The sequence below is a fragment of the Eretmochelys imbricata genome, chromosome 20 (genome assembly GCF_965152235.1).
Source record: "Eretmochelys imbricata isolate rEreImb1 chromosome 20, rEreImb1.hap1, whole genome shotgun sequence".
In the NCBI taxonomy this organism is placed as follows: domain Eukaryota; kingdom Metazoa; phylum Chordata; order Testudines; family Cheloniidae; genus Eretmochelys; species Eretmochelys imbricata.
The window spans coordinates 4,146,832-4,254,899 of NC_135591.1; the positions used below are offsets into that span (position 1 = coordinate 4,146,832).

The 108,068-nt window shown below is 55.5% G+C and overlaps 7 protein-coding genes across 9 annotated transcripts in view; 3 read left to right on the plus strand and 4 right to left on the minus strand.

Annotated features, from left to right (window-relative positions):
* MARCHF9 (membrane associated ring-CH-type finger 9) overlaps positions 1-2,297 on the plus strand; it is a 15,734-nt gene extending 13,437 nt beyond the window's left edge. Inside the window, exon 4 of the mRNA XM_077838822.1 lies at positions 1,790-2,297. Coding sequence (XP_077694948.1) covers positions 1,790-2,121 — 332 coding nt within the window. The 3' untranslated portion in view covers positions 2,122-2,297. The remainder of the gene's footprint in view (positions 1-1,789) is intronic.
* Positions 2,298-19,632: 17,335 nt separating this feature from the next.
* CYP27B1 (cytochrome P450 family 27 subfamily B member 1) lies at positions 19,633-27,266 on the minus strand. Its single transcript, XM_077838784.1, has 9 exons — positions 27,063-27,266; positions 24,242-24,432; positions 22,963-23,159; positions 22,575-22,775; positions 21,954-22,117; positions 21,522-21,688; positions 21,111-21,192; positions 20,665-20,862; positions 19,633-19,746 (listed from the first exon to the last, which is right to left on the minus strand). The coding sequence occupies exons 1-9, from the start codon at positions 27,264-27,266 to the stop codon at positions 19,633-19,635; spliced, it is 1,518 nt and encodes a 505-aa protein (XP_077694910.1).
* Positions 27,267-33,964: 6,698 nt separating this feature from the next.
* METTL1 (methyltransferase 1, tRNA methylguanosine) lies at positions 33,965-39,731 on the minus strand. The gene is made up of 6 exons (XM_077838455.1): positions 39,589-39,731; positions 37,613-37,779; positions 36,751-36,935; positions 36,078-36,191; positions 35,044-35,145; positions 33,965-34,460 (listed from the first exon to the last, which is right to left on the minus strand). Exons 1-6 carry the CDS (start codon positions 39,666-39,668, stop codon positions 34,296-34,298), a joined length of 813 nt encoding a protein of 270 aa, XP_077694581.1. The 5' UTR covers positions 39,669-39,731; the 3' UTR covers positions 33,965-34,295.
* Positions 39,732-49,058: 9,327 nt separating this feature from the next.
* EEF1AKMT3 (EEF1A lysine methyltransferase 3) lies at positions 49,059-51,823 on the plus strand. Its single transcript, XM_077838571.1, has 3 exons — positions 49,059-49,292; positions 50,297-50,408; positions 50,945-51,823. The coding sequence occupies exons 1-3, from the start codon at positions 49,059-49,061 to the stop codon at positions 51,334-51,336; spliced, it is 738 nt and encodes a 245-aa protein (XP_077694697.1). The 3' UTR covers positions 51,337-51,823.
* Positions 51,824-53,165: 1,342 nt separating this feature from the next.
* TSFM (Ts translation elongation factor, mitochondrial) lies at positions 53,166-63,845 on the plus strand. 3 transcript variants are annotated; one of them, XR_013348463.1, is made up of 7 exons: positions 53,166-53,286; positions 53,743-53,877; positions 59,420-59,548; positions 59,971-60,093; positions 60,942-61,026; positions 62,016-62,580; positions 63,636-63,845. XR_013348463.1 is itself a non-coding variant. In XM_077838476.1 (6 exons), exons 1-6 carry the CDS (start codon positions 53,224-53,226, stop codon positions 62,432-62,434), a joined length of 954 nt encoding a protein of 317 aa, XP_077694602.1. In that variant the 5' UTR covers positions 53,166-53,223; the 3' UTR covers positions 62,435-62,627. The 3 variants fall into 3 exon arrangements, 1 of the variants encoding a protein (XP_077694602.1); XR_013348462.1 differs by lacking the exon at positions 63,636-63,845 and adding an exon at positions 63,062-63,083; XM_077838476.1 differs by lacking the exon at positions 63,636-63,845 and having other exon boundaries at positions 62,016-62,627.
* Positions 63,846-63,987: 142 nt separating this feature from the next.
* Positions 63,988-78,001, minus strand: AVIL (advillin). The gene is made up of 19 exons (XM_077838475.1): positions 77,683-78,001; positions 76,722-76,796; positions 75,847-76,043; positions 73,772-73,880; positions 73,275-73,385; positions 72,626-72,831; positions 72,081-72,159; positions 71,417-71,515; positions 71,052-71,205; positions 70,673-70,773; positions 69,612-69,749; positions 69,343-69,501; positions 68,497-68,676; positions 68,232-68,377; positions 68,014-68,158; positions 67,190-67,378; positions 65,722-65,790; positions 64,802-64,930; positions 63,988-64,220 (listed from the first exon to the last, which is right to left on the minus strand). Exons 1-19 carry the CDS (start codon positions 77,746-77,748, stop codon positions 64,107-64,109), a joined length of 2,466 nt encoding a protein of 821 aa, XP_077694601.1. The 5' UTR covers positions 77,749-78,001; the 3' UTR covers positions 63,988-64,106.
* Positions 78,002-81,460: 3,459 nt separating this feature from the next.
* On the minus strand, positions 81,461-107,109 carry CTDSP2 (CTD small phosphatase 2). The gene is made up of 8 exons (XM_077838971.1): positions 106,832-107,109; positions 88,837-88,985; positions 88,115-88,153; positions 86,741-86,842; positions 86,170-86,226; positions 85,564-85,656; positions 85,151-85,336; positions 81,461-85,029 (listed from the first exon to the last, which is right to left on the minus strand). Exons 1-8 carry the CDS (start codon positions 106,893-106,895, stop codon positions 84,904-84,906), a joined length of 816 nt encoding a protein of 271 aa, XP_077695097.1. The 5' UTR covers positions 106,896-107,109; the 3' UTR covers positions 81,461-84,903.
* Positions 107,110-108,068: the final 959 nt, after the last annotated feature.

A 108,068-nucleotide genomic window follows, 5' to 3' on the forward strand; every position in this document is an offset into this window, starting at 1 on the left:
CAGGTCTGCTGGCTGAAGGACGTGTGTCCACAGCCTCCCAAGCCCAGGGCCTGTTTCTCCATTGCCCGGGTCCTCGTGTGACACACAAGGGCACAGCCAGTGTCAAATGCTGTTGTGGTGTGGGTGGTGTGAATCGCTGCGCAGCACGCAGGGAAGTGGAGAACCAGCCCCCTTGTGGGCGCTCGCCCCACGTGGGTCATGGAGCACCAGGGAGGGATTCTGGCAGCCAGTCCCGAGGTCTCTGCTCGTTACCGATCCTGCCATCACGAACCGGAAAGCACAGCCCCAGCATTCCTGAGCAGCCCTGCAAAACCGAACCAGCATGCGTATGGAGACTCAGCACTTATTAAAAACCCTACAGTAACAGACAAATGGGTGCAGACTCCCGCACTGGAGACCCTGCCATAATAAGCCAGTACACAGAGCCCCAACGCTCCTGGGTAGCCCGACAATAACAAACCAGCCTGCAGTGATAAAAGGCTCAGATCCAGAGCCTCCGTGACTCTCCAAGCCCTCGGCTCCAAAGCCACGGCCTCTCCGTTCCGACCAGGTCCCGGGCTTGGGGGCTCGGTGGAACCACCTTGCCCTGGCTGGCTTGGTGCTCACACTCCTGGCCCTTGGCAGAGGGGAGGTCTCTGCATGGAAACAGGGCAGGGTACCCACACGCCCACCATGCCCAAGGGCCCGTTCAGTCACAGGGACTCCCGTCATGGGAGCAATATGCCCACCCAGGCCAAGCAGGGCTCAAATTGAAGGACCCTGAACCTTTTCTGAGCCCAGCCACTGGGTCAGGCCTGTGCACATTTAAGCGAGACATGCCATGGCTGTGTCAGCAGTATGCCCTCGTTGCCAAGAAGGCTAACCGCATATTGGGCTGCATTAGTAAGAGCATTGCCTGCAGATGGAGGCAAGTGATTATTCCCCTCTATTCGGCACTGGTGAGGCCCCACCTGGAGTATTGCGTCCAGTTTTGGTCCCCCCACTACAGAAGGGATGTTGACAAATTGGAGAGAGCCCAGCGGAGGGCAACGAAAATGATTAGGGGGCTCGGGCACATGGCTTACGAGGAGAGGCTGAGGGAACTGGGGTTATTTAGTCTGCAGAAGAGAAGAGTGAGGGGGGATTTGATAGCAGCCTTCAACTACCTGAAGGGGAGTCCAAAGAGGATGCAGCTCGGCTGTTTTCAGTGGTGGCAGATGACAGAACAAGAAGCAATGGTCTCGAGTTGCAGTGGGGGAGGTCTAGGTTGGATATTAGGAAACACTATTTCACTAGGAGGGCGGTGAAGCACTGGAATGAGTTCCCTAGGGAGGTGGAATCTCCTTCCTTAGAGGTTTTTAAGGCCCGGCTTGACAAAGCCTTGGCTGGGATGATTTAGTTGGAGTTGGTCCTGCTTTGAGCAGGGGGCTGGACTAGATGACTTCCTGAGGTCCCTTCCAACCCTGAGATTCTATGATTCTATGGCGACGGGCCTAACCCCAAGGTAGCGCTGGCCTTCAAGGGGTCACACCTCTCAATCTAGGCCCCATCTGCAACCAGCCCCCCCGCCCAGCCTTCCCCCTCCCAAACACCAGGCCTCCCCATGCCCTCCCCCAGAAGCTTGCAGTTGTCCATGGAACCTGAAGGGAATTAGGGGATCCAAATAGTCGGGCCTGGGCACATTTTCCAGAGCCACATTGGCATGAGTGAGTTCCAAGCCCTGCCCAACCACCATCCTGAGGGACCTGTTTGGCTGCCTGCCCCAGAGGGTCTCACCTCTTCTCTCCCCTCCCCAACTTCTCTCCCTTAGGGCTGATCATTCACGAGGGCTCCTCGGTGTATCGAATATTCAAGCGGTGGCAGGCAGTGAACCAGCAGTGGAAGGTGCTGAACTACGACAAGGCCAAGGACCTGGGGGAGCCCGTTGGCAGCGGGGCGGCCAAGGCCGGGGGCAGGAATTCACGGACGAACCCCTCCTCCGGGAGCGAAAGGAACCCCCGGCGGGGTCAGCGGGTTAGAACGATTTTGAACCATCACTGTGGCTACACCATCTTGCACATCCTCAGTCACCTGCGGCCGAACGAGCACCGGGTCGGCTCCAGCTCCGGCCGGGAGGTGGTCATGAGAGTGACAACTGTATAACGCCGCGTGGCCGGCGGACGCGGGGGGCTGGCGCGAGGAACGCCCCGGAGAGCCGCTCCTGCGGGAGGGCTGCATCCCAGGGAAGGGCGCATGCCGGCAGTCTCTGCCCCACTGTTTCCACCTCATCTTCCTACTCTGGAGGCTGCCCTCCCCGCGTCTCGGCCCGCACCCGGCTAACCTCCCATCAATGTGAAAATTCCTGCGGGGGAAGGGACCGGGCTGGCCCCTTCCTGCTGGCTTCCCTTGCAACCCTTCCCTGATTTGGGGAATGGGAGAAGATTGTTATCAACGCCCCCCCCAGCGACGACAGATTCAGGGGGCCAAGAAGGAACGTGCTTACCTCATCATCGGTCAAACAAAAATCCAATCAACCCTCCCCAGCCCCAACTCCCCGCCCACCCTGACGCAAGTCTCCGCCCCGGGGACGTCAGCTGGAAAGGCTCTGAACTCCTCGTCCCCTCAAATAAGGTGCAATAAACACGTTTCTAAAGCAAAATGGGATCCGGCAATAAGATACCTGTACATTTCATCTTTAATTTAATGCATGAGAATCTGTCTCCCCTTTCCCTTCTCTCCTGTCGTGGGAGGATAAAGAATCATTTATATGCAAATGGTCGGCTACAAAGCCATCTCTCTCTCTCTCTCTTTCTTTAAAATCCTTAATCCTGCCAACTGGGAATTCTTGATGGGGGAGAGGGGGTCCGTAAGGGCTCAGCCCCAGGATGTGCAGGGGTGGGGGCATTGCTGTCAAACAGTCCTCAAGAAGTCTGTCTTGTCTCGTCCCTTGCAAGCCCCACCCTGGTTTATGTTCAGCTCTGCTCTGGGAGGAGGGGAAAGGTGGCCTTTGCCTGTCCTGGACTTGACTTTAAGAAGGAATTGGCCGGATCGCTGGGAGGAAGAACGGCCCAGTGGTTACAGCACTGGCTTGGTTCTTGAGGGACCTTTGCCACAGACGATGGGTGACTTCTCAGGGCTGCAGTTTCCCATCTGGACAATGGGGAAAACAGCCTGACCCTACCTCACAGGGGTGTTGTGAGGATAAACCATGATAGCGTGGGTGGGGTTCAGACACTGGTGGGTACCATGTGAGCACTGTCGGTTGATAATCTTTGCAATCATTGCCTTCAAAAGCTAACCTCCTCGGGGAGTGTTGCAGGGTGGGATTTTCGGGGGGGCAGAGGGAGGGACACTGGTTTGTGTGTGGGGGGGAGAGATTTCCCCACCCTATAGCTGCTGCCGTGGGGTTTGCTTCTGTTCTCTGCAGCAGGACTGGGGGGAGGAGGGACTCCACGGGGAGGAATTTGCGGCTCTTCCCCAGCAGCGTCCGCAGGCTCTCTGGACCTGCGGGGGTTAAATGCTTTCTGGGCATGGTCCCAGACAGAGGGGAGCCTGGGCTGCCACCCAGATCTTGCTGCGGGAGCCTCAAAAGGCCTGAAACATAAAACCCCGGTTCAGCAAAGAATTTGGGGCTCTCGTGAACAACACCCCCTGCCACCAACCCCGCTTTCATTTGGGAAATGCCACGTACCGGTTCAAAGGGGACGTTTGGCCCATGCTGCGAAGTGGTGACAGCGCCCATGAGGCGGAGGGGTGCACCCTGGATGGGGGTTCACTGGCCTGACTGCCTGACTGATGGCCTCTTGCTCAGGCCGGACGAAGAAACCGATCGATGCAGCCCCTTGGGAAGCTCCTGGGAGAAGAGGCTGGAAATGCTAACACGGCGCTTACCACCGGGTCTCCTTTCTTCCACACCCGGCTCTGGTTTCACTCCTTTCCCAGCCCGTGCTCCGTTCAGTCAACCGTCGCCACCTTCCACCATGCGGGGGAGGGCTGCAAGCCTTGGCGAGCCCTGGCCAGCGGATCGGCAGCCCAATGAAGCCTTGGAAGGAGAGCCAAGGAACCAGGGGCTTTGCTGAACAGATTCAACGGGCGATGCGACTAGGGCGACTGACCTCCGTGCAGGCTCCGTGGGGCTCGCCCATCACACCGGCCAGGCGTTGCTGTCAGCCCTGGGCCCAGCAGGATACGGATCATGCCTTGTGGATTGTGACCAGCGCAGGGGGTCTCCAGTTCCCTGCCAAAGCAGAAGATCAAGTTCCCTATTGAGCACCGGAAATGCCCAAGGGGTGATTGTATTTTCATGCATTTAACCAGGGAGAAAGGGGTAGAGGTAAAATTCTCTTTGCCTTCTGTAGCCCCAGAGGGACAGGAAAGTGGGGGTGGAGGGGAGGTAGGACCTATTAAGAAAATATCCAGATTGATCTGAGCAGTTGAGGCACCCGGCTCCAAGCCTGAAGGTTGTGGGGTTGAGTCTCTGCCAGGCCACCCCACAGCTGCCAAACGGGCACCCGCTCCCTCACCTTAGGGCAGTCGGATGTGCTGTTGACCTCATCGCTCCCTTGGCTTTGAAACCAATGGGCCTTAACGGCATTGGCCCCGTTGGCTTGGGGGACCTTCGACTTTCTGAAACAAAAAAACCCTGGAGCCTTTTGAAAGGAACAAGGGGCTCATGACGGAAACTGACAAAGACGAGGGAATAGAGACTGACCGGCAGGGGGAACCTTCCTAACAGCTGCTGGAGGATCTTGCCCCAGGGAAGAAAGGGTGGGAGACCTGTTGCCTGGGACATTTAGGCTTAGATTAGGGGATTTGGATGCCTGGTTCCCAGTTATTTTAAGAGCCTCCCCCAACCCCCATAGGCAGCTTTGAGAAGTCATCAAATGAGTCTGGATGAGATGGGATCTAGGTCAAACTAGATGGTCATAGCGATCACTTTTGGCTTTATAATCTATGCATTTGTGGCCGGGTCCTTCCCTCTCCTCCCTGCGGTCTGTGAGAGGTTCCCTGAGCCCAAAGCTCAGCGCAGCTGAATCTCAAAGAAAGTCTGGAGAATTTGATGCCCAATGGTAGCTGAGATGAGACAATCGACTCTCATGTCTCGGGGAGCCAGACACCTGCCATGGCTTTCCCAGCCCACCCCCATGTTAAGCGTTGCCCTGGGGCTGGTGTGTCTCAGCAGGAGTTAATCTCCCTGTAGGTCCTGTCTAGACTAGCACGGTGCCCTCCCAGCCGATGCAGCTCCATCCTAGGTAATGACAATGGGAGCGCAAATGTCCATGCGTCCCTGCTCTGAGATCCCCTGTGCCCTGCCCCAGGACAGCTCTGCCAGGGCCAGCCCCTGGAAATCCGGTCCCAAAAGCATTACCAGAGCTGCCAGGCAGGAGGAAGGTGCCTCAGTGGGCTGGGTTGAGCTGGCAAACCCCAAATCCCTGGTTTGATCTTGACCCTAAAGGTCCTTGTGGGGATGTTTGCAGGTCCTGTTGGTTTTAATGCTGGAGGGTCTTTTATTTCCTATCCGTACATCTTTATTTCCAGTCACCGTGTCATGGAGTCCCTGGGCAATGCTCTGGGACTGCTCCCCACGAAGCCAGGCAGGACTCTGAGGAAGTCTCCTTTCTGTGAGCAGACTGACTGCAGGACACACAGCTCACACGGCTTCCCACCTTCCTGGGTCTGACCTCGGAGCATTCAGCACCCTCTGCCCCTCCGTGCACTTCCCACAGCGAGTCCGCTTAGGCGAGGTCCTGGGGAAGCCAGAGGGTCCTGGCCCCCAACTTCGCAGTCAGATGGGACTCTCAGCCAGCCAGTAAAACAGAAGGTTTATTAGATGACAGGAACATGGTCTAACACAGAGCTCGTAGGTACAGAGAACAGGACCCCTCAGCCGGGTCCATTTTGGGGGGCAGTGAGCCAGACAACCACGTCTGCACTTCACTCCTCGTCCCCTGCCAGCCCCAAACTGAAACTCTCCCCAGCACCCCCTCCTCTGGGCTTTGTCCCTTTCCCAGGCCAGGAGGGCACCGGATTCCTTTGTTCTCCAACTCTTTAGCTCTCACCTTGCAGGGGGGAAGGGTCCAGGCCATCAGTTGCCAAGAAACAGGGTGTCGGCCATTCTCTGTGTCCAGACTCCTGAACACACCTGCCCTCTAAGGCTCTGCAACGATCATACACCCTTATCCCACCCTCTAGATACTTAAGAAGTGCCTAGGGGAAACTGAGGCACCCCCACAATATTCAGAGGACACATTAAGAACAGTCCCGCTTCGTCACACACCGTTCTGCAGATATCAGGGGCCTTCAGTGGACAGGATCCAGGCTTTCCAACTAGGGTCTTATTCACCCTGGGGCTTAAAGCCCCCCACTTTCTCCCCCAGCCTTGTGTCAGTGGGGCGCCGACGATTTGCCAGTGCACTTGGGGACAGGGAAGTGCTGTTCTGAGCTGCGGTTTCCATGGTATAGAAATATGGGGAACAGAGGTCTGCAAGCGAATGGCTAAACAAATGATTGAGACGTTCTTAGAGGGGTAATTCACTGATATAGGGCTGGGGGAGGGACACACGCTGTGGATTTGGGTAACTGGGCTTTTTGGAGAAAGGGAATTCGGATCAAGGGAACTACGCCACAGGTCCCAGGCAAGGCTGGGCTAGCTCTGTCCATGGTGCTGAAGTGCACCCGAGCCCATGGAAGCCGAGAGATGTTCGCTCCAGGACGAGGAAGGTGTGTCTACACGGCAATTGTCTGGCCCGTGCCAGCTGACCCGGCTTGGGGCTCAGCCTAAAGGGCGTTTGCCAAGCTCGGGCTCAGCCCAGGGAGGGACTGAGATGGAGGAAGAATGCGCCTCAAGGACGCAGCGGAGGTAGGAATGGCCGTTTCTGCTGGAGCTACGACACGGAGGACCCCAGCGCTGGAGTCTGCGTGTGCGGCCCAGCTGGAGAGGAGCGGGTGGTCAGCCCATGCAGGGAGCCACGTACGGGCTGCATCTCCGTGCCCTCGGCCTGACCTTCGCATCCCAGCCCAGTTGCAGGCATTTGGCGCCACATCGCTCCCAAGAACGGATGTAAGCCAGGAGACCAAGACATAACACGACCCAGTGGTTGGAAGCTGAAGCCAGACTTGTTCAGACTAGATGATCACATTGGAATCTGTAGATCTATGTAATGCTGGTGGGGCGGGAGGGGTGTAAAGTCACCCACTGGCTGAGCAGTAGCATTTGGCTTATGTGGAAGAGATTAGGGTGCCCAGACAGAGGGAAGGAGGATCCACTCTCCTGTTCCAACAGTGGTCAGCCCCACATGCTGCCAAAGAGCTGAGCCAGCTCCACTCTGGAAGGAGACTGATTCCTGACCCCGGCAGGGGAGCGTCGTGTGCACTGAAGCATGAGGATTGGGCGTCCATGTCAGCCAACATCCAACCAGAAACAGGAGGGATGAATGGCTGTGGGGACAGCTCACCATGGGTAGGATGGGCTGGACATGTGACATCTGAAATGCCAGCAAAGGCGTCAGAGAAAACTCAAGGAAGCTGGAATTGCAGCACAGATGGGCGATATTTGGGGGAGAGCTGGGAGGTCTTGCAATCTGGGTTGTTCTCCTCCCTCCATGGCCATGACCCAGTCTCTTGCCTTTCTCAAGGAGGAGCTGAGCATTTTGTGAGTGCCCTTGGAAAGCAGAAAGCATATAGGGAGTGGAAGAAGGGAGGGATCAGCAAGGAAAGCTACCTTATTGAGGTCAGAACATGTAGGGATAAAGTGAGACAGGCTAAAAGTTAAGTAGAGTTGGACCTTGCAAAGGGAATTAAAACCAACAGTAAAAGGTTCTATAGTCATATAAATAAGAAGAAAACAAAGAAAGAAGAAGTGGGACCGCTAAACACTGAGGATGGAGTGGAGGTCAAGGATAATCTAGGCATGGCCCAATATCTAAACAAACACTTTGCCTCAGTCTTTAATAAGACTAAAGAGGATCTTAGGGATAATGGTAGCATGACAAATGGGAATGAGGATATGGAGGTAGACATCACTATATTTGAGGTAGAAGCGAAACTTAAACAGCTTAATGGGACTAAATCGGGGGGCCCAGATAATCTTCATCCAAGAATATTAAAGGAATTGGCACAAGAAATTGCAAGCCCATTAGCAAGAATTTTTAATGAATCTGTAAACTCAGGGGTTGTACTGTATGATTGGAGAATTGCTAACATAGTTCCTATTTTTAAGAAAGGGAAAAAAAGTGATCCGGGTAATTATAGGCCTGTTAGTTTGACATCTGTAATATGCAAGGTCTTGGAAAAAATTTTGAAGGAGAAGGTAGTTAAGGACATTGAAGTCAATGGTAAATGGGACAAAATACAACATGGTTTTATAAAAGGTAGATTGTGCCAAACCAACCTGATCTCCTTCTTTGAGAAAGTAACAGATTTTTTAGACAAAGGAAATGCAGTGGATCTAATTTACCTAGATTTCAGTAAGGCGTTTGATACCGTGCCACATGGGGAATTATTAGTTAAATTGGATAAGATGGGGATCAATAGGAAAATTGAAAGGTGGATAAGGAATTGGTTAAAGGGGAGACTACAACGGGTCCTACTGAAAGGTGAACTGTCAGGCTGGAGGGAGGTTACCAGTGGAGTTCCTCAGGGATTGGTTTTGGGACCAATCTTATTTAATCTTTTTATTACTGACCTTGGCACAAAAGGTGGGAGTGTGCTAAGAAAGTTTGCAGATGATACAAAGCTGGGAGGTATTGCCAATTTAGAGAAGGACAGGGATACCCTACAGGAGGATCTGGATGACCTTGTAAACTGAAGTAATAGTAATAGGATGACATTTAATAGTGAGAAATGTAAGGTCATGCATTTAGGGATTAATAACAAGAATTTTAGTTATAAGCTAGGGACGCATCAATTAGAAGTAACGGAGGAGGAAAAGGACCTTGGAGTATTGGTTGATCATAGGATGACTATGAGCCGCCAATGTGATATGGCTGTGAAAAAAGCTAATGCGGTCTTGGGATGCATCAGGAGAGGTGTTTCCAGTAGGGATAAGGAGGTGTTAGTACCATTATACAAGGCACTGGTGAGACCTCACCTGGAATACTGTGTGCAGTTCTGGTCTCCCATGTTTAAGAAGGATGAATTCAAACTGGAACAGGTACAGAGAAGGGCTACTAGGATGATCCGAGGAATGGAAAACTTGTCTTATGAAAGGAGACTCAGGGAGCTTGGCTTGTTTAGCCTAACTAAAAGAAGGTTGAGGGGAGATATGATTGCTCTCTAAAAATATATCAGAGGGATAAATACCAGAGTGGGAGAGGAATTATTTAAGCTCAGTACCAATGTGGACACAAGACCAAATGGATATAAACTGGCCACTAGGAAATTTAGACTAGAAATTAGACGAAGGTTTCTAACCATCAGAGGAGTGAAGTTTTGGAATAGCCTTCCAAGGGAAGCAGTGGGGGCAAAAGATCTATCTGGCTTTAAGATTAAACTCGATAAGTTTATGGAGGAGATGGTATGATGGGATAACATGGTTTTGGTAATTAAATATTCATAAATAGGCCCAATGGCCTGTAATGGGCTATTAGAAGGGGTGGGATCCGAGTTACCCAGGAAAGAATTTTCTGTAGTATCTGGCTGATGAATCTTGCCCATATGCTCAGGGTTTAGCTGATCGCCATATTTGGGGTCGGGAAGGAATTTTCCTCCAGGGCAGATTGGAAGAGGCCCTGGAGCTTTTTCACCTTCCTCTGTAGCATGGGGCACGGGTCACTTGCTGGAGGATTCCCTGCTCCTTGAAGTCTTTAAACTACGATTTGAGGACTTCAATAGCACAGATATAGGTGTGAGGGTTTTTTTGTAGGAGTGGGTGGGTGAAATTCCGTGGCCTGCGTTGTGCAGGAGGTCAGACTAGATGATCATAATGGTCCCTTCTGACCTAAATATCTATGAATCTATGAATCTATGACAGTTTCACGGCTGGGATGAGTGGCTGGGTGGGGCAGGTGTGCATCAGCTGCTGTTGGCAGCGTGTGGCAGGCACTGTGCCATGTGCAAAGGGGTCCGTGCCAAGTGGCTCGTCACCGGGCAGAGCGCCATCCCCCGGGGAGGCGAGAGCAGCGTAGCATCGGGAGACTAGCTCTTTAAAAGGAACTGGTGTTTTGTGGCTGCGGCTGGTGCTGCAGCCAGAGCAGGTGAAGGAGCCCGGGTGGCAAATTCATGCCAGCAAAACCCGCCCGTCCAGGCCTCAGTGGCTCTTTGATGGCTGATTGGCGCTCTTGCTCCTTACTCATCACTGCCCGGGGAGTTCGGGCTCCTCCCTCTCAGTCCAGGGCATGGGCTCTCCCCATCCGAACCCGTCGCTGTCCAGGGGCACTGCCCTGCTGCTCAGCTGGGCACCCCCCGGTGGCAATGTTTTGCCTTGGATCTGCCAGCGCAATGGACTCAAGTGCAAGCCAAGAGCCCTCGGAGAGCGTTGGCCGTTATCATGAATTGGTTCCAGCTCCCCGCTGCTCGGTTTGCAGGTTCCTTCCCCATCCCTGTTCTCACCGCACGGTGCGGGAGACGGGCTCTGACTCACTCCCAGAAGGCAGAGGTTTCATCCAGGCAGCTGAGCATGCCACGCTGCAAGACGCCTCCGGGGCCCCAGCCTGGCCCGGGGCTCTCAGCTGGGAGTGCTGGGAGCAGAGCTCGTCCAGCAGAAAATTAATGACGCAAACGAAAGGAGCCAGAGCGTGGGCTCCATGGCAAGTCCCTGCCCTTTGTGTCTGCTCTTCGCGGCTCTGCGCCTGGCCCCTCTGGGTGCCCAGGGTGCTGAGTGTCCCCCTCTGCCCTAGGCCTGGAACCCCAACCCAGCCTCTGCCTTCCAACCCCACCTACTCTCGGCTCTATGCCCTTTCCCTCCTCCTGCCCTGTACCCAGACCCCCCACCTGCTCGGGGCCCTTTGCCCTGGCCCTCTGTGCCCACCCATCCTGCCAGGTGTCCGCATGCAAGTTATGGGCCTGCTGTGACATCTCCCTGCTGCTACACAGCTACATCTCACACGCACAACTGCACAACGCACTCACAACTACACAACAACGCCTGAAGGGCCTCGGTACACACACAGTTACACAACCGCCCAACACACAAACAGCTACAGAGCTACACAACATCCTTCCCAGGGCCTCACCACACACACAGCTACACAACCTCCCAACACACACAGCTACAGAGCTACACAACATCCTTCCCAGGGCCTCACCACACACACACAGCTACAGAGCTACACAACATCCTTCCCAGGGCCTCACCACACACACAGCTACACATCCGCCCAACACACACACAGCTACAGAGCTACACAACATCCTTCCCAGGGCCTCACCACACACACAGCTACATAACTGCATAACACACACACAGACACAGAGCTACACAACACCCTTCCACGCGTCTCACCACACACACAGCTACACAACACCCCCGCCACAGGCCTTAATACACACACAGCTACACAATGGCATAACAGTTGTGACATACACATGAGTGTGATGCCCTGTCCAGGCTCTAAACACAGCTACCCAACAGCACAACACCCCCACAACTACACAACACCCCCTCAAGGGCCTCAGCACACATCTAGGTCCCTGGACAAGACACCCACACCACCCCAGCTCCCCAAGGTAGGTGACATCCGGCTCCAGCTCTCAGAGCCAGAACCCAGGGCCCAGGCAGCCCCAGTGGTTAACAATCCCACACAGGGAGCTCGGGTTCTCCTGGCTGCTGCTGGGGCCGTGGGGCCATGTCTGAGTGGGGCAGTGGGGGCAGCAGGGGGCTTAGGGTGGCATTAAGCAGGCGGCTCCCTGCCTCTTCCCTGCTCCCACCCCGTTACAATCGAGCGTGAAGCAGGAGCCTTCCATTGAGCTTGCTCAGATTTCCTGCCCCCAGCCGGTACCTGTGGCAGCTTCGATCCGGGACTGGAGAGTCCCAGGCTCTCCCTGCCTCCTGCAAAGGGGAGCAGAATGCCAGGGAACAATCTCTAATCCAGGCGTGCCCCGCTCAGTCCACCGCAGCTCCAGCTCAGCCAGCCCTCTGCTCTGTGCGGGGTTTGTGGGTTCTCCACCAAGCGCCGGTAAAAAGCCCTACCCACGGGCCGTGCTCCCCCACACCGCGCTCGCTCCTGTTCGCCTCAGCGGCCCTTCTCTGTGTCCGGCGCCCTGCTGCAAGGACACACCTCCTGTCCACAGCCTCGGGGGGCACCCAAGCCCCGTCTGCTCCAGCTCGTGGGGTGCAGTGGTGTTTCAGGCTATGAGCGTGAGACAGTGGGTGGGGTAATACCATTCACTGAGCCTGCCGGATATGCTTTCTTGCCCTAGCACTTCCCCCTTTGGCCCTGGCTCAGGGCTGGGGTGATGTGTCTCCTGCCCTGGCAGCCTTTCACCTCCAGAGGAATCGTGTCCGATTCCTAGCCGGGCCTGGCTCCAAGGCTGGGTTGCGGCGGGAGGCCGCTGGGTTAGCTGTGAAGTGGGGGGTGGGAGCAGCAGCGAAGGGTTAGCAGCTGCTGGATGAACGCGCCACCCCCCCAGGTCCTAGTCCCAGAACTGTTGCTTCTCGCTAATTCCCAGCTGCCCCACCCCCCCACCTCGCCCTTAGGCCACACCACCCAGCTTGGGAGCTGCAGAGAAACCAGCTGACGCCACTTAATGGAGTCAAAGGAGACTGCCTGGCTCACAGGGGCGGGGAATGGGACACAGAGCCTTTACCTGCTAGGGGGCACTGGCTCTGATCTGGCCCCAGGGCGGGGGACTGGCTGGCTCTGGGGCTCAGGGACTGGGATATGGGGCCTTTACCCGCCAGGGGGCACTGGCTCTGATCCGGCCCAGGGTCTGGAACTGGCTGGCTCTGGGGCTCAGGGACTGGGATATGGGGCCTTTACCCGCTAGGGGGCACTGGCTCTGATCTGGCCCCAGGGCGGGGGACTGGCTGGCTCTGGGGCTCAGGGACTGGGATATGGGGCCTTTACCCGCCAGGGGGCGCTGGCTCTGATCCGGCCCAGGGTCTGGAACTGGCTGGCTCTGGGGCTCAGGGACTGGGATATGGGGCCTTTACCCGCTAGGGGGCACCGGCTCTGATCTGGCCCCAGGGCAGGGGACTGGCTGGCTCAGGGGCTCAGGGACTGGGATATGGGGCCTTTACCCGCCAGGGGGCGCTGGCTCTGATCCGGCCCAGGGTCTGGAACTGGCTGGCTCAGGGGCTCAGGGACTGGGATATGGGGCCTTTACCCGCTAGGAGGCGCCGGCTCTGATCTGGCCCCAGGGTCGGGGAACTGGCTGGCTCAGGGGCTCAGGGACTGGGATATGGGGCCTTTACCCGCTAGGAGGCGCCGGCTCTGATCTGGCCCCAGGGCAGGGGACTGGCTGGCTCAGGGGCTCAGGGACTGGGATATGGGGCCTTTACCCGCTAGGGGGCGCCGGCTCTGATCTGTCCCCAGGGTGGGGGAACTGGCTGGCTCAGGGGCTCAGGGACTGGGATATGGGGCCTTTACCCGCTAGGAGGCGCCGGCTCTGATCTGGCCCCAGGGCAGGGGACTGGCTGGCTCAGGGGCTCAGGGACTGGGATATGGGGCCTTTACCCGCTAGGGGGCGCCGGCTCTGATCTGTCCCCAGGGTGGGGGAACCGGCTGGCTCAGGGACTGAGATATGGGCCTTTACCCGCAAGGGGGCGCTGGCTCTGGTCCGGCCCCAGGGTCTGGAACTGGCTGGCTCAAGGGCTCAGAACTTGGGATATGGGGCCTTTCCCCGCTGGGGGTGCCAGCTGCGATCAAGTGAGAGCAACTGGTTGGCTCTGTGGGGCTTCGGGGTGCCCAGTCCAGTCTGGCCCAGGTTGTGGGGCTGGCGAGCTTGTGGGAAGGGCTTAACGTGACCCATCAGAGCCCTTTAAACCCCCACATGTGTCCCCCCCGTGCCAGGAGCTGATGCCACATTGACACCCATTCCCCTGCCATGAGGTTGGTGCTGAAGCCGCAACACCATCTAGTGGCCGTCAGTGGAACTTTCCCTCCATGCCAAGCAAACTCGTTCTCTTTTCCCCCAACAAATATTTCGGCTAAATCCTGTTGGAAGAGGCAGTCAGGGAGCGCTGCCCAGGCCCCCAGCCAACCTGGGCCCTCTGCCCCCTCGAGGAGGTGCTGGCAGAGGCAAGTTGCATGGGCCAGCAGTGAAAGAGCGCTCCGTTACCCAGAGGCCTTTGCACTGGGGTCTTTATTACCCTGCCCCATAGTGACCCACCGCTGCCACCCGCCAGCCAGTGGCACACTGCTACCCCACCCCGTGCACCTGCAGGAGCGGGGTAGGAGGGGGCATTAACCCTTTGGGCACAGCCTCGCCGGGGGGGCGGGCGGACCCTATTGTCCAGCCCCTCCCCAGGTGTGCAATGGGTCATGCCCCTTAGCCAGCCCTTCCCTGGGACTTTGCTGAGCGTTTGGGGGCTGCCCGGTGCACTCCAAGGAACATGAGCCCCAGGAGATGCTGCACCAAAGGACACGGTAGTTCAATGACTCCTATACCCCCCATCCCCAGGTGCCTGTTGCTGGCTCACTCTTGGCAGCACATCTGGGGGCATGAGAAAGGATCCCCCCCCCCCCCCGTGTTTGGCTGGGGGCTGCTCCTGACTGGTGCTAGATAACTAATAGCACTGCCACTGGCCTCGCCAAATGCCCAGGGGGGTCCGTGGCAGGGGAGGGCTTAATGTACCCACCTCAGCCCCAGCCCCGCACTGGCGGCTCCGAGCGCCCGGTGCTCAGCCAGCTGCCCTTGTATTTGCACCCCTGGGGAGCAGTCACGTCACATGGCTCCCCCTGCAGGGAGGTGCAGCCTCCCCCTGGCCTGGAGTACAGTGGGACTCGATCCCGCCTTCCTCGGGGTACCCGCATCGGTGGCCACCCCGGGCCCGGCTGGTGCCAGCTCATGGAAGGGTCCCCCCCCCCCCCCCCCCAGGTGATGGGGCTGCCTTTTGCTACCAACAGGGGGGCACAGCGTTTGCCAAGCACTGGGTGAAAGAGTGGGGCGAGGGCTGCTGCCGAGTAACCCTGGCCCTGCGGGGAGCCAAGTCCACTGGCACCGTCAGCTTCTCCTCGCACGGCTGGGCCAGCGTCACAGGGGCCCGGCTGTGTCACGGGCCCAGCCCACAAGTGTGCCCTGGCTGGTCCAGAGTCCCAGGCCATTGACGTCGGTTGTGTCCCCTGGTGTGGCATTAACAGGGGCCTGGCACGGGATGGGGCGGGGGGGGTGGGGGCGGGCGCCTAAGAAAGAGCAAGCCAGGGCACGTGAATGTTTTACCAGGAAAAACATCCATGCAGCAATCAGAGGTGATGCAGAGCAATTAAACCCCTAGCTGCCAGAGGGGCAGGGGCACGTGAAACCCCATAGCGGCCTGATCTTCCATGGGACACAGCACCTCAGCCTGGGTTGCATGTAACACTGCCCTGGGGACTTGAACGTGGGCCCTGCTGTGCTAAATCCATCAGCTCCTTGAGTGGCAGCACCAGACTTTAGTAACAGGCTCCTATCCCCAGGGTTCAGGTGTGGCAGGGAGACCTGGCGGGCACGCTGCCCAGTGGGTCAGACAGAGCACTGGACAGCCAAGATTGCCGTGCGTAGCGGTGGTGTGTGCAGCTTAGCTCTCCTACCCCAGTCGCTGGGGGGAGGGGGGTTTAAACAAGGGCCTTGCTTTCAGAAGCGCTGCTGTGTCTTGTGTTTGTCTTAAAGCCTCGAGCTCCAGGAGTCATGGGAATATGGAAAGGGCTGGGTGGGGGGGGGAATCTACTCACCTTGCCAGTGAGCAGTTCCAATGAGTGCTCACACATGACGGGGGTTGTGTGGAAAGAGGCCAAGGGTTGATTAGATGCCTGCCGGGCTTCAATCCAACCTCTTGTGCCTGCGGGCTTGAAGCCAGTGGCCCCTGTTGTTGGCTGCAGTCAGGCCGGCTGTGAGCGAGGACACATGAGCCTTGGCTCAGGAGATGTGATGTTTTTTCGCTTGTGCACCAGGCACCGGGGCAAACGCTCCCGGGGAAACCTCATGTGCCTGTCAGCTGGCATGCAAAACTCCAGGATGAAACTGCAGCCAACTCAACGGGGACTGGGGTGCTGCTTGGGAGCAGCCAGCCGTGCCAAAGCCCAGGGGGACTAGCCGGGGGGGCTGCAAGTTGGCATTGAGGGGCATTGGCAGAGCTGGGGGAGCCCAGGGCTGGATCATACATTCAAGGGCTGGGTGGGGGGAGCATCCTTCCAGCAGGTCCCCTGATTTGAGCTAGGTGGGTGTGGAACTGGCACCAAATGCGGATGACGGTTGTAATGAGTGCCTGGATATGGGCTGCCCTGTAAATACGACACAGAGATGGGGCAGGATGGGCAGCGCCAGGCCTGGGAGCACGGCCCAGACCAGCCCTGGCCTTCCCGAGCTGCCCCACGGGAAGCGGAGCCCTGAGGGAAACGTCAAGCAGGTGCCAGCTGGGTCCCAGCTCACTGATCTACTGAGCCAGCCCTTGCCGCACCTGTGACCCACTGCCCCGCTTCTGGGAAACGGCAGCGGGGCCCTTCCCTTTCCTGCTGTGGGCGGTGCCCGGCTGAGGCTGCAAGTCCCTCTCTGCTGGTGAGCCCTGTGCAATGCGATGGGGGGAGCCGTGGAAATCAAGGGGGTTACACCAGGGGGCAGTCTGATTCTGAGCATTGCTCCTTTCCAGGTGCTCGGGCCCTGAGATGTGGGTGCCCATCACTTCCACCAGGGGCTGAGTGTAACCACTAGCACCCACCCCTGTTCCTAGCGGTGGATTCTCCCCGGTGCTCCAGAGCTGGGATCCCCGTGCCAAGGGCACCCACAGCCCCAGAGACGGGGACCTGCAGCCAAGGGACTGTGGGCATGAAGGCTTGGCCCCGTGTCACAAATGCATGTCCACAAGCGCAGGGATGGCTCCCTGTGCATAGGAAATGGGGCGGGGGTGGGGGGGTTGAGCCCAGCCAGCCAGGTCCGTCCCAGAGCCCCTGCACTTTTGCAGCTGCCCCGTCTGCCAAGCCCCATTGCCTCATGCCCATCCCTCCCTGACACGTGCAGCAGCTGCCCCCTCCCCTGCTGGGGCATCCTCTGGGCTCAGTCATTACGGGCGCGAGAGGGCCCGGCAATCTTCCCCACCAGCCTCCGGGGGCACCCTGCCGCCCCAAGGGCACTGCTCCGCACGGCTGCCCTGGCACAGCTGTGATGCTGCACGGTCCCTGCGCCCCCGGAAGATCCAGGGGGACGAGGAGCCGCTCCCTTGTCCCCTGCAGCAGGTGGGCCCTGGCGAATTGTGGAGACCGACGGGCCTCCTCCAGGCTTCCGACCTGCATGGCGGGGCGAGGGGGGGGTCTCTTTGCTCTCTTGCCCTGCCCGCGGCGGGCACTAGGCCGGATAACGCCTCACGCCTCTGGTGTCACAGCAGCCAGGGCAGAATGAGGAACCTCCAGGGATTTCCTCGTAGGCAGCTGCCAGCCTGCGGGGCTCTCCCAGGAGGTGGGAGTGTTCGGGACATGTCGGGGCGGGGGCAGTCTAGTCATCACCATTGGCGGTTGGGGTGGGGGGGGGGTTCCCATCATCATAGCACTGCAGGAATGGCTCGGCAATGGAGCAGGGATGCCACTCGGTGCTCGGCCTGGTGGTGCGGCTGCTGGGGCCTCACCCTGCCAGCAGTGTGCCCAGCTGTTTGCACGCCAGCCTCGTGCCTTGGACTTAATGCCCCCTCGGCCCCACCCGCCCTGCACAATCCACCGCCCTCCCACCAGCTTTCAGACACTGGGAGGAGAGGAGGAAGCAACTGCCCCACAGGGCAAGTTATTCCAGTACTGTCCACTGGGGGCGGGGGGGAGGCTTCATGCCCCTTCCTCTGAGCCAGCCCATCCCCTTGAACTCAATGGGCAGCTGTGGCCTGATGACCTTGATGCTGGTGAAGCTAGACCCGGGGTCTGGCCCGCCTACCATTGGTGCAGGGCATCTTTGCCCTCACCCTGCTAGCAATGTCCTCCCTCAGCCTGGCTGACCAGAAGCAGAGGAGAGCTCTCCACACCTGAGCCTTCTTTTGCTGCACGGAGCCACCCGCCCCGGTTTTTGGACCACTGCAATGAGCCCCATGCCCCATAGCAAGGGGCCCCTGCTGTGCCAGATGGCACCTTCTTCTGGCACCCTCCAGCTCTCTGGTAGAGGTGCCAGAGGGGGTGAGGCCTGGTCAACACTTCTGAAAAGCGGGAGCCATTCAACTGTCCCTCTAATGCGCCCACCTCGGGGGTGGGACGCATCAGCCCTTGAAACATCCACTCAGCAACCGGTTCCAGCCGCTTGCTTGGGGCTGGGGGAGTTAGGAGGTGGATCCTTAAATCCGAGTTGCCAGGAGAGTTAATTGGAAGAGATTTCCACCCAGGGAGCAAATCGGAGCGCTTAACCACTCAGGAAGTGTATTATGTTACGAGACGCAGCATGGGGCTCAGTTTCCCCTCCCACCTCGTACAAACAATCCCTGCAGTGCCCGGCCCAAAGGGACCCTGATCCCAGCTGGGAATGCTAAGTGCTACTTTGGAATTGTACAGCGCACGATGAAGGGTTCGGTGCTTTTTGCCTGGATTCCAACCCAACCCCCTTTCCCATCCAGCATCTTCATCCCAAACCCACAAATGCACCAAACGGTGGGTTTTTGTTTTTTTTTTAAAAAAAAGAGTCATATTTATTCTCCAGGGAATAATAAATAACTGTTAAATATCAAAGCACCAGCAACAGCTGCAGGCAAATAGTTCCGTGCCGGCAGGCGAGAGACATTCACGTGGCAGCTGCCCTAAATACAGAGAGCCTCGCGGCTGGCTTGGAAAAAAAAAAAACCACACAGCTTCAGACATTGCTGGCTCCCGAGAACCATGAATAAGTTACAGGCAATAAATATAAATAGGGGGCACTGTGCTTCAAAGGGGAGTGTTTAAAGTGATTATTAACGAGAACAAACCTTAGCACATCCCTTTCAACTCTTTGCAGGACCCCAAGAGTTGATCCTCAGCCGGTGTCAATCAGCGAAGCTATGCTGATTTACACCGGTGGAGGAGGCGGACCTGAGTCACTGATCAGCATCAGAACCATTCCTCCAAGGCCAGGTGGGTCCAGATTTGCTCCTTCCCGTTACATGCCCAGACGTACACAGGCCGAGACGGGGTCCTGGGGCTGCCCTGGGGATTCGAACCAACGGAGGCAGGTTGCTGGGCAGTTTGGCTCAGTGCTCTGCAGGGCTGCTGCCCTGGCTACGGCAGAGCCAGGCGCACACACGAATTGCATTGCAGAATGCTGCCTGGAGGAGGCGCTGGTTCTGGGAATGCCACTCCAGCTCCGCCTTGCTCTGTGTTCAGGGGAACTCCAGGTTCAGGAGGGAGGACAGCCCGGGCGGAGGGTGGGTAGGAAGCCACGCCAGGCCCCCCCCAGATTTGTTACACAGCTCTTTTTCCACGCCATGGCCGGCCGTGTCACACAGCCCTCCCCATCCCACGGAGCAGGGATGAGTGCATTGCTTTGAGGCACCAGCCCCTCCTTTCCTTGACTCTGATCTGGGGCCAAACCGCTCGGACGGGGCCCATCACCCCATGGGGGGCCCGGCCACCCCCAGGGCCAGCGGTTCCATCTCCGCCCGCCTTAGCGGCTCACAAACTGCAGGTTGATGTCCTTCTCGGGCACCAGGAGGGTGCGGGTCATGGGCCTGACCGGGCCCCCCTCTGGCTCCGGCTTCACCTCAAAGTGCATCAGAATCTGCCAGGAGAGAGGGGGGCAGATTAGCACCAGCTGTTCCAAGGCTGGCGGGAGGGGAGGGGAGTATGCAGTCGGCCCAGGAGGAGTGCACGGGGGTGGGGGGAGAGGGAGCAATTGGCTTGGTAGGAATACAGTGCGGGGGGGGGGGGGGAAGGGGCTATGGGCCTGGTTCCCATGCAGTGGGGGAGGGGGCTATGGGCCTGGTAGGAATGCAGTGTGGGAAGGGCGTATGGGGCTGGTACCAATGCAATGAGGGGGACTATGGGGCTGGTACTGATGCAGTGGGAGAGGGGGACTATGGGGCTGGTAGGAAATGCAGTGGGGGAAGGGCCTATGGGAGTGGTACCAATGCAATGAGGGGGGCTATGGGGCTGGTACTTATGCAGTGAGGGGGACTATGGGGCTGGTACCGATGCAGTGGGTGGGGGGAGGCAATGGGGCTGGTACCGATGCAGTGGGAGAGGGGGGCAATGGGGCTGGTATCGATGCAATGAGGGGGACTATGGGGCTGGTATCGATGCAATGAGGGGGGCTATGGGGCTGGTACTGATGCAGTGGGAGAGGGGGACTATGGGGCTGGCACCAATGTGGTGGGAGAGGGGGGCTATGGCCTGGTAGGAATGCAGTGGGGGAAGGGCCTATGGGGCTGGTACCAATGCAATGAGGAGGACTATGGGGCTGGTACTGATGCAATGAGGGGGGCTATGGGGCTGGTACCGATGCAGTGGGAGAGGGGGGCAATGGGGCTGGTACCGATGCAGTGGGAGATGGGGGCAATGGGGCTGGTACCGATGCAATGAGGGGGGCTATGGGGCTGGTACCGATGCAGTTTAACAGGAATTAGGAGGCCCCGCCCCGGCCCCAGGAGCCATGTTTTGCCACCGCGACGCTCAGGGACGGCTCGGCCCCGGCACTCACCCGGGCCAGGGCCAGGTGCACCTCCAGCTCCGCGATGCGCCTCCCGATGCAGCTGCGCTTGCCGAAGCCGAAGGGGACGGAGGCGAAGGGGTGGTGCGTGGCGTCCTTCTGCAGCCAGCGCTCCGGCTTGAAGCAGTCGGGCTCGGGGAAGAAGCGGGCGTCCCGGGAGGTGGCGTAGTGGCAGAGTGTGATCAGGGTCTGCGAGGGGGGAGCAGAGAGGAAGAGGCTGCAGGGTGAGACGTGGGCACTGTGGGCACCATGCCACGTGAGCGGGGTGCGGGAGGAGACACCCCCACCCCAAGGAGAAATCCCCTCAGCTACAAACTGTCTCCCGCTAAGGCAGCTCGGGGGTGGCAAGTCACAGCTGGGGAGGAGATGTCCCCGCTTCCAGGTCAGCCCCCTCACTCCCTCCCCACCCCGTTAGCCAGGCAGTCAGTTCCACTCACCTTCCTGGGGATGAGATATTCTCCCACTTGGATGTCTCGGTCGGAGATGACACGGGCATTGCTGGGGATCACCGGGTACAACCTGCCGGGGGAGAAGGGGACACGGCCGGAGGTGAGTCACAGGAGCCGTGATCCAGCCTCACGCTGCAGCTGACCGGCTGCGGGTTCAAGCCCCGCACCCGGCCTTGGGCTCATTCCCAGCAGGGGAACGGCTGGGCAGCTGCTCTGTCCCCACTCCAGGCACTAGCCTCCCAGCTCTGGGGGCTGAGCTCCAGGAGGGACGGATGAACTCGGGGATCCCACCACCCCAGGCAGCCTGCAAGCTCCCAGCAGATGCACCATGTCCTTCCACAGCCCCTGGGCGAGAAAGCAGAGCCAGCCCTGGTTGACCCGCCTCCTAGCGGCGCTCACCTCAGCGCTTCCTTCACCACCGCCTTCAGCAGGGGCATCTGGGCCACGTCTGCGGCCGACGGGATGGCGCCGCCGTCCATCACCCCAGTGATCTGCTCGTGCAGCGCTGCCTGCACCCGGGGGTGACGGGACAGCTCATACAGGCTCCAGGACAGGGTGCTGGAGATCTGCAGGGGCAGAGGAGCAAGAGAGGGTTAGGAAGAGGCTGGATCCCTGCCATCGGTGCTGGAGGGAAAACGGGGCGTCCCCAGCTGGGATCCATCTATGCTCTGGGCGCCGGAATCACTTCCACGCAGCCGCCATGGCCCCCCAGCCCAGTTCCCCAGGGATTCAATCCCCGAGGATAAGCAGAACTCCTAGCAACAGAGCTGCCTTTGCCTTCCAGCCATGACTGCCCCGAGCCCTCGAGCCAGACACTCCCGCGGCGCTTACTGTGTCCACCCCGGCCAGCAGCAGCTCGGTCACGTTGCCATAGATGGATTTCATGGAGAGCTTCTCCTGGGCAAGGTAGTAAGTGAGGTATTTGCCTTCCACCGTCTCCCCCCGTGAGACTTTCTCTGCCACCTCGGTCATTCGCTTGTCGATGTGGCCCTTAGCTGGAAGAGAACGGACACAGGTCAGCCCCACAGCCTGGGCTTGAGAGTTTCTCCCCACTTCTCTGGCTTTCCAACAGAACCAATGCTAGACCAGGCTTCTTCGGAGGAGCTCAAGGGATTCTGGTGCCCAAAGCCCACCAAAATTGAATGGTGGGCCTCTAATTTCCTTTTGAAAGTCCCTAAGTCTTAATTGCCCCCGGTTCAACCGCGGTTTATCAGTGGCGGTGTTAATTCCAGTTTAATTGCTAATGCTAAAGCTAATACCCTGAGCAATGATTGATTCGCTCCGGGGCGTGGAATCTCTTTGCAGTTGCCTCCCGATCTTTGCTCCAGATCTACAGCCCGGATTCCTGCCCCAGGGGAAATGAGGCTGAAGTTCGGGCAGGGAGTTGGGCATGGGCACGCACACACCCACCCAAGCAGCCAACCCAGGCTGCCTGGGCCCAGCAGCGCTCACCAAAAGCGAACATGTAGTCCCAAGACTCGCAGAAGATCTTCCAGGGCTTGGGGAAGATGTGGTGGAGGAACTTGGGCATGGCCATGGTGAGCAGGGTCATGACGAACATGCGGTTGATGGAGCGGATGAAGGTCTCGGTCTCCTTGGGCACCTCAGGCTCCAGGCAGCCGATGCGGGATTCGAAGAGCACCGAGGAGATGCCTAAGGAAACGAACCCGGAGAGAGTCAGAGACATGAGGCCCCCGGGGGGGGGGGGGGCGGAGTTTCTGGGGCTGGGGGGGGGGTGTGTCTCAGGCCGATCCGTCTCCGATCTCTGAGCAGAATGTGCCCCTCCGTTCCCAGGGGCCCCAGCCCCGCCCCCACCCTAGGCACTGCCCCAGACATGCACCTTCCAGGCCGAATTTGTAGAACTCGCCCGCCACGTCCTGGACCACGTGCTGCCCATGGCGGCTCTGCTGGTGCTGCAGCCGGCGGATGAGGTCACTGACCACGCCGTTCAGGGTCCCCGTGTGCGACTCCACCTCCTTGGGCTTCAGCATGTGTTTGCCAAGGGTGCTGCGGATCTTCTGCCACTCCTCGCCTTCCCTGGTAGGGCCAGAGAGACCCGGTTACCCCCCCAGGAAAGCAGGGTTCAAGGGCCAGCCTGCCCACGCCACCCCTGGGCTAATCTCTGCCGTGGACGGCTAAGGGGAGCCGACATCTCGCCGCCTCTTAGACACAGCGCCCCCCTCAGGCAGGGCTGAGGCGCACTTCCTGGGTCATGGGATGGGGGGAGGGGGGAAGCCGGCTCTGACGCAGTGTACCCGCTAGTCAGTTCCCACGGTGGTCAAGCCAGCAGCAAGCCCACCTGCAGGGGCCCTGCGGTGCTGGGAAAGCGGCTCCCATGGCTAGCCCACGGGCCTGCACACCCTCTGCCAGTTACTCAGCCCCGCTGATGAGAAACCCGGGAGCCTGAGTCACACCGCTGACTCACGGCCCAACACAATCCTCTCGCCTGACTCACGCCTCTGCAGGGGCTTGCGCAAAGCCTTAGCTCTTGGGAGATGTGCTTCTGGGCCAGGACCTGCCGGGCCCTGCGGAGACAGCATCAGGCCGCAGGGATGGGGGAGCCTGGAGGGAGCCGGATCCCACTTAGCACAGAGCCACCGAGGGAAGAGTCAGCAAGTGCGCTGGACGGATCCCCCAGGAGAGGGGGTGACCCCCACAGTCTCCCCATTTGGGGCTCTTTTTTGGCTCCTTTTCCGCCTGGCACCGGTAGGCGAGCGGCAGGCAGAGAGACATCTGAGTTTCTGCTAAGCCCCGCTTCGTTTGGTTCCCGCACCCCTCCCTCGCCTCCGCTCTTGTCTGACACCCACAATGGGAGCTCTCTGGTTTGCTTCTTCTCTGTACGGCACCGGGTCCAGGAGTGGGGCTCCTAGGTACTACCCAGAACCCAAATAGTTGAGGGGGGAAATTTTCAGGGAGTCAGGTGACTGTCAATGGGATTTGAGCCCCTAACTCCCTTGGGCAAAATCCAAGCCTTAAAAAATCAGTGTGTTTTGCAGCGGATCATGGCGTTGCCTGGTGTCTCCAGGACCCGGTGGGTCCTAGGATGTTTCCTGCGGCCCCGGCCCGACCCAGCGTGGCCCCCACGCCCACGTCGGAGGGTGGCAGAGTAGCCGACTTACGCAGTGAGCAGCCCGTACGCATGGCCGCGGCACGCCCGGTAGTCCTTCCAGGAGGACAGGTCGGAGCGGATGGGGTGTTTGCCCTCTTGTCTCATCACCTCTTGGATCAGGCTGGGCTCCGCGACGTGGACGGTCAAGATAGGCCCAAAGCTGGCTTTCCACACCGGCCCGTACTTGGCTTTCCCTTCGATCTAGGAGGGAAGAGGAGACAATTCGTCAAGCAAGCCCCGAGCCTTCGCTGGGCTCTTGTCACCAGCTGGGCCAGGCTGAACTGGTTAGAACCAGGCTGTCCTCGCTGGGTGGTTACAGGTCAGCAACGAGAACATGTGGGCGCTTTAAGGGCAGGGTGGACAGAGCCATGAGACAATGGTGCATTATAGGGATCTATTCCCCTGCCATCCGCAGCCTATACACCCAGCTCCATCCTGCACCCCCTCCTGCTATCCTCCAGGATGGATCATTCCCTGGCTGCTGGCCGCCACAAACTGCAACTGACTCCAATGAAACCCTTGTGTTTCACCGCAGCTCGACCTGGGGAAGCCGGGCTTCCAGGGATCGGGACCTTACAGGAACGTCTGGGCAGACGTTGTCAGAAATCGAGCTCGGAGAGGGTCAGTGATCTGCCGGCTAGACTCTGCCCTGCAGGAGCCCCCGTTATTCAGAGCTCTCCTTCCCCTCCAGCCTCAGCCACGAGACTCCACTGGGGATTCGTTCCCCTGAGCCCGCAAGGAAGAGAGAGAAAGTCGAGAGGGAAACGATGCCTCATTTGCTTGGAATGCAATCAGGGCTCGATGCAGTCAGCGCATGTAATCGAGGATATTTAGTTTCTCCATCCAGGAAGGGGGTTGTGTTACATGGGGTTAAAAACACCAAATCCTAGTTCCCATACAGGCAGGTTTTATTGCTATCTGTCCAACTTCCTCATGCTATGCACCATGAGACCGTTGGGCAAACCAAGAGCGGCCGCGAAACCAGCCTGCTCTTGTCTGTTTAAATATCTGGATTTGCAAATACGCCGCGCGAGGTTCAAAGGCAGCTGGAACACCTGCATAGTACTTAATCAGTGCTCTGCTGAAGCCAGTCTCTCCATTCTGACCCTCTGTTTTCCACTCCTTTATTGGAAAATTTAGCTTTCGGGCTGAGGCATACATGGATTTTGCTGCATCTTACTGCACAAAATCCCACTCCCAGCCCCTTTGGGGTTATGAGCTGGGGTGAGGGGAAGACTAAATAGCTTTAGGCTTTAAAAGAAATGGGTTTTGCACGTAGATAACTCAAAGACCGCAGCTTTCACGTGTACCATTCGGCAGATGGCTCATCCCCAGGGGGGAATGTTCATTTAGCTAAGTTTGGAAGTGGGGTTAAAAAGGAGCCGCAGTGCACGCAGGGAGCCGTTCGATTACCAGTACTTTTTAAAACCCGTAGATATCTGCACGCAAGTTTGCAGAGCCACACAAGCAGGAGACGTGCGGTCGCAAAGAGGCGAAAGAACGCAATGATTTGGTTTGTTCGTTTAAAAATTATTCCCAAAGTGGGGCGTATTCACAATTTTGGGGAACTTTATGAACGAATCCCAAGAAAGCACTGATTTCTATAGGGAGTTTACTCAGACGGTATGGGACTGAATAGCACAAATTCTCTCCGTGAATAAAGTTTACCCAATGGTATTTCCCCCCATTTTTGTTTTCTTTCCTTTCATATAAAAAAAAGAGTTAAATACAAAACAAAAACAACCTCCTCCAACACCAACAATGTAAAACACACACGGGTCAGAAAATTGATATGACGGATCTCAAGGTTAGCCCTGCTATATTGCACATCCTGTGGGTCTTTTAAAAAAAAACAGAAAATAAAGTTTGCATAACTTATGCAGCCGAACTAGCAATATGCGATACAATGCTCCCCTTTATGTATCAAAGCCACTATTAAAGGGTGCCATTAATTTACGCTGCAAATGAAATTCACTGTTTCCGCAGCCCAGTGACTAAGAGTTGTGTGGCCCAGAATCAATGTCAATTTACAGAGGGTTAGACTAACGAGTGAATGTGTTGATTACTGGTAAACCTATGTTACGTCAATCGATTTTTGCAAGCCTGTGGGGACACATATGGGGTAAAGCCCGAGTTCATGTACACCTTAATTTGTAAAAAGAAAAGGAGTACTTGTGGCACCTTAGAGACTAACAAATTTATTTGAGCATAAGCTTTCGTGAGCTACAGCCCACTTCATCGGATGCTCAAATAAATTTTAGTCTCTAAGGTGCCACAAGTCCTCCTTTTCTTTTTGCGAATACAGACTAACATGGCTGCTACTCTGAAACCTTAATCTGTGTACACCTCTGTACACCTATTGTTTCCCTCACTGCAAGTCACACATTGAAATGACATAGAGAAGTAACCAAAAATACAACTGTACATATTTATGGGGACTGCCACCTTTGAATGTCCTGACTCTCACGTTTTTAGGCTGGGATTTATAAACAGGGCTTGAATTTCAATGAATTTTGAGCCTCCAACTCCCATTGACTTAGTTGAAAACCCTGGCTAGAACTTTTTTTTATTAAATGTCCAGCAGTTTCTGTTGTGGCAGTGACGGGAAATTCTTCAGTGGAAGCTTTGATCCAGACCCTTTGGGAAACCTGGTCCTAAATCCTATGACGATGTTCACTAAAGACAGGATCTATTTAAAGCTCAGTAATTCCACGCACCCCATACATTGGTAGACCCTTTATAGTACAAGACCAACTAGTCTGATGCAGAAAGTAAGAGGTTGTGTGCCGAGCAGCAAGGTGGGAAAGTAGCCACGGAGGCAAGCTCCTTACCTGTAGCTCATGCAGCCTGGCCAGCCCTCTTTTGCAGAAGAGATCCGTGAAGAAGCCCAGTGCGCTGGGTCCTGGCATGTCCTCCAGGGTCTTGTGGGTCTTGGTCACTCTGGCTGGTGCCTTGAAGCCGAGCTCAGCCCAGATCTCTGGGAAGCCCCTGGAGAGCAGGGAAGCCCTGCTGGCCAGCTTGAGGGTCTGAGGCATCCTGGCTCAGGGCAGCTGGAAAGTGGATGGAGGAAGAAAGCAGAGGAGCAGATGAAGTCCTGGAGCATCTTTCTGGCTTTATTTATAATGGGACACATGGAGCCAGGGAGGCCACGCCCCCTGCATCCTCGTTACCAAACCCCGCCCTCCCTTACCTGCGTCAGCGTTCTCTTCGTTTGCATAGGAGTCCCGGCTGCCCAATCAGAACGCGGGGTGGGCTCGGCTGGGAAAAGGGGGTGCCGGAAGCAAGCCATGTGCTCGCCACGTGGGTTTCCGGCGAAGGGGCAGATGCTTCTGAACGGGAGGGGGGGAAAGATGGGCCCCGGGATGGTAAGGGAGGGCAGAGAGTGGGTATCTGGAGGTGGGTAACGCAGGAGGGGAGAGATGGGCAGGGGAGTTAGGTACCTGGGGGGCAGAGAGGGGTACCTGGGGTAATAGTTACCTGGGGGGGGCAAAGAGGGGTACCTGGGGTAATAGATACTTGGGGGGGCAGAGAGGGGTACCTGGGGTAATAGGTACCTGGAGGGCAGAGAGGGGTACCTGGAGTAATAGGTACTTGGGGGGAAGTGGAGGGTACCTGGGGTAATAGTTACCTAGGGGGGCAAAGAGGGGTACCTGGGGTAATAGCTACATCAAGGAGTGTTATGGGCATCTGGGGGAGAGGGCAAAGATGGGTACATGGGTACATACAGGGGGTGAGAGATGGGCTCCTGGAGAGAAGGGAGATAGGCAGAGATGGGCACCCTAGGTGGGGAGGAGAGATGGGCACGGAGGGAGACGGGGCATATGGTGTGGGGAGGGGGAGATGGGCCATTGGCACCGGGACCGCTAGGGAAGAGTAAATTTTTAACAGTGAGAGAAGGTAATGATTGGAACCATTTACCCAGGGTCGTGGTGGATTCTCCATCACGGACAATTTTTTTCAGTCAATACCAGATGTTTTTTCTAAAAGATCCGCCCTAGGAATTATTCAGGGGGCAGGTCTCTGGCCCGTCGTATCCAGGGGGTCAGACGAGATGATCGCACCAGGCCTTGGAATTTAGGAATCTATGAATGAAAGCGAACAGGACGCAGGGGCGGGGCAAGCGGGTGACGCGCAAAGCAGCAAGCTCCAGGGCGGCTGCAAGGCTGGGGGTTAAAAGGCAGAGGGAGAGGCCGATTCATTCACTCTGGTTCAGTGACTGGGATGGGGGGGGGCTGCTTTCATAACAGGGCAGAGGGAAAAGTTTCCCCCGTCCAAGGGCTCAGACCAGTGAACCGAGCACATGAATGAGCTCAAGGCACAAACAGGGGCGGGAGTGTTTTACCTTTGTTACAGATGTGTCGCTCCGCTCCCCGGGCTCCATGGGGAAGGAAGAGAGCAGCAGCTCCTGCAACAAGGAGCTGCACCCCACAAAAAAAGTGTGTACAAAATGGGGGGGGGGGTCTGCCCCAAGGTAGGGGAGTCACTTCTTTCACTCCATTTCCCACAGAGGCTGACCGGGTGCCTGAACGGCCGTGCGTCTGTGTGTGTATGCCTGCATGCATGTGCGTGTGTGCTCGTGTACTTTCCCAAGGTGCACTTCGGAAGCGGGGCTGCTCCGTAGACTGGAAGCTGTCTGGGGTAGAAAGCATCTTTTTTCCCCCTGTGTCTGTTGTACAGCGCCTGACACAACGGGGTCCTGGTCCATGAATGAGGCACCAGGGGTTCAGTCCTACAGAGCTCAGGAACGGTCCCAGCCAGCTGAGGATACCTGCCACTGTGACTTATTCAAAGGCCGAGGGGACGGCCTGTTGGAAAAGGAGGCTTGATCCCTTTCTTGTTCTGTGCCAGCAGCAGATCGACATTTCCCCATGGCTCCAGCTGCTGTTCCACTGTCGGGAAGTGAGGAGAGTTGGATAAATAAGAACGAGGATGATATGAAAACTCAGGAATGCACACGCCTCCTTTAGATCTCAGGAAACAAGAGAGCAGGATGCCCGGGGCTGGGATGGGTTGTTGCTTGATCCTGGATCGGCGCCCTTCAGCAATAACATGACCATCACAATCAGAGGGGATGAGGCCCATGGTGAGGACTCATCTCACCACATTATTAGAGCCCGGGGGTGGGGGGGCTGAGGTCTGGCGCAGCATCTGCAATGCCAGCATGGGCAAGGCCTGCATGTGAGCGCAGAGAAGCAGGTGTGCCAAGCGTACTTGATGTTGAAAGAGCTAATCCGACAGAGTGAGACCTGGCTGCTGCTTTGATAGCTTCACTTCCAGGGCTTTGCCCTGTTGGGAGCAGCAACTGGCTATGCCAATGTAAAAACCAGCTGTGCCAACCAGCCTGCTACTTAACTCTGTGCCACCCCTTTGCCATCAGGCTCTTCCCTTCACAGCATGACGGGCACCGACGTTGGGCATGACCCGTTGGACAGGGAGCCCAGGGCAGAGATCACACCTAGCCGCTGTGCAAATGAGTTGAAGTAAGAGAGCTCAGCTTGTCTTTATATCCAGTTGCGTTCTGGGCATGTCAGGTAGTGACGACAGCAACGGCTGGCGCATGAATGGCAGAGGAAGCTGGTGTGCGAGAAATTGCTACTCAGGGAAGACATCAGGTCGCAGCTTGTCCGTCTATTCCCCCATCCCCAGCCAGGGCGGGAGCAATGGGCTCGTCTGGGTTTTCTCCTCTCTATGATGGCAGAACCTACAGGCCCCAACAGAGATCAGGGCCTTGTGGTTCTGGGTGCCGAACAAACGGCTAAAGAGACAGTCCCTTCCCTCTCAGTCGGAATAGGAAAGTCGGGCAAAGGGAAGTAGGCACAGAGAGGAAACGGGGGTCGGTCAAGTGGCAGAGCTGGGAAGACAAACTGCCTCTCTGGCTGCCCAGTCTTGTGCCCGCGGCCACTAGACCATATTGCCATTACAGTCCAAGCCCCTCTTCCCCTGGGAGGCCCTTACATCAGCTGGTGGGTAGCAGCTGACTCCGAGTTCCGCCCCCTGACTCCAAGTTGCCTGTCCAAAAGCAGGGGTGGCAAGAGCAGCAGTTCTGGGCACTGTGTACCCCATTCCTTTCATGGGGGGGAAGTGGGAAAACCAGTCTCCTCTCTTACACCACGCCTGAGGAGGAGCCCGCCTGTGCACAGCGGCAGGGGGCCAGATCCAGTCGCACAGGGAACAAATCAACGGGAACTCTGTTGACGTCCTCTGGGCTTTGCCCATTTGAGAGCAGAATCCAGCCCCGAACAGGCTGTCAAGGAGACCCGAGGGTATTTGGGCACCCTACGATCCATGCAGCCGTGAGTAATCCAGCGCCGTGAGTAACTGCAGATCATGCAGCGCTAGGAGGTCATGACTTGAGTTTGCCAGCTGTGTTTCTCCAGATGTTCCATTTCCCCCCTCCCCACCGGAAGCAAAAGGAAAGCTTGAAAACCTGATCCAAGGGCAACTGATGCCTGCCTGAGGGCTTGTCTACACGTGAAAGTTTACAACAGCATAGCTTCAGTGTAGACACTACCTATGCCAACAGAAGGGGTTCTCCCTTTGGCCTAGGTAATCCACCTCCCCGAGAGGTGATAGCTAGGTCACTGGAAGAATTCTTCCATCAACCTAGCGCTGTCTTCACAGGGACTTAGGTCGATTTAACTACACCACTCAGGAGTGTGGATTTTTCACACCCGAGTGACGTGGTAATGCCGAACTAATTTTCTAGTGTAGACCAGGCTCCACAAACCAGCACCTCTTGCTTGCCTGAGTCTGCAGAGAGCCTGAAACAATGGCTCCAGGAAGCGTGAATTGCCTCACTCGTCTTAATGCTGAAACCCACCTCCATGAAGAGGGGTACAGCCACAGCTTGGGGGCAGGGCTGTGAGGGACTCCATGAAGGAGATGGCTAGGGCCCCAGAGTGCCTTAATTTGACCCTGACAGCAGGACCTTGCCCAAGGGCAATTGGGACCAAAGCAATAACTGCAGAAAGACCAATAAAAGTCACTCCTGTTTCTGCTTCTCCGTGGCATGGTGAAAGAGTCAAGAGCTCAGGTTGCTGTTGGACAGCCAGTTCGAGCGGGAAAGCACATTGTCTCGGGGCCGGACTAGTAAGACTTCAGGGCAGCCGGCAGTCTTTCAGCTCTGCAAACAACAAAACCAGCATTGTGGATTTAAACGGAAAAGCATCCACCTGGTGAGGATCCAGTGCTCTGGGCCCCAATTCTCCGCTGGTGGAGTCGTTTCCATCAGTGCAAGGTGGGGGGGGATACCATGGCTTGTCCAACGGGAACAGCTATTGTGCTTTACATTCACACCTCCCTTAATCCGAGTCCACTTTCCAGTGTAGACACTGCTAAACCAGAATGAGAAAAACTCACCCCACTTTTGCACGGGTGTAAGAGCTGCCCAAGCTACAGTGGAGAATCTGGCCTTTTGTAACAGGCTGCAGGCTTCGTTACATGGCCAGCGATGTTGGGGGCCCAACTTGACAGCCATTGGCCTGATTTCCCAAAGGGTTAATTCCCCCACTCCAACAACTTGCCCCTTCCCACAGCGCTGACTTAGTGGCCAACCACCCCACCCCACCAAGCCCCCAAACGCCAACAGCGACAACCTGCCAGCGCGCTGGCCACGCTGCGTGGCTCTCCACGTGTATGTCGTCTCCACTCTGAGCCGGGCCCATCTCTCTTCAAGGCTGCAGTCCCCTTCCACTTCCCCATTCAAAGCCGGGAAAATGCATCTGAAACCATGACCCAGGGCGAGCAGCCCACGGCCACTTGACATGAAGAGGCGCGGGGAGCCGTGCTGAGGCCAGGCAGCGAGTCCTTCTTACCGCACCGGCATTCTCCCCAGGCACAACAGAAAGCATTTCTACTTGATGGTCCATTACTGGTGCTCTCAGTCAGAGCCCACTCCGTTCCCTGCCTTCCATTAAGGGACATTTCTTAACTTCTACCCTTTCGGGTGCGCTGGGGAGTTTGCAGCTGGCTTGCTGGCAGCACAGCTCCAGAGACCCTTGCTCTGCTCCTTAGCAGTGCAGCCTCTATTGGCAGCCCCCCGGCATCTCTCTGGGGCCAGGACCCCGCAAACCAGGTGCTGGGTTGCTTCTCAGCCAGGCGCCTGATGCAAGGGGCGGTGGCCCAGGGGTGCAGCCCACTGGGACCACATTCGGGAAGCGCCAGGCCAGGCAGAGCCAACCGGAGACACTTCCCTCTCGTGGCTACGCTCCGTGACCTTCCAAGCTGCAATCAGTGACTGCCCCTTTCACTGGGCAGCTGATAATTCCCCCCCTACCCCTTCCAGAGCAAAGGCCCCTCATCCTAGCCCCAGAAGATCTGCATGGGCTTAAGCGCTTCCAGGCCATGGTTTTCCCTGCATGAGGCAACAGCTCGCTCAGTTTCTGTATTTATCAGGCTGATTGTTGGAAGGCTCCTGGCTGGGAAGTTCCAGGCTCCACCCCCGACCCACCCTGCCTGGCCCACCTTCCCGGCCAGATCCTTGGGAATTACCCAACTTGCAACACAGGAAGCTACGCTCATTGCGCAGGCAAAACAATGGAATTCACCCCCTTAGGGACTGCAACCCAGCCCTCCTCCCCCCAAACAGGGTCCTGCAGCCCATGGCTGGAGAGACCAAAGCTGCAGCCATGGCGGGAGTCAGTGCCTAGCAACCAGGACTGGCATGATGCTCCAGGGCAGGCAAAAGGGGAGACGGGATCAGCCAGCAGGGAGGTGAAGCACAGACAGACTGGACAAAGTACTGGTTCTGGGGAGGGGAAGGAGAAAGAAGTAGCCGGTACCACCCTTCGGGCATGCATGGGGAAGATCCACAATACAAGAGTTGGATTGTTACAAGGTTTAATGGCCCTTTAAAAGCAGGTGAGCTCAGCCCCACCCAGGCTGCGTTATCCCACCCGGGTGATGGACCAGGACCTGCAGCTGGGTCAGCTAGCCAGGATCACTCCCTAGTAGCCTGGGGAATGGGACCTCCGACTCCACCAGCGTGGGCAAACGTAGGGGGCGGCTCTCTGAGGAAGACCTCAGGGAAGACCCGCTTGCTGGACCCTTTGTGGAACTGTGTTGTTTTAAGCCTGTGTGGGTAGGGTGTACATCTGACCTGCACCAGTGAGGGGGACAGTTAGAAAACCCCAGGAGTGTGGAGACTGAGGCCAGGTCACAGGTTCAGCTGGTGGTAATAGCAGGGCCTAGGCTGAGGGCAGGAGGCACCCGTGCTAGGGGCTGTACACACATAACAAAGACAGTCCTTGCCCCAAAGAGCCTCATCTGAGCAAGAGGAAGCCTAAGTGGGCTTCTCCATCTCCACAGCTGTTGGCTGTGCTAGGATCCCCTGGTGGATTAAGCTCATGTCCCCACCCCGTTTCTCATAGAAACTGTCCCTCCGGCAGCCCCCTGGCAGGGGGCAGGAGACACCCGCATGGCTCCCCACAGTCTCACCTGGCAGGAGACTAAAGCCAGCAAATCACCATTAGCACTCGCCCAGGATGGTTCCCCTCGCCCACTGGCTGGGCTGGAGGGGAGATGCCCAGAGGGAGTCCTGGCTGGGAACAGACAGGGCAGCCGCACCGCATCAGGTGGTTCAAGGAGCAGCCAGGTTGCAGGACGGGAACAGGGTGAGCCCGCAGGGTTGACACCTAGTGCCACTTCCAAGCCCCTCTTTACCACTAGATCCCTGGCAGGAGCCGGGACACCATCCAACCGCCCCACAGCGACCCACAGAGAGTCCGGCCGGGACTGTGAGCTCAAGCTTTATTCAGAAATCGAGTGTGAGTGAAGCTGCAGCCCGCCCCTGACTGGCAGAGTCTCAGAGGTAAAAGCAACGGTGCCAGGAGCTCATGGGCACCAGCAGGCAGAGCCCAAGGGGATGCTTGGGACACTCCTTATGCGTTTCTCGTTAGGAGAGGAGCCAGCTTCTCCGTATTCAAGACATCAAGGGCTCCCGTGAGCTTCATGCTCCAGGCCAAGCAATCAGCCCGTCTGCCCCAACAGCACCAGGGGAGGGGGAAGAGGTCTCCCTGGAACGCTGCACGGCACGGTCCATGATGATTTGTCTCTCGGGTCCACAGTCACGTGTCTGGAGCCCCCTGGAACTGCTCTGTGCCTGGAACCCCCTGCAGGGCTTCGTCCTCGATGCGCCGGAAGACAGCAGGGAAGGTCTTGCCACTGTTCCGTTGGACCTTCTTTCCCTCCTCGGTGGAGGTGCCCAGACGCCCCACGATGGGATCGCTGCCCTGTTGGAGAAAGGGCCGTTACCGCGTGAGCTGCCGACCGGCCAATGCCTCCCCTTCCCCATCGGCCTGGCTCGTCTCCAGCATAACGGGCACGCAGACCGGCAGCCCCCTGTCCCTGCAGGGAAATTAGACCCAAGCAGGCATCAAACCATGTGAGCCAACGGCAACCAGCCCTGCTTGGCTCTGTGTTGGGGACAGCTGGTCCATCCACCAGCCAAGCGGCAACAGGGGAAGCTGGCTGGGTCCTGAAATCCAGCGTCTCCTACTCAAGTCCATCGCTGGGGGCTCCCTAGCAACAGGACAGATGCGGGGGGGGGTGGCTCCCTAGCAACAGCACACACCCTCCCCTCAACTCAACCATGCAATAAGCAGCCAGCGTGCGAACGTGAAAAAGAGAGAAGAGGTTTTGGTGTGGGACCAGGTTTCACTTTCCAGTTTCTGTGGGCTTCTTGGAAACCCCAGGACAAGGGAAGAAACTTTTGCAGACTGAGTCAGCCCAGGATGGGTGCAAGGCCCCCGGGTAGTGCAAACATTCCCCTTTCGGGCTCCTTCCCCTCCCAGCACCCGCTACTTTCGCGCTTACCAAGTCCTCCAAGGGCACCCGGACAAAGAGCGGGTGCCCACTGAAGTGCCCAACCATCCACTCGTGCATCTCTTCCACATCAGTGATGGTATACACCAGGCCCTGCGCAAGAGGGAGGGAGTAGCCTGAGGATCCACGTAGCTGGGACCAGCCCATCAAAGAGAGTGGAGGGGCCACTGGATACCTATGCAGGGACACCTATGGCCCCATCCCAGCCATGCGGCAGTAAAACCCAAGAACCCAAACGGCTCATGCCATAGAAGGAAACTTTCCGCAACTACCAAAACCTCAGGGCCCCGGACGGGAAGGAGGGTAATCTCTGTACAGAGCAGCTTGTGGTCAAGGGACTTTCTCCCTAACTATTAGAGGTGCCAACTCTAATTAGCCAAGGCAATTATGCTCTCCGCCTCTGCTCCCGCCCCCCCCCCCCCCCGGTTGCCAATTTTGGTGGGACATATTCCTGGATGTTTCATCATACGACATCATCTTCACTTAAAGATCCATCTTTCATTTCTAGAGACTCCAGGACAATCATCGAGGTTTGGCAACCATAGCCCTGCCCCCGGGGTCTGCACCATGGGGAGATGTTAGCGTATTTGCCTGTTACTCACGCAGCCGGGCTGGGTGGGGCCCACGCCTATTCATCGCCCCAGTTTGATCTGCTGGTTATGAACCCACAGTGACGGCACAGGGAGGAGCAGACGGGTTGCCTGAGGCAGCTAAGTCATGAACGGGCAGGTGGGAGCTGTGCGGGCAATGGGCTCACTCTGCCAACAGGAAGCCCTCCCAGCACAGCTCTGCAGGAAGCAGGGCAAAGGCCAACCCCTCCGTGCTGGGACCCATGCAGTAAGTGGGGCTTACTCACCATGCCCTTGGGGCACTGCTGGGTTTGACCTACAGACTCTGTTGGTTGAGGACAGAATGTTCCTGCCTGCTGAGCCGTGGCTAAGTCCCCAGCCAGAGAGGCTTCCCCTAACCAGAGATCCCACGAAAGCCTCTGCCCGCCCCCCGGCCAGTGACCGATCTCAACTCACCCCGATGCGCAGGACGTAGGCGTATTCGGCCAGCAGCGTAGAGCTGATGATCCGCCACTTGTGCTTAGTCTTCTTGAAGTGCGGATCCGGGAAGAGGAAGAACATCTTGGCCAGCTGCAAACATAGGGGGCAAGCCCGGGAGTGTGGAGATGGTGAGCCCTACAAGTCTCCGTAGCCAGCAGCGCCAACGCCTCCTCGCCCCACTGAGATCACCATGGCCATGGATGCATTCTCTGGCTGACCAGCCCCATCCTCCTGGGACCGTTAACCCTATCAGTACTATCCCTCCCCAGGCAGGAGGGGTGTTACTATAGCTATGGGAACAGCCCCCAGCCAGCATCAGTGTCTCCAGGACCAATTTGGGAGAAGGGTTTTTCCCACTGAGTTACAGCTTGTTTAAAGCACATTCAGGGTTGGGGTTTCCTCTTTTCAAGTGGGAAACTAAAGAGCCTTTCGTTCAAGAGCGACTTTCCTTCAAATGGGAATAGACGAAGGGGTGCCCAGACACCACGGTGATGGGGCTCTTACTGAAGCTTATAGATCATCTTCCCAGGATTTGAGAGGTGGGGAGTGAGGGCTGCATGCTCCCCAAGGATGGCAAGGATTGAAAGCGGGAGGTTATATGACTGCCTGGGACATCAGTGGCGGAGCCCCAAGGCCCCTGGCACCTCACCTGCCCCTTGTGGAAGAAGTTGGGCAGGTGCTTCATGGCATTGCTGCGGACACAGGCGATGTTCTGGTACTGCCCGGGATGGGATGCTCTCAGAGACTGGATCCGGTCGCGGACGTAATCCGAGACCTTCACTCGAATCTCCAGGCCCAGCATTAAGGTGTTGGGGAAGAGGGGAGACAACTCGACTGTAAAAGATAAAAGAGGAACTACCATCTGCTCTCAGAGCCGGAGAATCCCAGACAGAGGCAACTGTTCAGAACAATAAACCCCAGAGCGGCTACCTGCCTCCCAAGACGGGAGCTAGGGTATCAGACAGGTCATTCCCACTTGCCTGGGGAGAGGCAGCAGCAGCAGCCTGGGGCTGAGAGCAACAACTTGCCACCTTTCAGGATTGCAACCCTTGCTCATCACAGCATGTTAAACTTAACCAGAGCAGCACAGTTATGGATACAGCAGCTTCTGCGCCACAGAATCTATAGGGACACCAGGGTGAGACAGCCCATGTCACCAGCTCTCCTTGATCCACACGACCGACAGTGCAACCGGTTTCCGATTTCCCGCATCGGGTCTGGGCTCTGCGCAGAACAAACCAAGGAGCTAGTTCCACTGGTAAGTCAGCGCTAGACCTCAGCTAAGCATGCATAGTTCCACACCACGTACTCTGGGATACGTAGCTGTCAACAGAGAGAGACGTACCCGAGATGTGAAGTCAGGCATGGACCCGAATCTGGAGAAGGAAGAGGCTTCACGGAGCAAACCCGCACTCCTCTCAGGACTGTCCCTCCAAGGCAGCCTTGACCACACCTGCCCACCTAGAACCTGCTGCGTCCAGACCGACGGAAAAGCATCCCTGGGAACTTACCCAACAAGCCCCCATAACCGCAGCCAATATCAGCAAATTCAACTTGCGCCGCTGGCTTCACTCTCTCCTCGGAGTCCTTCGGGTCATCGTGACGGTCATCTTTGGTCAACGGGGCGAAGAACTCAGGATAGTGCTCAGCCCAGTTCATTTCCTCAGGTTTTGTGGGACTAAAAGAGAGGAACAGGGACAAAGCTGGATTAAAAGAGAGAATAGGAAAGCAGCTATTCGATTAGTGGGGAGGTTTAAGCTGTGCAATAACTTCCCAATGGGCTAAAAATATGTCCTGCTTGGACCATTTCAAGCTGGACAAACACCGAAAGATTTCAGGGACCAATCCTGCCCCCGGGGAATGAATCAGGTGGAGCTAATCTAACTGGGCGTTAAATGGTGTTTCTCCACCCAACTGTCCCAATTCCTCTCTGACTTGTGAGCTCTTTGGGCAGGAACTATCTCTTTCCCTGCAACCTAACACCACATCAAAGAGGAGCTTCAGGAAGTAACAAATCTACAGTGTTTTCTTAAACACTCTGAAAGATGTATGTAAATATACTAACACATGGACATCACCAGCAACCTCTTAGGAGTCCTCCCAAGTAAGCTTTAAATGCATGTTGTTGGAACAAGAGAGTCAATAAAGCCATGTCAAGTCAACACTTGGAAAGCTTTGCCCTAGAAGCAAATATTGCTTTTATGGGCAAAACTGCCCTTTTGCTGATAGAGCTTGTTTCAACCTCCCCGAGCAAGACAAGCCATACCGATAAAAGCAGGATTTTGTCTGTCTAACGACATTCAGGCTTTTACTGGACTGTCGGTCATGAATCACAGCTCCTCACACCCCTTAACAGACACACTGTGCTGGCACAAGCTTGGGTCGGGTAAACCTAGCCTCAGGGTAACCTTTTAAACACATGCTAGCCTAGGTGCAACTTCAGCTCCACCAGCGAGTACCTGACGGGAACATTCCCTGTCTACGCAGATTTATAAAAAGTCAGCTAACGCATTCTTGCACATCCTAGTCCAGACAAACCCAGCTGGGTTACGCCACTTGCACTCTGGCAAACACTTCATGCCGGCTGGAAGACGCATGGATTTGCAAGGTTTCAGAGTAGCAGCCGTGTTAATCTGTATTCGCAAAAATAAAAGGAGGACTTGTATCTGATGAAGTGAGCTGTAGCTCATGAAAGCTTATGCTCAAATAAACTGGTTAGTCTCTAAGGTGCCACAAGTCCTCCTTTTCTTTTTATGGATTTGGAAGCAGCTCATCTCTTCTCTCCCATTTAATATTTATTTTGGTCCCTTTGGGAGCTGGGACAGAAAGATTAGTTCCCCAGGGTTGGGGGGTGCTGCTTGGATACACAAAGGGTTCAAGGTGAGGGGGTTCTCCCCTGGCTCCGGGGATCTCTCATGGGGGTGGGGGGCGGGAATCACGAGGGCTCCTACAGAGGAAGAGAGTTCAGGACGCCCGCCTCAGGATGAGGAAGGGTAAGATCAGGGGCTTCCCCCAGGGCACAGTGAATACAGGATCAGGGGACCCCAAAATGGGAAGGGGGAGCACGATGAATGGGGCTCCCCAGGGCATATAGGGTTCAGTGGGGCAGGAGATCGGGGGCTCCCGGGATGGGGGTGAGGGCTCAACGTATGGGGGTTAAGGGACTTGGGAGGCTCCCCAGGGCATATGGGGTTCAATGGGGCAAGAGGTCAGGGGGCTCCCAGGATGCGGGGGCGGGCTCGATGTATGGGGCTCAGGTGGCTTGGGGGGCTCCCCAGGGCATATGGGGCTCAATGGGGCAGGAGGTCAGGGGGCTCCCAGGATGCGGGGGAGGGCTCGATGTATGTGGGTCAGGTGTCTTGGGGGGCTCCCCAGGGCATATGGGGCTCAATGGGGCGGGAGGTCAGGGGGCCCCCGGGATGGGGGCGAGGGCTCGATGGATGGGGGTCAGGGGGCTTGGGGGTCTCAGGACCTCCCCCCCACTCACTAGCGCAGCGTGTGGTCCGCCAGGGGGTTGGAGTGAGCCCGCTGCCGGTAGAAGCGCTTCTGGGGCGGGGCCCCCGCCATGGCGCCGCCGGGACCCCGCGCCGGGCCCGCGACCCACGTGGAGCCGGCGCGGCCACAGCTGGAGTCGCGGGAACTAAACGTCACAGGAAACGCGCCAGCACCAGCGCGCGCGCGCCAGCTTTAAAGGGCCCGGCCCAGCCTCGCCCCCGCCCAGCTAGGCCTTGGCCACGCGGGCCGGTGTCACCTGACGTCTCCCCCGCCCCGCCCACTGACCCCCCCAACCCCGCCCCTCTGAGCCCCAGCCCCGCCCACTGAACCCCCAACCCCCATCCTACTGACCCCCAGCCTCCACCCCAGCCCCGCCCACTGACCCCTCCACTGAGCCCCCCAACCTCCATTCCACTGACCCCCAGCCCTACCCCACTGACCCCCACACTGAGCCCCCCAACCTCCATCCCACTGACCCCGCAGCCCCACCCCAGCCCCACCCACTGACCCCAACCCCCATCCTACTGACCCCCAGCCCCCCCCCACTGATCCCCCCAACCCCCATCCTACTGACCCCCAGCCCCACCCCACTGAGCCCCCCAACCTCCATCCCACTGACCCTCCAACCTCCATCCTACTGACCTCCAACTGCCAGCCCCACTGACTCCCAGCCCAAATCATTGATCCACCGACCCTCATCCTACTGACCCCAAACCCAGTGAGCCCCCTGACTCTTGAATCACTTGATGGTGACGTGTTCTGTTCATTCCCTCTGGGGCACCTGGCACTGGCTACTGTCAGAAGACAGGATACTGGGTTAGATGGACCTTTGGTTGGACCCAGTATGGCGGTTCTACACTTTAACGTGCCTTGTGTGGTCGCGGCGGGTGTAGCTACACAAGGGGTGCACTGTCTACACTGGCACTTTTTGCTGTGCTCGGGGGGAGGGTGTTTTTTCACACCCCTGACACAGAAAGTTGTCACGCTGTAACTTGCCGGTGTGGACAAACCCGTAGCTGCAGCTCCACCGAAGGTAGCAACGGAGGAAGCTGTAGATTCAAGAAGGTACATGTGTTTTTATCACCATGTCATCTGCTCCATCTGGCTACCACTGGCGAAGCTGCACGAGCTGGTGAATCACAGCTACAGAATTTGCTCATGCAGACAACCAGGGCTGGAGCTTAGTTACAGATCAGATCTGACCATGGGCAGCTTGGATGTGGCCTAGGTCTGGGAACCAGCCCACAGAGGGGTGAGAAACAGAGATATACAATGAGAGTAAAAGAGGAAGAGATGCAATTAAAAGGAACGTCCCCTCCCCACACACACACACACACACAAACACAGACACACACATCTTCCCACTGGTTGACACATGGGATGTGGCCAGGACATTACTGGAAACCAATCCATAGGGGGAATTTTGGGCTTGAAGATAATTATGAGTCATGCCCCTTGGGCTTTTGGCTGTTCACATCTTTTCAAATTAATGAGCAATTAGCAAAATGCCTAAGAATTTGGAGGAAATGGGGGATTTGGGTAGGATTTTGCAAAGGACAAAGGCTGCCGGCTCCTGCCTTGCCTCGTTTTTGATAGCTCTTTGTATGGCCTGGATCCCTTTCCTCACACCTGAAAGCGCTTTACAAACAATTAATGAAGCAAACCTCACAGCTTCCCCTGGCAAAATTGAGGCCCAGAGATGGGAGCTCACACAGTGAGGAAGTGGCAGAGCCAACAATGAACCAGGACAGCGCTGCCAGGGAGAACTGATTGATTTGTGTCCTCACTCTGTCACTCACTGCCCGAGCCCAGATGTGCCATATACCTGGCAGACAATCTCGAAAGCAGCTTTATTTAATTCTTTTTAAATAACCAGGATCTGACAGAGCTCATTTCTGCCCTCTGAGGCTCTGAAAAGCAACCTGCTGAGTGTCTCTTGGTGTGTCAGAGGGACACGAATACACATTGGGGTTGGTGCACACCACTGTACTGGGAATCCAGGCAGGAGGAATTGCGTAGTCTGCATGGTTCTGCGCTGGACGTTTCATCCTGAAATGGCACGTTCCGTACCACCCTGGCTCCAAAGTTAATTAAATGCTGGTTCTATCCAAACAGGGTGCAGGGCTCAAACTGGGTGATTCCCAATTATTTCTCATCAGTCCCAGTACAAATTCATCCATGGTGAAATACTGGTGCACTGGGCACAAAAATGATATCCTGGCTCCTAAAGCAGGAAGTATTTGAGATGGGGCAACTTTTGCAGTGTTCTCTTGAAACCCCCACAGAGGATCTAGGATTCTCATTACTAACAGCGATGTGACAGAATTTTGTGGGCTAGGTCAAAGTTTGCAGTTGTGAGAAGAGTGGAGTAACCAATTCTCATGCTACAGTGGGGCACAGACTGATCACAGCAGGGTCAGGAAGGAATTTTGTACAAATGGCTAGGTGCGTTTTGTATGTGTGTGACACTTTCTCCTGTGGTATCAAGTATTAAGCATGGTTAGAGTCAGGGCACTGAACTAGATGGACCAGTGGGCTGATCCAACGGGGAAATTCAGTGTTCCCATGTCTGTGGGGAAGTCCCAGCTCCGAAGTAGGTAGGCATTTGAGAACAGGTTGAAATTATCTCCCCAGCCATCTTCCCAGCTCTGTCATCTCCCCTCTCGGGTGTCTCAGGGCCGATACATGGGGCTGCTCCAGCCTGATGGATATGGGAAGAAATAAATTTCTCTTTCTGCTTTCCCAAGGATATATAGGGGCTCCCCATCAATCCCTCTCCTCCCCACATGGCTGTCACCCTGAGCAGCTTTTATGACATTGCAGCAGAAGCAAACAGGTGCACTGTACAGCAGAGAGACTTATGGCCCAGCCTGGGATGCTCTGAAGACGATCATTTCTGTGTGCGTGTATGACAGGAACATTTAACTGTGGATAAGGGAGTTACCTGGTTGCTATACCAAACTGGTCTTCCTTTTCGGGGTCCTTGCACAAGCCTTCCATTGCCAGGAGAACCACATTGTCATGGGATGGATTTTGCCATAACCCCACATCTTTCTTGTGATCTCTCTGCTGGGACCCAGACGGGAAGTTTCTTCCTCTCTCAGAACTTCATCCGAGGCCTTTTGCTGTAGTTTTTGGGGCTTCCTGGAAGAAGAAGGGTAGCCTCAGCATTCAAGGAGTCCTGACATATTGACAGGAACGGGAACTCACCAGCTGTGGGGTTGTGCAACAAGCCTTTGTGGTCAAAATGGTATCCTCCTCTACTTCATGGTAACTGAGGTGACTCATGGGTAGAGAGCATTCACAGACTCTGCGAGATCCTAGAATCCAGTGCAGATGTGGGGCACTTCCTGGCTGTTCGTGTTGCTGGACTTGAAAGCAGGGCTTCCGTTCAGAGAAAGGCGTTTTGGGCAAAGGGCCCATGGTAGCGTGGAAGAGGCACGCCCTCTACGGGAAATGCTCCTTGCACAAGGTGCAGAGGAAGCGGGGGCCATGGGACCTGGGCCAACGTAGAAACACGGGGCAGTGAGGCACGGAGTGCTCATCAGATTGGGCAAATCTGGGAAGACAGGCGCTGCCCCACCCCTGCACCCCCATAAAGCAGCTGAATCGTGATGGAGAAGGTGGCTGCTTCCTTTTCGCATCCTTGAGCCGATGAGCGATCAACCTCCGGCCTGGACACTCTTTGTGAGGTTCTGGAAGTTTTCTGGAGTTTCCCTTGAGACTCGCCCAAATCCCATCCCACTCCATCCCATAGCCCTGTTGGAACACTGCCGGTGACAAGAGAGTCACTTTCTCAGCATGTCCCACAATGTACCTCGGTTCTTAACAACATCTGCTGTGCTGAACCGAGCTTCCCTTGAGCAGACACCATAATTCACAGGCAAACCACACAGTGGCTTTCCAGGCACCCAAATGCGGGGAGCCCAACTGCATGGGTGGCCCACAAGAAGCTAAACTCAGGTTGCTAATGTAGCCAGGGAGAGCCCTGAGCCATTGACTGACAAGGAAAGGCACCTGGCGCCTTGAGCCTGTGTTTCTCATGGAGACTGCAGAATCCCCAGGGAACATTAGGAAACTTTCCCCTGCCTAACCACAGCACCTGCAAGAAGTTGGCAGTCCTGGGTTTCCTGTAACGTGGGTTTTTCATTGGCACCATGGCCGTGGCCACTGGCACAAGCTTATCACCCACATTAGCGACGGAAGCGTTAGCAGCCAAAGAGCTGCTGCAGGACACTCCAGCGACCCGTGGCTCTGACGCACTTCGGGGCCAGTGAATAAGGAGCCTGGCTCCTCCGTCAAGAAGCGAAAAGGACGTAGTTAAAGAGTAACGGACCCTCGTACGACCATCAGCCTCGTGTGCTCCAAGAAGCTGTGGGTGAGCGAACACAAGGGCGGCAGGGGTCTCTCTAGTGACGGCGTCGGTGTGTTTGCAAGCTAGCAGAAACAGTACTGGGACTTCTGTTTGCTCTCAACGCTGACCTGATGAAGCCTGGGCTGGTCTCGCTCAGCCGTTGCTATTCCCCAGCTCTACAAAGGGAAAGAAAGAATGGGGAATTCAGCTCCTTCTCCCCACTGCTCCCCACTTTGGACGGCTCTCAAGATGGCTCAGCCACACATGGCAGGCGTAGCAAGAGGCACATGAGAGTTTAGGAAGTCTTTGGGTTGCAAATTGTAAACCCTGTTGGCTTGCCCAGAGGCATGTGCCTGCAAACTGGTCCCTGGTCTCTATTTACTTTAGATAAAAGGGGAAACTATAAATAATGACTGGTCTAGAGAAGGTAGATTGGGAGCTAGCTGCTGTTCTCCCTGTCTCATAGCACAAGAATAAGGAGACATTTAATTAAGCTAAAAGGTGGAAATGTCATCACGGATTAAAAGAAATAATTTTTTTCACACTGTGTGCACTTAGCCTATGGAACTCATGATCACTGGATGTTGTTGAGGCCAAAAGTTGGCAAGATTCAACAAGAATTCATAACAAGAATATGGAAGGGATATCAAACCTCACACTTCAGGCTTAAGCCGCTAGCGATAGAGATCAGGATAAGACCTAATGTGGGAGGCAGATGAGCCCACATCTGCTACTGTGGGTTTCTTATACCATCCTCTGGTGCATCCGGTGCTGGCCACTGTCAGAGACAGGCTATGGGGCTAGATGGACTAGGGGTCTGATCCAGGTCCCTTGTTCCCGGGACTGATGCCCAGGGCTGTGTCCTCTCTTGAAGAAGCAGCAAATCCTGTTACCCAGTCGGAGAGTTTGACACCGACCCCATCCCCAGTTCTGATTCCTTCCGTGATAAGCCCCCATCAAGCCACTTTCCCAGCACTAGACAACATTAATTCAGATCTCATTACACAGAACTAAATGTCCTCACCAGATACAAGATGAGTTTGGTGCTGGCATGTGGGATTTCGGATGCACTCTCCGTGGCATAAAGACCAGGAAGTGATTTGCACCGTGAACCTGGGATGTGTGACTGGAACAGAGCCTGCAGATGGGGAAAGCACCCCAATGTAGTTAGCCCTGGGTCCCACCGTGATCTGCAGAGATTGTGGGTGTGTCCCTCACTGGACAGACATGGGATGCTGTGAGAGTGTGGGCTGAGCCTGGAACAGACGTCCCTGGTAAGCATGGGAAAACAATGAGGATCCAGATGTCACGTGGGATCTACTATGAGGCTAGAGGCCTAGAGGGTAGCTGATCATTAGCTCCCTGGCTGTTTAACTGACCGAATTATATCACCCAAACAAGCCGGGCTGGCTGTTTGGAAGCAGGGGTCCCTAAGCATTGCCCTGCTGGGTTAACATTTAACTGCAATGTGCGTCGAGTGGTGGCATTATCCCCCGCCATGGCTCAGCAGAGGACGTGGGTGGCTTCCCCTGGAGAATGAGATGTCGCAGGTAGTGTGCGGTTCCTGCTCTCTGATCCGAGTCACACAGAAATGGGTCTGAGGACCGCAAGTGACGCTTCAGATAAACATCCCAAAGTTCAGATGTATCCCTAAACAAGGTGAGGCCCCCCTCTTCCACTAGTGCCCCAGCCAATGGGACTTGAGAAGCCACATTCCCAAGACAGTTTTGGAAATCTCATCCATAATGCTTTAGCATAGATACCTGTCAGCTCCAGGCCAACACCTTCATCCCAGCTCCAAGGCCAGAGCCTCCTGCCTTTTCGGAGTCTCTGTGCTGTTTAATTTCAAGAGGAGGATGCAGAGGGAGAACCCCACAGACTCTGTTGATTAACATCAAAAACAACAAGGAGTCCAGTGGCGCCCTAAAGACGAACAGATTTATTTGGGCATAAGCTTTCGTGGGTAAAAATACCCAGCTTCTTCAGATGCATGGAGTGAAAATTACAGATGCAGGCATAAATATATTACAAATATATAAATATCAGTATATATTATGCCTGCATCTGTAATTTTCACTCCATGCATCTGAAGAAGTGGGGTTTTTTTACCCACGAAAGCTTATGCCCAAATAAATCTGTTCGACTTTAGGGCGCCACCAGACTCCTCATTGTTTTTGTGGATACGGATGAACACAGCTACCCCTCTGATACTTGGATTAACATCGCCGCAAAACCACAGTCACATCACCTGCATGAGCTGGCAGCAGTGTTAGAAAGGAATGACAACCTTGTGGTTAAGGGACTGGGGAGATCAAGCTTCAATTCCTGGCTCTGCCAACCACTCTGTGCTTTAAAACAGGGCAAAATGAGCCTTGCCTCCCTCTGTTTCCTCTTCTTCTCTGCTGCATGAGAAAGGTAGGAGGTCTTGTGCACTGGGCAGTAGAGTTGGGATCAGGAGATTGGGGCTCTCTTCCTGGTGCTGCTACAGACTCCCTGTGTTTAAGGGGGCCATTCAAAAGGATGGCACCGCCAACATCCTCATTTCTTCACAGGTGCAATTTACACATGCATTTTGGTCCCTGCAAACTGAACATCTGGGGCCAATCGGCGTACTCATGCCTCTAATGCAATTGCAGGTGTGGCGTTGCCGACTCTTGCAATTTAATCATGAGTCTCATGATACTTGGTGTTGGTCTTAAACTTCCAACTACTAGAATCAAGAGATTGCAGGCAACATTCAGCTTTCACTGCGGGGGGTGGGGGGGAGAGGAGATCTAGATGGAGCTACTATAAGGTGGGTGCATAACTGGTTGGAACACCATTCCCAGACAGTAGTTATCAGTGGTTCACAGTCATGCTGGAAGGACATAACGAGTTGGGTCCTGCAGGGATCAGTTCTGGGTCCGGTTCTGTTCAATATCATCATCAATGATCTAGATGATGACATAGAGAGTACATTTATAATGTTTGCGGACAATACCAAGCTGGGAGGGGTTGCAAGTGCTTTGGAGCAGAGGTTCTCAACTTTTTTCTTTCTGAGCCCCCCCACTCCTCCAACATGCTATAAAAAACTCCACGGCCCACTTGTGCCATAATCACTGGTTTTCTGCATATAAAAGCCAGGGCCGGCATTAGCAGGGTAGCAAGCAGGTCAATTGCCTGGGGCCCCCATGCCACAGGGGCCCCCACAAAGCTACATTGCTCAGGCTCCAGCTTCAGCCCTGGGTGACGGGGCTCAGGGACCAGGGCTTCAGCCCCATGCAGTGAGGCTTCGGCTTTCTGCCTTGGGCCGCAGCGAGTCTAATGCTGGCCCTGCTTGGAGCCCCCCCCAACCCCCCCCAAAAAAACAAAAACAAAAAAACCCTGCTTGAGGCACCCTAGTGGGCCCTGGACCCCGATTGAGAACTACTGCTTTGGAGGATAAGATTATAATTCAGAAGGATCTGGACAAACTGGAGAAATGGTTTGAAGTAAATAGGATGAAATTCCATACGGACAAATGCAAAGTACTCCACTTAGGAAGGAACAATCAGCTGCACACATACGATGAAGTGAGCTGTAGCTCACGAAAGCTTATGCTCTAATAAATTTGCTAGTCTCTAAGGTGCCACAAGTCCTCCTTTTCTTTTTATGGATACAGACTCACACGGCTGCTACTCTGAAACCTGTCAAAATGGGAAATAACTGTCCAGGAAGGAGTACTGTGGAAAGGGATCTGGGGGTCATAGTGGATCTAGGGTGACCAGACCGCAAGTGTGAAAAATTGGGACGGGTGTGGGAGGTAATAGGAGCCGATATAAGAAAAAGACCCAAAAATTGGGACTGTCCTTATAAAATTGGGACATCTGGTCACCCTAAGTGGATCATAAGCTAAACATGAGTCAACAGTATAACACTGTTGCAAAAAAAGCGAACATCATTCTGGGTTGTATTAGCAGGAATGTTGTAAGCCAGACATGACAAGTAATTCTCCCGCTCTACTCCACACTGATTAGGCTGGAGTATTCTGTCTAGTTCTGGGCACCACATTTCAGGAAAGGTGTGGACAAACTGGAGAAAGTCCAGAGAAGAGCAACAAAAATTATTAAAGGTCTAGAAATCATGATCTATGAGAGAAGATTGAAGAAATTGGGTTTGTTTAGTCTGGAGAAGAGAAGACTGAGAGGGGACATGATAACAGTTTTCAGGTACATAAAAAGTTGTGACAAGGAGGAGGGAGAAAAATTGTTCTTCTTAACCTCTGAGGATAGGACAAGAAGCAATGGGCTTAAATTGCAGGAAGGGTGGTTTAGGTTGGACTGTCAGGGTGGTGAAGCACTGGAATAAATTGCTCAGGGAGGTGGTGGAATCTCCATCATTGGGGATTTTTAAGAGCAGGTTAGACAAACACCTGTCAGGGATGGTCTAAATAATATTTAGTCCTGCCATGAGTGCAGGAGACTGGACTAGATGACATATCGAGGTCCTTTCCAATTCTATGATTCTGAGAAAAGCAATTTTCCAACGCCTTTGGATGCAGAGATTGTGCTCCGAGAGTAACCAAAAGACTCAGAAGCCAGAAGGCAAATAAAAAGAACCCAATGTTTTCTATTTTGTGAAAACATTCTTGTGATTTTTAAGCCAATATCATGATTTTTGGGGAGCAGGGAAGGGGTGACTTTTGATTTTTGAACATTCAGGGCTGACCGTGCAGCTGATGGAAAATAGATTGTAAGCTCCCTAGGGAAAAGAGCGTCTTTTGGTCGGTGCTTGTACAGCACCTAGCCCAATGCGATCCTGGGCTGTGTCTCCTTGTCGCTACCATGATCATAATTAATAATAAGTGGATGCCAATGTCGCAAGGGCCCTTCCCCACTCTGTGCCCCACTCAGCTGCTACTTCTCGGGGCAGTGGGGCTGGCCAGGCCCGGCCCTTCGGTGTCCCAAGTCACTTGGATGCCAGTGATGACGCCCCATGGAAACAAATGCCTAGAAACGGCAGCAGCCCATGATGGACCACTCACCTGCCCCAGGTGAGCAGGGCTAGGCTCCTCCCCCCCGGAGCCCTTCCTCCAATGGGAGCAGCAGGTTGGCCCCGCCTATCCAATCAGGGGGCGGGGGCGCCTCAAGATGGCTGCGTCCAGGCAGCCGCCTTTCTGCCACGTGGAGGTCGGCGGGGCGGTGGCGGGCCGGGAGCCGCCGGAGGCCGCCCCCGAGGGGCTGGAGGCCGTGTTCCCCCGGGAGGTCGGGCTCTTCGCCGACGACTTCCCCGAGGAGACCTGCTTCAGCTTCTGCGGCCACGTGTTAACCATCGCCCAGCACCACGGGGGCCGGCTCGGGGTGGCAGCGCCCGTCTGGGAGGCGGTGAGGGGCAGGATGCAGAGGAGCCCGGTGGGGAGGGCGGGTGAAATGTGGGGGCTGGGTGCAGGGGGGATTGGGAGATGGATGCAGTGTGTGTGGGGGGGTGGATGCCCTAAAGTACAGGGGGAGGATTAGCTGCGAGATTAGGAGGCTCTGGGGAGGGCTGGCTTGGAGGTGGTGGGAGCAGGGATGGAGGGGGAAAGTGGGGGGGAGATAGGATGTTTGGCAAGGAGGTGGGGAGAGCTGGAACGTGGGAGTTGGCTGGAAACCTTTGAGCTCTGGGGATGGGGCATCCCACAGCACACGGAGTGGGGACTGGTGGGGGCTCAGCACAAAGTGGAGGTGTGTCCCCCAGTGCCTGTAGGGCGTCTTGGTGCCCCCATTCATGGGGAGCAGCAGGTTCATCAGATAAAGTGGGGGCTCTCTGTGTGGCTCCGGAGATGTCCCTGGCCTTGGGAAGCTGTAGACTCTCAACTGTTCCTCTGTCTACCCCAAAGTTCCTGTTCTCCCGCTGCAAATCCTGTCTATTTTAGGTTTCAGAGTAGCAGCCGTGTTAGTCTGTATTCGCAAAAAGAAAAGGAGTACTTGTGGCACCTTAGAGACTAACCAATTTATTTGAGCATAAGCTTTCGTGAGCTACAGCTCACTTCATCGGATCTGAAGTGAGCTGTAGCTCACGAAAGCTTATGCTCAAATAAATTGGTTAGTCTCTAAGGTGCCACAAGTACTCCTTTTCTTTTTGTCCATTTTAGGAGCTTCCATGGAAGGTTAGACCTGTGGCCCATCTAATTTAGAATCCCATCTTTGTCAGTGGCCAATACTTCAAAGACAGGTGCAAGAAGCCCTGTAACAGGTCATTAAGAAATAACCACTCTGGAGGGAAAGTTTCTCCCTAAATCTGTCAATTAAGAGTCAGTGCAAGAGGATCTGTCTCCCTTATGCTTTTGTTCTCTTGTCCTGTATATCACCGGATGGCCCCATTCTCCATCTGTGTCTCTGCGCTGAAGGCTCTAACCCTGTGTAAATATTTTGAGAAGCAAAAGCTCAACTTCCGGGGCAAGAAGGTGATTGAGCTGGGCGCTGGGACGGGCATCGTTGGCATCCTTGCCACCCTGCTCGGTAGGTACAGTTGCTTGACAACGGAGCTGAAGCATGGGGGCGGGGGGGGGGGGGTAGTCATGCATCTGATCTGTGGCATTTCTAAACTACCTATCACCATAGTCTAACTCCCTAAATGGGACCTGATGCAGACACACTGTACAGAGAGACCTATTGATTGTTTTTTTAACTAGCCTGCTGGCGAAAGCTCACAGGTGTGCCCAACTTTCCTAATATAAAGATGGAATTAGCAGCTTCGTGGAAGTCCAAGGGCCTCATCTGCATACAGGGTGGCAAAGATTACAGCTGCCCCCATATTTAGTACAGCCTGAAGGTTAAAGAGGATGGCAGCTGCAGGCTCAGCATGCTGGGCCTCGTCTATCCCTGCGTTAGCTAGTATGTATAGACAGCCTGGGGATGGGACAAATGGGTCTGTTGCATGGTCGTGCATCCGGGAAACCAATGAAAATCCTGCAATGTCTGGATAATGCATACCGGGAGGGTTTGATTCTCCTAACCAACACCCACGCCTTCTGGGTTGCTCTTGTCTTTTCCAGGAGGAGATGTAACCATCACAGATCTCCCTCTGGCTTTGGAGCAGATACAGGAGAACGTCCAAAAGAATGTGCCAGCAGAGCATTCGGCTCGGGCCAAAGTTTGTGCTCTGTCTTGGGGTCTGGACCACAAGGAGTTCCTGAGAGACTATGACTTCATCCTGGGCGCAGACATAGTCTACCTGAAAGACACGTACCCTTTGCTAATCAAGACCCTCCAGCACCTCTGTGGCCCTCATTCAACCATCTACCTGTCTTCCAAAATGCGGCAGGAACACAGCACAGATGTGTTCTACGAGGCACTGCTCCCGCTGCACTTCACTTCAGAACTGGCCTATAGAGATGAAAATGAGAATATTAACATATATAGAGTCACCAGCAAGCAGAATAGCTGAGGTTAGGGCAGACCTTTCTCCCTGGCTGGAAAGGGACAGACACAACATGGCCTTTGGCTTTTCCAAACTGAGAGCCATGATCCCAGCTGAGTGAGCCACCAGCAGCCAAAATGGAGTACACAGCATGGGTGCTGACTCTGCCTAGCTAAGGATGCAGAGGGCCAGATTCCTCCGTTCTGCCAGCAATATGGACCCAAGATGTTACCACCACCACCCTCAAGCTGGGGAGAGAAGCTCGGTTTTAGCTTTGCCCCAGACCTGGAGACAGAGTTTCTTACTGTCAGTGGAAGTTTTAAAAGCCAAGATCTTTAAGAGGATGGCTGTTTTAGGCCCATCCCTGGAACCCTGGCCTTCCAAGCCAAATTCCCTTCTGCCACTGAAGCAACCAAGTGACTTGAAACCACCAAGAGCATTAAACGTCTCTTAAGAGACACCACGGTGCCTTGTTCCTATAATTTGGCTAAATATATTTTTTTCATTGCTTTCATATTTGAATTAAAGGTGTATTTCATGTGTCGCGCCTCCTTGGGAATTGTGGGGATGGGAAAAAGAGTTAAAATCAAACTGTAAATGACTACAAACCATTTTGTACAAACACACGTTGTCTTGGGTTAGGCTCTGGACCTCTAGGTGGCAATGCAGCTCTGCTTATGTGCAGGATACATTTCTTCTCTCAAGAGGTAATGAAGGCTCTCCCTTGGGTTTTATTTAAGTAGAAATAGATGCGTGAGCACTCAGTGTCTTAAAGGTTGCACGTGCTGTAGGAACTGCCCTCAGCCTCTGCCCCACGCCCAGCCACTTTCCAGGGAGGAGGGGCACTTTCTTGGCTACCCCTCTGTACACCCTTCACTTTTACCCCGCATGGGTGGTGCTTTCCAAGTCTCTAAGGTGCCACAAGTACTCCTTTTCTTTTTGCGAACATAGACTAGCACGGCTGCTACTCTGGAACCTGACTACCTACCTTAAAACTACATAGAAATGTTCCCTTCCGGGAGAAAGCCTTGGGGCTCTATCAAACGGGCATATCTGTGTGTATAGCAGGCGGGTTTTGTCACAACGCACACGGGAAGAGCTGAGGCAAGAGGACTTGCACCGATTCACTCCACCCTGCAGGCAGCCTGAGTGTGTTACACGGGGCCGATATGACTCCAGCAGGGCAATGAGCAGTTGGCCCCCAGCATGCTATGGGCCAGGCTTTGCTGCACCCTCCCTTTCTAGGGTTAATTGGTCATGAAGGGGAGAGCACAGGCTAGAGGATGGGGCCTCAGGACTCCTGGGTTCTATGGCTGGTCTTCGGGGCAATCCTGGGAGGGGAGGCAGGACTCCTGGGTTCTATGGCTGGCCTTCGGGGCAATCCTGGGAGGGGAGGCGGGACTCCTGGGTTCCACTCCTGGCTGGGGGAGGGGAGGCAGGACTCCTGGGTTCTATGGCTGGCCTTCGGGGCAATCCTGGGAGGGGAGGCCAATGAGGGAGGGTCTGGGAGGCAGGACTCCTGGGTTCCATTCCTGGCTGGGGGAGGGGAGGGGAGGCAGGACTCCTGGGTTCCCCAGGTGGGAGGGGCATGGGCTGGAGGTACAGGGAGGAGGGGGGCAGGGTAGCCTTTGGGGGTGGGAGATGTAAATGAAGAGAAGGTCCGTTGTCCCGCCCTCCCTGCTCCAGCCGCCAATGAAACGGCTCGTTCCCTCCCCCGCCTCCCTGCCATTGGCTTCCGTCGTCACCCTCCGCGACGGCCAATCGGCTGCGCGAGGCTTCACGGCGCCGACGCGATCGGTGGGGTGGCGGAGGCCCCTCTTGCGCACGCGCCCTTGGGCTGGCGGCTCGCGCCGGCGCCTATAGGCTGCGCGGCGTGTGACGTATAACGTGCGCGCCGTGGCGGCCGGCCCCAGGATGCAGCGGGCGGCGCTGACCGGAGTTTGCGGCCCCCTGCGCGGGGGGGCCCGACCGCGGCCGGTGAGGGGGGGCCGGGGCCTTCTCCTTCCCCCGCCCCCAGGAGCTGGTCCCTCCCCCTCTAGCCTATCCTGGCTCCTGGGGCGGGGCAGGACGCCTGGGTTCCCGACTCGGGGTAGCGCCCCCCCCCCCCCCCCCGCGAGTGGGAGGCGCCGGGAGACCCCTGGGATGAGGCGTCCCGGGGCTGTCATTGCAGCCACATGCTGCCCCAGGCCGAGGGCCTTGTGCGGGCCCCTCCTGAGCCTGTGCATCAACGAGCAGCAGGGTGGGTGGGAGGCAGTAAGGCGCATGTAGCCTTGGGGAGCAAATGAGAGGAAGGGGTTACAGGGTAGGGGGCTGACCTCCGTCAACGCTGAGATAGACAGCAGGGCTGGGCTTTGATCGCATGCGTGAGGCTGTTCCTTACCCCCTTGCTTTAGCATGCAGGTGACTTCAACTTTATCTCCTCCCTGCTGGCAGGTCTGTCTCTTTCACACTGGTCTCCGTGCATTTGCAGCGGATAAGGAGCTGCTGGTGAAGCTCAGGAAGAAAACCGGTTATTCCTTCGTGAATTGTAAGACAGCCTTAGAGAAGTTCAGTGGCGACTCCAAACAGGTGAGAGCTGCTTGAACTTCACCCTGACGTTGCACTGAATGTCAGTGGGATTTGGGTACCTAACTCCCTTAGCTTCTTTCAAAATGTTAATCTGAATGAGATGAGACTAGAATTTCTACTTTGGAGAGGGAGGGCAACTCACTGCATGCAGGTGTATAAAAACAAAGGAAGGATATATTTAAAACTGAGTGGTTTCTCTTACTTACCTCAGTCCATAGTAAAGGAGATGGTGCATAGATACCAAGGTAATAGGTTTAATTGCGTTTCTGTTGTAATCATTATGTAGGACTCTCTCCGGAAATTGATCATCAAGGTCTTGATTTTTAGAAAGGTCTGGATAATGTTGTGATCTCTATAGCTGTACAAGCTGACACAGAAAGATGCATGGGGAATTTAGTTTCCTGCTCTCAAGGCATAAGTAGATCAGGGGCAGAAGGTCAGAAAGAAGACGTTGTGCATTATCTTGTATGTATTAGAGATGTTTGGAAATCCACTCAAAACATATTGCCAAACTCATCGATGTCATCCTCGCTCCCAAGAACATCACATTTAACAACACTGTCCAAACCAGGGGAACAGCAAGGGGTACTGGTGTTGCTTCCGACTTTACCATCCTCTTCATGGACCACCTCAAGGAGGAATTTCTGGAAAAATGCACCACAAAACGAACAATATACCTGAGGTACTTGGATTATATTTTCATCCTCTGGGCAAAGATCTAAATTCCCTTAATTTCTACCACAACTTCAGCACCCACCACTCATCCATCAAACTCGCTCTAGAGCACACCCACACCAACATCAGCTTCCTGGACACCACAGTCAGCTTCAACAGTGGGATCCTACTAACAATGCTATACAAGAAGCCACTGATCACCATGCAAAGCAACCACCCCAGACACACCAAAAAAATCTGTTATCTGCGGCCAGCCACTCAGTTACCACACAATTTGCTCCAAAAAGAAAGTCTGGGATACGCACCTAAACACACTTAAATTTGCCTTCGCTAAACAAGAACACTTCATCAGCAAAGTAGATCATATCATGGAAAGGGCCACCCACATACCCTGGAAGAACCTGCATCAATACAAGAAAAAGAAACGCACTGACTTCACCCCCCTAGTTACCTGCTATCCCACGCTGGAACTGCTACAGGTTATCATCAAACAAGTACAACCCATACTTGATGGGGACCATGTCCTGAAAGAAATGTTTCCTGAACCCCCTCTTCTGGCCTTCAAACAACCCTCCAGCCTTGGCAAACTCTTCATCAGAAGCAAGCTCCCCACAGACCAGGACACACCAACTCAAAGCAGCACCAGACCCTGCGAGAACAACAGGTGCAAAATCTGCAGACACATCTCCACTGCTACAATGATCAACACTCCCCAACATACCTTTCAAGATTCATGGGTCCTACATATGCCTGTTGTAACATGTGCTGTACCCCATCCAGTGCATCAAATACCCCCCTAACAATTAGATGGGTGAAACCAATTACCAATTACCTGGAGGTCCTGGTAATGTCAAGGAACTATGATGTGATTGGAATCACAGAGACTTGGTGGGATAACTCACATGACTGGAGTACTGTCATGGATGGTTATAAACTGTTCAGGAAGGACAGGCAGGGCAGAAAAGGTGGGGGAGTAGCACTGTATGTAAGGGAGCAGTATGACTGCTCAGAGCTCCGGTACGAAACTGTAGAAAAACCTGAGTGTCTCTGGATTAAGTTTAGAAGTGTGTGCAACAAGAGTGATGTAGTGGTGGGAGTCTGCTATAGACCACCGTACCAGGGGGATGAGGTAGATGAGGCTTTCTTCTGGCAGCTCACGGAAGCTACTAGATCGCATGCCCTGATTCTCATGGGTGACTTTAATTTTCCTGATATCTGCTGGGAGAGCAATACTGCGGTGCATAGACAATCCAGGAAGTTTTTGGAAAGCGTAGGGGACAATTTCCTGGTGCAAGTGCTAGAGGAGCCAACTAGGGGGGGCGCTTTTCTTGACCTGCTGCTCACAAACCAGGTAGAATTAGTGGGGGAAGCAAAAGTGGATGGGAATCTGGGAGGCAGTGACCATGAGTTGGTTGAGTTCAGGATCCTGACGCAGGGAAGAAAGGTAAGCAGCAGGATACGGACCCTGGACTTCAGGAAAGCAGACTTCGACTCCCTCAGGGAACGGATGGCCAGGATCCCCTGGGGGACTAACTTGAAGGGGAAAGGAGTCCAGGAGAGCTGGCTGTATTTCAAGGAATCCCTGTTGAGGTTACAGGGACAAACCATCCCGATGAGTCGAAAGAATAGTAAATATGGCAGGCGACCGGCTTGGCTTAACGGTGAAATCCTAGCGGATCTTAAACATAAAAAAGAAGCTTACAAGAAGTGGAAGGTTGGACATATGACCAGGGAAGAGTATAAAAATATTGCTCGGGCATGTAGGAATGAAATCAGGAGGGCCAAATCGCACCTGGAGCTGCAGCTAGCGAGAGATGTCAAGAGTAACAAGAAGGGTTTCTTCAGGTATGTTGGCAACAAGAAGAAAGCCAAGGAAAGTGTGGGACCCTTACTGAATGAGGGAGGCAACCTAGTGACAGAGGATGTGGAAAAAGCTAATGTACTCAATGCTTTTTTTGCCTCTGTTTTCACTAACAAGGTCAGCTCCCAGACTGCTACGCTGGGCATCACAAAATGGGGAAGAGATGGCCAGCCCTCTGTGGAGATAGAGGTGGTTAGGGACTATTTAGAAAAGCTGGACGTGCACAAGTCCATGGGGCCGGACGAGTTGCATCCGAGAGTGCTGAAGGAATTGGCGGCTGTGATTGCAGAGCCATTGGCCATTATCTTTGAAAACTCGTGGCGAACCGGGGAAGTCCCGGATGACTGGAAAAAGGCTAATGTAGTGCCAATCTTTAAAAAAGGGAAGGAGGAGGATCCTGGGAACTACAGGCCAGTCAGCCTCACCTCAGTCCCTGGAAAAATCATGGAGCAGGTCCTCAAAGAATCAATCTTGAAGTACTTGCATGAAAGGAAAGTGATCAGGAAGAGCCAGCATGGATTCACCAAGGGAAGGTCATGCCTGACTAATCTAATCGCCTTTTATCATGAGATTACTGGTTCTGTGGATGAAGGGAAAGCAGTGGATGTATTGTTTCTTGACTTTAGCAAAGCTTTTGACACGGTCTCCCACAGTATTCTTGTCAGCAAGTTAAGGAAGTATGGGCTGGATGAATGCACTATAGGGTGGGTAGAAAGCTGGCTAGATTGTCGGGCTCAACGGGTAGTGATCAATGGCTCCATGTCTAGTTGGCAGCCGGTGTCAAGTGGAGTGCCCCAGGGGTCGGTCCTGGGGCCGGTTTTGTTCAATATCTTCATAAATGATCTGGAGGATGGTGTGGATTGCACTCTCAGCAAATTTGCGGACGATACTAAACTGGGAGGAGTGGTAGATACGCTGGAGGGGAGGGATAGGATACAGAAGGACCTAGACAAATTGGAGGATTGGGCCAAAAGAAATCTGATGAGGTTCAATAAGGATAAGTGCAGGGTCCTGCACTTAGGACGGAAGAATCCAATGCACCGCTACAGACTAGGGACCGAATGGCTAGGCAGCAGTTCTGCGGAAAAGGACCTAGGGGTGACAGTGGACGAGAAGCTGGATATGAGTCAGCAGTGTGCCCTTGTTGCCAAGAAGGCCAATGGCATTTTGGGATGTATACGTAGGGGCATAGCGAGCAGATCGAGGGACGTGATCGTCCCCCTCTATTCGACATTGGTGAGGCCTCATCTGGAGTACTGTGTCCAGTTTTGGGCCCCACACTACAAGAAGGATGTGGATAAATTGGAGAGAGTCCAGCGAAGGGCAACAAAAATGATTAGGGGTCTAGAACACATGACTTATGAGGAGAGGCTGAGGGAGCTGGGATTGTTTAGCCTGCAGAAGAGAAGAATGAGGGGGGATTTGATAGCTGCTTTCAACTACCTGAAAGGGGGTTCCAAAGAGGATGGCTCTAGACTGTTCTCAATGGTAGCAGATGACAGAACGAGGAGTAATGGCCTCAAGTTGCAGTGGGGGAGGTTTAGATTGGATATTAGGAAAAACTTTTTCACTAAGAGGGTGGTGAAACACTGGAATGCGTTGCCTAGGGAGGTGGTGGAATCTCCTTCCTTGGAAGTTTTTAAGGTCAGGCTTGACAAAGCCCTGGCTGGGATGATTTAACTGGGAATTGGTCCTGCTTCGAGCAGGGGGTTGGACTAGATGACCTTCAGGGGTCCCTTCCAACCCTGATATTCTATGATTCTATGATTCTATGATACTCAGCTCTCGAATGAACTCTCGAATGAACTCGCCCAGAAAAATGGTATAAGACAAAAGCACCATATCACCTGTGGGTGAACACTTTTTACAAAGTATCAGGGGATAGCCGTGTTAATCTGCATCCACAAAAACAACAAGGAGTCTGGTGGCACCTTAAAGACTAACAGATTTATTTGGGCATAAGCTTTCGGGGGTAAAAAACCACTTCTTCAGATGCATCTGAAGAAGAAAAGAAAAGAAAAGGAGTACTTGTGGCACCTTAGAGACTAACCAATTTATTTGAGCATAAGCTTTCGTGAGCTACAGCTCACTTCATCGGATGCATACTGTGGAAAGTGTAGCATCCAATGAAGTGAGCTGTAGCTCACGAAAGCTTATGCTCAAATAAATTGGTTAGTCTCTAAGGTGCCACAAGTACTCCTTTTCTTTTTGCGAATACAGACTAACACGGCTGTTACTCTGAAATCTGAAGAAGTGGTTTTTTACCCACGAAAACCTATGCCCAAATAAATCTGTTAGTCTTTAAGGTGCCACTGGACAACTTGTTACAAAGTGATTACTCCATATCTGATCTTTCGGTACTGTCCCCAAGGGAAACCTGCCCAACACCTTCAAAAGGCAAGCCTGGGAACTTAAATTCATAACTCTGCTAGCCACCAAAAGCCATGGACTTACCGGGGATGCTGGTATAATGGCTCATTGCAACAATTTGTAACACACCTCACTGCTGCGCCCCTTAATTGCCCACTTCAAACCCTTTATACATAAGAATCTAACCCCCAATTGCCCACTTCATTTCAAGAGACCCCCTCCAACATGCGTTACTCCTCTTGCTTAACAATCTGTCCCAACTTGTATTTAGCTCAGACGCTCTTGCTTTCTTCCCCAGACCTGAAGAACTCTGTGTAGCGCAAAAGCTTGTACCTTCCATCAACAAAAGTTGGTCCAATAAAAGATATTACTTTGTCTCTCTCATATTCTGGGACCAACATATCTATAATGGCACTGCAAATAATTATCCCAAATGTGACAGTACCACACAGCTGGTCAGTGTCATGTTGGCTTGGGTTTCTTGTGTTTTGTGGAACCATTAGGACGTGGTCTGACCATTACGGTCTCTCCTGTGAGGTGACTTTTCCACTTTCAGTATTACAAAGCTTAGGTCTAGGAGAAAGTTTAGTCTCTGAACTGACTTTTGTTGGGTTCATCTTGGTTTTGTCTTCAAAGGCTGAAGCCTGGCTGCATGAGCAGGCCCAAAAGGAGGGATGGAGCAAAGCTTCCAAACTACAGGGCAGGAAGACAAAAGAAGGCCTTATCGGGCTGCTGCAGGAGGGGAACGCGGCAGTTATGGTGGAGGTAAGCTCCTCCGCTAGTGTGTGGGGGACCCTTTCCTTGGGCTCATGGGATAGAGTGAGTCGCTTCCCCTATCCCTTGAGCTGGCCTGTGTGCATAAGTTCAAATCTTGCAGCTGGGAGTTTATCTTGGTTAAAATATTAAATAGACAAATTTGTCTAGTCAAATCATGATTAATAGAGAATGTCTGGCATGAATGATTCTAAAGGGATTCCTTTAAACTGCAGAAGCAGGAAAAGACCCTCAGTCTGTCCTAAATAGAATAGTAATAGCCACAGGGAGTTCCTGTTCTGAAAAGCTGGAGGGCTTATTTCTGTCGCTGACTTCCCGGATAGCAGCTCTGACTGCTGTAACGGCCACCCCTTAAGTGGAATGGCAGCTGTCAGACAATGACTTCAGAATAATCAGCTTTGTTTCTCTACCAGGTGAATTGTGAGACAGACTTTGTGGCCAGAAATGCCAAATTTCAACAGTTAGTTCAACAAGCAGCAACTGGGACAATGTTCCACCATCAAGGCGCTAAAGACCAGTTAACCACATATACCAAGGTGAGAGAGATCTATCGAAAGTACTTATATCCTCCCCCCGTTACCTGACCACCTCTCACTCTTTAATAATATATTTTCCTCCCAACACCTCCATGAGGTAGGGAAGTGCTATTGAGCCACAGAGCTATGTTGGCTTTGTCTGCATGCCTTTGCCAATATAGCAATGCTGGGAGAGCCCCCTAGTGGAGACACACTGTAGGCCGACTGAAGCACACTTCTAGCAGTGCAGTTGGGTCTACACCTGAGACTTCGATGTTACAGTTATGTTGTCTCGGGGATGTAACTTTTTTTACACTCCTAACCAACATAGCTATATCAGCGAAACTTTGAGTGTAGGCTTAGAGTGAATCTACACGAGAAAATTAGATCGACCCAGCTACTTCGCTCAGGAGTGTAAAAAAAAAAAAAAGCCACTCCCCTGACCAAGATCGTTAAGATGACCTAAGTTCCATGTAGCCAGCGCTAGGTTGACGGAATAGTTCTTCTGTTGACCTTGGGAAGGTGGATTTACTACGTTAAATGCATCTCACTGAAGTGGAATTCTCGCGGATGCTGGCCTGACTAAGACATCCTTCCCAATCATGAGTATTCGGCCAAGCCACTTTGCTGGGATAAGCAGCTATCCTGTCTCAAAATCCTTGTTGGAATTAGGGGATGTGCTGAAGTGTTGGAGGAATTTGTTCTGAGTAATCTCCAATGTACAGAAGTCGATTGAGTAGGAGGTCGTCTGGCGGTGCTGTGTGAGGATACACCACATCAGGCGTCTGTTGGAGTAGCTAGGTGGGGGCTACTACTCTCCTAGAGTCAGGGGGCTTGCAGTGTAATCTGTTGTCTCTCGTCTCTTTCAGCATTTCATGAAGGCAGCTGAGCTTTCTCAACTGCGGACCGGGCCTGCTGGATGTTTGCTCAGTGACCAGCTGGCTCTCACTATAGGTGAGCGCTCTAGTGTAAGAGGCTGGTTAGAAGATAGAAATCAGGGAGGCGTTTGTTTGTGTGGCTTCCATCATTCTTGTGTGGGATTGACTGAGAAACCCTTTCCCCTGAGAGGATTCCACCTTTTATCCTGTGTTCAGAGGGGCTGGCTGGCATGAATCTTGTCCGTTTCCAGCCTCACGGAAACTGCTTGTGCCAGTGTTTCTGACAGCACTGAGGATGCAGTGAGGCTCAACTGGGGACCTTTAAATTCTGGGAACTGTCCTACAACCGCTCACAAGCTCTCAGAACTAGTACTGCTGCAAAGTAGTTCAGAGGGAGTTTTCTGAGGTGGGGCATCCCTTTAGACTTACAGTACATTGCAATAACTCAGTGGTTCCCAAACTTGTTCCGCCGTTTGCGCGGGGAAAGCCCCTGGCGGGCCAGGCCGGTTTTTTACCTGCTGCATCCACACGTTCGGCCGATCGCGGCTCCCAGTGGCCTCGATTTGCTGCTCCAGGCCAATGGGAGCTGCTGGAAGCGGTGCAGGCCAAGGGATGTACTGACCACCTCTTCCAGCCGCTCCTATGGGCCTGGAGCGGCGAACCACGGCCACTGGGAGCCACGATCGGCCGAACCTGCGGACACGGCAGGTAAACAAACTGGCCCGGCCCACCAGGGGCTTTCCCCGCACAAACGGCAGAACAAGTCTGGGAACCACTGCAATAGCCTAACATTTCCAGTAAGTGGTAAAGTAGCCAAGCTCCCTTTCTTACAGGAAGGGGTTTTCTGCTTTTAAATACACGGGAGGGGGACAGTCCTAGTATCTATATTGAGACAACTCTCCAGCCTTACGCTCCTTGAGCAGCAAAACTACCAAGGAAACTGACATCTTAAAGGTGTGGGGGAGAGGGCAGAAAGCTGCAGCAAATGCCCTGCCCCAGAACCCTCAGCCTGATCTGTACCTTTAACCATGAAATAAAACCTGTTCTCGTTTTGGGTTTTTAAAGGCAAACTAGGGGAGAACATGGCTGTCAAGAGGGCTGCGTGGGTGGCAGTACCAGAGACCTACTACATTGGCTCTTACGTCCATGGGGCACTGCCAGCGGCTGATCCCTCCCTCCCTAACATGGTGCTTGGGAAGTACGGTGCCTTAGTGATCTGCCAAGCATCTGAGCAGAGCCAGAAGTCAAACCTTGCTGATCTAGGCCGGAGGCTGGGTCAGCATGTCGTGGGAATGGCCCCTCTGTCGGTGGGATCTCTGGAGGATGAACCTGGCGGAGACATGGAAACCAAAATGCTCGCCCAACCTTTCTTGCTGGACCCTAGCATTACCCTGGGCCAGTACGTGCAGCCCCAAGGCGTGTCTGTGCTGGACTTTGTGCGGTTTGAGTGTGGAGAGGACACAGAGATACCAGAAGCAGAGTAGACACAGCAACGTCTCACACAAGAAAACTCTTCGTAATCTCACCTCTGCGGCCTGGGGCCGGGCATTTACATATTGGATCAGTAAGGAAATAATTATGAGAGGGGATCAATAATGAATTAATCTCATGTGCTGGACATTTAATACAGGTAACTTTTTTTGCAAAGCATTAAAGGACCTTGGTAACTGTCCTGTACTAAGCATCTGCAGGCATTTTATATAAAATGGGCTGGCCTGTTTGTTTCTAGGGAAGTCAGCAGGGAGCGTTGGATCTCAGCTGAATCTCGGCTGATGGTTCAGGCTAGATGTGCTGGAGTATATATTTAAATAATCTTAACCCTTTTGGGCCAGGATAGAGACCCTCTGAGGTTTAACCATTTAGACCAATATCCATCTGCTGATCCCAGACTCTCCTACTCTTAAACTATTCCCACAAAACCAGATTAGTCCCTTCACTCTCATCCCCCTCCCCTGGACAGTAACAGTAAAGGGCTGCAGCTTCTCTTTCCCCAAGGGCAGGCATGTTGCCTCATGTTGCTTAGACCCTCCCGAAGAACAGTTCCTTCCCCTGGGCCCACTGTCCCACCAGGAACTGAGTGATGTCTTAAGGGGCACAAGCTGTTTCTTCAGCAGGTGCAGTTGACCAGGGCCATGTACGCTGCTCACTAGGAACAAGGCCCCAGCGCTTGGCTAGCCACCTGGAGAAGCTTCCACCCCAAACAGCAGTGAGTATTTGGCCTGTATGCAGGACTGCCACCTTCCTCTGTGATAAAGGGGCCACAATCTTTGCATATAGGAAATTTTCAGCCTGTAATAGATCTCTGGCTAGGTGTGTCCAAGGGGGAGTCTGATCTGTTACCGGCTGCAGCTGTGACATGTCACAGCCTTGGGGAGCTTGTAACTTGGTTACAGTACACAGGTGACTCAGTTAAATGCCTGGCTGCTGAGGTCTAGCAGCAGGCTGGGAGTGGTGGGTCTTGATTCTGTTTGACTCAAGATGGGCAGAGGCAAAGCTGAAGAAATGGGGGTTAAAAGACCTTCTTGGCAGGTCCTAGGAGAAATCCACCTGGACACTAGGGAATGAAGTGCCAGCCGCAGGGCGGGTGGGCATGGCTCACCCAAACACTTGTCCACCCAGCTTGCTTGGTAGGAAGCATCAAAGCACAACATCTAGTTCATATGATACATCTTTATTTTTTTTAAGAAGTCCCAGGTGGAGAAGGGGCTACAGGCAGAAGAGTGGCTAGAACTGGACTTTCTGCTGGTTGCAAACTAGCATCGCCTGCAGGAAGCGTTCCTCAGGAGAGGAGACGCCGGCAGGTACAGTTGTCCTGCCAACAGCACTAAAGGTTTGAGATCGTGGCTGAAGCTGGGAAGCTGTAGTAGCGAGTGATACGTAGTGTTTTGTTTTCCAGCTTCCGGCGGTTGGCCGGATGGGTGAAGCGGAAATGCAGTCCGGGTGCCTGGCTGTGCAGCAGATCCCCAACAGCCACAAAGGCAATGACAATAAATGTGTGTAGAAAGCTAAAATATCAGCTATTGAGTACACTTGCAAGAGTAAAAACCACCCCCCCTGGTCCCTTACTGCTTTGGTCCCAGGTGTGGTAGAGCCCACCCCCAGGACATGGGGCTCTGGCTGCTCTCCGCCTGTTGACTGGGTGCTCCGTTCTCTTCATTAGAAGAGCCCTTTTTCTTTCTTCAAGTTGATCTGCTTCCAGCTGGGAAGAGCAGCAAATTCCTCCCTCCTGATTCCAAACACTGCCACAAAGTCACTTTCGGAGAGGTAATTCTGGCAGAGAAAACACCGGGCAGATTAGCGGGGGGGGGCGGGGCGGCAGTGTGTGCAGTGGCCTTGAGATGGTCATTTTGGAACCTAAGGGGGCACAACTAGGTAGGAAGGGAGGCCAGGCTGCTTTTCTGTAGAGCCAAAGGGGTGCTGGGCTATGACTCTGTCTCCAGCAGCGGAAAGCTGAGTGGCTCTGTGGAGATGCCAGGGCTGCCCACAAAAGCTCCCCCTGGTTACAGTACGCAGGGAAGCCGGGGGTGCACGCTAGACACTTACTAAGAGGAGACAGAAATTCATTGACTCAATGGAAGCCCAACAACCTGTGGAACAGCCCAGTGCCGGGAGGTAGCAAGAGCCAGTGCAGGGGGTAGAACAGCAGAACTTCCCCCCCAGGCCTCTCTAATAAACCCTCAGCTCCTCCTCCAGCGTGCTGTCGGAGGGAGGAAAGCTTTTCAAAAACTTTCCGCATTAGTGAGCCAGGGCCGGATTCCCAAAGAGGTTTAGGTGCTTGTTGAAATCAGTGGGAGTTGGGGGGCTAAATCCCTGCAGGATCTGAGCCCAAGCACCTGGTCCCCAAAGCTCACCTCTTTCTTGGCAGGGTCTACATCTCCTGGCAGTTCCTCCTGGTTAGTTAGCACTTCTAGAGAGTAGAACTGAGCCACGCCACCACTGTGGGCCCCAGAGCTGGGGGAGAGAGCTGTCCTGTTCAGATCCTACGCAGTGCGGGTAGAAGGAGAAACACCCCAGAGCATGTCAAGTTGTTTTAGTGCAGGAGAGACATGCCCCTCTCTGCTGAGCCTTTGCTCCTAAGTCAGTTAGGGGGCTGCATGAAGGAGCCCCGGCTACTGTTCCTAAAAGGTCCAGCTGTTATTGCTGGGATCCCTTGCATTGCATTCAGCCTCCCTGCAGGTTCCCTTACAGTTTCATGTAGCTACAAGATCCCACATCACCTGTGCCCAGAAATGGGCTAGTTTTGCTATGCACTGTTAAACAGCTGTTGTGTCCTACCCCAGGGGTGGCTCCATTTCTCTGGCAGGGGAAAGCATGCCTACATGTGCCCTTTGCAGTTTGCTTTGGGCTCTCTCTAGGTGGAAGGTGCTAGGTAAACTTAGTAGATTGTTGCTTCAACGCTCCACCTGAACACAGCAGTTTGTCTAGGCGCTTAAGTGGCTGATTTGTAGAAGCTGTGAGGAGATTAACGGGCATGGCAGGTGCTCAGCGCTTTAGCCGGGCAGGTGGCCTAGCTATAAGTTGTAAGTATGGGCCCAGTGGGGCAATGAGAGCCCAGATAGGGGAGTAGCAGTGTGCAGATTCTCAAGTGTTTGCCTCCCCTGAGGGCTAGACACCCCCTAACCTGGCAGGAGGTGACATGTCCCACCCCACGCTCTGCAGCAGGGGGAAACGGGTGGTCAGTTTGCTTTCTGGAAGTCATCCCTGTCTTTGGCCACCTGAGCCAAATCCCACCCAGTTCCGGCCACCTCCCTACACCACAAACACAACTCACAGCTGTGATCCTGACAATGGCACAAGCATCTCCCAGCTCCTCCTTCAGCTGCTCGTAAGTCTTCCCTTCCTGGAAGGACACAGAAAGCTGAGAACCCCACAGCTCGCCCCTTAGCCACAGTTATAACAGGGTGGGTGGAGTCTTGCCCTGTTCACAGGGAGGTGCCCCAAGTGGGTGCTGGACTACCCAGCTCTTACCATACCAGAGCCTGGAGCACCTGCAATCAGCGTGAGGATGCAACTAGAGGAGGAGAGAGGGGCTTGAGTGAATCCCTTGTCATCGAGACTCCAAAGCCAGAAGGGACCATTGTGATAGTCTGACCTGTGACAGGCCAGAAAACTGCCCCAAAATAATTCCTAGAGCTGATCATTCAAAAAAACGTCCAAGCTTGATTTAAAAACTGTCAGTGAAGGAGACTCCACCGTGACCCTGGGGAAATGGTTCCAGTGGTTAATTATTCTCAGCATTAAAAGCTTACGCCTTATTTCCTGTCTGAACATGTCTAGCTTCAGCTTCCAGCCAGGGGATCAAGTTCTGCCTTTCTCTGCTAGAGGGAAGAGCCTATTGTTAAATATTCGTTCCCCATGTCAGTACTTACAGATGGTGCTAAATAGATTGAGCTCTTTGAGTCTATCACTATAAGGCAGGTTTCTAATCCTTTAGTCGTTCGCGTGGCTCTTCTCTGCCCCATCTCCAATTTATCAACATCCTTCTTGAATTGTGGGCACCAGAACAGGACACGGGATTCCAGCTGTTGGTTGCACCAGTGCCCAATATGGAGGCAAAATAATCTCTCTCCTCCAACTCAAGATTCACCTGGTTATACAACCCAGGATCGCTTTAGATCTTTTGGCCACAGCAACACACTGGGAGCTTGTGTTCAGCTGATTGTCCATCATGCTCCCCAGGAGAGATCCCCCCATGCCATAGGGATGGCCTACTTTCTTTGTTCCTAGATATTTACATTTATCTGTATTAAAACACTTGATGTTTGCTCGCACTCAGTTGACCAAGCGCTCTAGGCCCAGCTCTTCTCTGGCCCAGCCTTACTCCTTGGGCTGCCTCAACTTTCTCCTCCCATCTTTACATTTTCCATTGGTCCCATGCAAGTGAGAGGAGAGATGAAACTGAGGACTTGAGGGTGGCAATCAGCCCGAAGGCAGCTAGGCCCCCAGCCTCCTGGGAAAGGCAGTGGATACTGGGCAACTGACTCCCCTGTGTGCCTTCAGCAATCTCCCCCATTCGCTCCTTATCTGCAATCAAGATTTACCAGAAAAGCCCTCACTGGTCCCTGCTAGTCTAAGGATCAGTTGCATTTCCCCATCTGCTCGAGGCCAGGCCCTGAGAGGCAGATGCCTCTGGACTGTGTGCTCTAATCCAGAGTGGCAGATGAGCATGATAAACCCTGCCCCGGCTGGATTCTCCCACCCACCTGCTGTGGCCAGGCTTCCACCTTGTTTATACTCACGCTCCATTTGTGTGGGTCCCAGGCTACGAACCACCCAGTGAAGTTGGGTGGCTCAAAGCCCTGCTTGACCACCAAGATGGGCGTGTCAGTGTCCCTCCCGCTGGGGTGGGTGCAGAGATATTCCTGAGCAGTGGCCAGCGCTGCTTCTTTCTCCATCGTGTTGGCATCCTTCCCAAGCCACAAGAAGACCTGCAAGGGGAAAGGCAAATTGGCCAGGCACGGGAATGGGACTGGAGCTTAAGGCCAGAAGGGATGGTTGTAATAACCTGGTCGACCTGCATAACAGAGGCCAAAGAACCTCAGCTGGGATTTGTGCATCAAGCCCAGAGCCTGGGATTGAGTTAGAGCTCATGGATTTCCTAGATCCAGGCCAGCAGAGGGACAGAAAGCACTCACCCCAGCACTCAAGAATGGGTGAATTGGGTGCTCATGAAACTGATAAGCCGGGGTAGCACAAACAGATGCTGTGTGTGCAGCCCCTTGATCCTGACCCACATCCCCTCGAGCCTGACCCATGGCCCCCTGCTCGTCCAGTCCTGGGTCGTTCGTCCCCCCCCCCATATGCCCCTCAATCCTGACCCACAGCCCCTCTGCTAGTCCAGCTCCAAGTTCCCCAGACAGCCAGTTCTACCAGGACCCCCTGACCTGTAGCCACCCCTCCGCTATCCTCCTTCTGGGCAACTCTCATACTGGGACCGCTAGTGTGTCTTAAATTAAGAAGGCCCCTGGAATACCCAAGTCCCAGGGATTTTGCTGGCTGAGGGCAGATCCTGTTTGGGGCTGGGCAAGTGGGGAATCCGGTGGCTTTTGCTCTCCCAGCGCACCTGGTCCCATGTGTCGAGCAGCATCACGTCGCTTTCGCTCAGGTCATCCTGGCCGAAGTCGGTCACTTCCGTCACCACGAAGCGTCCCGTCTTGTTGGAGCATTCGAAGAGCCGGGGCGGGTGATCTGGGACTTCCTGCTGGAGCCTGCAACACACAGCTCCTTCAGCAACCCTCCCTGGCTGAGACGGTCAGTGCAACCCGCTCTGTACCCTGGTACCTTTTGTCGCTGGCATAAGGGGCTTTGCCTCCCAGCACTTCCCAGAACGCTGCTGGCTCCTGCCCTTCGGCCACAGTTTCCTGTGTGCCCTCACAGATGGTTGCAGCCAGCTGCTTCGCCATTTCCCGCTCGTCCCCGCTGGAGCCCTGGCGGGCAAGGAGACAAGCTGGCATTCGCTGTCCATGGCGCACAGCGACGGGGGAGGAATGCTTGCGGGGGGTTCACTTCCCGCCGGCTGCCCAGCCGGTGCCAGGCCGCCCCTTACCTTGCCGTACCACAGGTAGTGTTCGGCCTGGGACTGGAGCAGGAAGACGTCGTTGGAGTTGAGTGACGAGGCAAACGCCGGGACTTCCACGGCTTTGGTGTTGGACTGGGCGGTTCCGTGGATCTGGAAGAGCCTTACGGGCGGTTCCGGTTCGTTGTTGCTTTTCCTGGATGTCCCACCCTGAGGGGGGGAGGGGGAACTGAGCCCTGGTGCCTGAGAAGGAGCCCCAATGGGGCCCCAGGAGAGAGAGCGGGGCCTAGGGGTTCCAGCTGGGTTAGGACCAGCACGGGTAGGGTCTGTGCTAGGGAAGAAGAGAGCTAATGGGGAACCTCATGCTGCAGAAGGTTTGGAGGGAGGACACAACAGCTGGGAATGGTGCTGGCTGAACCGGTGGCAGGAAGGAGGGATGGGAAACTCATCAGTGAAACGATCCAGCCCCAGCTCCTGCACAGGGCCACTCTGCGTCTACCTCACTCCAGCAACAGGGGGCGGGGGGATGGGGGTGGGAGGAGAGAGTCTATGCCCTGTAATTGAGACAGCGTGGAACGGACACCTGGGTCCCGTTCCCAGTTCTGCCACTGATCTACTGCATGACCTTGGGCAAGTCCCTTTCCCCCGTGCCGTGCCTCCGTTTCCCCTCCTGCCCCTTGTCCATTTTAGATAGTGCTTTTCAGGGTAAAGGCTGCCTCCATCTCTGTGTTCGTGCAGCCCCTGGCGCAAAAGGGGCCCTGATCGTGGCCGTGGCCACGAATTGAAACCGCAACTGCCCTGGTGACTGGAAAATCCAGCCCAGCGTCTCCTGCCCCCGGCCTCCACTTCCCCCTGCTCCTGCTGGCGACGCCGTACCTCAAAGATGACCAGCTTCCCTTTGAAGATGGCCAGGAAGTGGCGTGGCTCCTTGCCCATGCTCACGCGCACCTGCACCGGCTCCCCGTTGAACTGCCGGTCCACTTCCACCGCCTGGTATGCAGAGGCAGCCAGCTCGTCCTGCGTGGCGTGGCGACCCTGGGCACGCACAGAGGAACCGGCTCGGAACGGCAGCCCGGAGGAGTCTCCACGCCTGCGGCCGAGGCAATGCCCCGTGAAGCGGAGACGGGGTGCAGGGTTCTGCCTACCTGCCAGAGGTACAGGATGTAGCGGGGCCGGTGGTTCACACCGTAGGTATAAAGCACCAGGTAGCAGTCTCCGCCGAAGAAGAAGCCATGCCACTGGTATTCCACCGGCTCCAGCTCCAGATTCTCGATCCTCCAGACCTAGAATGAGCGCAGCCGTGCCGGGAGCGATATTAGCGCGAGTCATAGCACTGGGCCGTTCAGGCAGCTGATCGGTCCATGCTGACCCCGTGACGAGGGCAGTCTTTGTAACAGGGCCGTTAAGAGCCGGTTTCCCCCCCCAGACTCAAACTGTTGCCCCATAGCATCGGGAGCTTTGTCAGGGAGCATCAGTCCAGTGGGAGGCCACCCCACGCCCCCATTCCCTGCAGAAAACTTGGAAAGGGAAGGGGGCTGTGGGAAATCGGCCAGATGCAGGACCCCCTTTGGTGCAGGAGCATGCACAAGGGGGGAGCAAGCAGGGGCATTGCCCCCCCCCCCCCCGTCAGTGGGGGTACAGAACTCCTCCGGGGTCCCAGCCCAGCCAGGGCGGGACGTGTCAGCTCCTGGGGCTGCAGCAGGGAGAACCAGATCCTCCAGCGCAGGGGAGAGCTAGGTCCACCGGCCCCAGGGCCGCGGTGGGGAGAGCCAGCTCCTCCGGCCGCAGGGGGGCACACACAGCGCCCCTCCAAAAGTGGCCAGATTTTTATTCCTGTGCACGCCCCTGCATTGGGGTCATTCAGAGGGTCTTTGATCAGCACCAGGGGCCCGAACAGGGCTGGACAGCTCAGCCCAGAGACGCCGCGAGCCACTCAGGTGTCTTCCGTGTGCAGCCAGTCCCGACGACTAAGGATTCCCAAGCTGCTCGCGGGTGCTGAACTCGCCTGCAGCTTGCCAGCTTGGGCACTGCAGCAGCCGTGAGGGCACCAGGCTGCCCCCCAGCAAGCGGAGGGGCCTGGATCCCCCTGTCCCAGCAGGGCAGGGGGGGTTCCGCCAGAGACACCTGCACTGCCAGGGAAAGAGCAGAGGGGTCACCCAACAGAGCATTTGGCTTTAGTGCCCCGAGGCCGACTCACGGCTCCTACCTCCACCTTCCCTTCCCCGTTATCCACCATCCGCTCCTGGGCGGCCAGCTCGGGCCGGGTGTGCAGCAGCATGGCATCAAACTTCTCCTGGCTGACTTTGGCTGCCAAAAAAAAAAGAGCATCGGGGTTTGGTCAACAGCCTAGGTGGAGAGAGGGGGGCAGCAGATGCGGGCATCAGGGCTGCAGCGGTCAATGTGTATCCCATACCCTACAGCATCTACCCCCATACGCTGTGTCCCTGTACCCTGGGGAAGGCCTCGGCATGGGGGTAGGGGGCTAGCTTAGGAAATAAGCAGACCAGCTGTGTGCCCCACATCTCCCTGCAGACAGATCGGCGGCCGCACCCTGCAAGCTCCAGGAGAGAAGAGGCTCTTCTTACCCGTTTTGCCAGCGCTGTAGGCTTTGCCCAGCCCCACCGTCTGGTCCCGGACGGTCCATGTCTGGAACAGCTGCTTGAACATGGCGGATTCGGCACCATCATTCACCGTCTCCACGTTGGTGCCGCAGGGGTAGCCCTTCATGTTGATAAACTCCTGCCAGGCCAGGGGCGGAAACGGCAAGGAGCCCGGTCAGTGGTGCGACCCGGATGCCCCGCAAGAGGCCCCCACCCTCTGGCAGCATGGAGTCAGGAATCCAGCTTTCACTCCAGGCCCCCAACTTGGCCCTGGTCCAGATCGGCTCCTCCCCATCCCTGCACGTGCATCACTGTTAGTGAGACTCCCTCGCCCCCCACCTCCGTCCTACCAGAGCTTTGTCCATGGCCGTTCGCCTCTCTGCCTTGGAAGCCCCCTTCCCCTTCCAGACATAGATCTTGGTCCCGGCATGATCCAGGATGTAGCAGTCCTGGGGAGGAAAAGGTCAAACCACTTCCTGGGGCTGCTGATTGGCCCCATGCCATGCTCCTCTGCCTTGCCCTGAAAGGCGCGAATGGGGGGGTTGGGGCTTAAAATGGGGCAAAAGGGATCCAATCAGGGTGCCGTAGAAAGGGGGGGGGGGATTTTTGCAATGCACCACTTGCCGGTTCGGGAACTTCCCGGACCACCCCCCAGTGCTCAGTCCTGCCCCGGATTGAAGGAGTCATGGGAGTTGCCAGACTGGATCAGCCTCGGCATCCGGCCAGCCCCGTCTCCTGTCCCTGACAGCGGCCAGCGCCAGAGGAAGGCGCAAGGAGCCAGCAGCTGCGGGATAATCCGTCCCCTCCGGTCTCAGAGTTAGAGCCATCCTGCAAAGAGGGCTCTAGATGGCTGGCTCTGGCGCCCTGGGGGAGCCAGGCAGAGCCGGGCCCACGGAGGTGGAGCTCGGGGGGAAGTGCAGCGGCGGGAGCAAAGCCCCAGGGCACAGAGGTGGATTTTAAATGGCACCTGGTGAAAGCCCTGATGATGCACAGCAGCCCCCGTCTTTCACTCACGTCATGGCTCAACAGCTCCTGCACCAGCGGCCTCGCGGCCTCTTCCAGCACCTGCATTTTCCCTCCAGAGTCTGAGACGCTAGAGAAAGGAGAGGGGTGGATTTATTCCCAGGGGCGCTGGGGATGTGGGGGGGTTCAGGGCCCAGGAGGGGAGCAGACACCAGGGCAAGCCGATGGGAATGTTCCCTGGTCTCTGGGACAGTTTCCACCTGCTCCCCTTTCTACAGGTCTCTCGGGCACGGGGCCGTTAGGGCCCATCCCAGCGATGCTGCAGCAAATCTAGGAGCCACCAGGCACAAGGAGACCGGCTTGGTTTGGGAATTGGCCAGCCGTGCTGGGAGCAGGGGTGCCGTCCCTGGAGGAAGATCCCCGAGGAACAAAACCCAGCCGGCTCCGTTGCACTTGGATCAGTCTAAGCCTGCATGGGAGATGCGGATTAGCGAGGGATGGGGAGTGAGGCCCGGCAAATGCCAGTGAGATGCGGAAGCCTCTGTGTGATGTGCCCCCCCTCCCCCACTCGCTGCTTTGCACTGCACCCCGCTTACCGATAGAGCAGGACAGTGGTCTTCTGCTGCTGGTCCACCACCTCGTCCGGGGTGCTGGGTTTGATCTTCCGTGGCCTGTCTCCAAGCACGCTCTGCAGCACCGTTGTCAGCTCCAGGCTGGCTCCCTCCTGGTCGCCGTCCACCACCCCGATCTCCGCCCGCCCCCCACGCTCCCGGTCGCGGATGTCTTTGGCCAGGAGCATGGCCTGGACGAGACCCCCCATGAAAACGATCATTGGCTCCCTGCAGGGTGCTGGGCAAAGGCACCAGGCACCCCCCCACCCCACCCGAGAGCCTGTGCTGTCTGAAAAGGCAGGACGGACAGATACGGAGGGGACAGGTGAAGGGCTTATCACAGGCTGATGACAAACACAGCCCGGCACCCCGCACGCTCACCTGGTCTGGAGAGAGGAACCAGCGCTCGCCAAATGCCCTTCCTGGGTATCGGACAGAGCATGCCCACCTCTAGGGCGCTGGTTCCAAGCCAGCCCAGTAGGGCCAGGGAGTGGGGTCCAGGGCCTTTCCCTTCTAGGGCGCTGGTTCCGGTCCAGATCCAGGGGGAGGGGAATGCTCCAAACTTCTCTTCCCTACAGCGGCGGGAGTAATGGGAATGGCAGGCGGGGCGGGGCAGGTCCGGCAGGGTTCCTACCTTCAGCCGCTCCCTGGTGTTGCTCTCGGGGCCGTTCCACTGAATAATGACCTTCCCCAGGTCCAGCAGGAACACGTCCCCCAGGTTAAAACTGTCCCAGCTCATCTCCACCTGCGCCCGGGGGCGGGGGAACGGAGAAGAGGCCGTGAGGGGGCTGGCACAGCGGTGGGGGCAGGAAGCCGTGCTGGTGCCAGGGGAAGCGGGAGGACCGAGCAGCAGTGGCCGTAGTGGAAGTAGAGTGGGAAGGGCAGCCACGGGCAGGGGGGCAGCCGCCATGCGGGGGGAATCGGGAGGACGGAGGCAGGGACCGCGCCAGCACCAGGGTGGGAAGGCAGCCGGCCCACCGGGGGCATGGGGCGGGCAGAGCGTTGGCTGTGCCAGGAAGGCAGTGGCTACGCTGGCCCCAGGGAACCGGGCTGGGGGCGAAGGGAGGCTGCCTTGCCGTAGGGCAGGCGGGGGCCCAGGCCAGGGGCGGGAGTGCCCGAGCCCAGGCTCACCTCGGTGGCCGCGACGTTCCGTCTCCCCTTGACATGCAGCAGGCGCCGGACGCTGTAGACGTTGGTCTCCACGTGCGTCATCCCCGAGGCCACCCCGCCCTTCTTGTAGCTGGGGGAGAGGGGAGGGGGAAGGGTGAGCGCCCAGAGCAGGGAAGGGGGGCCTGGGCCAACCCGGCAGGGAGGAAGGGGAGACACGCACGGGGGCCGCCAGGACCCTCCTCACCCTGGCAAACACGGCCCCGTCACCCCCCAGCCCCAGAAGGTCCTGCGGGCACAGCTCCTTGCAACGCTTGCAGGCTGACGTCCCCCCCGGGGGGCTGGGTGGGTGGGGACGGCCTGTAGGCCACACGCCCCGGATGTGCCCCCAGGGGGGCTGGGGACGGCCTGTAGGCCACACGCCCCGGATGTCCCCCCAGGGGGGCTGGGGATGGCCTGTAGGCCACACGCCCCGGATGTGCCCCCAGGGGGGCTGGGGATGGCTTGTAGGCCACACGCCCCGGATGTCCCCCCCGGGGGGCTGGGTGGGTGGGGACGGCCTGTAGGCCACACGCCCCGGATGTGCCCCCAGGGGGGCTGGGGACGGCCTGAAGGCCACACGCCCCGGATGTGCCCCCAGGGGGGCTGGGGACGGCCTGAAGGCCACACGCCCCGGATGTGCCCCCAGGGGGGCTGGGGACGGCCTGAAGGCCACACGCCCCGGATGTGCCCCCAGGGGGGCTGGGGACGGCCTGTAGGCCACACGCCCCGGATGTGCCCCCAGGGGGGCTGGGGACGGCCTGTAGGCCACACGCCCCGGATGTCCCCCCAGGGGGGCTGGGGACGGCCTGTAGGCCACACGCCCCGGATGTGCCCCCAGGGGGGCTGGGGACGGCCTGTAGGCCACACGCCCCGGATGTGCCCCCAGGGGGGCTGGGGACGGCCTGAAGGCCACACGCCCCGGATGTGCCCCCAGGGGGGCTGGGGACGGCCTGAAGGCCACACGCCCCGGATGTGCCCCCAGGGGGGCTGGGGACGGCCTGTAGGCCACACGCCCCGGATGTGCCCCCAGGGGGGCTGGGGACGGCCTGTAGGCCACACGCCCCGGATGTGCCCCCAGGGGGGCTGGGGACGGCCTGTAGGCCACACGCCCCGGATGTGCCCCCAGGGGGGCTGGGGACGGCCTGAAGGCCACACGCCCCGGATGTCCCCCCAGGGGGGCTGGGGACGGCCTGAAGGCCACACGCCCCGGATGTGCCCCCAGGGGGGCTGGGGACGGCCTGTAGGCCACACGCCCCGGATGTGCCCCCAGGGGGGCTGGGGACGGCCTGAAGGCCACACGCCCCGGATGTGCCCCCAGGGGGGCTGGGGACGGCCTGAAGGCCACACGCCCCGGATGTGCCCCCAGGGGGGCTGGGGACGGCCTGTAGGCCACACGCCCCGGATGTGCCCCCAGGGGGGCTGGGGACGGCCTGTAGGCCACACGCCCCGGATGTGCCCCCAGGGGGGCTGGGGACGGCCTGTAGGCCACACGCCCCGGATGTGCCCCCAGGGGGGCTGGGGACGGCCTGTAGGCCACACGCCCCGGATGTCCCCCCAGGGGGGCTGGGGACGGCCTGTAGGCCACACGCCCCGGATGTCCCCCCAGGGGGGCTGGGGACGGCCTGTAGGCCACACGCCCCGGATGTCCCCCCAGGGGGGCTGGGGACGGCCTGTAGGCCACACGCCCCGGATGTGCCCCCAGGGGGGCTGGGGACGGCCTGAAGGCCACACGCCCCGGATGTGCCCCCAGGGGGGCTGGGGACGGCCTGAAGGCCACACGCCCCGGATGTGCCCCCAGGGGGGCTGGGGACGGCCTGAAGGCCACACGCCCCGGATGTGCCCCCAGGGGGGCTGGGGACGGCCTGAAGGCCACACGCCCCGGATGTGCCCCCAGGGGGGCTGGGGACGGCCTGTAGGCCACACGCCCCAGATGTGCCCGCGTGGGGGCTGGCTGGGGTGGGCAGCCGGAGCCCCATGGAGGGACAGGATCTCACTCCAAGCAGGAGGGTTGGTGGGTCAGGCCCACCGGGACCAGGGCCCCTCAGCCTCCTACTCACATGATGCCCTGCTTGAAGTAGCCTTTGAAGAGGTCCGACTCGTGGCACTGCACCTCCCGGTGCTGCACGGGGCCCCCACCCAGGTAGTCGTCCAGCTGGGTGGTGTAGATGGCAGCGCAGCCCTGCTTGTCCCATGAGGAGCCCTTCCCGACCCAGCAATGGATGTTGTGGGCCAGGACGCTGCCCGAGCGCCGGGTCTGCAGCAGGGACAGACCTCGAGGAGTGACCCAGCCTCTGCCCCGCTGATCCCGTATCGGGACTGCCGGGGGCTAGGTGCTCCCGAATCCCAGCCGGCAAATGCCGCCCCCCTCCACTGCATGGAGGAGGGAGGGAATTTCTTCCTGACACCCTGCCCCTCTACAACTGGGGATCAGTTTGTCAGTGCCTGCCCGGAAGCTGAAACAGAGAAGCCCTCCTTGCTGTATCCTCACTCATGCCGCTAATCTTAACTGGAACGATTGCCTCCAAATCATGTGGCAGGGAGTCCCACAGGCTAACAGGACATCGTGCAAAGCATTTTCTTTTGTCAGGCTTAAACCCACTGCTGTTGCTTTTGCCTTTCATCAGTGCTATCTCCCCCCCACCCTTCTCTACTGCTCTTCCAAGACAGACGGGGGGGCGGAGGGAGGAAATGGAAGAGATCAGCTTTGCAAAGCAGCCTCCCCGAGCTGCTTGTCTGTCCCACACCCGCCGGGATTAAAGCAAAGCAAGGGGCCCTGGGGTGAGTACCGGATGCTTCACTCCCAGCACCACGCGTCACCCTTTGGAGCCAATTCTACCACCAGCACCTGCAGCGAGTCCCAGCAGGTCGGTGGCTTGGGGGTTAATGAGCCCGCCCCACCAGCAGGGGTTGCTGCAGCCTTGGGGGCACTCACCGAGAGGAGGACGTAGCAGTCGCCCTCATAGAAACTGCCATGGGATTTCGGAGGCACCTGCACCAGGTCCATTTTCTGGGGGGAGGCAGAAGTGCATTGAGACCAGCGCAGCCTCCCCCTTGTCCTGGCATCAGCCATGGGGCACACAACAGTCATCCCCCCGCAGAGCGTCCCTCACCTCCCCCCCACCCCCGGAGCAGCTCAGCCAAAATGGTGCATTGGGTGTGTTCTGGCCCAAGGGGAAAAGCACCGCGCCCAGCCAAACTCTCCCCAGCGGGCCGGAGGTCCCCCAGACAGGGCAGGGCTGGCAAAAGGAAGAACCAGGAGGGAGGGAGCCAGCTGGGCCTTTGGGGATCTGGACAGAAGCCTAGGGAGTTGGGGGTGAGCTTTGGCCTGCTGATCAGCAACCATGCAGCCACCTCTGGGGGGTGGAATGACAGCTGGTTATGGAAGTCCTGCACATCCGCCGCTGGAATGCAGCCACCTCTGGGGAGGGGCGACAACTATTTATAGGGGTAGCCCATCTACGCCACTGGATTCAGCCATCTCTGTGGTGGGAGAGTGGCAGCTGTTTATGGAAGTACTGCACATCCACCACTGGACTGTATCCTCCCCTGGGGAGGGGCGCGGCAGCTGTTTAGCTGCAGCTCACTTCATCGGATGCATCACAAAAGCTGATGCACAAATAAATTGGTTAGTCTCTAAGGTGCCGCTAGTCCTCCTTTTCTTTTAGCATAAAGAGCTAGAGTTGGAATTAGGCCAGGGCACCACACCCCAGCCCCCATGAAAGGGCCGTGGGAAAAGACGAGTGGCCCACTGGAAGTACTCACCAGCCAACTGCCCATACCCCTTCTGCACCCTGGAGGTCTCCCAGCCAAGTCCTAGTTACCAGGCCAGACACTGCTTAGCTTGCAAGCTCCAAGGGGATCCCAGCCCAAGGCGGGAGACGCGCCCCACTTACCTCAACCCTCCAGACGATGACGCCGGGCATGTTGTTAACCGCCTTGAAAGCACTGCTCAGAGCCATCGCGCCCCGCGCCGGGGACTCACCGGGGAGCTGCCAGGCAAGAGGAGACAGTCAGCCCAGAGGAGCAGCCCACCCCCGACACTCCTGCCTGAGAACAGCCGCACACGTCCCAGCTGAGCGAGGCAGAGGTGTAAAAAGCTTCTGCAAAAGCTTTGCCCAGAAGCTGCATGCTTTGGGAGGGGAGGGAATTAAAGGGGTGAAGCGAGGGGATGTGGGGTAGGGGATCCCCCAAATCGCACGAGATGGAACCCAAGCAGCTCAGCAGGGGGCACTCTCTGGATGAGACACCCACCCCCTGGCCCCTCGCCCCCATGCACACACCCAGGGCCAGGAGAGGTGGAAGTTCGTCGTGGGTGGCACGTGCAGGGTGAATCAGCAGCCAACGCCCAGGGAGAAGCTCCCCCCCCACCCCGCCCCCATGTGTCTCACAGCACTGGGGATCTGCCCCGCCCCACATCTCAGGGGCTCACCCCTGCAGGTGTCCCACCCCCCCCTCCAGCCAGTGATGCTAAAGGCTGGTGCCTGGGATTTGGGGCTTTCCCTTGGAGCCACAGCTCACCAGCTCCTCAGGATAATTCCCCCGAGTCACGCCAGCCAGGGTTTGGGAAGACTCCATGGCCCCTTTAAGGAGGAATTCTCCTTCCCAGGCCTGGTCTGCCCCTCACAGCAGATGGAAGCTGTTAGGGCATGTGGGCCCCACCCAGCTGGTTCTTGTGCCACCCAGAACGGAGTCAGGCCAACCTGCGCATTCACACTGCACAGCAGCCTGGTCCCCCGCTCCCTGCACCAGCGGGCATGGACCTAGCAGAGAGCAGGGTTTTCTAAGCTCTGGATCCATTCTCCATGCCCTAGATCCTGGGGCAACCCCATTGCCCTGGCTGGGCTGGGCGCCTCTGGCTTCACCGCCGCAGCCAGGGCTCAGACCCAAGGGCACCCTGCGGATACTTACGAACACCGCAGGAATCTCTCCTGCCCACTGGGTGCTCCCTGCCTGCCCGGCCTGGGGTGGGTCCAGCTACTCAGCTCGCTGGCCTGGGCACAGCTGGGGTGTGGACCCTGCTCTAGCCACGCTGCCCGTTGCACTGCAGGGAGGGACACGCCCTGACTGCAGGCTCTGGAGGAGAATGGGTTAGAGGGGCCGGGCTCACGGCAGCCCAAACCATAACTGCTCCCCCCCCCCCCCCCCGTCTCCCCCAGTTTTCAGTCATTGAAGCCAGATGGCGTAACCTGACCCAGGGAGCCGGCCCAGCCACAGCCCTAGGAAAGAGTCGGCTGGGTGAGACACCATCAGCTGGGTTTGATTAGCCAGGAATGTGCTGGTTTTGGGCCCGGCTGCGTTTGCAGACGCCGTTCACACTGGTTTGTTCCTCTCCGTTCACACAGGCACGGCCAGCCCTTTCCTACCATTGCACTTAGCGGCAGGGCAGGCGTCTGCTCATGCCGAGCCCCTCAGGGGGAAACACCAGGGCCAGACTTCCCCTCCCTATGTGGCACTGACTAACCCAGTACTGAGAAACCTGACATGGCATTCCCCAATCCAATGAATCTTGGTTGGCATCAGTTCCTCCTGCCCGAGGAGCAAGTGATGGACGCTCTCGGTTCCTGCCTCAGCTGGGATCTCTTCCCACCACCCCATTTAGATCTACCTTGATTCACTAATTTTCACTCCTCTTTCCCTCCCCGAGTTGCCACCGAAGGGCACTTGCCAGTTCTCTCATTAAACAGCCACGTGGTGGCATTATGCACCAGGAGCCCAACAGGAATGAGGGGGCTTCAAGTTTCATTCTCTGAGCCCTGCAGATCTAGGGCCATCTCAGCCAGCCCATCTCCCTCACCCAGCCCAAGGCAGGACTGATCCCTAAGGCCGCTCATCTAGGACTTCGGCCACCCCAAAGTCAGGCTGGAACTCACCTGAATTCGCTGCTGTCCTCTGCAAATGGCTGTTGAGGAGACCCCGGAACAGCTGCTGGCATGAGCCCCAGTCACCCGGCGTGCCTGGACCCAGGCATTATATTTGCCTGAGTTTGCATCTCAGCCATCTTTGGGCAACCCTGACCAATGAGCACTGGCCTGGCCGCACGCTTGACATAGGCAAAGCAGAGGGAAAGCAGCTATTTGTTCCTGTTTGAAGCACTGAAGGGCGGGGGGAAGGGGCGGGGGGAGGGGGCCACAGGGACGCTAAGGTCAGCACCGCCTGGCTCTCCTCCTTCCACGCCCTCTTCCCATTGATTTTTCTAAAGTGCTCGGGCTGATTAATAATTCAAAGAGGGGGGGGAAATTAACCACATGTGAGTGACATGCACAGAATCGAGGCAGGAGATCGGGGTGTGTGTGTGAGAGAGAAGGGGAAGGAGCCAAGCCCTGAAGTGGGCAGCTCGAGGGGGCAGCAGTGACAGCTGGAGGAGTGGGGGGACGGACAGGAGAGGGAATAGCAGCAGCAAGACAAGCAACTAACAAAGGGGACAGGTCCAGGAAAGGGGGCCCCAGGGTGTCTCCATCCTCCCCTCGCTGGAGGGCTTGGACACTCCCCACAGCCCCTCCTGCCCCCCTTTGAAGGGGCAGCCGGAGCATAGGGCCCATCCCAGCGCCAAAAATCTGGGCTCTCACTGGTGACAAGTCAAGCATCTTCTGAGCAGACCAGGCCTGCAGCTGTAGGTTACTGAGTGCCTGGGCCATGCGTGGCCATCCCCAGAGCCGGAGCAGCTCCTGCTACCCCAATGCCAGGAGGTTAACGGCATTGGCCCCAAGCCGTGGGGCTACTTCCCTGCTCTGCTCCCTGCAGAGCTGGCCCCTTGCTGCAAGGGGGGGCGGGGGAGCACACAGAGCAGCCTTTGGGAAATTAGCAACACTCGGGGTGAGCTCCCAGGCTCACGCTGCGGATCACATTAACCTAGCGGCTGCTGGGGCAGGGACGACTCTGGGAAAGCAGACGCTGCTGACCCAGCAAAGGGACAGAGCATCCCCGCCTGCCCCTCCGCTCGCTGGCTCTGGAGTGCGGATCCAGCATCATCCTTCCCCAACCTGGCTTCGGCAGCCATGATCCCACGGAGCGGGAAGGGACACTCGGCTCAGGGCCTGGAATGGGGCAGCCCCAGCCACAGGCCGTGGGGATTCAGCAGGAGCTTCTAGGCCTTTCCCAGCTCCCGCCACTCCCCCCATCCCCCCCCGCCATGGGGCCTCATTGGCAAACCCCATCTAGGGCCAGAGGCTTGGCCCACCGCCAGCCCAAAGCTGCACCTTTGCGTCCTAGGCACCTGCTCTCTATCCATCTCTTGCTCCACGCCAACACCCCACTTTCAGGGCGTCTGCCGGCATTCTGGTCAGCATGGGTAGCATTGCCTAGAGGGTAGACCCCTCCCAGGGGCTCAGGAGCCCTGGGTTCTAATCCTGGCTCTGCTGCTGACCTTTGGCAAGTCACGTCCCCGTTCCGTGCCTCAGTTTCCCCTCATCTGCCTCATATTTAGATGGAAGGGCCCGACTCCTTGAAGTCTATGGAAGCTAGGAGCCTAAATACCTTTGAGTATCTGGGCCTAAGCTCTTCTTGGTGGGGTCTGTCTGTCTGTCTATGCAGCACTCAGCTCACCGGGCCTTCGATCTTGGTTTGAGCCTGTAGGGGGGCATGGTCAGACAATTAGTACAAACAAGCAAGGCCCTTACCCGCTGCAGCAGGCGGCCCCTGGCCAGCACGGAGCAGAGCCAATAACGAGACCAATTCACTTTCCTTTCCTGGCTTTAATCGCAGTTAATACAAAGATTCCAAAAATAGAAAGAGACCGAGACAGTGGCGCCGGCTTCAAGTTTTTTCATTTGAATAAGACAAAAATGTAACAAACAAAAGGAAGTGACCCAAAGCAACCGAAGTCTTTACACCCCTGGCGGGGGGGAGGGAACCCCAGGGCCTTGTGCTCAGTGCACAGACCCCTGCCATGGGAGATGGGGGCACCCCCGCATTACAATGAGGGGGGACCTGAGCAGAGCCTTGGGGTTTAGGGGAACACGACCCCATATGAAAGGCAAATCAGTGAGAGCAGGTGACCATGTACATGCTGAAGGAGGCCTGGGGAAGCCCAGCTCCGAGGCCTTGGCCGGGCTGCATTTTGGGGCTCACCTGCTGCCAGTTGGAGCGTCAGAGGCACGAGACCTTGCCAAAGCATCTGCAGCTAAACTCCCCATCCTCAGGGCTCCCGGCTGCGGCACAAAGGGGTGGGTTGGGATTTCCCACAGCAATGGGCATTTTGGGGTAACTCATCAGAGGCCGTTGAGTCAACAGAAGAGTGGGGCTGGACCGGATGCTGGGTGAGGTCCCCCAGGTGTGTGTGTGTAGGGTAGGGGGAAGAGGCAGGGAGAACAGGTCAGATGCCGTAATCACTGCTGGGAAATTTCTACGATACAGGAGTGTGGTGGTTCCCCCACCTGGGGGGACGGGAAGCAAACAAGGGACCAATTTCACATCCTAGAAGGGGCATTTCAAGCCACATCAGAGGTCAGGGAGGAAGGGTCCTGAGAAGCTCGATTTAAAGAGTCGCATTTCCGAGGAGGGAGGGAATTCGAGGGGGCAGAGGAAACCTGTTTTTATTGTAAGTCGGGGTGTCCCCCAGCCACCCCATCTGTCCCAGTGCTTCACTGCTTGCTGCTGGGCTCCGGGCTGCTCTCCCCTCTACAATGTGCAGAGCTAGAGTCCCCGTGCCCGGCACACACGGGCCTGTTATTAAGATCTCCCCTATAAGGGGGACTCAGACAGCGAGGGGCAGGGGAGACCTGCACAGGGAGGGGGTTTCCATTGGCCCCACTCACTGCACCAGGTTCCTCCGACCCCAAGCCTAGCTGTCTGCCCTGCTCCTTCTAGTCACTCTGACAGGTCCCAGCCCTTCCTAGCTGGGCCTGAGAACAACACCCCCACGAGGGCAAGAAAGGGGTCGGCCTGCCCCAGGGCCCAGCCAGGCACGGGGCCCAGAGCTTTGGTCCCCTGTGACCCACAAAGCTCACAGTGGGGGCCCACCAGGGCAGGCGATGGGGAGGTTAAAGCCAAGTGCCGTGGGCACAGCTGCCTCTGGATCTTGCCCATGGAAGTGAAGCAGGTCAGACCCGGGGGCTGGGCCCAGACAGGGGTGCCCCCTGGCACAGCAGTCACTGGCCTACATCCTAATGGCACTTGATGGTGTAACAGCCCCGCAGAGTCAGTCCTGCTGCCCGGAGGGACTGAGCGCCGGGCCCCAACGCCATGCGGGAAGAGCGACACCCACGGCCCAGCCCTCCCATTAGCCCCCTCAGTGGTCACCCCCCAGGAGAGGTGATGCTGCCTGTGACCCAGTCGACATTTGGCTTGGACGAAGAGCTGGTTCTCTCTGGAAATGCCAAAGTGGAAGGTGCAGCAGGAGGGGGAAGGCAACGAGATGGAAAGGGGTGGCTGCCAATGCCGGAGTGCCAGAAGTGCCCGGAGCAGCCACCGCTCGTTGGGGCGGCCACGGAAATGACAGGCCACAAACTGTATCAGGGCACATTCTGCCGGGCCCTGCGGGGTTGTGTTGTGGAACCGACGAGGAATGCTGGGAGCTCAGCGAGCCGGAGATCAGAGAAAGGGCCCTGTCTCGCCAGGCTGCTCGTGGGAAGTCAAGCTGTGCCGAGAGAAATGGGGAGCCAGCCAGTGGGGTCAGCACAATGCAGACCTTGGGGGGGAGGGAGGGGGCTGGTGCCAAAGTCTCATTTCGCCAAGGGGCTCAGCTCCAATGGGCGTTTCCTGAGGCCACTCGCAGGAGCTATTGAAGCTGAAGATGTCACCACACTGGGACTTCAGTGGGGGGCTTGTCGCACTAAATAGGTGGCTCCAGAGGGGATGTTACGGTCTTCGCCCCGGCAGCCTGCTGGTGGAGGAAGCAGCGCGTTCCCGTCGGCCCCACTCCCCGGATGGAGGGCAGCGGTTAAGGCAGGCCTGTGGGCGTGGTCCCCTAGATGGAGGGTGCTGCTTTGTACTGTAGATGCATGAGTCCAATGTGACCGTCTCCCCGCAGCTCAAACGTGCCCCCCGGCCCCCACTTTGGGCTAAACCAGCTAGGGAGGTGGAGTGTGGCTTTGGTTTAAAGTTACCCGTTAACTCGACATCTCCCCTCTCCTTTGGAGTGGAGTGGCAATTGGTATGAGGCAAGGATCTCTGCTTCACTGGGCACCGGCAACTGTTGGGAGTCACGGGGCCTAGCCGGGGCTGCTCCAGGAACATCCTTCAGAGCAACACTGGCAAGAGGCTGGGATCCAGGCCAGGGAGGAGGAATCAGGTCGGGATGGAGATCCAGCTCCTGGAAGGAGCAGGCTAAGGGACAAGGGAGGATGGAGAGGCTCCCTCAGGATACAAGTCCCCCTGGGCCTGGGCCTCACCAGGGGGGACTGAGGAGTGGGATGCTGACCCCAGACAGGCCTGGCTCCAGCTCCAGCGGCCTCGGGAGATGCATCATGGGGGAGGGAATTACAGGGAATGGGATCAGTGGCTCCAAGTGGGAAGATGAGACTGGGAGGGGGGGATGGCAAAGGCAGGGCTCTGGAGGCTCCGCACTGGAGGGACTAAGATTAGGAGAAAGCCACAGGAAAGGTGTCGCAGCAGCTACCCCGCCGGGCGGAATGCCTCCAGGGGCCAGGGACGCTGGGGCCGGGGCAGCTGGCATTTGCCCTTTGGAGAGCTAGAGCGCCGTCCTCCTGGGAGGCTGGCCGGCTGCTCAGGCAGTTGCTCTCAGAGCAGCACGTGGGGGGAGAGGGGAGGCGTTGGGATGTACAACCCTCCCCACCCCCCATGGCAGGAGTCGCCCAGCCAGGCCCACCCCTCATGTGGAATCCGCTCCCAGCCTGGCCACAGGTGCTGTGCATCAGAGAGGCGAGCGGGGCAGGAAGCAGAGCCCCATTTGCGAGTCGGAGCGTGGGGAGCCCTGCACCCCGCAGTGCAGAGACCCCAGGGCTACCAGGGGATGGGCTCAGACCTGTGCCTGGGGCTACAGAGATTTCCCCGCTCTGCAATCCAACATCCCGCCCTGCGCCCCAGTCCGAGGGGCGACTGGCACTCCCACTGGGGCCCGGGAGTTGACTCCTTGCCCGACCACTTCCTCCCGGCTGCTAGTGAAGGCACTGAGTGAAAGTCCCCTGCAGAAATGGGCTGCCAGGGCACTGGAGGCTCTACGGTGCCCGCAGCTGGCCGAGGCTGGTATAAACATCCTCAGCTTCGCTCAGCTCTTCGAAAACGGGGATGAGGTTGAGCAGCTCCGTATCCGCCATGTCATCAAACCAGGACTGGACGGGCACCTGCAGGGGGGCAAGGAGGGGAGGGGAGGGTCAGCCGGAGCCCCACAGAGAGGCTGGGCTCAGATCCTCAAAGGGGTACGGCTTGTCTCTGCTATGCTCAGCCGTGGCCCGGGGGGCTCACCGCGTTCTCCGGGTGGAAGATGTAGGAGGCCGGCGAGTTGTCCAGGATGAGCGTCTTGTGCAGGTCCCGGCCCAGACGGCTCAGGTCCTTGACGTAGCAGCCCTGGTGGAAGACGCAGGACTCCCGGAAGAGCCGCGCGCGGAACACCCCGCACTTGTCCAGAAGGTCCGTCACCGGGTCGGCGTACTGGCAAGAGCAAGAGAGCGCCCTGTTGTTGAGAGTGGGCTCTGCCGGCACGTGGGGGAAGCGGCTCGGTTCCCCGCCATTCCCCGCAGCCGAGCGCCAGCAGGGAGCGGCTTGGCGAGCTCAGAAGATCCCCCCACGGCCAGGCCAGCAGCACAGAGAACCTCTCCCAACCACGTCCCCTCTGCCTGGCAGCGTGGGGAGCACCCCCCACCCCCGGTTTCCCTTACCTTGGCCAGGCTGGCAGTGAAGAGGACACATTCAAACAGCTCCCCCATTCGCCTCAGGAATTCGTCCACAAAGGGCCTTTTGAGCACGTAGACCTAAGGAGGGGAGGGGCCATCAGCAGGGGGCAGGAGAGACGCTGGGGCAATGCTCGGGCTCCCTGCTTCTGCTGGCAAGCGTGCGGGGGGAGGGCCCCCAGCATTGGCCTGGGGCTTGTTCTCAGGCTGATGGAGCCTGGTGCCCAGCACCGCCGGCCCAAGCTGCCCCTTGGGAACCAGCTGGAGCGGCTCTGGCAGCAGCACAGAGGGGCTGCCCCATGCTCATCGCTGCAGCCCGGGCCCCCTCCCCCAGCCACACCCGTCACCGAACCCAGCCCCGTCGAGTCCATCTTCCTCCGGTGCCAGCAGCCGCCTCCTGAAACAAGTAATCAAGAATAGGCCGTGCTGCCTGGTAACAGCCTATCCTGGATTACTTGAACCGGGCTACGGCCTCCGCAGATCCTTCACGGCTCTGGGGAATGGGGCCTCCTCGCACACAGGACGGGACGGGCCCCGCTCCTGGAACGGATCCTGATCACAGCGCCACCCCCCCCATCAGAGGGACTCACTTACCTGGTGCAAGGTTCCCTCTATCTCCACAGGCACTATGAAGTCAGCATTGTTGATTGGCTGAAGGGGAAAGGAATCAAGGGGTCTGTTAGCACGAGAGCAGCAGAGGGGGTTCCCCAGCGCCCCAGAGGGGCAGCAGGAAACCAGATCAAGAACATGCATGCCATGGCGTCTCCACATGCATCTGGCTCTGTCTGGGGGAAGATGGTGTCAGAGAATTTTGCTTTGGCGGGGGAGGAGCATTGCATGAACAGCCTCTAGGACCCGCTCCAAACCCCAAGTGCTCTGCTGTCCTGCCAGCGGGGCGCAGCAGATCCCGACCTCTGCTGCTGCCCCAGCCCCTCCAAGAACATCTCACGCCTCGTTCCCAGCCCTCGGCACCCACGATGCGTCACCCGTTCATTGGGCATTCACTGGATCTGGGATTAAGTATTCTCCATGGCTAGCAGTGGTTCAGAACCCAGCTCCTGAGAGCCAGATCCACCTGCTCCTGCCCGCAGCACCGTCTCTTCCCACCAGCAGCCTCCCTGGGCCATCCCTCCACCCTACTCCCTGAGCAAGCACGTGGGGTCACCTTAAAGGAGCTGTGCACCAGCGTCTCATCCAGGTCGATCACCACGCAGATCCTGCCCTGGTCCCGCTGAGTCACCTCGGGGAGCAGGCACGTCCCTGGAATCTGCAAGCAGATACACACACAGCTGTCAGAGGGATTCGTGGAGCAGCCTTGGCCCCGGCTCATATTAGGGTCACACGTTGAGTTGCCCCTCCCCAAAGAGGGGCTTCTCCATGGAGATCAGGGCCAGTGGAACTAACTAGCAGACACCTCCCCCACACACACCTTGGAGAAGGCTCCTTATCTCCAGCAGCTCCCCCACCTCACACTGAGTTGGGGTGTCCATCTATGTCCTGACGCTAGAGAGAATTCTTCTGGGGACCAGCAGGGAGACTCTAAACCAGGGGTTCTCAACTGAGGGTCAGGACCCCTCAGGGGGTTGTGAGGTTATTACATGGGGGGGTCACGAGCTGTCAGCCTCCACCCCAAACCCCGCTTTGCCTCCAGCATTTATAATGGTGTTAAAGAAGTTTTAATTTATTGGGGGGACGGGGGTCGCACTCAGACACTTTCTACGTGAAAGGGGTCACCAGTACAAAAGTTTGAGAACCACTGCTCTAAACATCCCTTCCAGATATCTCGGTGATACTGCCTCATGACCCCGAGCCCTGTACAGAATTACTGTCCTCCTTGATCCTCATCTGGACCATCCTGAATTCCCACTGGGAGCAGCCAGGGACTGGGGAGAGACCTCATGCCAAAGCTGCACGGACTGTGGCACATAAGAATGGCCAGACTGGGTCCAACCAATGGCCCAGCTAGCCCAGGATCCTGTCTTCCGACAGTGGCCGGAGCCAGGTGCTTCGGGGGAGTGAACAGAACAGGGCAATTATCAAGTGATCCAGTCCCTGTCGTCCAGTCCCAGGTTCTGGCAGTCAGAGTCATGGGGTTGCATCCCTGCCCATCTTGGCTAATAGCCATCAATGGACCTATCCTCCATGAACGTATGTCGTTCTTTTTTGAACTATGCTTCTGACCTTCACAACACCCTCCGGCAACAAGATGGTGGCGCTAAGAGATTGTGACCTTTATACCTTTTCTCCAGTGGAGGAGCCGTCCCCATCCCACAATGCTCAGTGACGAGTGAGGAACTGGCCTTTGAAGCAAGGGGGAGTAAGGGAATGTTACAGTCTTAAGCTTCTCCACCTTCCCTGGGAAGGCAGTTCACTCTGGGCTGGAGCCAACACCCAAGCAAAATCTACAGGACTCCCACTGATACTGTGGGGTTTGGATCAGGGCCTGTTTCCACAGGAGAAGAAGGGGCAAATGCTGGGGAGATCGGAGCTGGAAATCTCAGCCACCCACACAAATACCCGGCGGCTGCTCAGCACCTACCTGGTAGAACTGGAACTGAAGACACTGCAGCAGATCGGACTACAGCAGGAAAGAAGAGGAGAAACACAGTTATTAGGGTGACAGCCGGCAGCAGAAGAGAGACCGCGTGGCCCCAACTGAGCTGCGGGACTAACCCGCCCCTTAGCCCTCGCCATCCGGGGACAGCACAGAACTCCCCTCCAATCTGCTGCCATGTGCTTACAGCAATTCTCACCTGAGAGAAGGGGAGAGAAATCAGGTAAGAAATAATCAAAGGCTAATGAATATCAGCACAAGCACTGGGTCAACTGGAGAACATGAGAATTAAGACAGATCAAGCAGGGAAGGACTCAGAGACAGAAACTGCAGCAGGTATTTCTCTCTCTCTCTCACACGTTCATGCAGTGGCATAGGGTGACTTGTTTATGGAGAAGGGTCCCAGTGCTGCCACCTGGTGGAACATCCCCATCACAGCGAGTGGGGGTACCCGCATACACACCCGCTCTATGACCTTTGGAGGAGATGGGCGCAACTTTAGGGGGCTGTGCTTGATCAGAGTTCCTTCCATTCATGTCTACAGCAAGGCTACAGCACCAGACTCCCTGACCCTTTGGTTTACTATGATCAATGACGAACAAGCTTTGTTCTTAAGACACAGGCATGTCCGGTGTGTCTGACCCCACGTAGGGGTCTTGAGGGTCAGTAGCCCAGCTCCAGGTCCCCCCGCCCTGCAGCCCCCTTACCTTAGCGATGGTGCTGGGTTCCTCCTTGTGCAGTGCATGCTCCCCACCGCAGCCTGACTGACCAACATTCTGTGCGCGGAGGCAACAGAAAAGGGCCTTGAATATGTTCCGGCCACGAGGTTTCTTGGGAGAAGACTTGGACACCAAGCCTGGAACAAGGGGAGAGAACCACAGCCAAGCATAAGCAGGATGGACACCCGCACAAAGCCAGCTCCCCACGCAGGATACAGACCAACCGCTCGGTATTGCAGGGTCTGGCGGGAGAGATCCAGTCCACCACAACGTGCCTGGGGACCAGCTCAACACAAGAGCTGCAATCAAGGAGGAATATGGGCCCCAAAGGGCAGGACCAGACTGGGAGGAGGGGACAAGTGAGCCCCTGAAAAACGAACCATAGCAGAAATCCAAGCAAAGGACTGTGGGCAAGATTCCTTGAAGGAAGGAGTTGATTCAGCCCAACAGTCCTCACTCATCCATCTGCTAACCCACCACCACGCATCCCTCCCCATTACCCCAGCCTGTGCCAAAGCCGTGAAGGCTACAACTCTCCCAGCCCCAAACTGGGAGGGACCCAGGTCTGCAATGTTGAGCAGCAACCAGAAGGTGGCGCTGCAGACCCACAAGTCCCCAGCACCTTTGAAGTACAGTCATGTCCGGGAGCTGCTGCAGCCAAGGGTGGGGAGTGGAAGGGGAAGCCCCCAGGAGAAGGGGGAGCTGGCAGGCTGGTGCAAGGGGTGAGATAAATAGCCCCTGGCTCAGAGCCAACGGTGGGGAAAACAGCCTGGGGGCATGTTTCACAGCCCCCTAGAGCGATCGTTAGCCAAATGACTGACGGTCACTGAGCCTGGATGGAAGGTGAGCTGGGAACAACACATACTGTAGCCCCCGAGGGGAAATCCAGCCATTCTTGGGCACCAGGCAGTAAAAAAAAAAATCTGCAAGGTTTTTCCCCCAAGAAAACCAGGCAGCTGTTCACAGGGCGGAGAGGCCATCCTGGGCTCTGAGCCGCTGGGCTAGGGAGGAACAGCAGCGTCTCTGGGACCATTGTGCAATTGAGACGCTCTATCCCTCCCTCCCAAAAAGAGTCCAAAAACGAAAGGCCTGATCTCCTCGCTAACGCTGGTGTAAAGCGGTGTAACTTGGCGGGAGTCAGTGCGATCAGACCAGCAGGAGCGGCAAAGCAGGGCTGTAGCCTGCAGTTGGCAGGCCGTGCTCCGTAGCAGCTCCGTAGCCTAGCTCTGGAAACTGCATCCTTCCATCACCATAATCCTGGTGCCATAACTCCACTGCCCCGGGGCACCAAAGGGTCCCTCCCTTGCAACCTCTGGCTCCACTCCCTCCGCTGTCATTTTGCACCCCAGGTTTTGCTCCCCTCCACTCCCACCATATCATCTTGGGCTTTAGAGTCAGATGAGAAGAATTCCCATCACCTTCCATGCCACCTGAGTCACCAGCACTGCATGGGCACCTCCAAGCAACCAGGTTCTAAAGCCCAGCAGCATCCAAGCACAAGTGGCCACCTGGGCATGACAGGACTGAGGGGCCAACTCCAGGCACAGGCCAACTCTTCCAACTCTCCACCACCACTGCTGGTCTCTCTTGAGCATAGGCTGCCCACTAGGCCAAATGTTGTACCACGCACCACGGAGGTGATGTGGGGCTTATCTGCTCTTGGGACCCAAGCCGGGATTTGCACCCAGGGCTCCAGAAGTGCCTGGAATCCTTCAAGGGCGCTGAGCACACGAAGCCCTTTGAGTAAATGTCTTAATGGAGAGTCACCCCTTCCTTATCTGTGCCCCATCTGCCCTGGCATCTCCCTGTCCCAGTGCAGTGTAGGCAGACACAGCCCATGGGCCAGAGGAGCAGGCAGAGAGGCTGGCGAGTTGTAGTGAAACCCATGTGAAGAGACTTCACATCAGCACTGCTGTGCAGCCACCCTGCCTGAAGCCCCAATACATACGGGAAAGCAACACGGCCACAGCAAGGCACAGGGGGCTGAGGGCTAAAGATTCTCCCACCACGAACTCCGCCACCGACTCATTGTGTAGCCTTGGGCAAGTCCCGTCACCAGTCCTGCAACCAGTACCTTCTTCAGGGGGCTGAAAGTGCCTCATGCATCTGCATGCTCACAGCACACAGCCGGGGGTGCCTCGCCTGGCAGGCTTCATCCCTGTCCCATCCTGGAGAGATCTGAGCAGAGTGTCCCCAGGACTGTAACTGGGGAGAGGAACTTGGGGCCAGCAGCAACCCCAACCAAATCAATAATCTGTGTCTAGAGCTCCCTGTGCCGGCTCCTGGCAGCGAGAAAGATCAGGCTGAGTCCCTATCCCGCTACGATAACTGCAGCAGCATTTCCTCTTTCTCTGGCGCCGTGCTCTGGCAGACGAGGTTAAATGGCGTTAATCACCCCAGCTGCACTTGGCGATGGCTCCCCTCCCGAGAGCCCTGGCCTCACACCAAGGGAGCCGTTCTCCGGGTCAGGGTGCAGAAGCTGTAGGACAGCACAGAGGGGGCAACTGGGCAGACAACTGGCTGGCTCCAGAGAGTCTGTAAAACTTTAGTCTTACGGATCACGGGCCAATGGTCTCCTCGCACCAGCCACCTCCCATTTACAGAGACAAATGCAGTGGTTCGCTCCCAATCGTGACAAGAACCATTGCAATGGATGTGCCAGCTAGAAGCAGGGCTGGAACCTCTGGCCACCCCGCCTGAGCCCAACACGCTCAGGGCTGGATCCGTTAATGATAAACCTGCTGTTTGCTTTGCAGACAATCCAAAGGGACAGGCTCTGCGGGGTGCTGGGAGAGCGCTGAGGGAGGTACCAGAGCTCCTGGAGGCAGCAGGAGGCACACAGGGTACGAGGTGGAAACTGACAGGCGCTCTGCCCTTCACGGAGTAGCCTTCAAGGGTGGAACAAAACAGTCCCCACCACCCTGCCCACACACACCCACACACACACACACCCACCCACCCAGCACCTTTCCCGGGCTAAGATTAATTTCTAATGCCTGCTGCATTTCCTCGTTCCTCCCTGGTCAGAGAATCTCTTCACAAGCGGATCTGAAATTTCCTTTTTAAAACGTCCATTTTGGGCTGAAACTCTTTCCCCGTCTCCTTCACAATGTTGAGCTAAGCACTGGGAGGGAGGAAGCACCTTTCACTCCTCCACCAGCTGCAGAAGCTCAACGGCCAAAGCAACCGGCAACCAAGAACCCCCAGGTCACATTCAAACTCAGGTCTCCAGATCAGATGCTCCCAGCCCCATCACTGCATTAACTGCTCTCTGGGGTTTCTCCAAACCCAAACGTGCCAGAAACGTGTCCCTAGGGGAATGAACATTGAGAACGCCCTGCCGAAGAAGATATAGGAACAGAGGATTTGCTATCACAGGAGCCCGTGGGCCCAATGTGTCCAGTATCCCAGCTCCAGTAGTGGCTGCTACTAAATATTTCCTGCCCAGTTACTCCATGCTGAACATTCAGGGCAGGGTAAATTGCCCCCTCAATAAGGAAATCTGATCACCTCTAAAACAAATCAATTGCAAACAAAAAGTAGCCATGAAAATGGAGGAGAAGGCATGGCAGGGGAACCCCAAAGTCCAAGTGCATGTCTACACATGAAAGTTAATCCAGACTAAGGTAGGGTGTGAATATAAAGCAGTACATCAGGAATAGCTATTCTGGAGTAACTCCCCGTGGAGACAAGCCTTAAAAAAATCTCTCTTTAAAGTACGGACTTCAGTGTCCTGTGTCCAGTTGGCTTCACTCTCTCAATCCTGGGGACATTTCAGACCACCCTGGAACCCAATCAGTTCTTTCTCTTCTCCTGCAATTAGCGCCTGACCCATAGATCCACTCCCACCTTGGGGGAATGTTTCCAGGTTGTGGTTTTCTATTTTCACGTTGGGCAGGGGGAAGGAGGCAACTTTCCTGATACTGACTAGCCAATGAGCAGTTCAAGACGCCTTCTCCGCTCTCCAAGCTTTATGCTCATCTTGAACCCTAACATAACCCCACCCAGCTCCCTCTCTGAATTTGCATCTCCATCTGATGCACCAGAAAGCAAGGAGGACAATTGCAGACAGTGAGTCGGCAAGGAGGCTCAAGGGGGGCTTTGTTAGCTGACGATAAAGACAGTATGTGCAAAGTAGGGAGGGGATCCTAAACTTTATTACCTCAATTGGCCTTCCAAATTACCCCTGTTCTCTCAGGACAGCAGCCTGTTCTCTCCAGCAGCCCAACCACTTTGGGAGGTTTCACCCCATGCGCCCATATCTTAAAGAGCAGCAGTCCCAGCATAGCCATCTGCAGTGGTGGCAGAACCTTGCGACAGAGAAAATGGCGAATCCCAAGCTGGGAGCTAGCTGCAGCAAAATCATGGCACCTGCCTGCAGAACCAACCCTCTCAGCTATTGTCCTCTCCCACAGCTTTGCCTGGTCCTTGCCGCTGAGTCGGTAGCCGAGGAAGAGGCATGAGCTGCACACCATGTTTAACGGTGCTATTAGCAAAGTGACAGCGCAGAGCCCGAGAAGCAACTGCAACAGTTGCCTCCTGCAAAAGCTGGCCACAGCAGGACTAGGAGGACAGGCTGGGGCTACTGAGGCAGACAATGACCCAGCTGCATTGCCTAAGGCAGTATGAGCAAGGATTCAAGTTGCTGTCCACGAGGAAGACAGAAGCAGGTGGTAGAGGCACCTGGATACCAGCAAGACTCCACGATGGAAGCACTTGTTAGGTTTTGATTCACTCTCAATGATTCTCCTGCCCAGCCCAGAGAGAGAGAGCGAGCCCCAAGTACCCGCCTCATGGGATTCCTCCCCACACATACATCTCCCACAACGTGGCTCACACGTGCATTCCAGAAACAGCAGGCAAGTTGAGATCAGCTTCCGTGCTGGGTCGGGCTGCCGGGGCAGTACCAAGAGAAGCGTTTTTGCAAGGAGCCCTAGCTTGAGAATGCTCCAAACCATCCCAAAGCACATTAGAAGGTTCCTAAACCAGAAGGGACCACTGTGATCATCTAGTCTGCCCTCTCGTGTAACGCAGGCCATAGGACGCCCCTGAATTCCCTCGTTTACCAGTAATGGAGAATTCACCACAAACCCTGGTAAAATTGTTCCAGTGATTAATTCCCTTCACTGTTAAACAAGTGTCTAGTTTCCCCTCTCAATTTGCTGAGCTTTAACTTCCAGCCATTGGATTCTGTTAGACTTTTGGCTGCCAGATTGAAGAGCCTGTTAGCAAATTTTCATTCCCCCCGTGGGTACTTACGGACTGTGATCAAGCCACCCCTTAACCCTCTCTTTGTTGAGATAAATAGATTGAGCGCCTGATGCTGTGAAGAGGAGAGAGTGATGCAGACCCTGTGTGTCAGGCGCGGGGGTTGCATTACTTTAAAACCAAATTTCCACTATGTGTTAGTCTGTGATCTGACCTCACTGTTGCTAATCGAACACCTCTGTCATATGCAAATTTGTCTAGGGGGTCACCAGTGGCTTGAGAACACATGTATGTGTTTTAAAGGGGGAGAGAGATGGGTAGTGGGTTCCGTAGGGCCAGCTCCCAACCCATGGCATAACAGGGTCAGGGACATAGCTACCATATGGCTCCCAAATAGAGACTCCAGAGCATTTCCAGCATCACTTGGTCCTTTAAGGGCCAAAACACACTAAGTGGAAAATCCTGTATTTCCTACTGTATATGCCAAGGCGCACCAACGTTTGGGGACATGGTGCTGAAAGTCAATGCATGGATGAGCCAGCAGCTCTCAAAATAGCCAAGACTGACGTCAGGTATAGTAACCCAGTTTCCAACGCAGCTCTTGAGAGGGAGAGACAAGCGACAAGGAGCCAGAGGCAAAGGTACATATGGTATCCAACAACTTCTCCTGAGCTAGCACCCTGGGTACCACTGTCACAGGTCCAACACCCAGCAGGGAGCTGGGATGGCTGCTCTCCAAGACAGGCTGCGACGGACCCCTGGTCTCATAAAGGGTGGCAAATCTGTGCCAAGGGAGCCAGGATCAGGGACAGGGAGAGGGGGAGTGAGCTGGAGAGGTTTGAGGGATACCAAGTACCATTCGTGAGAAGAATCCAAAGTCAATGGAGACCTTTTCCTTGGCCACAGCATGGATCACTCCAATTTCTTCTACGATCCAATAAACACCTTTCCCCAAACAGCTCCAGCTCCTCATGGGCTCCCAGCACAGGGCAAGAACGGATCTGGCTTGAAGTTCTCCTCATTGTTTTCCAGGTGGACGTTGCCGGGCAGGTCCCGGAGCTCTCTGCAATAGCAGCAGCCCAGCGCCAGGGAGGCTGGTCTCTGCAGCCCGTGGAACAGAGCAGGTGATGTTTCAGTCTGCCAGCGTGAAATCCCATCAGGCAGGACACTTGGGAGCTGGAGGGCAGGACAGAGCAGCAGCAGCAGCAACTGGTCATAGCAGAGGTTCCTGTCCAGAGAGCTTTGGATGCAAATTGCAGCAACAATGGTTTGGGGGAAGAGATTAAAAAGATTTTGCACTTGGAGATGGAAAAAGAAATTGGACAAGTCACCACAGTGAGAACACCAGCCCCTGCCAATCTGGTATCTCTAGAGCACCCATCACCATAGTATCTTGGCACAGAGGGTGCTGTCATACTGCGGCCTTCATCTCATTTGTCCACCTCAAATGTTACTTTCCGGATCTTCCGTCTCCATGGTGGCAGTTCCAGCCGGATGCTGAAAGCAGTGGAGTGCTCACCACTTCCCTTCCCGAGCCATGCTGTTTGGGGACCCATCATTCAGAGCGGGGTGCGGGAGTAGGTCTTCAAGGTAGCTGCTCCCTTGATTTCCGGGCCTAAGTGCTGAAGGTTAATGAGAGGCAAGAATCCTGGGCTAAGGTAAGGCATGACCGCGGGGAGGGCCAGGCCCAGCCATTGCACAGAGAGCAGAGAGGCGCATCCTGCTGGTGACTGAACTTACCTCAGGAACCAAAGTGCCACCACTCCGTACCCTGGGGGTGGGGGCTTTAGTGTAGCACTCCCACCCAATTGTCCCTGTACATAACCAGACTCACCCTCCTACTTCAGCCCTTGGGGAGCCCATTTCTTGGTGCAACAGGACAGTGATTTACTTCCTATGAGGCACACAAGGGAACCCCCCGTTCTGTCACTCCCCCACATATCATCCCCCCCCCCACCCCACTCCAGGCCCACACTTAATCCATTTGCTGCCAACGCACGAGCAGTTACTCAGTGTCAAAAATACACCAAGCGCATCCTCAGCACGTCTCAGTGACCTGGCCCGGGGCCCCGTAAAGCAGGGTTGCTAGATGGGAGGGACGAGCCTACAGAGTCAGGAAGGGATTGGGATCGTCTCTCTTTGTGGGGTCGGGGGAACTAGCTACTCCTTCTAGGAATCCCAAGTGGAAACTCCCTCTGTCTGGAGCCTGTTCCCAGGGTGAGAAGATCAGGGCAAGGCAGCAGAGAGGGATCGCCTGGGATGAGACGCAGACGGGAGGAAGGGTCTCTGGTTCCTGACAGCTTGCCTGAACGGTGAGGACACTGGCCCAGGAATAAGCAGTGCCAAGGGAAAGCCGACACCCCCTACTCCAGAACATGCGGGATTGCAGTGCTCCAAAGGAGCCGCTGCATCCTTCCTTAGCTTCCTTACTTCCTCTCTCTGCAACTTCACTCCCAAGACAAGCAGTGGGGTCCCAGGTCAGACAGGGGGTGTTGGGGTGCTGCAGAGCAGAAGAGAGGGAAGGGAGGGTTAATCCACAGCGGTAAGGGAGGAGGCCCCAGAGCAGAAAGGAATTATGATAGGTCCCAGAGCAGATGAGCCCTTCAGAGCAGTCAGGGAGCTTCAGGATATGAATTATTCACATGCCAGAGCCCCTATTATATCGTGTCACCACTTCCAAGGGGCTGGCCACTACAAGCACTAAGAGCCCCCTGGACGGGGCAGGAGACCTTTCCCCTTGCACAGATTTTGCAGCTCCCAAGAGGGGGGAGATTTAGAGCTCACAACCAAGGGACCTTCCCTTTGCACCAGGGAGGGGGGGTTAAACAGACCCTAAGCCCACCCTAGCCAAGTGACGGTGCAGCTTCTGAGCTTCAATCGGTTGCAATCCCTCTGATACTTTTCACCCTGAGTCCAGCCCTTGTGACAAGTACCCAGCCCCGCTCCTCAACTCCAGATCCCTTGGCGTGAGCCAGACCCTGAACGTTATTTCAATGCAACTTTTCAGAACAAAGACCAGTCACTCAGTCCTGGCAGCCCACAGCTGCCTCCCGCTGACAGCTTCCTCTCACAGAGGGGATCGTGGAGAGGGAGAGCTAGGGCTATCTGGGGGAGGCGGGTTTCTGTGCTTAGAGGCATCCGCACAGGCATGGTGCTGGGCGTGGTACAAAGGGAGTTGCTTTGCAATAAACCCAGTGTACTCCCTATCCAGGGAATTGTCATTAAGGTGTCAAAGCGAAGAAATTACATGTAAAAAGTACCATTTATTTGTTAAACATCCCAACAGCATCTCCCACCTGCCTCAGGGAGAACTTCCAACTTGTCTCAATCACCTGCATGGCATAAGCGGGGCCAAGGGCACAGGAAGAAGAGAGATGTAAGATCTTAGCAGCATGTTGGCTGTGTGTAGGAGTAAAATATTCAACATCCCACAACAACCCTGCAACACCCACTGAACAAGGAGGCTGGAAACTGGAGATAAATACACAGCTTGACTGATTTCAAGTCACGGAATAAACGCACTTTGGCGTTCTGTGTGCCAAAGTCCATATCCCCTGGGCAGGAGATTATGCCCTGAAACATAATTCAAACCCTTCCATGCAGTTCTGTATGTTTTCTGACACTACTGGAGATGCTCCCAGGACACGCTTGGGGTTTCCTAAACCCAGCCTCTGAAACGAAGGATTTTAGCCCTGTAACTCCCACCCCCAGTGGATGCCGAGGGACAGACAAACCTCAGATGGGCTCAGCCGTTTTTAACACCCACGTCTCTGGCAATGCATGGCACAATCACCTAGACTGCAGATTGGCAACCATCAACACTGAAGTTCAACCACCCCCAAGCAGGTGACTGCGCTTACAGAAGACAGCAGCACATGCTTGTTGGGTTTTGCTTTTTAAAAAAGGCCAGAATAAGTCCAAGTGGATCATCTCCTCAAAATCGTTAGATTAAAAAAAAAAAAAAAAAAAATATACGTTGCTTCTAGCCCTAGCCAAAAAAAAAAAAAAAAAATCATCTCAGGAACCAGTGGACTCCGGAGCGACACATTCACTTCAAACTGCAAAAGTTCACATCTCACTTCAGTGTCATCACTCCCCCAAAACACAGGAACCCCAGGGCTCAGCCCCTGGAACCCCAGGTGAAAGGTTTGATGGACAGCGAAGAGCAGGGCTGGAGCAGAGATGTGGGGCCGGGGGAAACAGCTTTCAGTCACAGGCCATCCGCGTTAAATGAAACCTACTTTCACATGGAGAGTGACCCAGCATCAAGTGATGTCCCAGCCCCTCCCACCCTCCATGCCAGCCTCCACCCAGATTTAGAGAGAAGTTAAATCAGGAGAAGCCATGGCTTTTGCCTGGCACACAGCTGGTCCGGTCCCTATGAATCACAGCTACAGTCACTGGGGCTGAGCAGCTGCCAGTTCAATCATCCACCTAGCACAAGGCAACTGGTGAGGATGAGCCAGGCAGCACAGGCTCTCCCCCAGCTTAAACCTGTTTAGCAAAGGCTAACAGAGCAGAAAGACAGGAATTCCTCCTGGGCTGGGACGTGCAGCATAACCCTCCCCCACCCACCAGCTTGTTCAAAGTCTGATTCACAAGACTTCCTTCTTACACACACTGACAGGAGGAGGTCGGTGGTTGGGCAGGGTGAGTTTCTTCCATTAGGCGCCCAGATGAGCTAATGCTCACAGCCAACGCTCCAGGCCTCAGTCATGTCCCCTGGATCAGATATGATCTCCCACTCCTCCACAAGACAGTGGACGGGTCCCCTTCCTCTATATAATTTCTGTCCAGCCTCGCCTTAAGAGGAGATCACAAAACTGGTTCAATGCTATTTGGGGAGACACTGATGACCCAGGGTTTTTCCAGCTCTGGAAGGTTACACAACGGCCTCTAGGAGCAGCGTGTGAAACTGGGTGAGGAATATGCTCTTCCCCTCCCTATCCCTTTTCCTGAACGTCAGCCACAGTCCGGGAGATGGGCTAGTCTTTCAGGACAACATGCCGTCTCACCCCAGCCCACTAGTTCACAAAGTCTTCCTTGGAACTCAGAGGTGCCCAAAGCCAGAGGAGCAGGGACAAGGATAGCTTCACTAACGGTCGTAAGGCCGAACTGCCTGGTTGGAGATACGCTACAGCAGTCCAGCTCCAGTGTAGACACTAACTATTTTGATGGGAAGGGTTCTTCCATTGGTGTAGGGTAATCCACTGCCCCGAGAAGCAGCAGCAGCAGCTAGGCTGATGGAGGAATTCTTCCATCAACCTCACACAGTCTATGCCAGGGGAAAGGCTGGCACAGCTGCCTCGCTCAGTGAAGAAGCTATGCTTATTAAGTTCCCGTGCAGACCAGCCCTTAGCCAGAGTAAAGAGACACCATGACTGTGACAGATATTTGAAACTGGGATACAGGGCCTTTAAAATCCAAGTCGTATATCTCCCCTTCCTCAGCTGCATTAAGGAGAGAGAAGTCGAGTCAAATTAACTAGTCTGTGACTGAGAACAATTGAGTTTTGGCTGAGCATCCTGGCCAGGATTTGGGGCACCCAGCTCCCATTTGGAGAATCCCAGCCCTTGGTCTCATCTGTGCAGCTGCCATTTATTGTGTCTAAGTCTTGACACACAAGGTCCAGTGGACTGAGCATGAGGCTGGGATCCAGGAACTCCTGGGTTATAATCCCAGAGCACACCAGCTCCCGCTATGGCCTTGGGCAAGTCACCTCTCTGTTCAACAGGGACGATCGCAACTGCCGCGTGAGGAAGGGAAGTGTCAGCGTTAACCTAGTGAGCATTTGCACTATTGAAAAGCGTGATGTAAGTGCTAAGGATTATTAAGTCTTCCAGAGCAAACCAGGGTCTCTCCCAACAAAAGACACTGCTCCTCAGCCCAAGAGCACAGAGGCTGTACCTACATTAATCTTCTTTCTGAATTATTTCCCGTCGCTAATGCGAGTGCAATTTCAAAGGGGGGAAGGAAGGGGAGGGAAAAGCAATAGTGTAGACAAGGCATCAGGGGCCAGTCTGTGTTTTAAACACTGGGTCATCTAAGCCTGTCACTTCACGCCCCTAGGGCATGAAAAACGCTGATGGTCACCCGGAGCCTTCTCTACACTAGCGCTCCCATCAGTTGTGCCACAACAGCACAAAATAACCACCTAGAGAAGGCTCAAGGGAACACAGCCCAAGGCCACTCCAGGTTCTTGAGGGAAGAAACCAGGAGTCACGGTGTGAATGGGGGAGGGAGTCAATCTTGTATTTAAGAGGAAAAGGCCTCTCTGTTCTACAACCAGAGAGCTCTTATCGCACATCCTCTGCAATCCTCCCAAAGGTACCCGAGCCCATGCTGTCCTTGAGCCTCTCACTGCCTATGCAAAGTGCCCTTGTTTATGAGTTAGGTGTAGAAGAGGCCAATTAAGAGCGGTGAAGTGTGACCCTCTTAAACCGCTGGGGCTGGGTTTGCAGATCGAGGTTACGGGGGTGGGGAGCACCATGCTAGATTCCCCATCAGCTCATAGTAATCACTGCCTAATTAATGGGCATCTCTATTAAAAAACAACAATGGCCTTTCACTGCGTTATATCACTGAATCAATACCCAGCGGGTCTTGCTTCTCTAAGGGAAGCACCATTTATGGCGAAGCAGAAGGAAAATCCCAAATTATTTCAAGCATATGACAAGGTGTAAAAGGCAAATCCAATTATAACCCAGAAGCCTCTGCCCAGAGGGACGTTATTCTGTGAGGCTGATGCTATGGTCTAGTTTATACACTCTTTAGCGCAGGAGCGGTCACTTATCACATGTATAGCACTCGGCACAACAGGCCCCAACTTGGTTGTGACTTTTTAAGTGCAGCTGCAATATATATGTCAAACAACAATACATAGCCTATGTTGGAATTTCTGCCACTGACATAGATGCACCAATGCAAACTCCTGGTGTAACCCCCTACCCCCATATACCCTGATGCCCATCACCCTGCAGTGACGCACGTCACATCTACACTAGGGGGCTTACATTGGCATGGCTACATCTGTGGGGAAATCCCAGTGTTGATTCAGAGATTATAATACCAGAAGGAACCATTGTGATGATCTGTAAAACAAGGTTTAAAGGTGTAAGACAAGGTCTAAGGGTGTGGGGATTCACAAGTCCTTGGCCAGATCTATCTTGTCTACTTATATGGCCCTCCTTACCATGATATTCAAGTACCACACACTCTTATCTTCACCGCCACTCCTGAGATAGAGCAGTGCTAGTAGAGGAACTGAGGACAAAGCAACTAAGAGTGGGATCCACAAAGGGAATTAGGTGTTGCAACACTCAACCTCCCGGCGCCTAATTTCTAGGCACCTAGAAATTCACAGGAACAACCCCCACAATCCGCAAAGCCCAAACCAGGCTCCAAAGACAATGAATGGGGAGAGATGGGTGCCTTACGATGGGCAAAGCCAGCATGGTAGGTGGGGAGCCACCTAAGCTAGCCAATGGGAGATATTGATGACGGGGGGGTGGGGGGGAAGTGCTAAGCCTTTGCCCCTTTCGTAGAGATAGGCACCTAAATCCAGGCTGCAAGGAGGCACCTAGCTCTGTTAGCGAGCCATGAATGGGAACCCCTCTCCTGGAGTCCAGCAGCTTAGGCACTGAAGCTGTTTCTTGCCTGCCTCGCATTCACCCGGGATGTGGGAGACCCAGGTTCAATTCCCCCTCTCTGCCAGAGAGGGAGAAGGGAGACACCTGGTCAAATCCTCTCTCTTAGGAGAGTGCTCCAACCACTAAGCTATGGGCTATTTGGAGGGGAGGACTCAATCTCTGTTGCTGAAGCTGTTCCACTGTGGGTAAATAATGAAGGGCAGCTCGCAGTAAGGGGACTGGACCCAAGGTGTCCCACCTCCCAGGGTCTCCCACCTAACCACTGGACTATATATCACTCTCTCTGGCCCAATGACTTAAGTATCTAACCAAAGTGGAACAGCTTTAACAGGAGAGACTAAATCCTGGTCTATGCCTAAACATTGTATTGACTTAGTTACGTCGTTCAGGGCTGTGAACAAATTTCAGGCCTTTTGACCGAACTGTCGCATTCTAACTCACACTGTAGATGCAACTCAGGCAAAGGAAGAATTCTTCCGTCAACCTAGTTACCACCTCTTGGAGAGGTGGATACGCTACACTGATGGGAAAACCCCTTCTTTTGATGTAGGAAGCGTCTACACTACAGCACTAGAGCGACACAGTTGTGCCTCTGTAGTGTAGACATGGCCGCAGGGAGTTCCACATCAGAATACCCCCTAGCTCAGTGGTTAGAGCACTCTCCGGAAAGGTAGGAAATCCCAGGACATAAGCGTCCAGGAGCCTAGAAGACGACACTGGTGTGCCTGCATAAAGGCATCACATAGGCCTCGAGGGAACTGTTATCCTGAAAACTTAGGCACTTGAGCCAGTTTAGGCACCTACAGGGCTCGGCAGGAGTTTTGAGGATCGCAGTGGAGGCAAAACTGGGATTTAGGCATGTAAATCTGGGGTGTAGATGTCTAAGTACCTTTGTGGGTCCCACTTCAGGGTCACAAAGCAAGTCTATGGCAAAGCAGGGAATTGAACCTGGGTCTCCCAAGTCCCCAGCTACCGCTCTAACCACTAGACAATTCTTCTTGATGGATATTTTGGTATTGTGTTCTCTACGCCCCTAGTCCTTCCCAGGCAAATACAGCTATAAATTATAATGGCATTAAGAAACATTTCCAAACTGTAGATCTTCTGCAAAAATCAGCAAGGAGCACATTTTAGTATCAGATTCACGATAAACAAGGTTTTGGTGCCTCTCTTACAACAAATAAAATCAGAGAGAAAAGCTGTTTTGTGGGATTAGGGGAAGAGGGATCAACCAACGCTGCTCCCGATCCATTATTTTGTAAATGGATTGAAAGGGCTGGTTAAAATGCATCTTAAAATGGCCTCACACACCCCAGTCAGTTACCTCCCTGAACACTGCAATTTGCAGTGCATTTTTCAAAACAGAGGAGTCGATACAGCACTTTGCTGTTTGATCTGACTCCAAAAATGGCTGTCACGACCAGAAATCCTGATCCCTTGCAGCAATCAAAATCCAGCTCTGAGAATAACTCAACAGGAAAAGCAATCCCACCCAAACCCACCCAGCCTTTAGGAACACCAACCACCCCGGGGAGGGGGTGGCATGTGTACACCTGGTACTGACCTCAATGGTACCGAAGAAAAGTACTCCCTAAAGACATATGGAAGGAACACATACTTTCCTCCCCGAGAATCTGCTCTGGGAACATTTCAGCACAATTTTTTTTTTTTTTTTTTTGCCTAAAGCAAATCTGTTTGGGAAGTTCCTAGAAATGAGGGGAAAACGCACACACACACACGAAGTCCCAGCACTGCTCACTGAGTTAAACGTTGCAATATTGTGTTCAAACCACAAAGAAACATATAGAAGAGGAGGAAATATGTTTTCTGGCTGGGAAGTTACTGAACATTTAGAGCCAGAGTGGAGAGAGATCCTATAGAAAGGAGAATTTCACTTACACATAAATCACTGTTTCTAAGAAGAGAAAAACCCATTAAAACTTTGCTGTTCTGTAAACATCCCAAAGGTAGCAGGAGCAGCTCCTACTGAGTCAATAAATTATCCTTAACTACAAATCTCACCCACAACCAGTGAGAATGCCTTTTTAAAATTTGTGCCTGTATTTTCAAGATTAAAAAAATTGAGAAAAGACCCCAAAACTCTTCTGCAGAGATTCCAAACCTCTAAAATTTAAGGATCATTTATTTCATCAGACAATTATGGACTTAATGACATTTTTTCTATTAAGTGGTGTTCTTCTAAACGAATTCCAGTAAGAAAGTCAGAGGACTGTCAAACCATCTTCCGTGCTGATCACTGGGGGAAGGACTGGGGTTTGAGGAAAAAACTCAGGTCAAATATCAAGAGGGATCTCTCTACAACTGCAATTGTGAAGGTCCAACAACTAGTTATTTGAAACCTTGCTAATGAATTGCTGAGGGCAAACTCCAAAAGGAAAAAACAAAACACACACACACAGAAGCAGAGAAACCTCCACTTTAAGAGGAATTTACACTGCCAAAAGCCAATGACACAAACTGTTTGTATTGTTCCTATCAAGCAGATAATAGGGAATTCAGACACTAAGGAAATTTCTCTTTGAAGTGGTCATTTGGGGTCCGCAAGAATGATCAGCACACACAACCCATAGGAGCTCAGCAATGGGGAAGGACCCATTTTGTCTGCACTAAACCCAAACTCAGCACTGCTAACAGTACCCCATTGTGCCAGGGTCCAACAGCAAACTGCAAAAAGGGGGGATCCAAAGCCGCATGCACCCCACGCTCAGACTTGCAGTTAATCACTCTCCAAAAAACACACTTGTTCCCACTTCCTTATCAAGATTTAGTTTTACTAGTAAAATACTTAAGAATTATTCTTCTCCTTCACTGTGCCACCCACTGAGACAAAAGGAAAAAGAACACACAGGCCTCCGCACGACCAACTTCCAAATAGAGCCAGCTTGTTTGTTTGCAAGGGATTTCTCCACCCAAATTAGTGTTTCTCTGGGCGACTGCCATGAGCCTCCATTTCCCTGAAACAAGGCAAGCCAGAGTAGCAACTACTAGATGCTGGCACTCAATTAAACCTTTCTGTATCAGCCAGGGCACCAAGAAGAAGGGGGAGGGGTGCCGGGGGAGAACAGAAACGCAAGATCAAAGCCAATGCCACCTCCAAGATCTCTGGCATTCCTGCCAAGAGCTAATCCGTAGGTAGGCCCCAATCAGCTCGAGGGAACGGTGGTAAACAAACTCCCTTCACTCATGGTGGGGAAAAATCTACCGGACTTTTGCACAGTTTGCCAATTTCAAAACACTGGGCACACCCAACATGCATGCAGCTCTCATTTAGGCAGCATAAGAAGTGGCTGGCTCATGGACTGATTGGCTCTTTTGAAAAGAAAAAAGTGAACAGGAGCTGCCAGGTGGCTAGCGCTTTGAAAAAAAATGGCCCCTATTTATTTGCCTAAAAATTGGAGCAAAGCTCTTTTGGAAAACGTGCACCCAACTGTGGATCCTGAGCACTTGCGATGATAGGATTGGAGGGAGATAAATCAACCCCTGAGCCTTTTCAGAGTTCTGGCCCTAGAAGGAATAACACTGCCTCTTTAAGAACATGGAGAAACTGGGAAGAAGGACCTGGAGAAAAACTGAGGCCCCAAATTGACCTGCATGCAATCCCAGAGCATTCAAAAAAAAAAAAAAAAGAGAGACAATTCCATGTTCTGTTGCACACAAACAAACGCATCACCAGGGCAATCAGAAACACCCAATAAACAATGGACTAATTATTCCTGCTCCTCCAGTCACAGCACTTCACTGTCTCTAAGTACAGTTTTGCACAGCTGATTTCAAGATCTCATCCCTCCAAACACCTCCCCCCTCAAAAAAAAAAGCCACCTTACAGGTTTTATTGCTGGTAGATGAAACTAGTAGCTAGTAAAAAACCAAAGTAGAACTGGACTACAGAGCTACCAATAAGGGGCACATTTAAACTGGTTTGTGTTTCCAGCTAGGTTTTCAATACATAAGCCGAAGAGGGATCAATCTTTAAAATCGTAGTGTCCTGCAACTGGCAAAGCCCATTGGGTCAGCCTTGTTTTTTCCATGATGAAACCATGGCACTCTATACTGGGGAGCCTGCAAAGTTAGGAGCCTGTGGCATGGCAAAAGCAGGAGACAGATTGGGATTGAACTGCCCTCACTCCAATCTCCTATACCAGCTAGGAAAACGCCAGGTTTGGGAAAAGGCAGCTTGGAGGTGTCAGTGCAAAGCCACATCCAGTCCCGTAGCCCAACGTGAGAGCGCCCACTTGTAGACAGGGTGACCAGATAGCAAGTGTGAAAAAATTGGGACACTTTTTGTTGGGGGTGGGGGGAAAGAGGAGAAGAGAGAAAGTTTGTCTTATATAGGCAAGGTCTTAATATCAAGACGTCTGGTCACCCTACTTGTGTGCAGGGCAGAACAAACAGCACCTAGTAGGAAGCAATGTAGCTCAAACCTAACGTTTTAAGATCTCAGATGCAAACAAAATAAATCGTTTCAAATGCAAAAAAAATCCAGGCGTTAGGCTCAGCGGAAAGGGGGGGTGGGAGTGGGAACGCATCGGGCTCAGCAGAAAGGGGGGTGGGAGTGGGAAAGCATGGAAGCCCCTGGCATTCCTTCCTCTCCACATAACTAGGATGTTTATGAAAATTCCCCAAATCCCAGCCGCCCAGGACAGAAGAGGAAGGAGGGGAGGGAGCCGATTACACAGACAAAAACAAACCCACCGGCGAGGGGGGAAAGGCAGAAAATCGCAACCACATTTAAGGGTCAAGTGAGGATTTTGCATCTGGGTTGAGTCGCCCCCTTTCAAAGGCTCTTTCTGCAAAAATTAATAAAGGGGGGGAGGGGTGACGGCAGGCGAAGAGCCCCGCATAGCTGCAGAGATGGAAGAGCAAAGCCCCATACACAGGTCGCTAAACATCGCTATTGCACCGAACCCGAGTGGGAAAGGGTGTAAGAGACACCCCCGCCCCAATTACACAGATCAGGAACAGCCCGTTCGCCCCCACGTTGCCTAGATCAGGAGTTAACTCCCCACCATTGCACAGATTGGGGAGGTGGGGGTGAAAGTAGGGGGTGGGGAGAGAGAGATGCCTCCTGTTTCTTATTGCAAAGTTTCTAACTTTCTCTCCCTTACCTTGTTTTGCAAGCACCAGGGCTTCTTCCCTCTGCACTTGGGTGATGATAGAACCGCTTTCCATCTAACAATCCCACAGATCCAGGGGATCCTTTGGGTGGGAGGGGGTTGGGGGAGGGAAGAGGCCCAGGGAGGTGGGGGCGGGGGTGCTGTGTGTAGGAGGTGTGGGGTGGTCCTCAGTTGCAAATGCCCTGGAGTAGGCTGCATGCATGCATGCAAGCCGAGCAGCTGCTCCGGGCTTCTCAGATCGGGTCCAACATGGAGAATCCGGGGCTGGAGCGCAAAAAAAAAAAAAAAAAAAAAAAACCAACCCCCCACACACATACACACACACACACCAAAGGAAATGGGACACAGGCGCAGTTTCCAGGCTCCCCCTCGCTCTTCCATAAACAACCAGCAGCAGCTCCCCAGGCCCCCGAGGCAGGCTGAGCCCGACCTGCGGAGCGCCAACGCCGGGCAAATCACACGGGCGGGGGAGACCCGCCAGCCCAAGGCGGCGCACGAGGAGGGGGGGGACTCGCCCCCCGTTACTTTCTTGCAACGTTCGACGCTTTGTTATTTTGTACCGGTCCGGAGGCGCTCACAGCGCAGGGGAAACCTTGAAACTGCTCCCGGGCTCTCATTGGCCGCCGGGGAAGTGGGCGGCGCTAGAACGCTTACTATGGGCTGTTTACCTAACAAACATTCCAGCCGACCAGGGAGTGGGCAGGGGCGGCCACGCCTCTCGCTCGAGAGGGTGCCTCTGGCTGTGCCCCCTATTTACCCCAAAAAGAAAAGCAGTACGTGGGGCACCTTAGAGACGAACCAATTTATTTGAGCATCAGCTTTCGTGAGCTACATCCGATCAAGTGAGCTGCAGCTCGCGAAAGCTGATGCTCAAATAAATTGGTTCGTCTCTAAGGTGCCACAAGGCCTCCTTTTCTTTTTGCGAATACAGACTAACACAGCTGCTACTCTGAGACCTGTTATTTACCCCAGTGATCCGTGCAAGGCCAAGGCTCGCCCTGCACCGATCAGGGTGGGGGAAATACACCCCCCTGATTGTGCAAGAGAAAGACCTGGTAGGTTAGGTCAGGTCAAGGTGCAGGATGGTGTAGCCCACCATAAAGGATAAAAGCTTTATGCAACACTTTCTAGCATGATAGTGGCTTCCTCCCCTTACCTCCAGAAGAGGACAATCGCTATGAGGGATGCATGCCCAAGCAACCTTAATTTGGCCCCCTTGTACTTATGC

Bases quoted from the DNA above. Each gene is read 5' to 3' on its own strand.
- TSFM (XM_077838476.1), top strand. From the start codon at position 53,224: ATGCAGCGGGCGGCGCTGACCGGAGTTTGCGGCCCCCTGCGCGGGGGG. The intron at 53,878-59,419 runs GTGAGAGCTGCT...TTGTCTTCAAAG, and splicing joins TCAGTGGCGACTCCAAACAG to GCTGAAGCCTGGCTGCATGA. The intron at 61,027-62,015 runs GTGAGCGCTCTA...GGGTTTTTAAAG, and splicing joins CCAGCTGGCTCTCACTATAG to GCAAACTAGGGGAGAACATG.
- EEF1AKMT3 (XM_077838571.1), top strand. From the start codon at position 49,059: ATGGCTGCGTCCAGGCAGCCGCCTTTCTGCCACGTGGAGGTCGGCGGG. The intron at 49,293-50,296 runs GTGAGGGGCAGG...TCTGCGCTGAAG, and splicing joins CAGCGCCCGTCTGGGAGGCG to GCTCTAACCCTGTGTAAATA. The intron at 50,409-50,944 runs GTAGGTACAGTT...TGTCTTTTCCAG, and splicing joins CATCCTTGCCACCCTGCTCG to GAGGAGATGTAACCATCACA.
- CYP27B1 (XM_077838784.1), bottom strand. From the start codon at position 27,266: ATGCCTCAGACCCTCAAGCTGGCCAGCAGGGCTTCCCTGCTCTCCAGG. The intron at 24,433-27,062 runs GTAAGGAGCTTG...CTTCCCTCCTAG, and splicing joins CCAGGCTGCATGAGCTACAG to ATCGAAGGGAAAGCCAAGTA. The intron at 22,776-22,962 runs GTGCATGTCTGG...TCGTTTCCTTAG, and splicing joins CTACAAATTCGGCCTGGAAG to GCATCTCCTCGGTGCTCTTC.
- CTDSP2 (XM_077838971.1), bottom strand. From the start codon at position 106,895: ATGGAAAGCGGTTCTATCATCACCCAAGTGCAGAGGGAAGAAGCCCTG. The intron at 86,843-88,114 runs GTAGGTGCTGAG...ATCTGCTTGCAG, and splicing joins TTCAGTTCCAGTTCTACCAG to ATTCCAGGGACGTGCCTGCT. The intron at 86,227-86,740 runs GTGACCCCACGT...TTTCCCCTTCAG, and splicing joins TGGTGCACAGCTCCTTTAAG to CCAATCAACAATGCTGACTT.
- METTL1 (XM_077838455.1), bottom strand. From the start codon at position 39,668: ATGGCGGGGGCCCCGCCCCAGAAGCGCTTCTACCGGCAGCGGGCTCAC. The intron at 36,936-37,612 runs GTAAGTTCCCAG...TATCTTTTACAG, and splicing joins CGGTTATGGGGGCTTGTTGG to TCGAGTTGTCTCCCCTCTTC. The intron at 36,192-36,750 runs GTGAGGTGCCAG...CTATGTTTGCAG, and splicing joins ACTTCTTCCACAAGGGGCAG to CTGGCCAAGATGTTCTTCCT.
- AVIL (XM_077838475.1), bottom strand. From the start codon at position 77,748: ATGGCTCTGAGCAGTGCTTTCAAGGCGGTTAACAACATGCCCGGCGTC. The intron at 73,881-75,846 runs GTGAGTAGGAGG...CCTCTCCCCCAG, and splicing joins TACTTCAAGCAGGGCATCAT to CTACAAGAAGGGCGGGGTGG. The intron at 68,378-68,496 runs GTAAGGGGCGGC...CTTGCCCGCCAG, and splicing joins ACTACCTGTGGTACGGCAAG to GGCTCCAGCGGGGACGAGCG.